Source organism: Pseudophryne corroboree, chromosome 3 (genome assembly GCF_028390025.1).
Source record: "Pseudophryne corroboree isolate aPseCor3 chromosome 3, aPseCor3.hap2, whole genome shotgun sequence".
Classification (NCBI taxonomy): Eukaryota; Metazoa; Chordata; class Amphibia; order Anura; family Myobatrachidae; genus Pseudophryne; species Pseudophryne corroboree.
In genome coordinates, this window is record NC_086446.1 from 28,676,804 (window position 1) to 28,820,982 (window position 144,179).

The following is a 144,179-nucleotide window of genomic DNA, read 5'->3' on the forward strand; positions in this document are numbered from 1 at the left end:
GCGGTGCGGCTCCGGGACGAACCCCAGGGCGAGCCCTGTGTTCCGACTCCCTCTGGAGCTATGTCCAGTAGCCTAAGAATCCAATCCATCCTGCACGCAGGTGAGTTGAAAATCTCTCCCCTAAGTCCCTCGATGCAGTGAGCCTGTTGCCAGCAGGACTCACTGAAAATAAAGAACCTAAAAACTTTTTCTAAGCAACTCTTTAAGAGAGCCACCTAGATTGCACCCTGCTCGGACGGGCACAAAAACCTAACTGAGGCTTGGAGGAGGGTCATAGGGGGAGGAGCCGGTACACACCATGTGATCCTAAAAGCTTGCTTTTGTGCCCTGTCTCCTGCGGAGCCGCTATTCCCCATGGTCCTGACGGAGTCCCCAGCATCCACTAGGACGTTAGAGAAAATATACATACTGTGGCCACACCCACTCTGGGTGGGGGGGCCTTGTTATACCAGGGCCCAGGATTTCTCTTGGCAGCCCTGTCTGCACCACCTGTATGGTAATGGAGGGGTCTGCACCAGCAGTATTATGGTAACGGAGGAGTCTGCACCACCTGTATTACACTAACGGCGTGGTCTGCGCCACCTGTATTATGGTAATGGCAGAGTGTGTGCCACCTGTATTATGGTAATGGCGGGGTCTGCGCCACCTGTATACGGTAACGGCGGGGTCTGCGCCACCTGTATTACGGTAACGGCGGGGTCTGCTCCACCTGTATTACTGTAATAGGACACTAGAGTGTCAATCACCTGTACAGGAATAATGCAGCACAAGAGGCTGCTCCAGCTGCACTATAACAAGGCACCAGAGGCTGCTCCCCCTGTAGTACAGCAACCTGACACCAGAGCTGCTCAGCATATACAATAATAATAATATCATTGCCTGCTGCCAGACACAGCAATGGCTGCTCTCTGCTCCTGCTGCCTTGTTGTGACTGATAGAAGGAAGACGTTGCTCAGACCAGGGGAAAATGTCCGCCGTTTCTGACGTCACTACTCAGCCAGGAAACCTATTGCGGCTGAAGCTGCCGAACTGGTCTACAAGAAAATGGCCGCCGGCATTCTGTACTAAGGACACGTATAGTAATATTTATTACAGAGGGCGGTGCTGTGGCCGAAATGTAGAAGGGGAGGGGCCAGACACCAGGATGCAGCCTGTGCCAATCACACCTTACTTCCGTCCTCTGATTTCCAGACACAGGAAGTGAGTTTTTATCGACTGATGCAGCTATCCAGTGTGGTTGATGGCCTAGCTCCTCCCCCTTGTGTCGTGACTCCTCCCCCAGACGGAAAAGGTCCCTTAGCCCACTTGATTCTAGCATCTACCCCCATGATAGATCTGGCAGGAGAAGGTGACTATTATTATACAGGGGGAACAGCCTGTGGGGTCCTGTTGTTGTTAGTATTATTATACAGGTGGAGCAGCCTGTAGTGTCCTATTATTATAGAAGGGGAGCTGGTGTCCTGTTGTTATTACACGGGGAGCAGCCTGTGGTGTCCTGTTATTATTATACAGAGAGAGCGGCCTGTGGTGGTGTTATTATTATTATTATTATTATTATTATCATCATACAGGGGGAGCAGCCTGTGGTGTTGTTGTTATTATTATTATTATTTAGGGGGGAGCAGCCTGTGGTGTTGTTGTTGTTATTATAATACAGGGGTGTAATAACGGTGTGTGACCTTTGTGTAGGGATCAGGGTGTATCAGATGTCTAATATCAGTGTGACCTGTGTATAGTGATATCAGTGTGACCTGTGTATAGGGGTCTGGGTGTGATATCGGTGTGACCTGTGTATAGTGATGATTAGTGTGTATGTATCAGTGGAGGAGGAACATTTGTATGTGATACATTTGTGGGACTTATATCAGATTATGGGACACATTTTTCATACATTTCGGTGGGCTAGCCATATATATTATGCATCTCCCCAATGTAAGAAGGAGGGATCGCAGCAGGTGTATGTGATTCCCGCTGTGATCCCTCCATTGCCGCCCGCAGCTGCTTCCCTCATAGGTTTCGGTGGTGGTGGGGGGTGATACTGCCTGATCGCATTCCCGATATTGGCCCTCACTGCTGCTGCAATCCTTTATTTACTGCTGTGCATGGGTGATACAGCCACCCGATATGATCACATGATGCAATGTGCTCTGTGCGCGATATAGTATAATATAATAGTGACCAGTATTATTAAGCTCGTCCAGGGTTATTTGACCAGGACTAATAGCTTGGGCGAAAAGAGGAGTATGATATACATGTACTCTGGTGTTTATTATAATTATTACATTTATTCCTAGAAAATAGAACAGTGAGAAACTGAAGCATCTGTACTAGAAGTTTCCTGAGAATAAGAAAATGGATAATGACAGCAGTCATATGAAAGAGCGGATACTAAATCTCACCCTGGAGATCATCAACCTGCTGACTGGGGAGGTGAGGGAATCTGGGAGTGTCTCAGTGACATCACTTATATCTATAGTAATAATACAGGGACATGACTGGGGAGGTGATGGGATCTGGGAGTGTCACAGTGACATCACTTATAGCTATAGTAATAATACAGGGACATGGCTGGGGAGGTGAGGGGATCTGGGAATGTCACAGTGACATCACTTATAGCTATAGTAATAATACAGGGACATGACTGGGGAGGTGAGGGGATCTGGGAGTGTCACAGTGACATCACTTATATCTATAGTAATAATACAGGGACATGACTGGGGAGGTGAGGAGATCTGGCAGTGTCACAGTGACATCACTTATATCTATAGTAATAATACAGGGACATGACTGGTGAGGTGAGGGGATCTGGCAGTATCACAGTGACATCACTTATATCTATAGTAATAATAAAGGGACATGACTGGGGAGGTAAGGGGATATGGGAGTGTCACAGTGACATCACTAATATCTATAGTAATAATACAGGGACATGACTGCGGAGGTGAGGGGATCTGGGAGTGTCACAGTGACATCACTTTTATCTATAGTAATAATACAGGGACATGACTGGGGAGGTGAGGGGATCTAGGAGCGTCACAGTGATGTCACTTATAAATATAATCTATAGTAATAATACAGGGACATAACTGGGGAAGTGAGGGGATCTGGGAGCGTCACTGTGACATCACATATATCTATAGTAATAATACAAAGACATGACTGGGGAGGTGAGGGGATCTGGAAGGCTCCTCTCCTTGTGACTCTGGTGTCTAGGATGCACCCAGTCAAACATATTCCAGAAATATTCCATAGAAGTTTGTATATCAGGAGTGTACATTTGGATGTAGCTGGTAATATTAGTTGTGACCAGCAGCTTCTCTGTATAGAAACAATAGTATTACAGTCTTACAGCCTACCTCTCCTGCAGCTCTGCCTCTCTGATAAATTACACAATTGTATTTTTTTGCACAATGAAGCACTTTTTAATACGTTTTCAAATGTTGTCTCCTTCAATACACAGGATTATACAGTAGTGAAGAAGACACTTCCAAGCTGTGCCTCCATCACGGTTCCTCCACCTCACTCACTGATACATGAGAGGCACAATGACCAGAAGATCCTGGATCTCACCAACAAGATCATTCAGCTGCTGACTGGAGAGGTGACTGCTGGGAATGGGGCATTATACAGTAACACCAGGGGACGTGTCTGGGTGATGACAGGAGAGGTGACTGCTGGGAATGGGGCATTATACAGTAACACCAGGGGACGTGTCTGGGTGATGACAGGAGAGGTGACTGCTGGGAATGGGGCTTTATACAGTAACACCAGGGGAAGTGTCTGGGTGATGACAGGAGAGGTGACTGCTGGGAATGGGGCATTATACAATAACACCAGGGGACATGTCTAGGTGATGTCTGGAGAGGTGACTGCTGGGAATGGGCATTATACAATAACACCAGGGGACGTGTCTGGGTGATGACTGGAGAGGTGACTGCTGGGAATGGGACATTATACAGTAACACCAGGGGATGTGTCTGGGTGATGACTGGAGAGGTGACTGCTGGGGAATGGGACATTATACAGTAACACCAGGGGATGTGTCTGGGTGATGGCTGGAGAGGTGACTACTGGGAATGGGACATTATACAGTAAACCAGGGGATGTGTCTGGGTGATGGCTGGAGAGGTGAATTCTGGGAATGGGACATTATACAGTAACACCAGGGGATGTGTCTGGGTGATGACTGGAGAGGTGACTGCTGGGGAATGGGACATTATACAGTAACACTGGGGGATGTGTCTGGGTGATGACTGGAGAGGTGACTGCTGGGAATGGGACGTTATACAGTAACACCGGGGGATGTGTTTGGGTGATGACTGGAGAGGTGACTGCTGGGAATGGGACATTATACAGTAACACCAGGGGATGTGTCTGGGTGATGACTGGAGAGGTGACTGCTGGGAATGGGACATTATACAGTAACACCAGGGGACGTGTCTGGGTGATGACTGGAGAGGTGACTGCTGGGAATGGGGCATTATACAGTAACACGAGGGGATGTGTCTGGGTGATGACTGTGTCACTGTGTGTGTCAGGTGCCTATAAAGTGTCAGGATGTCACTGTCTATGTCTCCATGCAGGAGGGGGAGTATATAGAGGAACACAGGGGTCTGTACAAGGACGTGATGATGGAGGATCACCGGCCCCTCACATCACTGGGTAAGAGGAGACTGTCATGTATTGTACAGGGGAGAGCAGGTATGGGGTCCCTATATACACACATCATTTGATAATCACATATATACACTGTACTCAGTCACTGTGTGTCTCCTACAGATGGGCCCAGTAACAGAGATACCCCAGAGAGATGTCCCCGTCCTCTGTATTCCCAGGATTGTACAGAGGAGAATCACAGGATCCCACAGGAGGATCAGGTAGGTGGGATTTAGGATTTCTTAAATATAAAAAATAACAAAGCAAATTTCTGCAGTGGGGTACACTGGTATTCCACAGGAAATAACATTGGGGTGTAGAGTTGGATCATGATCCGAGGCACCAACAGTCTAAAAACTTTGACTGTTCCCAGGATGCATCGCACCACCTCCTCTATATAACCTCTTCTCCGTGCACAGGAGGAAGGATACGTGGAGGCAGATCAAGTGCAGATGAATGTGGTGTCGCAGCCGACGGTGCCGACACCTGATTGGATGTATATGTGGAAGGTGTTAAATGATAATGTAAGCTCCTTGCATATAAGGTTGGATAAAGCTGAAGCCTTGGGACAGTCAAGGTCTCAACCCATGTCTGATCCTACAGCTCAGAGGCCGTTAGGGTCTCATAAGCGCCCACTATCCCAGATGGTTGACACAGATGCCGACACGGAGTCTGACTCCAGTGTCGATGACGATGATGCAAAGTTGCAGCCTAAAATGACTAAAGCCACCCGCTACATGATGAGCAATGAAGGATGTATTACACATTTCAGAGGAAAACCCTGTCCCTGACAAGAGGGTTTATATGTAACATAGAAACATAGAATTTGACGGCAGATAAGAACTACTTGGCCCATCTAGTCTGCCCCTTTTTTATTTTATCTTTTAGGCAATCTCAATCCTTTTTTAACCTTAATTCTTTGTAAGGATATTCATATGCCTGTCCCAAGCATGTTTAAATTGCCCTACAGTCTTAGCCTCTACCACCTCTGATGGGAGGCTATTCCACTTATCCACTACCCTTTCTGTGAAGTAATTTTTCCTTAAATTTCCCCTGAACCTCCCCCCTCCAGTCTCAATGTATGCCCTCGAGTTCTAATACTTCTTTCTCTGACGTCCTAGTGGATGCTGGGACTCCGTCAGGACCATGGGGGATTAGCGGTTCCGCAGGAGACAGGGCACAAAAATAAAGCTTTAGGATCAGGTGGTGTGCACTGGCTCCTCCCCCTATGACCCTCCTCCAAGCCCCAGTTAGGTTTTTGTGCCCGTCCGAGCAGGGTGCAAATCTAGGTGGCTCTCCTAAAGAGCTGCTTAGAAAAAGTTATTAGGTTTTTTATTTTACAGTGAGTCCTGCTGGCAACAGGAACACTGCAATGAGGGACTTAGGGGAGAAGAAGTGAACTCACCTGCGTGCAGGATGGATTGGCTTCTTAGGCTACTGGACACCATTAGCTCCAGAGGGATCGAACACAGGCCCAGCCATGGAGTCCGGTCCCGGAGCCGCGCCGCCGACCCCCTTGCAGATGCCGAAAAGTGAAGAGGTCCAGAAACCGGCGGCAGAAGACTTTTCAGTCTTCATGAGGTAGCGCACAGCACTGCAGCTGTGCGCCATTGTTGTCACACACTTCACACCAGCGGTCACGGAGGGTGCAGGGCGCTGGGGGGGGCGCCCTGGGCAGTGATGATAATACCTTGTTCTGGCTAAAAAATACATCACATATAGTCCCTGGGGCTATATGGATGTATTTAACCCCTGCCAGGTCTCACAAACACCGGAGAAGAGCCCGCCGAAATAGGGGGCGGGGCCTATCTCCTCAGCACACAGCGCCATTTTCCTGCTCAGCTCCGCTGCGAGGAAGGCTCCCAGGACTCTCCCCTGCACTGCACTACAGAAACAGGGTAAAACAGAGAGGGGGGGGCACGTTTTTGGCGATTTTTATATATATTAAGCTGCTATAAAGGAGACAACACTTCTATAGGGTTGTTCCTATATATTTATAGCGCTTGGGTGTGTGCTGGCAAACTCTCCCTCTGTCTCCCCAAAGGGCTAGTGGGGTCCTGTCTTCGATAAGAGCATTCCCTGTGTGTCTGCTGTGTGTCGGTACGTGTGTGTCGACATGTATGAGGACGATGTTGGTGTGGAGGCGGAGCAATTGCCGGTAATGGTGATGTCACCCCCTAGGGAGTCGACACCGGAATGGATGGCTTTGTTTATGGAATTACGTGATAATGTCGGCACATTACAAAAATCAGTTGACGACATGAGACGGCCGGCAAACCAGTTAGTACCTGTACAGGCGTCTCAGACACCGTCAGGGGCTGTAAAACGCCCTTTACCTCAGTCGGTCGACACAGACCCAGACACGGACACCGAATCTAGTGTCGACGGTGAAGAAACAAACGTATTTTCCAGTAGGGCCACACGTTATATGATCACGGCAATGAAGGAGGCTTTGCATATCTCTGATACTGCATGTACCACAAAAAGGGGTATTATGTGGGGTCTGAAAAAACTACCTGTAGTTTTTCCTGAATCAGACGAATTGAATGAAGTGTGTGATGAAGCGTGGGTTAACCCCGATAGAAAACTGCTAATTTCAAAGAAGTTATTGGCATTATATCCTTTCCCGCCAGAGGTTAGGGCGCGCTGGGAAACACCCCCTAGGGTGGATAAGGCGCTCACACGCTTATCAAAACAAGTGGCGTTACCGTCTCCTGAAACGACCGCCCTCAAGGATCCAGCGGATAGGAGGCTGGAAACTACCCTGAAAAGTATATACACTCATACTGGTGTTATACTGCGACCAGCCATCGCCTCTGCATGGATGTGCAGTGCTGGGGTGGTTTGGTCAGATTCCCTGACTGAAAATATTGATACCCTGGATAGGGACAGTATTTTATTGACTTTAGAGCAATTAAAGGATGCTTTTCTTTATATGCGAGATGCTCAGAGGGATATTTGCACTCTGGCATCGAGAGTAAGTGCGATGTCCATATCTGCCAGAAGAAGTTTATGGACGCGACAATGGTCAGGTGATGCGGATTCCAAACGGCATATGGAAGTATTGCCGTATAAGGGGGAGGAATTATTTGGGGTCGGTCTATCGGATTTGGTGGCCACGGCAACAGCCGGGAAATCCACCTTTTTACCTCAGGTCCCCTCCCAACAGAAAAAGACACCGTCTTTTCAGCCGCAGTCCTTTCGTTCCTATAGGAACAAGCGGGCGAAAGGACAGTCTTATCCGCCCCGAGGCAAAGGAAAGGGTAAGAGAGTGCACCAAGCAGCTTCTTCCCAGGAGCAGAAGCCCTCCCCGGCTTCTGCAAAGCCCTCAGCATGACGTTGGGGCTTTACAAGCGGACTCAGGGGCGGTGGGGGGTCGACTCAAGAATTTCAGCGCACAGTGGGCTCACTCACAGGTGGACCCCTGGATCCTGCAGATAGTATCTCAGGGTTACAGGTTGGAATTCGAGAAGTCTCCCCCTCGCCGGTTCCTAAAGTCTGCTCTGCCAACGTCTCCCTCAGACAGGGCGACGGTATTGGAAGCCATTCACAAGCTGTATTCTCAGCAGGTGATAGTCAAGGTACCCCTCCTACAACAGGGAAAGGGGTATTATTCCACTCTATTTGTGGTACCGAAGCCGGACGGCTCGGTAAGACCTATTCTAAATCTGAAATCTTTGAACCTGTACATACAAAAATTCAAGTTCAAGATGGAGTCACTCAGAGCAGTGATAGCGAATCTGGAAGAAGGGGACTTTATGGTGTCCCTGGACATCAAGGATGCTTACCTGCATGTCCCAATTTGCCCTTCACATCAAGGGTACCTCAGGTTCGTGGTGCAAAACTGTCATTATCAGTTTCAGACGCTGCCGTTTGGATTGTCCACGGCACCTCGGGTCTTTACCAAGGTAATGGCCGAAATGATGTTTCTTCTGCGAAGAAAAGGCGTATTAATTATCCCTTACTTGGACGATCTCCTGATAAGGGCAAGGTCCAGAGAACAGCTGGAGGACGTAGTAGCACTAACCCAAGTAGTGCTGCAACAGCACGGGTGGATTCTGAATTTTCCAAAATCTCAATTGAACCCGACGACACGTCTGCTGTTCCTGGGAATGATTCTGGACACGGTTCAGAAAAAGGTGTTTCTTCCGGAGGAGAAAGCAAGGGAGTTATCCGAACTTGTCAGGAACCTCCTAAAACCAGGAAAAGTGTCTGTGCATCAATGCACAAGAGTACTGGGAAAGATGGTGGCTTCTTACGAAGCGATTCCATTCGGCAGATTCCACGCACAAACTTTTCAGTGGGATCTGCTGGACAAATGGTCCGGATCGCATCTGCAGATGCATCAGCGGATAACCTTATCGCCACGGACAAGGGTGTCTCTTCTGTGGTGGTTGCAGAGTGCTCATCTGTTAGAGGGCCGCAGATTCGGCATACAGGACTGGGTCCTGGTGACCACGGATGCCAGTCTGAGAGGCTGGGGAGCGGTCACACAGGGAAGAAACTTCCAGGGAGTATGGTCAAGCCTGGAGATGTCCCTTCACATAAATATACTGGAGCTAAGAGCAATTTACAATGCTCTAAGCCTGGCAAAACCCCTGCTTCAGGGTCAGCCGGTGTTGATCCAGTCGGACAACATCACGGCAGTCGCCCACGTAAACAGACAGGGCGGCACAAGAAGCAGGAGAGCAATGGCAGAAGCTGCAAGGATTCTTCGCTGGGCGGAAGATCATGTGATAGCACTGTCAGCAGTGTTCATTCCGGGAGTGGACAACTGGGAAGCAGACTTCCTCAGCAGACACGATCTACACCCGGGAGAGTGGGGACTTCATCCAGAAGTCTTCCACATGATTGTGAACCGTTGGGAAAAACCAAAGGTGGATATGATGGCGTCTCGCCTCAACAAAAAACTGGACAGGTATTGCGCCAGGTCAAGAGACCCTCAGGCAATAGCTGTGGACGCTCTGGTAACACCGTGGGTGTTCCAGTCAGTGTATGTGTTTCCTCCTCTGCCTCTCATACCAAAAGTACTGAGAATTATACGGCAAAGGGGAGTAAGAACGATACTCGTGGCTCCGGATTGGCCAAGAAGAACTTGGTACCCGGAACTTCAGGAGATGCTCACGGAAGATTCGTGGCCTCTACCTCTAAGACGGGACCTGCTTCAGCAGGGACCGTGTCTATTCCAAGACTTACCGCGGCTGCGTTTGACGGCATGGCGGTTGAACGCCGAATTCTAAGGGAAAAAGGCATTCCGGAAGAGGTCATTCCTACACTGGTAAAAGCCAGAAAGGAGGTGACTGCACAACATTATCACCGCATTTGGAGAAAATATGTTGCGTGGTGTGAGGCCAGGAAGGCCCCCACGGAGGAATTTCAACTGGATCGATTACTACTTTTCCTGCAAACAGGATTGTCTATGGGCCTCAAATTGGGGTCCATTAAGGTTCAAATTTCGGCCCTGTCGATTTTCTTCCAGAAAGAATTGGCTTCAGTGCCTGAAGTCCAGACTTTTGTAAAAGGAGTACTACATATACAGCCCCCGGTTGTGCCCCCAGTGGCGCCGTGGGACCTTAATGTAGTTTTGGATTTTCTCAAATCCCATTGGTTTGAGCCACTCAAATCGGTGGATTTAAAATATCTTACATGGAAAGTAACCATGCTACTGGCCCTGGCTTCAGCCAGGAGAGTATCAGAATTGGCGGCTTTGTCGTATAAAAGCCCATATCTGATTTTCCATTCGGACAGAGCAGAACTGCGGACGCGTCCTCAGTTTTTGCCTAAGGTGGTGTCAGCGTTTCACCTGAACCAGCCTATTGTGGTGCCTGCGGCTACTAGCGATTTGGAGGATTCCAAGTTGCTGGACGTTGTCAGAGCATTGAAAATATATATTTCAAGGACGGCTGGAGTCAGAAAATCTGACTCGCTGTTTATATTGTATGCACCCAACAAGTTGGGTTCTCCTGCTTCTAAGCAGACGATTGCTCGTTGGATTTGTAGCACAATTCAACTTGCACATTCTGTGGCAGGCCTGCCACAGCCTAAATCTGTCAAGGCCCATTCCACAAGGAAGGTGGGCTCATCCTGGGCGGCTGCCCGAGGGGTCTCGGCATTACAACTCTGCCGAGCAGCTACGTGGTCGGGGGGAGAACACGTTTGTAAAATTCTACAAATTTGATACCCTGGCTAAAGAGGACCTGGAGTTCTCTCATTCGGTGCTGTAGAGTCATCCGCACTCTCCCGCCCGTTTGGGAGCTTTGGTATAATCCCCATGGTCCTGACGGAGTCCCAGCATCCACTAGGACGTCAGAGAAAATAAGATTTTACTTACCGATAAATCTATTTCTCGTAGTCCGTAGTGGATGCTGGGCGCCCATCCCAAGTGCGGATTGTCTGCAATACTTGTACATAGTTATTGTTACAAAAAAATCGGGTTGTTTATTGTTGTGAGCCATCTTTTCAGAGGCTCCTACGTTATCATACTGTTAACTGGGTTCAGATCACAAGTTGTACGGTGTGATTGGTGTGGCTGGTATGAGTCTTACCCGGGATTCAAAATCCTTCCTTATTGTGTACGCTCGTCCGGGCACAGTATCCTAACTGAGGCTTGGAGGAGGGTCATAGGGGGAGGAGCCAGTGCACACCACCTAAATCCTAAAGCTTTATTTTTGTGCCCTGTCTCCTGCGGAGCCGCTAATCCCCATGGTCTTGACGGAGTCCCAGCATCCACTACGGACTGCGAGAAATAGATTTATCGGTAAGTAAAATCTTATTTCTCTGACGTCCTAAGTGGATGCTGGGACTCCGTCAGGACCATGGGGAACAGCGGCTCCGCAGGAGACAGGGCACAAAAGTAAAGCTTTAGGATCAGGTGGTGTGCACTGGCTCCTCCCCCTATGACCCTCCTCCAAGCCTCAGTTAGGTTTTTGTGCCCGTCCGAGCAGGGTGCAATCTAGGTGGCTCTCCTAAAGAGCTGCTTAGAAAAAGTTTTTAGGTTTTTTATTTTCAGAGAGTCGTGCTGGCAACAGGCTCACTGCATCGAGGGACTTAGGGGAGAGAAGTGAACTCACCTGCGTGCAGGATGGATTGGCTTCTTAGGCTACTGGACACCATTAGCTCCAGAGGGATCGAACACAGGCCCAGCCATGGAGTCCGGTCCCGGAGCCGCGCCGCCGACCCCCCTTGCAGATGCTGAAGATTGAAGAGGTCCAGAAACAGGCGTCAGAAGACTTTTCAGTCTTCATGAGGTAGCGCACAGCACTGCAGCTGTGCGCCATTGTTGTCAGCACACTTCACACAGCGGTCACTGAGGGTGCAGGGCGCTGGGGGGGGGCGCCCTGGGCAGCAATGTATAATACCTTTTTATGGCGAAAAATGCATCACATATAGCCCTTGAGGCTATATGGATGTATTTAACCCCTGCCAGATCTCACAAACTCCGGGAGAAGAGCCCGCCGAAATAGGGGGCGGGGCTTATTCTCCTCAGCACACAGCGCCATTTTCCTGCTCAGCTCCGCTGTGAGGAAGGCTCCCAGGACTCTCCCCTGCACTGCACTACAGAAACAGGGTAAAACAGAGAGGGGGGGCACTTTTTTTGGCGATATTACTATATTTGAGCTGCTATAAGGATACAACACTTATATAGGGTTGTTCCCATATATATTATAGCGCTTGGGTGTGTGCTGGCAAACTCTCCCTCTGTCTCCCCAAAGGGCTAGTGGGGTCCTGTCTTCAATAGAGCATTCCCTGTGTGTCTGCTGTGTGTCGGTACGTGTGTGTCGACATGTATGAGGACGATGTTGGTGTGGAGGCGGAGCAATTGCCGGTAATGGTGATGTCACCCCCCAGGGAGTCGACACCGGAATGGATGGCTTTGTTTATGGAATTACGTGATAATGTCAGCACATTACAAAAATCAGTTGACGACATGAGACGGCGGGCAAACAAGTTAGTACCTGCCCAGGCGTCTCAGACACCGTCAGGGGCTGTAAAACGCCCTCTACCTCAGTCGGTCGACACAGACCCAGACACGGACACTGAATCTAGTGTCGACGGTGAAGAAACAAACGTATTTTCCAGTAGGGCCACACGTTATATGATCACGGCAATGAAGGAGGCTTTACATATCTCTGATACTGCAAGTACCACAAAAAGGGGTATTTATGTGGGGTGTGAAAAAACTACCTGTAGTTTTTCCTGAATCAGAGGAATTGAATGATGTATGTGATGAAGCGTGGGTTAACCCAGATAGAAAAGTGCTAATTTCAAAAAAGTTATTGGCATTATACCCTTTCCCGCCAGAGGTTAGGGCGCGCTGGGAAACACCCCCTAGGGTGGATAAGGCGCTCACACGCTTATCAAAACAAGTGGCGTTACCGTCTCCTGATACGGCCGCCCTCAAGGATCCAGCTGATAGGAGGCTGGAAACTACCCTAAAAAGTATATACACACATACTGGTGTTATACTGCGACCAGCCATCGCCTCAGCCTGGATGTGCAGTGCTGGGGTGGTCTGGTCGGATTCCCTGACTGAAAATATTGATACCCTGGATAGGGACAGTATTTTATTGACTTTAGAGCAATTAAAGGATGCTTTTCTTTATATGCGAGATGCGCAGAGGGATATTTGCACTCTGGCATCGAGAGTAAGTGCGATGTCCATATCTGCCAGAAGAAGTTTATGGACGCGACAGTGGTCAGGTGATGCGGATTCCAAACGGCATATGGAAGTATTGCCGTATAAAGGGGAGGAATTATTTGGCGTCGGTCTATCGGATTTGGTGGCCACGGCAACTGCCGGGAAATCCACCTTTTTACCTCAGGCCCCCTCCCAACAGAAAAAGACACCGTCTTTTCAGCCGCAGTCCTTTCGGTCCTATAAGAACAAGCGGGCAAAAGGACAGTCATATCTGCCCCGAGGCAAAGGAAAGGGTAAGAGAGCAGCAAGCAGCTCCTTCCCAGGAACAGAAGCCCTCCCCGGGTTCTGCAAAGCCCTCAGCATGACGCTGGGGCTTTACAAGCGGACTCAGGAGCGGTGGGGGGTCGACTCAAGAATTTCAGCGCACAGTGGGCTTGCTCACAGGTGGACCCCTGGATCCTGCAGGTAGTATCTCAGGGTTACAGGTTGGAATTCGAGAAGTCTCCCCCTCGCCGGTTCCTAAAGTCTGCTTTGCCAACGTCTCCCTCAGACAGGGCGACGGTATTGGAAGCCATTCACAAGCTGTTTTCTCAGCAGGTGATAGTCAAGGTACCCCTCCTACAACAGGGAAAGGGGTATTACTCCACGCTATTTGTGGTACCGAAGCCGGACGGCTCGGTAAGACCTATTCTAAATCTGAAATCTTTGAACCTGTACATACAAAAATTCAAGTTCAAGATGGAGTCACTCAGAGCAGTGATAGCGAATCTGGAAGAAGGAGACTTTATGGTGTCCCTGGACATAAAGGATGCTTACCTGCATGTCCCAATTTGCCCTTCACATCAAGGGTACCTCAGGTTCGTGGTGCAAAACTGTCATTATCAGTTTCAGACGCTGCCGTTTGGATTGTCCACGGCACCTCGGGTCTTTACCAAGGTAATGGCCGAAATGATGATTCTTCTGCGAAGAAGAGGCGTATTAATTATCCCTTACTTGGACGATCTCCTGATAAGGGCAAGGTCCAGAGAACAGCTGGAGGACGGAGTAGCACTAACTCAAGTAGTGCTGCAACAGCACGGGTGCATTCTGAATTTTCCAAAATCTCAATTGACCCCGACGACACGTCTGCTGTTCCTGGGAATGATTCTGGACACGGTTCAGAAAAAGCTGTTTCTTCCGGAGGAGAAAGCCAGGGAGTTATCCGAACTTGTCAGGAACCTCCTAAAACCAGGAAAAGTGTCTGTGCATCAGTGCACAAGAGTCCTGGGAAAGATGGTGGCTTCTTACGAAGCGATTCCATTCGGCAGATTCCACGCACAAACTTTTCAGTGGGATCTGCTGGACAAATGGTCCGGATCGCATCTGCAGATGCATCAGCGGATAACCCTGTCGCCACGGACAAGGGTGTCTCTTCTGTGGTGGTTGCAGAGTGCTCATCTGTTAGAGGGACGCAGATTCGGCATACAGAATTGGGTCCTGGTGACAACGGATGCCAGTCTGAGAGGCTGGGGAGCAGTCACACAGGGAAGAAACTTCCAGGGGGTGTGGTCAACCCTGGAGATGTCTCTTCACATAAATATACTGGAGCTAAGAGCGATTTACAATGCTCTAAGCCTGGCAAAACCCCTGCTTCAGGGTCAGCCGGTGTTGATCCAGTCGGACAACATCACGGCAGTCGCCCACGTAAACAGACAGGGCGGCACAAGAAGCAGGAGGGCAATGGCAGAAGCTGCAAGGATTCTTCGCTGGGCGGAAGATCATGTAATAGCACTGTCAGCAGTGTTCATTCCGGGAGTGGACAACTGGGAAGCAGACTTCCTCAGCAGACACGATCTACACCCGGGAGAGTGGGGACTTCATCCAGAAGTCTTCCACACGATTGTGAACCGTTGGGAAAAACCAAAGGTGGACATGATGGCGTCCCGCCTCAACAAAAAACTGAACAGATATTGCGCCAGGTCAAGAGACCCTCAGGCAATAGCTGTGGACGCTCTGGTGACACCGTGGGTGTACCAATCAGTGTATGTGTTTCCGCCTCTGCCTCTCATACCAAAGGTACTGAGAATTATACGGCAAAGGGGAGTAAGAACAATACTAGTGGCTCCGGATTGGCCAAGAAGAACTTGGTACCCGGAACTTCAGGAGATGCTCACGGAAGATCCGTGGCCTCTACCTCTAAGAAGGGATCTGCTTCAGCAGGGACCCTGTCTATTTCAAGACTTACCGCGGTTGCGTTTGACGGCATGGCGGTTGAACGCCGGATCCTAAGGGAAAAAGGCATTCCAGAGGAAGTCATTCCTACCCTAATTAAGGCTAGAAAGGAAGTGACCGCACAACATTATCACCGCATTTGGAGAAAATATGTTGCGTGGTGTGAGGCCAGAAAGGCCCCGACGGAGGAATTTCAACTGGGTCGTTTCCTGAATTTCCTGCAAACAGGATTGTCTATGGGCCTCAAATTGGGGTCCATTAAGGTTCAAATTTCGGCCCTGTCGATTTTCTTCCAAAAAGAATTGGCCTCAGTTCCTGAAGTCCAGACGTTTGTCAAAGGAGTACTACATATACAGCCCCCGGTGGTGCCCCCAGTGGCACCGTGGGATCTCAATGTAGTTTTGGAATTTCTCAAATCCCATTGGTTTGAGCCGCTCAAATCGGTGGATTTAAAATATCTTACATGGAAAGTAACCATGTTACTGGCGCTGGCTTCAGCCAGGAGAGTATCAGAATTGGCGGCTTTGTCGTACAAAAGCCCATATCTGATCTTCCATTCGGACAGGGCAGAACTGCGGACGCGTCCTCAATTTCTCCCTAAGGTGGTTTCAGCATTTCATTTGAACCAGCCTATTGTGGTGCCTGCGGCTACTAGCGAATTGGAGGACTCCAAGTTGCTAGACGTTGTCAGAGCTCTAAAAATATTTTCTAGGACGGCTGGAGTCAGAAAATTTGACTCGCTGTTTATACTGTATGCACCCAACAAGCTGGGTGCTCCTGCTTCTAAGCAGACGATTGCTCGTTGGATTTGTAGCACTATTCAACTTGCACATTCTGTGGCAGGCCTGCCACAGCCTAAATCTGTAAATGCCCACTCCACCAGGAAGGTGGGCTCATCTTGGGCGGCTGCCCGAGGGGTCTCGGCATTACAACTTTGCCGAGCAGCTACGTGGTCAGGGCAGAACACGTTTGTAAAATTCTACAAATTTGATACCCTGGCTAAGGAGGACCTGGAGTTCTCTCATTCGGTGCTGCAGAGTCATCCGCACTCTCCCGCCCGTTTGGGAGCTTTGGTATAATCCCCATGGTCCTGACGGAGTCCCAGCATCCACTTAGGACGTCAGAGAAAATAAGAATTTACTCACCGGTAATTCTATTTCTCGTAGTCCGTAGTGGATGCTGGGCGCCCATCCCAAGTGCGGATTGTCTGCAATACTTGTACATAGTTATTGTTACAAAATCGGGTTGTTATTGTTGGAAGCCGTCTTTTCAGAGGCTCCTCTGTTATCATACTGTTAACTGGGTTCAGATCACAGGTTATATGGTGTGATTGGTGTGGCTGGTATGAGTCTTACCCGGGATTCAAAATCCTTCCTTATTGTGTACGCTCGTCCGGGCACAGTATCCTAACTGAGGCTTGGAGGAGGGTCATAGGGGGAGGAGCCAGTGCACACCACCTGATCCTAAAGCTTTACTTTTGTGCCCTGTCTCCTGCGGAGCCGCTGTTCCCCATGGTCCTGACGGAGTCCCAGCATCCACCACGGACTACGAGAAATAGAATTACCGGTGAGTAAATTCTTATTTTTTCCTTTGAAGAATGTTTCCCTCCTGAACTTTGTTAAGACCCTTGATATATTTGAAAGTTTCTATCATGTCCTCCCTTTCCGTTCTCTCCTCCAAACTATACATGTTAAGATCTTTTAGCCTTTCCGGGTAAGTTTTGTGATGTAGGCCGTGCACCATTTTAGTTGCCCTTCTTTGTACACTCTCTAATGTATTTATATCCTTCTGGAGATAGGGTCTCCAGAACTGGACACAGTATTCCAGATGGGGCCGTACCAATGACCTATACAGTGGCATTATCACTTCTTTTTTCCTGCTACTGGTTCCTCTCCCTATGCAACCAAGCATCTGACTTGCCTTTCTCATTGCTTTGTTGCATTGCTTTCCTGCCTTTAAGTCACTTGAAATAGTGACTCCTAAATCCCTTTCCTCCTCAGCAGTTTCCATTATAGTACCCTTGATACTATACTTAGCCTTTGGGTTTTTGAGACCCAAGTGCATGATTTTGCATTTTTTAGCATTAAACTGTAGTTGCCACGTTCTTGACCATTTCTCAAGCCTACCTAGGTCATTAATCATTTGTTTGACCCCTCCCGGTGTGTCTACCCTGTTGCATATCTTTGTATCATCTGCAAAAAGGCATATCTTCCCTTCAATACCATCTGCAATGTCACCAACAAAGATATTAAAGAGAACTGGACCAAGTACAGATCCCTGGGGTACTCCACTGGTAACATTTCCCTCCATAGATTGCACTCCATTATGGGGAGAAAAAGCAAGAAGTGACTTTTCCCCCTTCACATGAATTAAATTAATTATGTGAAAAAGCGTGGGATTCCCCTGATAGGAAAGTAATAATTTCCAAGAGATTACTGATGGCGTATCCTTTCCCGCCAACAGACAGGTTATGCTGGGAATCCTCCCCTAGGGTAGACAAGGCGTTGACATGCTTATCTAAGAGGGTGGCCCTGCCGTCTCGGGATACGGCCGCCCTAAAGGATCCTGCAGATAGAAAGCAGGAAGCTATCCTGAAGTCTGTTTATACACATTCTGGTACTCTACTGAGGCCAGCAATTGTTTCGGCCTGGATGTGTAGTGCTGTAGCAGCATGGACTGATAATCTCTCGGAGGAGATAGATACCCTGGACAGGGAAACTGTTCTACTGACCCTGGGACATATCAAAGACGCTGTCCTATATATGCGGGATGCCCACAGGGACATTTCCCTGCTGGGCTCTAGAATAAACGCAATGTCCATTTCTCTAACGTCCTAGTGGATGCTGGGACTTCCTTAAGGACCATGGGGAATAGCGGCTCCGCAGGAAACTGGGCACAAAGTAAAAGCTTTAGGACTAGCTGGTGTGCACTGGCTCCTCCCCCTATGACCCTCCTCCAAGCCTCAGTTAAGATTTTGTGCCCGGCCGAGAAGGGTGCAATCTAGGTGGCTCTCCTGAGCTGCTTAGAAGTAAAAGTAATTTTAGTTTTTTTATCTTCAGTGAGTCCTGCTGGCAACAGGCTCACTGCATCGAGGGACTAAGGGGAGAAGAAGCGAACTCACCTGCTTGCAGAGTGGATTAGGCTTCTTGGCTACTGGACATTAGCTCCAGAGGGACGATCACAGGTACAGCCTGGATGGGTCCCGGAGCCGCGCCGCCGGCCCCCTTACAGAGCCAGAAGAACGAAGAGGTCCGGAGAAAGCGGCGGCAGAAGACGTCCTGTCTTCGGATAAGGTAGCGCACAGCACCGCAGCTGTGCGCCATTGCTCTCAGCACACTTCACACTCCGGTCACTGAGGGTGCAGGGCGCTGGGGGGGGCAGCGCCCTGAGACGCAATACTGATCATTTAAAACCTTATATGGCTAAATAAAATGCATCACATATAGCTCCTGGGCTATATGGATGCATTTAACCCCTGCCAGTTCCAGAAAAAAGCGGGAGATAAGGCCGCCGTGAAGGGGGCGGAGCCTATCTCCTCAGCACACAAGCGCCATTTTCTTTCACAGCTCCGCTGGAAGGACGGCTCCCTGTCTCTCCCCTGCAGACTACACTACAGAAACAGGGTAAAACAAGAGAGGGGGGGCACTATTGGCCGCAAATATAATATACAGCAGCTATTAAGGGAGTAACACTTATATAAGGTTATCCCTGAACATATATAGCGCTCTGGTGTGTGCTGGCATACTCTCCCTCTGTCTCCCCAAAGGGCTAGTGGGGTCCTGTCCTCTATCAGAGCATTCCCTGTGTGTGTGCTGGGTGTCGGTACGTTTGTGTCGACATGTATGAAGAGGAAAATGATGTGGAAGCAGAGCAGTTGCCTGGGTTAGTGATGTCACCCCCTAGAGAGTCGACACCTGACTGGATGATTGTGTTTAAAGAATTACGTGACAATGTCAGCAATTTGCAGAAAACTGTTGACGACATGAGACAGCCGGCAAATCAGTTAGTGCCTGTCCAGGCGTCTCAGACACCGTCAGGGGCGCTAAAACGCCCGTTACCTCAGTTGGTCGACACAGACCCTGACACGGATACTGAATCCAGTGTCGACGGTGAGGAGACGAACGTAATGTCCAGTAGGGCCACACGTTACATGATCACAGCAATGAAGGTGGCATTGAATATTTCTGACACTACAAGTACCACAAAAAAGGGTATTATGTGGGGTGTGAAAAAACTACCAGTAGTTTTTCCTGAATCAGATGAATTAAATGAGGTGTGTGATAAGGCGTGGGTTTCCCCTGATAAAAAACTGCTGATTTCTAACAAATTATTGGCACTGTACCCTTTCCCGCCAGAGGTAAGGGCACGTTGGGAAACACCCCTAGGGTAGATAAGGCGCTCACACGCTTATCAAAACAGGTGGCGTTACCGTCTCCTGAGACGGCCGCCCTCAAGGAACCAGCCGATAGAAGGCTGGAGAATATCCTGAAAAGTATATATACACATACTGGTGTTATACTACGACCAGCAATCGCCTCAGCCTGGATGTGCAGCGCTGGAGTGGCGTGGTCGGATTCCCTGACTGAAAATATTGATACCCTGGATAGGGACACACTATTATTAACTTTAGAGCATTTAAAGGATGCTTTACTATATATACGAGATGCACAGAGGGATATTTGCACCCTGGCATCAAGAGTAAGTGCGATGTCCATTTCTGCCAGGAGAGCATTATGGACGCGACAGTGGTCAGGGGATGCGGATTCCAAACGACATATGGAAGTATTGCCGTATAAAGGGGAGGAACTATTTGGGGTCGGTCTATCGGACCTGGTGGCCACAGCAACTGCTGGCAAATCCACCTTTTTACCTCATGTCACCTCTCAGCAGAAGAAGACACAGTCTTTTCAAAATCAGTCCTTTCGTTCCCATAAGGGCAAGCGGGCAAAAGGCCACTCCTTTTTTCCCAGGGGCAGAGGAAGAGGGAAAAAACTGCACCAGGCAGCCCATTCCCAGGAGCAGAAGCCCGGCCCCGCTTCTACAAAAGCTTCAGCATGACGCTGGGGCTTTACAAGCGGACTCAGGCACGGTGGGGGCCCGTCTCAAAAATTTCAGCGCGCAGTGGGCTCACTCGCAAGTGGACCCCTGGATCCTGCAGATAGTATCTCAGGGGTACAAATTGGAATTCGAGACATCTCCCCCTCGCCGTTTTCTGAAGTCTGCTCTACCAACGTCTCCCTCCGACAGGGAGGCAGTTTTGGAAGCTATTCACAAGCTGTATTCACAGCAGGTGATAATCAAGGTACCCCTCCTACAACAGGGAAAGGGGTATTATTCCACACTGTTTGTGGTACCGAAGCCGAACGGCTCGGTGAGACCAATTTTAAATTTAAAATCCCTGAACACTTACGTAAAAAGGTTCAAATTCAAGATGGAGTCACTCAGAGCAGTGATAGCGAACCTGGAGGAAGGGGACTATATGGTATCTCTGGACATCAAAGATGCTTATCTTCATGTCCCAATTTTCCCTTCTCATCAAGGGTACCTCAGGTTTGTGGTACAGGACTGTCATTATCAGTTTCAGACGCTGCCGTTTGGATTGTCCACGGCACCCCGGGTCTTTACCAAGGTAATGGCCGAGATGATGATTCTCCTTCGAAAAGAAGGCGTCTCAATTATCCCTTACTTGGACGATCTCCTGATAAGGGCAAGATCAAGAGAACAGTTAGAGGTCGGAGTAGCACTATCTCAGGTACTGCTACGTCAGCACGGGTGGATTCTAAATATCCCAAAATCACAGCTGATTCCAACAACACGGTTACTGTTCCTAGGGATGATTCTGGACACAGTCCAGAAAAAGGTGTTTCTCCCGGAGGAGAAGGCCAGGGAGTTATCCGAGTTAGTCCGGAACCTCCTAAAACCAGGCCAAGTATCAGTGCATCAATGCACGAGAGTCCTGGGAAAAATGGTGGCTTCGTACGACGCGATTCCATTCGGAAGATTCCATGCAAGAACTTTTCAGTGGGATCTGCTGGACAAATGGTCCGGATCGCATCTGCAGATGCATCAGCGGATAACCCTATCTCCAAGGACAAGGGTGTCTCTCCTGTGGTGGTTACAGAGTGCTCATCTTCTAGAGGGCCGCAGATTCGGCATTCAGGATTGGATGCTGGTGACCACGGATGCCAGCCTGAGAGGCTGGGGAGCAGTCACACAGGGAAGAAATTTCCAGGGCTTGTGGTCAAGCATGGAAACGTCTCTTCACATAAATATCCTGGAACTAAGGGCCATTTACAATGCCCTGTGTCAAGCAAGGCCTCTGCTTCAGGGTCAGCCGGTATTGATCCAGTCGGACAACATCACGGCTGTCGCCCACGTAAACAGACAGGGCGGCACAAGAAGCAGGAGGGCAATGGCAGAAGCTGCAAGGATTCTCCGCTGGGCGGAAAATCATGTGATAGCACTGTCAGCAGTGTTCATTCCGGGAGTAGACAACTGGGAAGCAGACTTCCTCAGCAGACACGACCTCCACCCGGGGGAGTGGGGACTTCACCCAGAAGTCTTCCAAGTGATTGTAAACAGTTGGGAAGAACCAATGGTAGACATGATGGCGTCCTGTCTCAACAAAAAACTGGACAGATATTGCGCCAGGTCAAGGGACCCTCAGGCAATAGCGGTGGACGCTCTGGTAACACCGTGGGTGTACCAGTCGGTATACGTGTTTCCTCCTCTGCTTCTCATACCCAAGGTACTGAGAATTATAAGAAGGAGAGGAGTAAGAACTATACTCGTGGCTCCGGATTGGCCAAGAAGATCTTGGTACCCGGAACTGCAAGAGATGCTCACGGAGGAACCGTGGCCTCTACCTCTAAGAAAAGACCTGCTTCAGCAGGGTCCTTGTCTGTTCCAAGACTTACCGCGGCTGCGTTTGACGGCATGGCGGTTGAACGCCAGATCCTGAAGGAAAAAGGCATTCCAGATGAAGTCATCCCTACCCTGATCAAAGCCAGGAAGGATGTAACTGCAAAACATTATCACCGCATTTGGCGGAAGTATGTTGCGTGGTGTGAGGCCAAGAAGGCCCCTACGGAGGAATTTCACTTGGGTCGATTTCTACATTTCCTGCAAGCAGGACTGTCTATGGGCCTAAAATTGGGATCCATTAAGGTTCAGATTTCGGCCCTGTCGATCTTCTTCCAGAAAGAACTGGCTTCAGTGCCTGAAGTTCAGACGTTCGTCAAGGGGGTACTGCATATACAGCCTCCTTTTGTGCCTCCAGTGGCACCTTGGGATCTCAATGTAGTTTTGGGGTTCCTAAAATCACATTGGTTTGAGCCACTCACCACTGTGGACTTTAAATATCTCACATGGAAAGTGGTAATGCTGTTAGCCCTGGCTTCAGCCAGGCGTGTCTCAGAATTGGCGGCTTTATCTTATAAAAGCCCTTACTTAATTTTTCATTCAGACAGGGCAGAATTGAGGACTCGTCCTCAATTTCTACCTAAGGTGGTTTCAGCGTTTCACATGAACCAACCTATTGTGGTGCCTGCGGCTACTAGAGACTTGGAGGACTCCAAGTTGCTGGACGTAGTCAGGGCCCTGAAAATATATGTTTCCAGGACGGCTGGAGTCAGGAAATCTGACTCGCTGTTTATCCTGTATGCACCTAACAAGTTGGGTGCTCCTGCGTCTAAGCAGACGATTGCTCGCTGGATTTGTAGTACAATTCAGCTTGCGCATTCTGTGGCAGGCCTGCCACAGCCAAAATCTGTTAAAGCCCATTCCACAAGGAAAGTGGGCTCATCTTGGGCGGCTGCCCGAGGGGTCTCGGCTCTACAACTTTGCCGAGCAGCTACTTGGTCAGGAGCAAACACGTTTGCTAAATTTTACAAATTCGATACCCTGGCTGAGGAGGACCTGGAGTTCTCTCATTCGGTGCTGCAGAGTCATCCGCACTCTCCCGCCCATTTGGGAGCTTTGGTATAATCCCCATGGTCCTTAAGGAAGTCCCAGCATCCACTAGGACGTTAGAGAAAATAAGAATTTACTTATCGATAATTCTATTTCTCGTAGTCCGTAGTGGATGCTGGGCGCCCGTCCCAAGTGCGGATGGTCTGCAATACTTGTATATAGTTATTGTTACAAAAAAAAAAAAAAAAATCGGGTTGTTTATAGTTGTGAGCCATCTTTTTAGAGGCTCCTAAGTTTATCATACTGTTAACTGGGTTCAGATCACAGGTTGTACGGTGTGATGGGTGTGGCTGGTATGAGTCTTACCCGGGATTCAAGATCCTTCCTTATTGTGTACGCTCGTCCGGGCACAGTATCCTAACTGAGGCTTGGAGGAGGGTCATAGGGGGAGGAGCCAGTGCACACCAGCTAGTCCTAAAGCTTTTACTTTGTGCCCAGTCTCCTGCGGAGCCGCTATTCCCCATGGTCCTTAAGGAAGTCCCAGCATCCACTACGGACTACGAGAAATAGAATTATCGGTAAGTAAATTCTTATTTTCTGCCAGAAGGGTCTTATGGACTCGGCAATGGACAGGGGATGCCGACTCTAAAAAACACATGGAGGTTTTGCCTTATAAGGGTGAGGAATTGTTTGGGGACAGTCTCTCGGACCTAGTTTCCAGTCAAATTTCTTGCCATATATTCCTTCTCAACCAAAGAAAGCACCGAATTACCAAATGCAGTCCTTTCGTTCACAAAAAAAGCAAGAGAGTCAGGGGTGCATCCTTTCTTGCCAGAGGCAGGGGTAGAGGAAAAAAGCTACACCATGCAGCTAGTTCCCAGGAACCAAAGTCCTCCCCGGTTTCCACTAAATCCACCGCATGACGCTGGGGCTCCACAGGCGGAGCCAGGGGCGGTGGGGGCGCGTCTCCGACATTTCAGCCACCAGTGGGTTCACTCATGGGTGGATCCTTGGACTATACAAATTGTGTCTCAGGGATACCAGCTGGAATTCGAGGTGATGCCCCCTCACCGTTTCCTAAAATCGGCATTGCCAGCTTCCCCCATGGGAAGGGAGGTAGTGTTGGTGGCCATTCACAAACTATATCTCCAGCAGGTGGTGGTAAAGGTTCCCCTCCTTCAACAGGGAAGGGGTTACTATTCCACTATGTTTGTGGTACTGAAACCGGACAGTTCGGTCAGACCCATCTTGAATTTAAAATCCCTGAACATTTATCTGAAGAAATTCAAGTTCAAAATGGAATCGCTCAGAGCGGTCATTGCAAGCCTGGAAGAGGGGAATTTCATGGTGTCTCTGGACATCAAGGATGCTTACTTGCATGTCCCCATTTATCCGCCTCATCAAGAGTACCTCAGGTTTTGTGATACAGGACTGTCATTACCAATTCCAGATGCTGCCGTTTGGCCTGTCCACGGCACCGAGAATATTTACCAAGGTGATGGCGGAGATGATGATGCTCCTTCGGAAGCAAGGAGTTACAATTATCCCATACTTGGACGATACCCTCATAAAGGCGAGGTCCAGGGAGCAATTACTGATCAGCGTAGCACACTCTCAGAAAGTGTTGCGGCAGCACGGCTGGATTCTGAATATTCCAAAGTCGCAGCTGATCCCTACGAAGCGTCTGCCCTTCCTGGGCATGATTCTGGATACAGACCAGAAGAAGGTATTTCTCCCGGAGGAGACGGCTCAGGAGCTTGTGACTCTGGTCAGGGACCTCCTGAAACCAAAACTGGTGTCGGTGCATCACTGCACGCGAATCCTTGGAAAGATGGTGGCGTCATACGAAGCCATTCCCTTCGGCAGGTTCCATGCGAGGATCTTTCAGTGGGATCTGCTGGACAAGTGGTCCGGATCGCATCTTCAGATGCATCGGCTGATCACCCTGTCCCCCAGGGCCAGGGTGTCTCTTCTGGGGTGGCTGCAGAGTGCTCACCTTCTCGAGGGCCGCAGGTTCGGCATACAGGACTGGGTCCTGGTGACCACGGATGCAAGCCTCCGAGGATGGGGGGCAGTCACTCAGGGAAGAAACTTCCAAGGGCTGTGGTCAAGTCTGCTTCGAGACCAACCAGTGCTGATTCAGTCAGACAACATCACTGCAGTGGCCCATGTCAACCGACAGGGCGGCACAGGAAGCAGGGTGGCGATGGCAGAAGCCACCAGGATTCTTCGTTGGGCGGAGAATCACGTGCAAGCACTGTCAGCAGTGTTCATTCCGGAGGTCGACAGCTGGGAAGCAGACTTCCTCAGCAGACACGACCTCCACCCGTGAGAGTGGGGACTTCATCAAGAAGTCTTCACGTTGCTGGCAAATCGGTGGGAACTGCCACAGGTGGACATGATGGCGTCACGCCTCAACAAAAAGCTAAACAGATATTGTGCCAGGTCAAGGGACCCTCAGGCGATAGCTGTGGACGCACTAGTAACACCGTGGGTGTTCCAGACGGTCTATGTGTTTCCTCCTCTCCCTCTCATACCAAATGTGCTGAGAATTGTAAGAACAAGAGGAGTGAGAACAATATTCATTGCTCCGGATTGGCCAAGAAGGACTTGGTACCCGGAACTGCAAGAAATGCTCACAGAGAACCCATGTCCTCTGCCTCTCAGACAGGACCTGTTACAACAAGGGCCCTGTCTGTTCCAAGACTTACCGTGGCTGCTTTTGACGGCATTGCGGTTGAACGGCAGATCCTAGCGGAAAAGGGCATTCCGGATGAAGTTATTCCTACGCTGATAAAGGCTAGGAAAGACGTGACAGCAAAGCATTATCACCGTATATGGCGAAAATATGTTGCTTGGTGTGAGGCCAGGAAGGCCCCTACAGAGGAATTCCAGCTGGGACGATTCCTGCACTTCCTACAGTCAGGAGTGACTATGGGCCTAAAATTAGGATCCATAAAGGTCCAGATTTTGTCCCTATCCATTTTCTTTCAAAAGGAACTGGCTTCACTGCCTGAGGTTCAGACGTTTGTTAAGGGAGTGCTGCATATTCAGCCCCCTTTTGTGCCACCAGTGGCACCTTGGGATCTTAACGTGGTGTTGGGTTTCCTAAAATCCCACTGGTTTGAGCCACTTAAGACCGTGGAGCTAAAGTATCTCGCATGGAAAGTGGTCATGCTGTTAGCCTTAGCGTCGGCTCGGCGTGTGTCAGAATTGGTGGCTTTGTCATGTAAAAGCCCCTATCTGGTTTTCCATATGGACAGGGCAGAATTGCGGACTCGTCCGCAATTTCTACCAAAGGTTGTGTCTTCGTTTCATTTGAACCAACCTATTGTGGTGCCTGCGGCTACTCGTGACTTGGAGGATTCCAAGTTGCTGGACGTGGTCCGGGCTTTGAAGATTTATGTTAACAGAACGGCTGGAGTCAGGAAGACTGACTCGCTGTTTATCCTGTATGCATCCAACAAACTGGGTGCTCCTGCTTCAAAGCAAACTATTGCGCGCTGGATCTGTAACACGATTCAGCAGGCTCATTCTGCGGCAGGATTGCCGCATCCAAAATCAGTGAAAGCCCACTCCACAAGGAAGGTGGGCTCTTCTTGGGCGGCTGCCCGAGGGGTCTCAGGGGGGTTACAGCTTTGCCGAGCTGCTACTTGGTCAGGTTCAAACACTTTTGCAAAATTCTACAAGTTTGATACCCTGGCTGAGGAGGACCTTGTGTTTGCTCATTCGGTGCTGCAGAGTGATCCGCACTCTCCCGCCCATTTAGGAGCTTTGGTATAATCTCCATGGTCCTTACGGAGTCCCCAGCATCCACTAAGACGTTAGAGAAAATAAGATTTTACTCACCGGTAAATCTATTTCTCGTAGTCCGTAGTGGATGCTGGGCGCCCGTCCCAAGTGCGGACTTTCTGCAATACATGTATATAGTTATTGCTTAATAAAGGGTTATGTTATGTTTGGCATCCATTGGTTGATGCTCTGTTGTTGTTCATACTGTTGACTGGGTAAGTTTATCACTAGTTATACGGTGTGATTGGTGTGGCTGGTCTTACCCTGGATTCCAAAATCCTTTCCTTGTAATGTCAGCTCTTCCGGGCACTTTTCTTAACTGAGCTCTTCCGGGCTCTTTCCCTAACTGAGGTCTGGAGGAGGGGCATAGAGGGAGGAGCCAGTGCACACCAGTAGTACTAAATCTTTCTTTAGAGTGCCCAGTCTCCTGCGAAGCCCGTCTATTCCCCATGGTCCTTACGGAGTCCCCAGCATCCACTACGGACTACGAGAAATAGATTTACCGGTGAGTAAAATCTTATTTTTTGTCTCTGTGATTTTAGTCACCATGTCTCTCCTTTATCTCTGCTGGTGCTGACTACACTGCGCAGGGGTTTGGGTTTAGGGATATAGTGCTGCTAATAATTGTACTGTGTTACCTCATACTGCAAGTTATATCATGTCTGTTTCTGAGGGTAACGGTTCTGGGGCGGAACACACTGCTGGTGTTGCTGAAGCCACAGACACATATGAGGAGAATATAGCAGCTGTGGGCTCTGGTTCTAGGGGCTCCTTGCCCCCCAGTGGGACTGTGGCAACGAAGTCACATACTGACCCTCCGTGGGCTGCTTTCTCCACGCTTCTGCATATGCTAGTTCATAAACTAACACCCCCTATGGGACCCCCTATGCCGGTACAACCGTATGTGGTCCCTGCAGCTAACCCGACGTTGGCGGACGATTTAACTGCTCAATTGAAGAAGTTGAACCAGTCCCTGACTACTAAAAAGTCTGACCAACGCTCGCCTAGGTCCAAAAAGTCCTCTAAGCGAGCGCTCGTCTCCTAACAATCCACTGCTGTCACTGACACCTCGTCTGATGAAGATGGCGCTTACACTGACCCCACAGGTTCTGACTCAGATACAGCTGATGGGGAGGGTAGTTCACATGTGGATGTTCCTGATCTTTTGGAGGCTATTAAGTTAATTCTACAGATTACGGATGATCCCGAGCCATCCTTTCCTCCTAAGAAACCAGATAGGTTCAAGCGTCAGAAGGTGATTAAACAAGTTTTACCTCACTCTGACCACCTGGGAAAACCCGGGTAAGAAGTTTGTGCCTCAAAAGAAGATGCTGGCTCGCTATCCCCTCACGCCGGAGCTGTCTAAGAATTGGGAAACACCTCCTCCAGTGGACTCACATGTGGCTAGGATGGTAGTTTCCTCAGCTCTACCTGTCACTACCATCACGTCTCTAAAAGAGCCTACGGATAAACGTGTCGAGGGTTGTCTAAAAGCGATTTACACCCTCACGGGTGCTGCACAAAGGCCCACTATTGCAGCTACATGGGCGGCAGAGGCTATTGAAGCATGGGCCTTGGAGTTAGAAGCTGAAATCTCCTCTGACCATGCTAGACAATGCTTGTCATATATTGTCACAGCTTCTCGCTATATTAAAGAGGCGGCTTCTGATGCCGGTATCCTAGCAGCCAAGGCCGCTACTACGTCAGTCCTGGCTCGCAGGATATTGTGGCTGAGATCCTGGTCTGTGGATCTGGACTCTAGAAAAACCCTGGAGGTACTCCCTTTCAAGGGAGATATTCTACTAAGATAGTGGCTGACTTGGCTACTGCCAAGACTGCCTGTCTGCCTAATACAGCTCCTTCTGTGTCGAAGGCCAAAGGCATGTCCTTTCGCCCCTTTGGTCCTTCAGGTAAAGCAAAAGGTCAGGCGTACCATAAGCAGTCCCACACTTCCAAACCTGGTTAGCCGAAGCCCAAAAGAGCCTGGGCTGTCCGTCATCCAGCAGCCAAGACCGATAAGCCTGCCGCATGATGGGGCGGGCCTCCCCCTGGGGGATCCCTGGGTGGGGGGCCGGCTTCTAGGGTATACCCAGGAATGGTTGAAGACCACTTCAGATGCCTGGGTACGGGAAGTCATCACTCGAGGTTACGCCATAGCCTTCAAAAACTGACCCCCTCACCGATTTTGCCAGATAGACGTCCCGTCGGACCAGACAAAGGCAAACACTCTGCATTCGATGGTACAGACCCTCCTGGATACAGGAGTCGTAGTACAGGTGCCTCTTGCTCAGAGGGGCCGGGGGTACTATTCTCCGCTGTTTCTAGTCCCGAAACCGAATGGGTCCTCCCGGCCCATTCTCAACCTCAAGGCACTGAACAGGTTTGTGAAGGTTTCCAAGTTTCGTATGGAAACCCTTCGCTCTATAGTTCTGGCCTTGGAACCTGGGGACTTCATGGTCTCCCTGGACATACAGGGTGCTTACCTGCATATTCCTATAGCAGTGTCACATCAGCAATACCTGAGGTTCGCTATTGGCAACCTCCATTACCAGTTTTGGGCGTTACCTTTTGGTTTAACAACGGCTCCGTAAAGTCTTCACCAAAGTTATGGTGGTGATGACGGTGGTACTCCGCCGTCAAGGGGTCAGGATACGGCCGTATCTGGACGACTTGTTAATCCTGGTAAATTCCCCAGATCTTCTCCTACGTCATCTGGATATGACGGTACGGTTCCTACAAGCCCACGGGTGGCTCATCAACTGGAAGAAATCCTCCCTGGTCCCTGCTCAGAGCATGGTGCACCTGGGAGCGCTGTTGGGCACTCGCAACCAGAGGTTGTTCTTGTCTCAGGAGACGGCCTGCCTCACCGGATCAGGTCTCAAATTATCTCTTTGACTCCGGAGGTCCGTCTGTCACTGCTCTGGTGGCTCCAGGACAAACAATTGTGCAGGGGCCGTCCCTTCTGGATATACAACTGGGTCCTGTTGAAGACAGATGCCAGTCTAAGAGGTTGGGGCGCGGTGCTGGAGCAGCACTCCTTGCAGGGTCGGTGGACCAAGGAGGAATCTCTCCTCTCGATCAACATTCTGGAATTGCGGGCGGTCTTCAATGCGTTGAACCTAGCCCAGCATTTGATTCAGAACCGTCCTGTTCAAGTATAGTCGGACAACGCCACCACAGTGGCTTACATAAATCATCAAGGCGGCACTTGAAGCCGTTTGGCAATGAAGAAAGCCTCACGAATTCTACGTTGGGCAGAACGCCATCTATCGGCAATATTCATTCCGGGAGTCCTGAATTGGGAAGCAGACTTTCTCAGTCGTCAGGATGTGCATGCCGGCGAGTGGGGCCTCCATCCAGAAGTGTTTCAACTCCTCGTGGAAAGGTGGGGTCTTCCAGATGTGGATCTGATGGCGTCTCGACACAATCACAAGGTTCCGGTCTTCGGAGCAAGGACAAGGGATCCTCAAGCAGCATTCGTGGATGCGCTGGCGGTGCCGTGCAGGTTTCGGCTGCCGTACGTGTTCCATTGTCACTCCTGCCCAGGGTAATTCGGAAGTTAAAGCAAGAAAGAGGAAATCTGCTTCTCATAGCTCCGGCGTGGCCCAGACGGCACTGGTTCTCAGATCTGCAAGGCCTGTCGTCAGAGCATCCACTTCTACTTCCGCTTCTACTTCCGCAACACCCAGACCTTCTCGATTCAGGGCCCTTGTGTCTACCAGGACCTAGCCCGGCTATCTTTGACGGCGTGGCTCTTGAAGCTTCCGTCTTGAGGGCTAAGGGTTTTTCTAAAGAGGTCATTAAAACTAGGTTCGGGCCTGGAAACCGGCTTCTGCTTGGATTTACCATAGGGTCTGGCATTCATACTTTGTTTGGTGCGCATCTAACAATTATGACGCTTCCAAGTTTAGTACAGCCAAACTGTTTGCTTTTCTGCAACAGGGCCTGGATTTAGGCCTGCATCTGGCCTCCCTCAAGGTTCATATTTCTGCCTTGTCGGTGTGGTTTCAGAGAAAAATTGTGACTTTACCTGATGTTCATATTTTCACTCAGGGTGTGTTGCGTATCCAACCTCCCTATGTCCTGCCTGTGGCTCCTTGGGACTTGTCGGTGGTTTTGGAGGCGTTGCAGTAGCCTCCATTTGAACCCCTTGGTCCAGCTGACCTTAAGTGGCTTTCCCTTAAGGTGGTGTTCTTGCTGGCTATTGCCTCTGCTAGAAGAGTGTCGAATCTGGGTGCCTTGTCTTGTAGTTCCCCATATCTGATTTTTCACCATGACCGGGCGGTTCTTATGACTCGTCCCGGATATTTACCTAAGGTGGTTTCTTCATTCCACCTTAATCAGGAGATTGTGGTTCCGGCCTTTGTCTCTCCTGATTTGTCTCCCAAAGAGCGGTCTTTGGATGTGGTACGGGCTCTCCGTATCTATGTGAAGAGAACTGCTTCTATTCGAAAATCTGATTCTCTCTTTGTTTTGTTTGGATTTCACAAATGGGGCTGGCCTGCTCACAAGTAGACCCTGGCCAGATGGATTAGAATGGTGATTGTACATGCTTATGTGAGGGCTGGTCTGTCAGCTCCTACTCACATTAAGGCCCATTCTTCTCGGTCTGTTGGACCTTCTTGGGCGGCCCAACGTGGTGCGACCCTTGATCAATTGTGCAAGGCGGCTACGTGGTTCTCCGGGAACACGTTCATAAGGTTCTATGCCTTCGATACTGCCACTTCCCAGGATGATTCCTTTGGACGCCGGGTTCTTGTGCCCGCTACAGTGCATCCCCTCCCATAAGGAACTGCTTTAGGACATCCCCATTGTCCAATCCTTGTGGAGCCCAGTGTACCCCGCAGCAGAAAATGACTTTTATGGTAAGAACTTAACTTTTTTTAAACTCTTTCTGCGAGGTACACTGGGTTTCACAAGGCGCCCACCCTGACACACTTAGCTTCTTCGAGTTGGTATGGCATTAGTCGCTGACACTTCTCTTGTCGTGAGAGTGTGGGGTATGTGGCTGCTAACCGTTGTCCGCTCTTTTCCTGCTACTGCATTGGGCTGGTTAACTAAAAACTGAGCTCCTGTGCTGGGAGGCGGGATGATATAGGAGGCGGCGCTGTACATTCTGGGAACAGTCAAAGCTTTTAGCCTGTTGGTGCCTCGGATCAAGATCCTACTCTACACCCCCATTGTCCAATCCTTGTGGACCCCAGTGTACCTCGCAGAAAGAGATTTAACAAATGTTTTTACACACACCCATCCTGTACCAGATCATAGAGGATAATACAGTTTTTGCCAAACAACAATATATGAGTGTTTCTGTCAGTGTATGCCGCTCTTAAACATGATAAATAATCAGCACTTTCACAGTGTACTACACAATTTGTGACTGTAACCACTTTTTCTTAAAGTGGTATGTGTGACCCTTTCCATGCACCTGCATTGAGGATCAGAAGATCAACAGACAATCATTTATACTAAGTCAGCATCACACTAGCAGTCAGTCACATATTATACACACACACACACACACATATATATATATATATATATATATATATATACACACCATATGAGCATGTTATCAACAACAAACACATCTCAAGCACGTTTGAGTACATATTACTGAGTTCTGTTCTATACAGATCTTTTTTTTTTAAATAGAGTTTGTTTATTCCAAAAAAAACGTATCACAAATACAGACATTTCGTTAGACATGAGAAATTGAATAATACAGTACAGGTAATGCAACAGGTTATAGCATACGTGATCTCGAAAAAGTATAGGATATTACATCACATGTACAATTTCTCCCATTGTATTACTACACTCACGTTGCAATATAAAAAGGAAAAGAAATATTCTAATGTCTGTCAACAGGTCAGAACTCTCATATTGAATATTTCTCTATCGTCCTAGTGGATGCTGGGGTTCCTGAAAGGACCATGGGGGATAGCGGCTCCGCAGGAGACAGGGCACAAAAAGTAAAGCTTTAGGATCAGGTGGTGTGCACTGGCTCCTCCCCCTATGACCCTCCTCCAAGCCTCAGTTAGATTTTTGTGCCCGGCCGAGAAGGGTGCAATCTAGGTGGCTCTCCTAAAGAGCTGCTTAGAAAAGTTTAGCTTAGGTTTTTTATTTTACAGTGAGTCCTGCTGGCAACAGGATCACTGCAACGAGGGACTTAGGGGAGAAGAAGTGAACTCACCTGCGTGCAGGATGGATTGGTTTCTTTGGCTACTGGACATTAGCTCCAGAGGGACGATCACAGGTACAGCCTGGATGGTCACCGGAGCCTCGCCGCCGGCCCCCTTGCAGATGCTGAAACGAGAAGAGGTCCAGAATCGGCGGCAGAAGACTCCTCAGTCTTCTTAAGGTAGCGCACAGCACTGCAGCTGTGCGCCATTTTCCTCTCAGCACACTTCACACGGCAGTCACTGAGGGTGCAGGGCGCTGGGAGGGGGGCGCCCTGGGAGGCAAATGAAAACCTTTTTTGGCTAAAAATACCTCACATATAGCCTCCGGGGGCTATATGGAGATATTTAACCCCTGCCAGAATCCGTTAAGAGCGGGAGACGAGGCCGCCGAAAAAGGGGCGGGGCCTATCTCCTCAGCACACAGCGCCATTTTCCCTCACAGAAAGGCTGGAGGGAAGGCTCCCAGGCTCTCCCCTGCACTGCACTACAGAAACAGGGTTAAAACAGAGAGGGGGGGCACTAATTTGGCGTTAGAAATATATAAAAAAGATGCTATAAGGGAAAACACTTATATAAGGTTGTCCCTATATAATTATAGCGTTTTTGGTGTGTGCTGGCAAACTCTCCCTCTGTCTCTCCAAAGGGCTAGTAGGTCCTGTCCTCTATCAGAGCATTCCCTGTGTGTGTGCTGTGTGTCGGTACGTGTGTGTCGACATGTATGAGGACGATGTTGGTGAGGAGGCGGAGCAATTGCCTGTAATGGTGATGTCACTCTCTAGGGAGTCGACACCGGAATGGATGGCTTATTTAGGGAATTACGTGATAATGTCAACACGCGCCAAGGTCGGTTGACGACATGAGACGGCCGACAAACAATTAGTACCGGTCCAGACGTCTCAAAAACACCGTCAGGGGTTTTAAAACGCCCGTTTACTTTAGTCGGTCGACACAGACACAGACAGGGACACTGAATCCAGTGTCGACGGTGAATAAACAAACGTATTCCTTATTAGGGCCACACGTTAAGGGCAATGAAGGAGGTGTTACATATTTCTGATACTACAAGTACCACAAAAGAGGGTATTATGTGGGATGTGAAAAAACTACCGTAGTTTTTCCTGAATCAGATAAATTAAATGAAGTGTGTGATGATGCGTGGGTTCCCCCCGATAGAAAATATGGGCGGTATACCCTTTCCCGCCAGAAGTTAGGGCGCGTTGGGAAACACCCCTTAGGGTGGATAAGGCGCTCACACGCTTATCAGAACAAGTGGCGGTACCGTCTATAGATAGGGCCGTCCTCAAGGAGCCAGCTGACAGGAGGCTGGAAAAATATCATAAAAAGTATATACACACATACTGGTGTTATACTGCGACCAGCGATCGCCTCAGCCTGGATGTGCAGAGCTGGGGTGGCTTGGTCGGATTCCCTGACTAAAAATATTGATACCCTTGACAGGGACAGTATTTTATTGACTATAGAGCATTTAAAGGATGTATTTCTATATATGCGAGATGCACAGAGGGATATTTGCACTCTGGCATCAAGAGTAAGTGCGATGTCCATATCTGCCAGAAGATGTTTATGGACACGACAGTGGTCAGGTGATGCAGATTCCAAACGGCACAAAGGTGTATTGCCGTATAAAGGAAGAGGAGTTATTTGGGGTCGGTCCATCGGACCTGGTGGCCACGGCAACTGCTGGAAAATCCACCGTTTTTACCCTAAGTCACATCTCTGCAGAAAAAGACACCGTCTTTTCAGCTTCAGTCCTTTCGTCCCTATAAGAGTCATATCCGCCCAGGGATAGAGGAAAGGGAAGAAGACTGCAGCAGGCAGCCCATTCCCAGGAACAGAAGCGTTCCACCGCTTCTGACAAGCTCTCAGCATGACGCTGAGACCGTACAGGACCCCTGGATCCTACAAGTAGTATCCCAGGGGTACAGTTTGGAATGTCGAGACGTTTCCCCTGCGCAGGCTCCTGAAGTCTGCTTTACCAAGGTCTCCCTCCGACAAGGAGGCAGTATGGAAAAAAAAATTAAAAAAAAAAATTCACGAGCTGTATTCCCAGCAGGTGATAATTAAATTACCCCTCCTACAACAAGAAAAGGGGTATTATTCCACACTATATTGTGGTACTGAAGCCAGAATGCTAGGTGAGACCTATTCTAAATCTAAAAAAATTTGAACACTTACAAAGGTTCAAATCAAGATGGAGTCACTCAGAGCAGTGATAACGAACCGGGAAGAAGGGGACTATCTGGTGTCCCGAGACATCAGGGATGCTTACCTCCATGTCCCAAATTTGCTCTTATCACTAAGGGTACCTCAGGTTCGTGGTACAGAACTGTCACTATCAGTTTCAGACGCTGCCGTTTGGATTGTCTACGGCACCCCGGGTCTTTACCAAGGTAATGGCCGAAATGATGGTTCTTCTTCGAAGAAAAGGCGTCTTAATTATCCCTTACTTGGACGATCTCCTGATAAGGGCAAAGTCCAGGGAACAGTTGGAGGTCGGAGTAGCACTATCTCGGATACTGTTACAACAGCAGGGGTGGATTCTAAATATTCCAAAATCGCAGCTGATCCCGACAACAAGTCTCCTGTGCTTAGGGATGATTCTGGACACAGTCCAGAAAAAGGTGTTTCTCCCGGAAGAGAAAGCCAGGGAGTTATCCGAGCTAGTCAGGAACCTCCTAAAATCAGTGCATCATTGCACAAGGGCCATGGTAAAAAAATGGTGACTTCCTTCGAAGCAATTCCAGTCGGCAGATTTCATGCAAGAACTTTTCAGTGGGATCTGCTGGACAAATGGTCCGGATCGCATCTTCAGATGCATCAGCGGATAACCCTATATCCAAGGACAAGGGTGTCTCTCCTGTGGTGGTTACAGAGTGCTCATCTTCTAGAGGGCCGCAGATTCGGCATTCAGTTTTGGATGTTGGTGACCACGGAGGCCAGCCCGAGAGGCTGGGGAGCAGTCACACAAGGAAAAAATTTCCAGGAAGTGTGATCAAGTCTGGAGATTTTTCTCCACATAAATATAGCTAAGGGTAAAATTATAATGCTCTAAGCTTAGCAAGACCTCTGCTTCAAGGTCAGCCGGTATTGATCCAGTGGGATAAAACATCACGGCAGTCGCCCACGTAAATAGACAGGGCGGCACAAGAAGCAGGAGGGCAGTGGCAAAAACTGCAAGGACTTTTCGCTGGGCGGAAAATCATGTGATAGCACTGTCAGCAGTGTTTCATTCCGGGAATGGAAACTGGGAAGCAGACTTCCTCAGTAGGCACGACCTCCACCCGGCAGAGTGGGAACTTCATGGGGAAGTTTTCCACATAATTGTAAACCGTTGGGAATTACCAAAGGTGGACATGATGGCGTCCCGTCTGAACAAAAAACGGGACAGGTATTGCGCCAGGTTAAGAGACCCTCAGGCAATAGCTGTGGACGTTCTGGTAACACCGTGGGTGTACCAGTCGGTGTATGTGTTCCATCCTCTGCTTTTCATACCTAAGGTACTGAGAATTATAAGACGTAGAGGAGTAAGAACTATACTCATGGCTCCGGATTGGCCAAGAAGGACTTGGTACCCGGAACTTCAAGAGATGCTCACAGAGGACTTATGGCCTCTGCCGCTAAGAAGGGACTTGTTTCAGCAAGTACCATGTCTGTTCCAAGACTTACCGCAGCTGCGTTTGACGGCATGGCGGTGGAACGCCGGATCCTAAGGGAAAAGGCATTCAGGAAGAGGTCATTTCTACCCTGGTCAAAGCCAGAAAGGAGGTGACCGCACAACATTATCACCACATGTGGCGAAAATATGTTGCGTGGTGTGAGGCCAGGAAGGCCCCACGAAGAAATTTCAACTCGGTCGATTCCTGCATTTCTTGCAAACAGGAGTGTCTATGGGCCTCAAATTGGGGTCCATTAAGGTTCAAATTTCGGCCCTGTCGATTTTTCTTCCAGAAAGAATTGGCTTCAGTTCCTGAAGTCCAGAAGTTTGTCAAGGGAGTATTGCATATACAACCCCCTTTTGTGCCTCCAGTGGCACTGTGGGATCTCAACGTAGTTCTGGGATTCCTCAAAACACATTGGTTTAAAACCAGTCAAATCTGTGGATTTGAAGCATCTCACATGAAAAGTGAACATGCTCTTGGACCTGGCCTGGACCAGGCGAGTGTCAAATTGGTGGTTTTTTTCTCAAAAAAGCCCATATCTGTTTGTCCATTCGGACAGGGCAGAGCTGCGGACTCGTCCCCAGTTCTCTCCCTAAGGTGGTGTCAGTGTTTCACCTGAACCAGCTTATTGGGGTGTCTTGCGCCTACTAGGGACTTGGAGGACTCCAAGTTGCTAGATGTGGTCAGGGCCCTGAAAATATAGGTTCCAGGACGGCTGGAGTCAGGAAAACTGACTTGCTGTTATCCTGTATGCACCCAACAAACTGGGTGCTCTTGCTTTTAAGCAGACTTTTGCTAGTTGGATGTGTAATACAATTCAGCTTGCACATTCTGTGGCAGGCCTGCCACAGCCAAAATATGTAAATGCCCATTCCACAAGGAAGGTGGGCTCATCTTGGGCGGCTGCCCGAGGGGTCTCGGCTTTACAACTTTGCCGAGCGGCTATTTAGTCAGGGGCAAACACGTTTGTAAAATCCTACAAATTTGATACCCTGGCTAAGGAGGACCTGGAGTTCTCTCATTCGGTGCTGCAGAGTCATCCGCACTCTCCCGCCCGTTTGGGAGCTTTGGTATAATCCCCATGGTCCTTTCAGGAACCCCAGCATCCACTAGGACGATAGAGAAAATAAGAATTTACTTACCGATAATTCTATTTCTCGGAGTCCGTAGTGGATGCTGGGCGCCCATCCCAAGTGCGGATTATCTGCATTACTTGTACATAGTTACAAAAATCGGGTTATTATTGTTGTGAGCCATCCTTTCAGAGGCTCCGCTGTTATCATACTGTTAACTGGGTTCAGATCACAGGTTGTACAGTGTGATTGGTGTGGCTGGTATGAGTCTTACCCGGGATTCATAAATCCTTCCTTATTGTGTACGCTCGTCCGGGCACAGTACCTAACTGAGGCTTGGAGGAGGGTCATAGGGGGAGGAGCCAGTGCACACCACCTGATCCTAAAGCTTTACTTTTTGTGCCCTGTCTCCTGCGGAGCCGCTATCCCCCATGGTCCTTTCAGGAACCCCAGCATCCACTACGGACTCCGAGAAATAGAATTATCGGTAAGTAAATTCTTATTTTTAATTTTCTCCCCAATTATTTACCAATTACAACTCCAACTAGTAAGCCGGAACATAGCCTACCAGAATTTCTAGAACATAAAAAATATAAACAAAAACGAAAACACAAATAAAAAAATACAAAAAATAAAAAAATAATAAAAAAATACCATCAAGAAGCAGTACAGTATTACAGTACAATTAGTGAGGTGCATGAAGTAATGAAGAATGAGTAATATCACATCCTGGCCTTGTATGAACCCAGGACCCCCTCTGCCCCCAGGGCGCAACACTCTCATAGCACAAGAGCAGGGGAGGAGTATACAGAAGTAATCCAAGGGGACCATATTTTCTCATATTTGGAAATAGCATTGTTTTTCATGTATACATAGCGGTCTTTAAGGAGAGTGTCATTAACCAGTGCCTTAAAGGCTGATACAGAAGGGCAACGCGGGGCCATCCATAACCGTGCAATGCACACCTTGGCCAGGGCACAAATACTACGAGCATAAAGGCCCTCCCATCTGGACCCCGAAGCAGGACCCCCCATTCCCAGTACACAGAATCTCGAGGTCAACATACTCCCAGGCATCCCCGTGTGCTCCAGAATCAACCTGACCCCAGACCAGAACACCTGAATGGACGGACATTCCCACACAAGGTGCCAAAAGGACCCCCCATCAGCCCCACATTTAGGGCAAACAGCTGTATTGTCGGCCCCAAACCTGGCCAATCGAGCCGGTGTTATATAGGATCTGTGCAAAATAAAGAGCTGTATTTGTTGAAATCGGAGTGACTTAGTCTCCACACCCGGGTATTCCAGGGCAAGCTCCCAGTCCTCCTCGCCTATGGGGCCCAAATCCCCCTCCCAGCGCTCTCGGAGACCCGAGAGAGGGTCTGCATGAAGTATCCCTAATAGGTACGAATATGTAAAAGAAATCACCCTAACCCGTCCCAGCGAGCTTAAAAAGGTCTTTATGGGGAAATGAAGGAGCGTCAGGGGTGAGTCCCGAAATTGCGATGGTAAGGCGTGTCGGAGTTGTAGGAATCTAAAAAAATGAGAATTAGGAAGACCAAATTCCTCCTTTAACTGCTGAAACGATTTCAGCGTATCATCACTGTACAATTGGAATATGGAGATAATGGAGTATGGAGCCCACACCACCCCACCCTCAAGAGCCCCCAACTCGGGTAGTGAAGTAGAGCGCCAGAGGGGAGTATCCGGGTCCAAGCCATCAAACCCAAGCATATTTTTCAGAGCTAGCCAGATCTTCATGGCCTGGAAGACAACAGGGGGAGAGTACCGAGAAACCCTCCCACTCAGCAAAACCTGCACCGGAGAGAGGCCCGGGTAGTAACACCGGAGAAATGCCCATTGTAAAGTACCGGCATCCCCGCCCTGAATCCAGGTACTAAGGTGAAACAACTGGGATGCAAAGTAGTACAACTGAAAGTTGGGCAGGGCTAAACCACCATCAGCCTTCAGCCTAGTGAGGGTATTCAGCTTTATCCTAGGCCTTTTGTTGGCCCATATTAAGGATGATAATATACCATTCAGTTTCCTAAAAAAGGACGGAAAGATATATACCGGGGATTGCAGGAGAATGTATAACAGTTTGGGTAGAATTATCATTTTAATTAGACTAACCCTGCCGGTCACTGTCAACGGAAGCTTGCACCAAGCTCTCGACTTGCGTGTAATCAGTTGCGTCAGTGGGTCCAAGTTCAGGGGTATAAAATCAGAAGGTTATTTGTGATTTGAATTCCGAGATATTTAAACTGACCCGTCCAGCATAGCGGCAAGGGGAGCTTCGGGGCCGAGGGTGGGGGGCCAATGACGGGCATAATGAATGACTTGGGCCAGTTGATACGGAGACCAGAAAAGCCGCCGAATTCCTCAATGAACTGCAACAGAACAGGCATGTCAACAGCATAATCATGTAGGAATAACAGCAGGTCATCCGCATAAAGGGCGATCTTGTCAACACAAAGGTCCGTGGTGATTCCCCCAATGTCCGAGTGTGTCCTAATCAGGCAGGCCAAAGGCTCTATGGCAATAGCAAATAGGGCAGGAGAGAGGGGGCACCCCTGTCTGGTACCCCGAGACAGGGTAAAGGAGGATGAAATATAACCATTTACCAAGATCCTGGCACACGGATTTTGATATAGCAGTCTGATCCATTGTATGAAGTTAGGGCCGAAGCCCATACATTTCATAACTGCCCACAGGTAGGACCATTCAACGCTATCGAACGCCTTAGCCGCGTCCAAAGAGACCACGACCGAGTCCGAGGGGAAGGTATGTGGAGCTTGCAGAATAGTATACAGCCTGCGCAAGTTAATAGACGTGGACATGCCTGGCATAAAGCCAGACTGGTCCTGATGTATTATGGACTTAATAACAGAGTTGAGCCGAACTGCCAGAATTTTTGCCAGGATCTTAGCATCAGTAGGAATAAGGGAGATTGGCCTATAGGACTCCAAGAGTCTGGGGTCCTTGCCGGGCTTCGGCAGCACTATAATAACAGCTTCGGACATTGAGGGGGATGTTGATTAGCAGCAAACGTGTCCGTGAACATGGTAAACAACTTGGGGCCAAAGAACTCTATATGTGTTTTATAAAGCTCAGTGGGGATGCCATCACAGCCCAGAGATTTGCCACTGGGGGACATGCCCACTGCTGCAGACACCTCCTCCAGAGTCAAAGGTGCCTCCAAGAAAACTGCAAGCCTCGGGGGAGAGTCTGGAGAGGGGCACACTATCCAAATATATGTCCAAGTCTGCCGCAGAGCACGTCAGGCGAGACTCATACAAATCCCTATAGTACGAAAGGAACATTTGCGCAATGTCTGGGGTGTTGTCTGCAATGGAGCCATCAGGACCAGATATCTGCACAACCGTAGACCCAGGTCGGTCATAATGTACCAAGCGGGCTAACAAGCTTCCCGGTCTATCCGCCTGCATATACAAGTTAGTGGCCCGAAACAACAGGGAGCGCGCATTTTTATCTGAGAGATGGGCCAGCCATGCCACCTGAGCCGTCAGCCACCGCGTTTTAAGTGCAGAGGTGCCCTCTGCCAGATAACGGATCTCGAGGTCTCTAAACTCTGATTCAAGTGTCCTCTCCTTCTCCCTACATGACAATTTATGTGCAGCGATTTTGCCGATCAGTGTACCGCGCAGGAAGGCTTTAAATGAGTCCCATATGACAGGAGCCGGGGCCGAGCCCACATTATCCGCAAAAAAACCCTCCCATTTTAATGTCAAGTCCGAGCAGTCACCCAACTGAGCCAACCAGGATGGATGTAACTTCCAATACGACTGTCCCCTCTGGCACTCCACCTCCAAAGATAACAGCAAGGGCGAATGATCGGACACCCCCCGCGCCTCATAGTGAACATCTAGAATTCTGGGCAGAAGCTCAGGGGAAACCAGGGCCAGATCGATTCTAGAGAATGAGCCATGTGTGCCGGAGAAGCACGAGAACTGTCTAAGTACGGGATTTCGTACCCTCCAGGCGTCTACCCACTGCATATTACTCAGAAAGTCTGCAAATTTAGATGGGGTACCCCCCGCCCCAAGAGCCGAAGGGGACTTCCACCTATCCAGGGAGACATCCAACACGTTGTTAAAGTCCCCTAAACAAATAACAGGGGTATGGGGGGAGGAGGCAATAAATGAGGTGGCTTTCTGCAAAACATCATATGAAAAAGGTGGGGGGACATAAACTGACAGCAGGAAAACATTTTGAGAATTCAATTTGCATTCCAAGAACACAAACCTACCACAAGTGTCAGTATTTACCATAAGCAATTCAAACTGGACAGATCTTTTGATCATAACCGACACCCCTCGGGAAAAGGAGGAGTGAGAGGAGTGATATGCCCATCCCACCCAAGGCCTGCGGAGCGACATCAGTCTATTACCTTCTAAATGAGTCTCGCTCAGACAAACAATGTCCGGGTCATATTTCCTGACCAATTTGAGTACCAGGGATCTCTTTACTTTATTATTGATACCCCGGACATTCCATGCCAAAAATGTCAAGGCAGGCATGGTACCCAAGTGGTTATCCGGGACACATCCCAGAAACACAGCGCAGGGTGTTTAAGGGACCTCGGAATCAAAAACGCCTGCGCCCCTACCCACCTACACCATACATTATCCCGAAGACAGCGTCGTCTGCAGACCCCGGGCCACAAGTCTATCCGGCCCAAACAGCACATCAATACCTCACATAGAAGAAAAAAATAAAAATAAAAATATAGAAAACAATAAACTGAAGAAAAAAAAACAGAACCTGCATAGAAACCAACAATACCCAGACACCAACCCCCCTCCCCGTATACCTTCCCAAACAGCGGCATACACATATCCCTAACAAACCCAACCCTGGAGATCCAAGTGCCTACGGCAAACTAATGCGTAGCGTAAGAACCTAGAGTCCCGATACAAAAAGAAACCCCAGAGGTATGTAACACAACGCAACAAAGTCCAGAACCAACGTAACAAGGGTGTGCTCCCCGGACATATATTTGCGTGTAGAAGGCCCAGGTAGGAGGAAGATCAGGATATCAGTCCGGAGCAAGTTGACGGTTGCCTGGAGCATATCTGTCCAGCCAGGCCGCCGCCTCCCGTGGAGAGCTGAAGAACTTGGTTTCCCCGTCTGCGACCACCCGCAATCTGGAGGGGAACAACATCGAGTAGGAAAGATTTAGGTCACGTAGACGCCGTTTAATAGGCAGAAACTGGGCCCGGTCTTTCTGGACGTCAGCTGCAAAATCTGGGAACGCCGACACCCGAACACCACTCCGAAGCAGGGGGCCCTTCGTGCGACCCAGGCGTAACACAGAGTCCCGGTCCTTATAATGTAGAAATTTGGCAATTAAAGTTCGTGGTGGGGCTCCTGGAGGAGGTAAAGGCCGGAAAGGAACCCTGTGGGCCCGCTCCACCACAAACTGGGAGGTGAAGGATTCCGCACCATACGCCTCTTTGAGCCAGGATTCCAAGAAATCTTCAGGGTTTGCCCCCTCTTCCCTTTCAGGCAGGCCCACAAACCGCACATTGTTTCTATGGAGGCGCCCCTCCATATCCAGAAGCTTGGTCTGTATTGTTGAAACTTGCTGAGAGACCGCCGACACGGATTGCTTTAGGGGGACACAGAGATCCTCCAGATTGGAGACCCGCGTCTCGGCCTCCCCCACTCTCTCCCGGATTCTCTGGACATCCTGACGTAGTAAAGAAAGATCGCACTGCACCTTCTCCATTTTGTCCGACAAGCGTTGTTCGCTGCCCGCAATCGCCTCCAGTACCTGCTGAATGGACGGAGTGGGGGGCTGCACATTCGCGCCCGAGTCGGCCCCAGCCAGGGGATCAGGGCGGGTGGGAGAGGATGCTTTAGGAGATGGCTGCACCGGCTGGGTGGCGGACTGGCGGGCAAACTTCTCCAACTTGGCCGCAGCCGCGCTTTGACGCCTTTCACCATATTAGCGCGCTGAGATCACCAACCGAGAACGACACGGATCCAATCGGGCTCAGCCGGCTCGCAGGTCCCAAGTACTCAGTGCCAGAGGGCCCAACAGAGAGCGGACGATGTAGAATCAAATGCGCCCCAAAAACAGTAGTAACTAGAAGGGGTGGGCCAGGAGGTCCCAGGGATACAGGAAAGGGCAGTGGACCAAGGCAACGTGTGAAGGCAGGATAATAGGGAGCCGGGCAGCACACCCACAGGCACTACAATCTGTCCCACAGTCTCAGTGCAGTATAATATGAGGGGAGGAAGTTGCTTCCAAGATGGCCACCGGGCCCACAGCCTCCTCCCACCCCCAGCAGCTCAGCCCAGCACAGAAATCCCAGGCAAGGAGCAGTGGAAGACAGTATCCCCGGGTATTAGGGGGTGCCGCGGACTCCAGACAGCGTGACTTGCGGGGTGTTTCGCCGCGGGGACGCGCCCACGTGCACTCGCGGCAGCGCGGCTGTGCGCCGCCGAACTTGAGGCCGGGGATGCTCCTGCGGCCCAGGCCGGAAACTCGAGCGGCAGCCGGCGCGGACAGAAAGCACTCCGCAGAGACAGCCGGGGGACGTCCACCGCTGTCCCGAGCGCTCAGCAGTCAGGATATGCGGCACAGGCTCCGGAGCAGGGGCCAGGAGAGGTAAAAGGATTAATTAGCCGGGGAGCTCCCGTGCTCTGCTGCCTACCCGGATGCGGCCGTGGCCACGCCCCCCTTCTATACAGATCTTTAACGTATTCAGAACCGCAGCCCTGTGACCATGGTCCGGCTCCTGCCGCACCAAACAAAAAACTGATTTGACTGAGTCAGTGGGCGGGAATATATGGACGAGCCCATTGCATCCTGGGAGGACTGAAAGCTTGTGATCGTTTGGTGTCAATCCGCTATCGCTCCATCATATCCCAATGTTATTCTGTGGATAACCTGTGGACCGTGCCGGAGAAAAGTGTGTTACTGACAGAATAGGTGGTACGATTATTCTGTGATATACATTCAATACTGCTGTGTATTGTTATACCTCTCTGCATATACATATCTGCTATTGTATGTAAATTGCCTGTCCAGTGCAGTATTATTGTTGTATACATTATTCCTGCATTGTGTTTGTGACTGAGTGTGCCATATAGCTGCTGTGTGTTTTCCATTAGTGTATCACACCCTTGCTATCACTATATTCTGAGCCCTGTGAGGATAAGTGCGTCAGAGTGTGTGTGTGGTGTGTGTGTGTATATATATATATATGTATATATATGTGTGTGTGTATGTATATATATATATATATATATATATATATATATAGTGCTACACAGTCTATACATCTCAGTGTATTTTGTCTGTGTACGGTATTCATATTATTTGGCTATATTGTTGCGTGCCCCACTAATACATTCCTCATGTCTGATACACAGGGTGGGAATTCCGCGGACGCTCCTGCCTCAGGCAGCGCTGATCCCGCGGATTTACCAGGGGGGGGAACCTGCTGCTGGGGTTGTGGGAGCTGGGTCCCTTACCTCTCCCACTCTACCTGTAGCACCCGTGGCCAATCAATAGTCAACCTGGGCTACCTTCTCTTGTATGTTAAATACTTTGGTAACACGTCTTGCGCATCTTACGCAAGTGTAATGGCCACCAAAGCGTCTACTATGTCTATTCTGGCTCACTGAATCTTGTGGTTAAGGTCCTGGAAGGTGGACCTGGACTGCAAAAAGACCTTGGAGGTACTCCCTTTTAAGAGAGACATCCTTTTTGGGGAGGATCTGAACAAGATTGTCACTGACTTGGCGTCTGCTAAGACTGCATGTCTCCCAAGTCTCTGCTCCGAAGGCTAAGAGTACCACTTTTCATTCCTTTCGGCTTACAGGGAAAGCAAAAGGTCAATCGTACTCGAGACAGGCTTGTGCTTCCAAAACCACCAAGCCCAAACCTAAACAATCCTGAGCCGCCCGTCAGCCTGCTTCCAAACGGGACAAGCCTGCAGCATGACAGGGCGGGCCTCCCCCTGGGGGACCCCAGGGTGGGAGGCAGATTCCTGCAGTTCAGCCAGGTCTGGTTAAGGACCACTGAAGACACGTGGGTGCAGGAAGTTGTCTCTCACAGATACGTGGTCTCTTTCAAGAGATGTCCCCTTCACAATTTCTGCGCAATGGTCATCCCATCGGACTCGTTGAAGGCGCAAGTTCTACACTTGGTTGACCAATCCCTCCTGGTGATGGGAGTGGTGGTGTCGGTGCCCCTCTCTCAAAAAGGGAAGGGCTACTTCTCGACCCTGTCTCTAGTACCGAAACCCAATGGGTCTTTTCAGCCTATTCTCAACCTCAAGTCACTGAACAAGTTTGTGAGAGTTCCAAGTTCCGTATGGAAACACTGCGCTCCATTGTACTGGCCATGGAACCTGGGGACTACATGGTATCCATGGATATACCGGATATTTACCTGCATGTTCCTATTGCCATTTCGCATCAGCAATATCTGCGGTTTGCTATTGGCAACCTACATTATCAATTCCAGGCTCTGACATTTGGACTGGACACGGCCTCTCAGATTTTCACCAAAGTCATGGCTGTGATGACAGCTCATCTCCGTCAACAGGGAATCAGTATCCTGCTGTATCTGGACGACCTGCTGATCCTGGCAAGCTCCCAAGATGTCCTCCTGAGTCATCTCCAGCTGATGGTGCAATTCCTCACAGCCCATGGGTGGCTGATCAATTGGAAAAAGTCCTCCCTAGTCCCGGCGCAGCGCATGGTGCACCTGGGGGCTCTACTGGATACGCACAGCCAGAGGCTGTTTCTGTCTCCAGAGAAGATCCTGAGACTTCAGGACAGAATCAGATATTTCCTCTCTCACCCAAGAGTGTCTGTGCACTCGGTGATGCAGGTAATGGGTCTGATGGTGTCGACTTTCGACATGGTGGAGTATGCTCAATTCCATTCTCACCTTCTCCAATGGCTAATTCTTTCCAAGTGGGACGGTCTGCCTCAGCCGATCAGGTCTCAAATGATAGTCCTGACCCCGGAGGTCTGCTTGTCCCTTTCCTGGTGGCTCCGGGATCAACAGTTGAGCGGGGGTGGTACCTTCTGGATTCCCATCTGGGTCCTCCTGACAACGGACGCCAGTCTGAGGGGCTGGGGAGCTGTGTTCGAGCAACACCAAGGAGGAGTCTCTACTCACCATCAACATTTTGGAACTATGAGCGGTGTTCAACGCATTGACACTAGCCCTGCCTCTGTTGAGAAACAGGCCTGTTCTGGTACAGATGGAAACACCACAGCAGTGGCATATATAAATCATCAAGGCAGCACTCGAAACCGAAGAGCAATGATGGAAGTGTCCAGAATTCTTGAATGCGTGGAGCGCCATCTGCCAGCCTTATCGGCAGTGTTCATTCTGGGGATCCTCAACTGGAAAGCGGATTTCCTCAGTCATCAGGACGTACACGCCGGAGAGTGGGGCCTTCAGCCGGAGGTGTTTGTACTCTTGTGGACAGGTAGGGCCTTCAAGACGTAGACCTGATGACGTGTCGACACAATCACAAAGTTCCGGTCTTTGGATCACGGACAAGGGATCCTCAAGCAGCGTTCGTGGATGCACTGGCAATTCCATGGAAATTTCGACTGCCATACATGTTCCCTCCGGGGTTACTCCTGCCCAGAGTTCTGTGGAATTTCAAGCAAGAAGGAGGAATACTATTTCTAGTCGCTCCAACGTGGCCCAGACGGCTTTGGTTCTCAGACCTGCAGGGTCTATCGATGGAACGTCCTCTATTACTTACTCAATGCCCAGACCCCCTTGTTCAGGGCCCTTGTGTCCACCCAGACCTGGCCAGACTGGCTTTGACGTCGTGGCTCTTGAAGCGTCACTCCTCAGAACCAAAGGATTCTCTGAGGCAGTCATCCAAACTATGCTGAAGGCCTGTAAACCGGCTTCAACTTGGATTTTACTACAGGGTCTAGAACTCTTACTTCACCTGGTGTGCTGCTAAAAACTACGATATATATATAAGTTCAGAACCTCATGACTTCTGGCCTTTCTGCAACAAGGCCGGGACTTAGGCCTTCATCTGGTTTTCCTCAAGGTTCATATTTCTGCCTTGTCGATGTGGTTTCAGAGGAAAATTGCGTCTATTCTTGACGTTCATATGGATGCAACCTCTCTATGTCCCTCCTGTGGCTCCATGGGATCGGTCTGTTGTCCTTGATGCCCTGCAAGGGTCTCCCTTTGAGCCTCTTGATTCTGTGGACCTAAAATGGATTACTATTAAGGTCCTGTTGGCTATTGCCTCTGCTAGAAGAGTGTCGGACTTAGGCGCTTTATCCTGTCGTCCACCCTTCCTGATATTTAATCGTAACCGGGCAGTTCTCCGTACTCACCCTGGTTATCTGCCTACGGTGGTGTCATCTTTCCACCTTAACCCAGAGATTGTGGTTCTGGCCTTTATCTCTCCTGGTTTGTCTTACTAAGAAAAGTCTTTGGATGTGGTACGGGCTCTCCGTATATAGGCCCTCATTCCGAGTTGTTCGCTTGTTATTTTTTGGTCGCAACGGAGCGATTAGTCGCTAATGCGCATGCGCAATGTCCGCAGTGCGACTGCGCCAAGTAAATTTGCTATGCAGTTAGGTATTTTACTCACGGCATTACGAGGTCTTTTCTTCGTTCTGGTGATCGTAATGTGATTGACAGGAAATGGGTGTTTCTGGGGGGAAACTGATCGTTTTATGGGCGTGTGAAAAAAACGCTACCGTTTCTGGGAAAAACGCGGGAGTGGCTGGAGAAACGGGGGAGTGTCTGGGTGAACTCTGGGTGTGTTTGTGACGTCAAACCAGGAATGACAAGCACTGAACTGATCGCAGATGCCGAGTAAGTGTGGAGCTACTCAGAAACTGCTAAGAAGTGTCTATTCTCAATTTTGCTAAACTTTCGTTCGCAGTTTTACTATGCTAAGATTCACTCCCAGTAGGCGGCAGCTTAGCGTGTGCAAAGCTGCTAAAAGCAGCTTGCGAGCGAACAACTCGGAATGAGGGCCCTAGGTGGAAAGGACTGCCTCCATTAGGAGGGCTGATTCCCTCTTGGTGCTGTTTGGCTTTCACAAATGTGGCTGGCCTGCAAACAAGCAAACCTTGACCAGATGGATTAGAATGGTGATTGTACAAGCTTATACACAGGCTGGTCTCCCAGCTCCTGCTGCTATCAAGGCCCATTCTACTCAGTCTGTTGGACCTTCTTGGCCGGCCCGTCATGGTGCGTCCACAGAACAATTGTGCAAGGCGGCTACGTGGTCCTCAGTGAACACGTTCATCAGGTTCTATGCCTTTGATACTTCTGCCTCCCAGAATGCCTTCTTTGAACGCCGGGTTCTTGTGCCTGCTACAGTGCGTCCCCTCCCATGAGGAACTGCTTTAGGACATCCCCGATGTTATTCCCTGTGGAATACCAGTGTACCCCGCTGCAGAAAAGGAGATTTATGGTAGACTTACCATTGTTAAATCTCTTTCTGCGAGGTACACTGGATTCCACAGGGTGCCCACCCTGACGCACTTAGCTTCTTTGGATTGGTATGGCTTTAGCCGCTGGTCCCTTCTCCTGTCGTGAGAATGTGGTTCTATGTGACTAACATCTGCCGTCTCTTTAACTGTTACTGCATTGGACTGGTTAACAAAACTGAGCTCCTGTGCACGGAGGAGGGACTATAGAGGAGGCGGTGCAGTTCATCCTGGAAACAGTCGAAGTTTTAGCCTGTTGGTGCCTCAGATCAAGATCCAACTCTACATCCCGATGTTATTCCCTGTGGAATCCAGTGTACCTCTCAGAGATTTAACAATGGTAAGTCTACCATAAATCTCCTTTTTCACTATATAATCTATAGAACATTAGTGTGTGTCTTTACACTAAAATTCTACTGTTTAATCTCCATTTATGAAATTATTAAAGTGTAATTTTATTGTTTTCTTGGTTATTTAGGGTGAAGGTCTGACTGATATCAAGGTGGAAGATATAGAGGGAGAAGAAGAGACGTATGTGACTGATATCAAGGCAGAAGATATAGAGGGAGAACAAGAGACGTATGTGACTGATATCAAGGCAGAAGATATAGAGGGAGAAGAAGAGACGTATGTGACTGATATGGAGGGAGAAGAAGAGACGTATGTGACTGATATGAAGGCAGAAGAAATAGAGGAAGAAGAAGAGACGTATGTGACTGATATGAAGGCAGAAGATACAGAGGGAGAAGAAGAGACGTATGTGACTGATATTAAGGCAGAAGATACAGAGGAAGAACAAGAGACTTATGTGACTGATATCAAGGCAGAAGAGAGAGAGGGAGAAGAAGAGACGCATGTGACTGATATAAAGGCAGAAGATGCAGAGGGAGAAGAAGAGACGTATGTGACTGATATGAAGACAGAAGATATAGAGGGAGAAGAAGAGACGTATGTGACTGATATGAAGGCAGAAGATATAGAGGGAGAAGAAGAGACGTATGTGACTGATAAGAAGGCAGAAGATATAGAGAGAGAAAAAGAGACGTATGTGACTAATATAAAGGCAGAAGATACAGAGGGAGAACAAGAGACGTATGTGAGGGGTGATCAGCAGTGTAAGGAGGAGGAAATACCTACAGATATCAGCACAGGTGAGGAGTAATATGCACTTATCAGGCAGGGCCTGTTCTAGCCCTTGTGGCGCCGGTCTAAAATAGGGGCGTGGCTTCATAAAGGGGCCCTCTGTAGAGCTGTGCCCCCAATGGTATTGCCCCCTGTACAGTTTTGCCCCATTTGTGCCCCCAGTGGTATTGCCCCCAGTACAGTTTTACCCCATTTGTGCCCCCAGTGGTATTGCCCCCAGTACAGTTTTACCCCATTTGTGCCCCCAGTGGTATTGCCCCCAGTACAGTTGTGCCCCCTTTTTGCGCTGCTTACAGAAACAAATAAAAAATGTAATTAATTAATACTCCCCATCCCCGCTCCTGATTCCTGACCGCTGCTGCCCTCTGTCTCCATCTCTCCCATAGCACCACATAGACACTAGAGGTCGATCATGACCCTTAGTGTCTATGTGCCGTTCCACAATGCCGTGCGGTGCACGATGACGTCATCACGCACCGCACAGCAGTGACAGCCAGCAACGGGGGGCACCACCAGTAGCGGATCTTGCCATGGTGGCGGCGCCCTCCGGATGTCCGCGGCATCCCAGGCACGAATAGGCTGAAGTGATCGCAAGCGCTGAGTAGGCATGCATTCGCACTTCTGCTAAGCTAAAATACAATCCCCAGTAAACGGCATCATAGCGTTTGCACAGCTGCTAAAACTAGCTAGCAAGCGATCAACTCTGAATGACCCCCTTAGTGTTATGCACACTTCAGTTATTTTTACTGAGTCGTGCAGACGTTTGTTTCAATGTATTACTGTCTGTCTGTGTGCATGATGACTGGAAAAGCTAATGCTAATCAAAGAAGCAGCTTGTCTGCAATAACTATGATAATGTGTTACGTGATGGAACTTCCACTTGCACAGTGTATCTTGCAGATACGGGTCCAAATAAGGACCTCTGCCCTGATTCTCCTTGGGCTATGATGGCAGGTGTGATGGCTGATTTGGCGTCAGAGTTGTTCACTGCATGGAAGGACCGTGAGGCAGCTTAGTCTGATCCACGGTCAATGCCGTCTGAGCAGCCAAAGTGGGCTCAGGATATTTCAAGATCTTTGCAGGGTTTACAAAAGTCCATAAATAGTTCTAATCCTAAGAGTAGTCATCGTTTGTCTCATAATTTACCAGTTTCCACGATTTTACACCCTGACGATTCAATGCCAGACCTTGTATCTCAGGAAGAACAGGAGGAAGGTGAACTGAGCCAGGAGTCAGATAGTGAGGTCACCGATAGCCTGGGCATTGATGATCTCTTCAGGGCAGTACACCAGATATTAGATTTCACTAAGACAGAGGAGCCTCTGTCAAAAGATTAGGTTTTATTTGCTCAGAGACAAAGGGCGACTGTGTGTTTTTCCTTTTTCAGATTCTCTTAATAAGCAGTTGATGGAAGCATGGAAGAATCCAGATAAACGCTTTTCTATGCCAAAGCGGTTTCTGCTTAACTACCCTTTATCTAACATCCTAGTGGACACTGGGGAATGTACTTTAGTACCGTGGGGTATAGATCGGGTCCATTGGAGCCTGGCACTTTAAGAAAAACATAGTGTGTGCTGGCTTCTCCCCTCTATGCCCCTCCTGCGGACTCTGTTTTAGAAAAATGTTCCCAAGGAGCCGGGTGCATTCTGCTACTCTCCAGAGAGTTTTCTTCAGAAATGTATTTTAGTTTGTTATTTTCAGGCACACTGGTTGGCAACCAGTCTGCCTGCATCGTGGGACTTGGGGGGTTGGGGGGGGGGAGGGGGTTCGTATGACAGGACACTGAGCTCCTGAGGTGATGTTTCTCAAACCCCAGGGTGTGAGCACACGCCGGCAGCATGCCGCCACCCCTAACAGATGCCAAATTGATGCTGTGCGGTGAGTACTGACACCGGGGTCCTTGTTAGTGGGTCCCTGATGAACAGGGCGGAATGAAGGGGCAGCGGTCACTTGGCTTCGGGCTGCAGTGCCCGCTACATACCCACACTGGCAGACTTGTAAAAAAGGGTTATTACTCAGTTTTTACACTATAATACCAGACACCAATTGTGCCAGTATAAATAGCATAAGGGACCAATCGCCTTGAGGGGGCGGGGCTTCCCAGAGAGCGGCACCAGAGGCTGAAAGGCTCCATTTCCTGCTGCTGATTTCTGGCTGGCTGCACACGGAGACTGCTCCTCCACAAACCCACTGAATAACCAGCGTGTACTGGTACCAGGGGGGTTTATAGTGGGGGGGAGCATATAGCTAGCGGTTATATCACTGTGAGGTAAATTACACTTATTATATACCCGGCGGAGCGCGGATCTGTCCTTTGGTATTGTGTGCTGGTCCAAATCCTCTGTGTCAATCCATACAGGGCTGTCTGGGTTCAAGGTGCTGTCTCACTATCGTATTATTAACTGTACAGTATTTATCTTTACATCTGTATATCTAAAAACAGCATGTCTGAAAATAAGTCTGTGTGTACTGCATGTAAGGCTAGGTTTACTCCTTCCTCACAGGGGTCCCTAAGGTGTACCCAATGTTCTCTACACTCACAGGGTAGTAACCCACAGCAACCTGAGTGGGTGGAATCATTTAAGACAATGATTTCTAATATAAATTCTAAATTGGCCAGGGCAAAGCAAGAAAGGCAGTCCACGGATACTTTCATGTTTGCTACTGCCGACCACAGACAGGCTCCTCAGCCCCATCTGGTGGTAGCTCATAAACGCACTCTCCCACAGATATTACAGCTTCACCTGTAGCAAGAGTTACATTACACGAGGCCATTCAAAAACTGCTCTCATCTGGAGTTACTGTCCCAGTACCTCCTCCACTACACACAAAGGGATTTTACTCAAGTCTCTTTGTAGTTCCGAAACCGGATGGCTCTGCACGGCCGATCTTGAACCTAAAATCTCTGAACCTTTATTTGCGAGTGTTCAGATTCAAGATGGAATCACTAAAAGCAGTGATATCAGGTCTGGAGGATGGAGAGTTTCTGGTCTCCCTGGATATCAAGAATGCGTACCTGCATATCCTTATATGACACTCTCATCAAGCGTACCTTCGTTTCGTTGTACTGGACCAACATTTCCAGTTTCAGGCCTTACCCTTTGGTCTCTCAACAGCTCCAAGGGTATTCACAAAAGTCATGGTAGAGATGAAGCTTCAATTGCACATGATGAGGGTCAACATAGTTCCATACCTGGATGACCTCCTGATAAAGGCGCTGTCCAGGGAACAACTGCTACACAGCATCGGCTTGACTACTTGTCTGCTTACGGACCATGGATGGATCCTAAATTTCCAGAAGTCTGGCCTGGAACCATCTCTGAGGATTCAGTTCCTGGGAATGATCCTGGATACGGTATCCCAGAGGGTATACCTTCCGATGGACAAGGCCTTGACTATCCAGGCTATGGTCCGCCCGGTGCTAAAACCACGCAAGATTCCGTTCATCTTTGCATTCGCCTGCTGGGCAAGATGGTGGCCTCCTACGAGGCAATTTTGGTACCATTTGGTCAAGATCTCACCTGCACATGCACCAGTGTGTCACCCTGTCACCAAGAGCACGGATCTACCTGCTGTGGTTGCTACAAGTCTCCCAGCTTGTGGAGGGTCGGTGTTTCAATACACAGTCTTGGACTCTGCTAATGACTGATGCTAGCCTCCGGGGGTTGGGGTGCTGTGACCCAAGGGGTCCAGTTCCAGGGGAAGTGGTCAAGTCAGGAATCTGCACTCCCAATCAACATCGTGGAAATGAGGGCGATTTACAACTCTCTTCTACAGGCCTCCTATCAAAGATACTTCTCTGGGCAGAAGCCAACGCAAGGGTCATCTCGGCAATATTCATTCCAGGAGTGGACAACTGGGAAGCAGACTTCCTCAGCAGGCATGACCTCCATCCGGGGGAATGGGGCCTTCACCCTCAGGTGTTTCAGCAACTGGTTCACCATATAAACCGCAGATAGACCTGATGGCTTCTCGTCTTAACAAGAAGCTCCGTCGTTACTGTTGTAGAACGAGGGATCCGCAGGCTGTAGCGCTGGATGCTCTGATGGCACCGTGGACTTACCAGTTCATGTATCTGTTCCCTCCGATTCCTCTCATTCCAAGAGTTCTACAAAGACTCAAAAAAGAAAGTGATTCTGATTGCCCCAGATTGGCCTCAAAGGGCTTGGTATGCGGACCTCCTGGTGATGTCTCTGGAGGAATACTGGCATCTGACGTTGCTCAAGTACCTTCTTCAACAAGGACCGTTCGTCTATTCAGACTTACTTCAGCTACGTTTGACTGCTTGGAGGTTGAAAGGGAGATTTTAGCTAGAAAGGGTCTCCCATCCAAGGTTGTTTCCACTATGGTCCAGGCCCGTAAGGTGGTCACTTCTAAGCAATACCACCGTATCTGGAAGAAATATGTCTCGTGGTGTCAGGGTAGAAAATATCCTCCTACGTAGTTTCGTCTGGGTCGTTGTCTACTTTTCCTGCAAGCAGGCGTGGATATGGGCCTACGTTTAGGCTCTCTCAAAGTTCAGATTTCGTCTCTTTCTATCTTCTTCCAGAAACAAATAGCAGTGTTGCCAGAAGTACAGGCCTTCTTGAAGGGTGTTCTGCATATTCAACCACCCTTTGTCCCTCCCACGGCTCCGTGGTATCTTAATGTGGTCTTGGCTTTTCTCCAGTCATACTGGTTTGAGCCCTTACATAGGGTAGACTTGAAATATCTGACGTGGAAGACAGTCATGTTGCTGGCCTTAGCCTCTACAAGACGTGTATCAGAATTGGGGGGCCTCTAAGAAGCTGTACTTGATATTTCATGAAGACAGGGCGGAGCTCATGACTCGCCCATAGTTTTTGCCAAAGGATGTGTCAGCTTTTCACGTGAATCAGCCAATAGTGGTTCCAGTGTTGGCCGACACTTCCGTTGCTCCAAAGTCCCTGGATGTTGTGAGAGCTTTGAAAATTTACGTCAAGGGGACTGCTCGTCGTAGAAAATCTGACTCTCACTTTTTGTCCTTTATGATGCGACCAAGATTGGTCGTCCTGCTTCTAAGCAGTCAATTGCTCGTTGGCTCAGGTTGACCATTCAACATGCATATAATTCGGCAACATTGCCGCTGCTGAGTTCTATTCAGGCCCACTCCACAAGGTTGGTGGGATCTTCCTGGGAGGCTGCTCGGGGTGTCTCGACCTTACAGTTGTGCAATGAGGCTACTTGGTCTGGTTTGAACACATTTGGAAAATTCTGTCAGTTCGACACCTTGGCCAGAGATGACCTGGAGTTTGGTGAGGCGGTTTTGTAGGGGTCTCGGCACTCTCCCACCCAAGCTTTGGGACTTCCCCATGGTACTAAAGTACTTCCCCAGTATCCAATAGGAGAAAATAGAAATGTAATACCTACCGGTAATTCCTTTTTCTCGTAGTCCGTAGTGAATATTGGGCGCCCGCCTCAGTGCTTCAAATTCCTGCTTACCTGGTTGTAAGTGATCTTGGTTGGGTCTGCTATCCTTATTATAGTTAGCGTTGCTTTCCTCTATTCTGGTTTGCTCTGCTATATTTGTTGTTGTGTGTTGGTTCTTTACCTCACCGCTTTTGTGTTTTATCCTCAGTATGTCCGTCTCCTTGGGCACAGTTTTCCTAGACTAAGTCTGCAGGAGGGGTATAGAGGGGAGGATTCAGCACACACTATTAATTTCTTAAAGTGCCAGGCTCCAATGTACCTGATCAATACCCCACGGTACTAAAGTTCATTCCCCAGTATCCACTACGGACTACGAGAAAAGGAATAACCGGTAGGTATTAAATTCCTAATTTCCAACAGTCTGACAACTAAATGTGAAAATTCGCCACCAGTAGATTCTTCAGTTTCAAAACTTTCAAAAAAGTTAACCATTCCAGTACCAGCTGCAACAATGCTTAAAGACCCGTCGGAGCGTAAGCTAGAGGCCATGCTAAAGTCCATTTTCTCTTAAGTCCTAGAGGATACTGTGGTCCATTTAGTACCATGGGGTATAGACGGGTCCACTAGGAGCCTTGGGCACTTAAAGAAATCAATAGTGTGCACTGGCTCCTCCCTCTATGCCCCTCCTACCAGACTCCGTTTAGAAAATGTGCCCGGAGGAGCAGGTCACGCTTAGGGAAGCTCCTAAAGAGGTTTCTGCATTTAATTTCTGTTTGTTATTTTCGTACAGGGCTGGTTGGCACCAGCCTGTCTGCTTCGTGGGACTTAGGGTGGGGGGAATGGCCCAAACTCCCAAAGGGTTATTGGTCCCGTTACCCGCTGACAGGACACTGAGCTCCTGAGGGACCTATTCGCAAGCCTCACCACGGCGAGCGTACATTCCCGCAGCACGCTGCCACCCCTAACAGTGCCAGAAGTATGAAGAGTGGTGAGTAGGTGGCCGGTGTCCCGGTTAGCGGGTCGCTGGCTGTAATGACTGCATAAGGGTATGGAGCGCAGCACTGACATGCAGGCTGCGTCTCCAGGCTCAGATAACATGCTTTGTGTTAAACCGCTGTGAGGGGTGAGCTGAGCCACTATAAACATTACTCACACTGGCAGCACTGCTTACAGGGGTTCTAACCCGCTGTTAAGTGATATATATATATATATATATATATATATACACCTCAGCCTGTATAATGAAAACCGGGAAGACCGCGCACCATTGAGAGTGCGGGGCTTTACTATGAGCAGATCCAGTGGCTCACCAGCGCCATTTTCCCTCTGTAGCTTACCCAGATCAGACTGGCAGAGACGCTCAGCACCTCCACAAGGACCCCAAACTACCTCAGTGGTACCAGGGAGTCATAGCAAGGAGTGGGAGCAATATTAGAATACTAAGACCCTAATAAGGGTACTTATGGGCGCGGTGTGACTGGCTCCAACATACTCTGTCTCCCTACAGGACTCTGTGTGTGTTAACTGTGTTTTCCCTTTCTACTGTGTGTGTTCTTTTACATTGTACAAAGTCTAAGGAGTGTGTCTCATGCACGGCAGAGTGTTTTTCTTCCCCAGGGGAATCACTACAGTGTACTCAGGACAGTACACATTCTCAGGCTAGTGGGTCTGAACCTACATGGTTGGATTCATTAAAGGGAATGATCTCAAATATTTCAAACAAATTGTCTCTTACTGAAATAGAGACGCAATACTAAAGACAGTCTGTGGATGACCTGATGACTAGAGATTCATTACCCATACCAGCATTGCAGACCCCTACCATTTGTCCACAAAAGGGTACTCTGGCCCAAATCCTGCAGGCTGACACTGATGATGACGTATCAGACGCGGAGGAGGGTGAGGTCGACCGTATTTGGTGTTTCGTGATGAGAGAGCGGAACTTCGGACGAATCCCGCTTTTCTACCAAAGGTAATTTCTTCCTTTCACATCAGTCAACCATTTGTAGTTCCTGTTTTTTCAGGAACTCCATCTTCTTTGTATGTGGTACACGCACTTATCATTTATTTAGGTCGAACATCAACAGTACACATAACAGATACATTGATTGTTCTCTATGATGCAGTCAGGAAAACTTGGTCAGCTTCCAAACAGACCTTGGCTAGATGGATTAAGCTGGCAATTGGTCAAGCTTACTTTCATGCTGGTCTACAACCGCCTGCATCTGTTTCCAAACATTCCACACGTTCCATGGGAACTGAATGGGCAGCAGGTTGTGGGGCTTCCACGGCGCAACTTTGCCGTGCAACTAAGTGGTCATCAGTGCACACGTTTGTGCGCTTTTACAAGTTTGATATGTTTGCTGCATCAGCATCTAGCTTTGTCCGTATGGTGTTACAGGTGCCAAACAGCTCTCCCGTCCAAGGGGGAAACTTTGGTACATCCCAAGAGTACGCCAGTGACCCCTAGTGGATGGAAAAGAAAAGAGGATTTTGGTACTTGCTAGATAAATCCTTTTCTTTGAATCCATAGGGGCCACTGGACGCCCGCCCAGAGCAGTTTCACCTGTCTTGTGGTAGGTTCAGTGTATCTTATAGTACATATCACCTGGTTGTTTAAGGCTTAAGGTGATTGTTATCTGTTGTCGTTTCAACTTTCTAGTTCAGGGGTGGCCAACCTGTGGTTCTTGAGCCGCATGTGGCTCTTTCTTTCTTTAAATGTGGCTCCTGACACTTGAAGTCACATTAGCACAATAGATCCGGTAACCACTGCACTCCAGAAAGACACACAGAAGCACTACAAGGGCTGTGGACTGAGGAAGCCTGATACTACTAATAAAACACCCACCGTCAAACAGAGATTCCTTAAGCCCCTTTCACATCGTCAATGCAGGATCCCACCCGGAAATTAGAAACGGTCCTTCCCGGGTGGGATCCGGCATTGGACCCTAACAGGTGGCATCCCGACCCGGCAATTTGCTGGGTTGGTTGCCATAGCTGCAGGGGAGTAGTGCGCGGCAGCGGGGGTGGAGGCGGCGTTGGGAGATGAGCTCATCTCCACGCCACCTCTCCCTATGTAGTAAACGGGTCCCATCGACCCGGGAACCCGTTTACGCTGCCACTGACCTGGTATTCAACCCAGGAATAATACTGCTTATAACCCGGGTTGAATTATCGGGTCAGGCAACCCAGGAATTTGACCATGGCCCATTCACACCGCACACCACCCCGTGTCGATACCGGGATATTTGTGCGGCGTGAAAGGGGTAATAAGGAGCTGCTACAATGGCATGAGTTGGGGGGGTTCTGAAGTGACACATGAGGGTTCTAGCAGGAGTGACAGATGGGAGAGCTTGCTGGAGTGACGCATGGAGGGTGCTGGAAGTAGTGACACATGGGAGAGCTGGCTGGAGTGACATAGGAGGGTGGTAGCAGGAGTGACACATGGAAGAGCTGGCTGGAGTGACATAGGAGTGTGGTAGCAGGAGTGACACATGGAAGAGCTGGCTGGAGTGACATAGGAGGGTGGTAGCAGGAGTGACACATGGGAGAGCTGGCTGGAGTGACATAGGAGGTTGGTAGAAGGAGTGACACATGGAAGAGCTGGCTGGAGTGACATAGGAGGGTGGTAGCAGGAGTGACACATGGAAGAGCTGGCTGGAGTGACAGGAGGGTTTTGGCAGGAGTGACACATGGGAGAGCTGGCTGGAGTGACATAGGAGTGTGGTAGCAGGAGTGACACATGGAAGAGCTGGCTGGAGTGACATAGGAGGGTGGTAGCAGGAGTGACACATGGGAGAGCTGGCTGGAGTGACATAGGAGGGTGGAGGCTGGAGTGACATAGGAGGGTGGAAGCAGGAGTGACACATGGGAGAGCTGGCTGGAGTGACATAGGAGGGTGGTAGAAGGAGTGACACATGGAAGAGCTGGCTGGAGTGACATAGGAGGGTGGAGGCTGGAGTGACATAGGAGGGTGGAAGCAGGAGTGACACATGGGAGAGCTGGCTGGAGTGACATAGGAGGGTGGTAGAAGGAGTGACACATGGGAGAGCTGGCTGGAGTGACATAGGAGAATGGTAGAAGGAGTGACACATGGGAGAGCTGGCTGGAGTGACATAGGAGGCTGGTAACAGGAGTGACACATGGGAGAGCTGGCTGGAGTGACATAGGAGGGTGGTAGCAGGAGTGACACATGGAAGAGCTTGCTGGAGTGACATAGGAGGGTGGTAGAAGGAGTGACACATGGAAGAGCTGGCTGGAGTGACATAGGAGGTTGGTAGAAGGAGTGACACATGGAAGAGCTGGCTGGAGTGACATAGGAGGGTGGTAGCAGGAGTGACACATGGAAGAGCTGGCTGGAGTGACAGGAGGGTTTTGGCAGGAGTGACACATGGGAGAGCTGGCTGGAGTGACATAGGAGGCTGGTAACAGGAGTGACACATGGGAGAGCTGGCTGGAGTGACATAGGAGGGTGGTAGCAGGAGTGACACATGGAAGAGCTGGCTGGAGTGACAGGAGGGTTTTGGCAGGAGTGACACATGGGAGAGCTGGCTGGAGTGACATAGGAGGCTGGTAACAGGAGTGACACATGGGAGAGCTGGCTGGAGTGACATAGGAGGGTGGTAACAGGAGTGACACGTAGGGGAGCTGACTGGAGTGACACAGCAGGGTGCTGGCTGAAGTGATACATGGGAGAGCTGGAGTGTACTTTGTGAATCGTCTTTCTCTGACGTCCTAGTGGATGCTGGGAACTCCGTAAGGACCATGGGGGAATAGCGGCTCCGCAGGAGACAGGGCACATCTAAAGAAAGCTTTAGGATCACCTGGTGTGCACTGGCTCCTCCCCCCATGACCCTCCTCCAAGCCTCAGTTAGATTTTCTGTGCCCGACGAGTGCACACTAGGGGCTCTCCTGAGCTCTTTGTGAAAGTTTTAGTTTAGGTTTATTATTTTCAGTGAGACCTGCTGGCAACAGGCTCACTGCATCGAGGGACTAAGGGGAGAAGAAGCGAACTCACCTGCGTGCAGAGTGGATTGGGCTTCTTAGGCTACTGGACATTAGCTCCAGAGGGACGATCACAGGTTCAGCCTGGATGGGTCACCGGAGCCGCGCCGCCGGCCCCCTTACAGAGCCAGAAGAGCGAAGAGGTCCGGAAAAATCGGCGGCAGAAGACTTTCCTGTCTTCAGATAAAGGTAGGCGCACAGCACCGCAGCTGTGCGCCATTGCTCTCAGCACACTTCACACTCCGGTCACTGAGGGTGCAGGGCGCTGGGGGGGCGGCGCCCTGAGACGCAATAAATCGATAGAAAACCTTTTATGGCTAAAATAAATGCATCACATATAACTCCTGGGCTATATGGATGCATTTAACCCCTGCCAAAACATACAAGAAAACGGATGATAAGGACGCCGAGAAAGGGGCGGAGCCTATCTCCTCAGCACACTGGCGCCATTTTCCCTCACAGCTCAGTTGGAGGGAAGCTCCCTGGCTCTCCCCTGCAGTCACTACACTACAGAAAGGGGTTAAAAAAGAGAGGGGGGCACAAATTAGGCGCAGTATAAACAATACAGCAGCTATAAAGGGAAAAACACTTATATAAGGTTATCCCTGTATATATATAGCGCTCTGGTGTGTGCTGGCAAACTCTCCCTCTGTCTCCCCGAAGGGCTAGTGGGGTCCTGTCCTCTATCAGAGCATTCCCTGTGTGTGTGCTGTGTGTCGGTACGTTGGTGTCGACATGTATGAGGAGAAAAATGATGAGGAGACGGAGTAGAGTGTCTGTAATAGTGTTGTCACCCCCTGGGGGGTCGACACCTGAGTGGATGTACTGTTGAAATTGCGTGACAGTGTCAGCCTTGTATAAAAGACAGTGGTTGACATGAGACAGCCGGCTACTCAGCTTGTGCATGTCCAGACGTCTCATACAGGGGCTCTAAAGCGCCCGTTACCTCAGATACAGACGCCGACACGGATACTGACTCCTGTGTTGACGGTGAAGAGACAACCGTGATTTCCAATAGGGCCACACATTGCATGATTGAGGCAATGGAAAAAGTTTACACTCTTCTGATAATATAAATACCACCAAAAAAAAAGGGGTATTATGTTTGGTGAGGAAAAACTTCCTGTAGTTTTCCTGAATCTGAGAAATAAAATGAGGTGTGTGATGATGCGTGGGTTTCCCCCCGATAACAATTGATAATTTCTAAAAAGTTATTGGCAGTATACCTTTTCCCGCCAGAGGTTAGGGTGCGTTGGGAAACACCCCCTAGGGGGGATAAGGCGCTCACACGCTTGTAAGCAAGGGCTCTACCCTCTCTTGAGATGGCCGCCCTTAAGGATCCTGCTGATAGAAAGCGGGAGCGTATCCTAAAATGTATTTACACACATACTGGTGTTATACTGCGACCAGCAATCGCCTCAGCCTGGATGTGCAGTGCTGGGTTGGCGTGGTCGGATTCCCTGACTGGAAATATGATATCCTAGATAAGGACAGTATATTATTGCCTATAGAGCAATTAAAAGATGCATTTCTATATATGCATGATGCACAGCGGAATATTTGCCGACTGGCATCAAGTATAAGTGCGTTGTCCAATTTTCCAGTAAAGTGGTCAGGTGATGCGGATTCCAAACGGCATTTGGAAGTATTGCCTTAAAAGAGGGGATGTACCCCAGGTCGCCTCTCAAAAATAAGACGCCGTATTATCAGGCGCAGTCCTGGTTGGCAAGCGGACAAAAGGGTTCCTCTTTTCTGCTGATGACAGAGGGAGAGGAAAATGGCGGCAGAGATCAGCCAGTTCCAAGGAACAGAAACCCTTTTCCGCCTCTGACAAGCCCTCAGTATGACGCTAGGGCTTTACAAGTTCAGGCACGGGGGGGTCCCGTTCTCAATGAATTTCAGTGCGCAGTGGGCTCACTCGCAAGTAGACCCCTGGATCCTTCAGATAATATTTCAGGGGTACAAATTGGAATTCGAGACGTATTCCCCTCGCCGTTTCCAAAAGTCTGTTTTACCGACGTCTCCCGCTGACAGGGAGGCAGTTTTGGAAGCCATTCACAAGCTGTATTCCCAGCAGGTGATAATCAAGGTACCCCTCCTGCAACAGGGAACGGGGTATTATTCCACACTATTGTGGTACCGAAGCCAGACGGCTCGGTGAGACCGATTTTAAAATCTAAAATCTTTGAACACTTGCATACAGAGGTTCAAATTCAAAATTGAGTCACTCAGAGCAGTGATTGCAAACCTGGAAGAAGGGGACTACATGTTGTCTCGGGACATCAAGGATGCTTACCTTCATGTCAAAATTTACCCTTCTCACCAAGGGTATTTCAGGTTATGGTACAGAACTGTATCAGTTCGGACGCTGCCGTAGGGATGGTCCACGGCACCCCGGGTCTTTACTGAAGTAATGACCGTAATGATGATATTCCTTCAAAGGAAGGGAATTTTAGTTATCCTTTACTTGGACGATTCCCTGATAAGGGTAAGATCCAGGGAGCAGTTGGAGATCGGTGTAGCACTATATCAGGTAGTGTTGCGGCAGCACGATTGGATTCTCAATATTCCAAAATCGCAGCTGGTTCCGACGACTTGTCTTCTGTTCCTAGGGATGATCCTGGACACAGTCCAGAAAGAAGGTGTTTCTCCCGGAGGAGAAAGCCAGGGAGTTATCCGAGCTAGTCAGGAACCTCCTAAAACCGAACCAAGTTTCAGTGCATCAATGCACAAGGGTTCTGGGTAAAAATGGTGGCTTCCTACGAAGCAATCCCATTCGGCAGATTCCACGCACAGTGGAACCTACTGGACAAATGGTCCGGGTCGCATCTTCAGATGCTTCAGCGGATAACCCTGTCACCAGGGACAAGGGTATCCCTCCTGTGGTGGTTGCAGAGTGCTCATCTTCTAGAGGGCCGCAGATTCGGCATTCGGGACTGGGTCCTGGTGGCCACGGATGCCAGCCTGCGAGGCTGGGGAGCAGTCACACAGGGAAGGAATTTCCAGGGCTTATGGTCAAGCCTGGAGACATCTCTTCATATAAACATTCTAGAACTAAGGGCCATTTACAATGCCCTAAGTCAAGCGAAACCCCTGCTTCAGGGTCAGGCGGTATTGATCCAATGGGACAACATCACGTCAGTCGCCCACGTAAACAGACAGGGCGGCACGAGAAGCAGGAGGGCAATGGCAGAAGCTGCAAGGATTTTCCCTGGGCGGAAAATCATGTGATAGCACTGTCAGCAGTGTTCATTCCGGGAGTGGACAACTGGGAAGCAGACTTCCTCAGCAGACACGTCCTTCACCCGGGAGAGTGGGGACTTCACCCAGAAGTCTTCCACCTGATTGTAAACCGTTGGGAAAAACCAAAGGTGGACATAATGGCGTCCCGTCTAAACAAAAAACTAGACAGATATTGCGCCAGGTCAAGGGACCCTCAGGCAATAGCGGTGGACGCTCTGGTAACACCGTGGGTGTACCAGTCAATGTATGTGTTCCCTCCTCTCCCTCTCATACCAAAAGTACTGAGAATCATAAGAAGGAGAGGAGTAAGAACTATACTCGTGGTTCCGGATTGGCCAAGAAGGGTTTGGTATCCGGAACTTCAAGAGATGCTCACGGACGAACCGTGGCCTCTACCTCTAAGAAAGGACCTGCTCCAGCAGGGGCCTTGTCTGTTCCAAGACTTACCGCGGCTGCGTTTTGACGGCATGGCGGTTGAACGCCGGATCCTGAAGGAAAAAGGCATTCCAGATGAAGTCATCCCTACCCTGGTCAAGGCCAGGAAGGACGTAACCGCAAAACATTATCACCGCATTTGGCGAAACTATGTTGCGTGGGGTGAGGCCAAGAAGGCCCCTACAGAGGAATTTCAACTGGGTCGTTTCCTCCATTTCCTGCAAACAGGACTGTCTATGGGCCTAAAATTAGGGTCCATTGAGGGTCAAATTTCGGCCCTGTCGATTTTCTTCCAAAAAGAACTGGCTTCAGTGCCTGAAGTTCAGACATTTGTAAAAGGGGTACTGCATATACAGCCTCCTTTTGTGCCTCCAGTGGCACCTTGGGATCTCAATGTTGTGTTGAGTTTCCTAAAGTCACATTGGTTTGAACCACTCACCACTGTGGACTTAAAATATCTCACATGGAAGTGACGAGTTAGCCCTGGCTTCAGCCAGGCGTGTGTCAGAATTGGCGGCTTTATCATATAAAAGCCCTTACTTAATATTTCATTCTGACAGGGCAGAATTGAGGACTTGTCCTCAATTTCTACCTAAGGTGGTTTCTGCATTTCACATGAACCAACCTATTGTGGTACCTGCGGCTACTAAGGACTTGGAGGGTTCCAAGTTGCTTGACGTGGTCAGGGCCCTGAAAATATATGTTTCCAGGACGGCTGGAGTCAGAAAATCTGACTCGCTGTTTATCCTGTATGCACCCAACAAACTGGGTGCTCCTGCTTCTAAGCAGACGATTGCTCGTTGGATTTGTAGTACAATTCAGCTTGCACATTCTGTGGCAGGCCTGCCACAGCCAAAATCTTAAAATGCCCACTCCACAAGGAAGGTGGGCTCATCTTGGGCAGCTGCCCGAGGGGTCTCGGCTTTACAACTTTGCCGAGCAGTTACTTGGTCAGGAGCAAATACGTTTGTAAAATTCTACAAATTTGATACCCTGGCTGAGGAGGACCTGGAGTTCTCTCATTCGGTGCTGCAGAGTCATCCGCACTCTCCCGCCCGTTTGGGAGCTTTGGTATAATCCCCATGGTCCTTACGGAGTTCCCAGCATCCACTAGGACGTCAGAGAAAATAAGAATTTACTTACCGATAATTCTATTTCTCGTAGTCCGTAGTGGATGCTGGGCGCCCATCCCAAGTGCGGATTGTCTGCAATACTGGTACATAATTATTGTTACCAAAAAATTCGGGTTATTGTTGTAGTGAGCCATCTTTTCTAGAGGCTCCTCTATTATCATGCTGTTAACTGGGTTCAGATCACAAGTTGTACAGTGTGATTGGTGTGGCTGGTATGAGTCTTACCCGGGATTCAAAATCCTTCCTTATTGTGTACGCTCGTCCGGGCACAGTATCCTAACTGAGGCTTGGAGGAGGGTCATGGGGGGAGGAGCCAGTGCACACCAGGTGATCCTAAAGCTTTCTTTAGATGTGCCCTGTCTCCTGCGGAGCCGCTATTCCCCCATGGTCCTTACGGAGTTCCCAGCATCCACTACAGACTACGAGAAATAGAATTATCGGTAAGTAAATTCTTATTTTCATTATATTTTATATGGTTCTGGCCTTTTCAATTATTTTATGCGGAAGTGACTTCTTCAATGTATTTTATGTTGAATCTGGTTTAAAAAATGTATTTATGTGGATCTGGATTTTTCAATGTATGTTATACCAGGGCGTGGCCTAGCGGGCACAAGGCCACATTTCATTTTTGCATGCTCACCTTCGGCTCTTTGACGTACCTAACAAGATTTTTTTGGCTCTTTGTCTGGTTGGCCACCCCTGTTCTAGTTGTTTGTTACCTTCTTATGTTATATGTAATTCTCCATTGTTCATCTTCTCTTTCGCTCCTGTTCGGCTCAGCAAAAAACACTGAGGCATCTTGGGACTATGGAGGGGGAGAAGGGTTACCAATTTAAATATTTAAATGTGCCTATCCTGCTAACGCCCCGCCCATATCCCAAGAGTACTCCAGTGCCCCCTGTGGATTCAAAGAAAAGGATTTATCTGGTAGCAGAAATTAAGGATGCGTCCTGCCGACACTGGAGGCCCGCCGCCATAATTTTGATCACGCCCCCGTTCGTGCTGCCACGCCCCCTTTTTTAGGTCACGCCCCCGCAACGCTCTGTCTCAGCCCTGGTAACGGAGCGTTTCCACCCCTCCCCATCCCGCCCCTCGAACGCCTCTGCCTGATTGGCCGGCAGAGGCGATCGCATTTTCTGCAATAATTCCTTTGGTCGCCACAGGGTCTCCCCCCCCCCCCCCCCCCCCCTCCGAGTGGTGGCGTGGACCACCACCCAAAAAGGGAAACCAGCCGGCGGTTCGGGATTTTTCAGCTGGTGTCGGGATTCCGGCGTTTGTATCCTGACCGCCGGGAACCCGACAGGCGGTATATAGACTGCCTCCCGTTCTATTTATGATGTAAAGATGACTGATCTTCATCGGCATTATAGTAAATCTACAGAAACTAGTGGTTAGTTTCAGGTGGAGGAAGTAAACTGCCCATTAGGCGGTAACTCTGACAATGGGTCTTAAAAGTTGACATGTAATTGTCCTGTCTTCAGTACCACGGAAAGACGTCATTGCAAAATATCCGTTGTATCGTCTGATATTTTCCAGAAAATAGAATATTGATGGGTTCGTAGCAATAAACTGTTTAGTAGTTCCGGAATGTCTTCAAATTCATTTAGATGTATGCGTCAATTAGAGCAGCATATTCCTGAGGTTCCTTTGAGCCATCTTTTCACATTGCAGTGTTCACAAATCTTATTCATTTTCCCTATGGACAGATCAGGGTGATTATCAGAATCTGTAGACAGATCATAGCTAAATGCCTTCAGATTGATTTTGCTTTAGGCATATAACTGAACGATGAAAGTATTATACAGATGGGGACTTTCACCTAGTTCTTAGTGAGATCAGTCAGTCTGCCTCTTTAGAGCTGTGCAGGCAGTGTAGTGGCCACCCCTTCCCTCTCATTTAGTCCTCTCCTGCACTGAGTCCTCCAGAGTAAGGTAACTCTGTAATGGCTTCCTGATGAGAAAGGATTGGTGTGTGTGTGTCTGTGTATTGTAACAGGGTTGTAGGAATGAGGACTCAGATATCCGGTGAAGCAGCGTAACAGACACTGGAACTTAACATATACATACACGTTAAATAAAAAAGCGCAAAACAAATATTCCAGCACTAAGGTGTTTAATAGTCTGCAGCAATAGCATGCAGCCACAATCTGCTGTGCTAGCCTGGCACAGCCAATAACATTAGTCCCAGGCACTACGGAGACTCGGCCTACTAACTGGCCACTATTTAGCATCAGTGCCCAGAACACTGGGTATAAGAGTTTTAAACCTTCCTGTCTCTCAGTGAGGAGTTCCTGCTGGATCTGGCAAACCCACAGAACCCAGAGTTCCAAATTTTCACTGCACAGGTTTTACTTTAGTCTCCATTGAGGGAGCTAATGCCATGGGGATGTGGGTAATTCAGGTGAGAGACAGCCCCTCTCACCACAGTATATACCGTATGTACTCGAGTATAAGCCGACTTTTTCAGCATTTTTTTTATTTGTGCTGAAAAAGCCCCCTCGGCTTATACTCCAGTCAGTGCTGGCAGTGCAGTGAAGTGGGAAGGAGGGACACGGAGGGCACAGCGCGCGCCTCTCCTGTGTCCCTCCTGCGTCTCCGGCGGCAGCGGCGGGTCTATTAAAGGAAGTACCCGTTGGTGAGTTCTGATTGGCTCACGAACCGGCACTTAATTTAACAGACCCACCGGAGACACAGGAGGGACACAGGAGAGGCGCGCGCTGTGCCCTTCGTGTCCCTCCTTCACAAGACAACGCGGGAGCGGCGGAGGGTAAGTTATAGCAGGCACTGGGGGAGCATATTTGGCACTGAGGGGGCATGCTTATCTGGCAGTATGAGGGCATATCTGGCACTGTGGGGGCATATCTGACACTATGAGGGCATATCTGGCACTCTGGGGGCATATCTGGCAGTATGAGGACATATCTGGCACTGTGGGGGCATATCTGGCACTGTGGGGGCATATCTGGCACTATGAGGGCATATCTGGCACTATGAGGGCATATCTGGCACTATTAAAGCATATCTGGCACTGTGGGGGCATATCTGGCACTATGAGGACATATCTGGCAGTGTGAGGGCATATCTGGCACTATGAGGGCATATCTGGCACTGTGAGGGCATATCTGGCACTGTGGGGGCATATCTGGCACTATGAGGACATATCTGGCAGTGTGGGGGCATATCTGGCACTGAGGGCTGTGTACGGCTAGAGCTGCATTTCCCACCCTAGGCTTATACTCGAGTCAATACGTTTTCCCAGGTTTTTTGTGGTAAAATTAGGTGCCTCGGCTTATATACGTGTCGACTAATACTCGAGTATATACGGTATATATGTGTTTTTGTGTATGTATGTAATGTGTAGGATTACCATGGTACAAGGGTAAACCCAGAAACTCATGAATTATACAAACTCTGTGGCTGATGAAACTGCTCAGTTCCTGATTTATAGCCTAATCGCATTCTGCTTTTTGGCCACAAGATGTCCTTACACTGTTTATATATTTTTTTTATCTTGTTTGCTAATTAGCCATTTAACATGATAATTTATAGCCTCTATTACTCAGGGGATCTCAAGGAACATTTCATTGAAACACCATCAAAATTGGTTCAGTGGTTGTCGAGCTTACCTTGTGGATACATACAAATGAACAATTTGATATATTTGCTCTGATGAAAATGCACCATAATTGAAACGTTGGCTTTTGGTACCTGGTGGTGGTCTTGTGTTTCTTTCAATCAATGAGTTCCACTGATCATGTGACATTGTGTAGAAGATAGTGGTAGCTGAATGTCCTGTATAAGGACACTGATGCAGGTTAGCGGAATATCCAGTGTAGTGATAATAATATGGGTTAGCAGAATGTCCAGTGTAGTGATACTGATGCAGGTTAGCGGCATAGCCAGTGTAGTGATACAGATGTGGATTTGCAGACTGTCCAGTGTAGTGATACTGATGCAGGTTAGCAGAATATCCAGTGTAGTGATACTGATGCGGGTTAGCGGAATATCCAGTGTAGTGATACTGATGCGGGTTAGCGGAATAGCCAGTGTAGTGATACAGATGTGGATTTGCAGAATGTCCAGTGTAGTGATACTGATGCAGGTTAGCGGAATATCCAGTGTAGTGATACTGATGCGGGTTAGCGGAATATCCAGTGTAGTGATACTGATGCGGGTTAGCGGAATAGCCAGTGTAGTGATACAGATGTGGATTTGCAGAATGTCCAGTGTAGTGATAAGGATGCGGGTTAGCAGAATATCCAGTGTAGTGATAATGATGAAGGTTAGCGGCATATCCAGTGTAGTGATACTGATGCGGGTTAGCGGAATATCCAGTGTAGTGATAATGATGAAGGTTAGCGGCATAGCCAGTGTAGTGATACAGATGTGGATTTGCAGACTGTCCAGTGTAGTGATACTGATGCAGGTTAGCAGAATATCCAGTGTAGTGATACTGATGCGGGTTAGCGGAATATCCAGTGTAGTGATACTGATGCGGGTTAGCGGAATAGCCAGTGTAGTGATACAGATGTGGATTTGCAGAATGTCCAGTGTAGTGATACTGATGCAGGTTAGCGGAATAGCCAGTGTAGTGATACTGATGCGGGTTAGCGGAATAGCCAGTGTAGTGATACAGATGTGGATTTGCAGAATGTCCAGTGTAGTGATAAGGATGCGGGTTAGCGGAATATCCAGTGTAGTGATAAGGATGCGGGTTAGCAGAATATCCAGTGTAGTGATACTGATGCAGGTTAGCGGAATATCCAGTGTAGTGATACTGATGCAGGTTAGCGGAATATCCATTGTAGTGATACTGATGCGGGTTAGCAGAATATCCAGTGTAGTGATACTGATGCAGGTTAGCGGAATATCCAGTGTAGTGATACTGATGCAGGTTAGCGGAATATCCAGTGTAGTGATACTGATGCAGGTTAGCAGAATGTCCAGTGTAGTGATACTGATGCGGGTTAGCAGAATATCCAGTGTAGTGATACTGATGCAGGTTAGCGGAATATCCAGTGTAGTGATAAAAATATGGGTTAGCAGAATATCCAGTGTAGTGATACTGATGCGGGTTAGCGGAATATCCAGTGTAGTGATAATGATGAAGGTTAGCGGCATAGCCAGTGTAGTGATACAGATGTGGATTTGCAGACTGTCCAGTGTAGTGATACTGATGCAGGTTAGCAGAATATCCAGTGTAGTGATACTGATGCGGGTTAGCGGAATATCCAGTGTAGTGATACTGATGCGGGTTAGCGGAATATCCAGTGTAGTGATAAGGATGCGGGTTAGCAGAATATCCAGTGTAGTGATACTGATGCAGGTTAGCGGAATATCCAGTGTAGTGATACTGATGCAGGTTAGCGGAATATCCATTGTAGTGATACTGATGCGGGTTAGCAGAATATCCAGTGTAGTGATACTGATGCAGGTTAGCGGAATATCCAGTGTAGTGATACTGATGCAGGTTAGCGGAATATCCAGTGTAGTGATACTGATGCAGGTTAGCAGAATGTCCAGTGTAGTGATACTGATGCAGGTTAGCAGAATATCCAGTGTAGTGATACTGATGCAGGTTAGCGGAATATCCATTGTAGTGATACTGATGCGGGTTAGCAGAATATCCAGTGTAGTGATACTGATGCAGGTTAGCAGAATATCCAGTGTAGTGATACTGATGCAGGTTAGCGGAATATCCAGTGTAGTGATACTGATGCAGGTTAGCGGAATATCCAGTGTAGTGATACTGATGCAGGTTAGCGGAATATCCAGTGTAGTGATACTGATGCAGGTTAGCAGTATATCCAGTGTAGTGATACTGATGCAGGTTAGCGGTATATCCAGTGTAGTGATACTGATGCAGGTTAGCGGAATATCCAGTGTAGTGATACTGATGCAGGTTAGCAGAATGTCCAGTGTAGTGATACTGATGCGGGTTAGCAGAATATCCAGTGTAGTGATACTGATGCAGGTTAGCGGAATATCCAGTATAGTGATAAAAATATGGGTTAGCAGAATATCCAGTATAGTGATACTGATGCGGGTTAGCGGAATATCCAGTGTAGTGATAATGATGCAGGTTAGCGGCATAGCCAGTGTAGTGATACAGATGTGGATTTGCAGACTGTCCAGTGTAGTGATACTGATGCGGGTTAGCAGAATGTCCAGTGTAGTGATACTGATGCAGGTTAGCAGAATATCCAGTGTAGTGATACTGATGCGGGTTAGCGGAATATCCAGTGTAGTGATACTGATGCGGGTTAGCGGAATATCCAGTGTAGTGATACTGATGCAGGTTAGCAGAATATCCAGTGTAGTGATACTGATGCGGGTTAGCGGAATATCCAGTGTAGTGATAAGGATGCGGGTTAGCAGAATATCCAGTGTAGTGATACTGATGCAGGTTAGCGGAATATCCAGTGTAGTGATACTGATGCAGGTTAGCGGAATATCCATTGTAGTGATACTGATGCGGGTTAGCAGAATATCCAGTGTAGTGATACTGATGCTGGTTAGTGGAATATCCAGTGTAGTGACACTGATGCGGGTTAGCGGAATATCCAGTGTAGTGATACTGATGCGGGTTAGCAGAATATCCAGTGTAGTGATACTGATGCGGGTTAGCGGAATATCCAGTGTAGTGATACTGATGCAGGTTATCGGAATATCCAGTGTAGTGATACTGATGCGGGTTAGCGGAATATCCAGTGTAGTGATACTGATGTGGGTTAGCGGAATATCCAGTGTAGTGATAAGGATGCGGGTTAGCAGAATATCCAGTGTAGTGATACTGATGCAGGTTAGCGGAATATCCAGTGTAGTGATAAGGATGCGGGTTAGCAGAATATCCAGTGTAGTGATACTGATGCAGGTTAGCGGAATATCCATTGTAGTGATACTGATGCGGGTTAGCAGAATGTCCAGTGTAGTGATACTGATGCAGGTTAGCAGAATATCCAGTGTAGTGATAAGGATGCGGGTTAGCAGAATATCCAGTGTAGTGATACTGATGCAGGTTAGCAGAATATCCAATGTAGTGATACTGATGCAGGTTAGCGGAATATCCAGTGTAGTGATACTGATGCAGGTTAGGAGAATATCCAGTGTAGTGATACTGATGCAGGTTATCGGAATATCCAGTGTAGTGATACTGATGCAGGTTAGCGGAATATCCAGTGTAGTGATACTGATGCAGGTTAGCAGAATGTCCAGTGTAGTGATACTGATGCAGGTTATCGGAATATCCAGTGTAGTGATACTGATGCAGGTTAGCAGAATATCCAATGTAGTGATACTGATGCAGGTTAGCGGAATATCCAGTGTAGTGATACTGATGCAGGTTAGGAGAATATCCAGTGTAGTGATACTGATGCAGGTTATCGGAATATCCAGTGTAGTGATACTGATGCAGGTTAGCGGAATATCCAGTGTAGTGATACTGATGCAGGTTAGCAGAATGTCCAGTGTAGTGATACTGATGCAGGTTAGCGGAATATCCAGTGTAGTGATACTGATGCGGGTTAGCAGAATGTCCAGTGTAGTGATACTGATGCAAGTTAGCAGAATATCCAGTGTAGTGATACAGATGCAGGTTAGCGGAATATCCATTGTAGTGATACAGATGCGGGTTAGCAGAATATCCAGTGTAGTGATACTGATGCAGGTTAGCGGAATATCCATTGTAGTGATACTGATGCGGGTTAGCAGAATGTCCAGTGTAGTGATACTGATGCGGGTTAGCAGAATATCCAGTGTAGTGATACTGATGCGGGTTAGCGGAATATCCAGTGTAGTGATACTGATGCGGGTTAGCAGAATATCCAGTGTAGTGATACTGATGCAGGTTAGCGGAATATCCAGTGTAATGATACTGATGCAGGTTAGCGGAATATCCAGTGTAGTGATACTGATGCGGGTTAGCGGAATATCCAGTGTAGCGATACTGATGCAGGTTAGCGGAATATCCAGTGTAGTGATACTGATGCAGGTTAGCGGAATATCCAGTGTAGTGATACTGATGCAGGTTAGCGGAATATCCAGTGTAGTGATACTGATGCGGGTTAGCGGAATATCCAGTGTAGTGATACTGATGCAGGTTAGCAGAATGTCCAGTGTAGTGATACTGATGCAGGTTAGCAGAATATCCAGTGTAGTGATAAGGATGCGGGTTAGCAGAATATCCAGTGTAGTGATACTGATGCGGGTTAGCAGAATATCCAGTGTAGTGATACTGATGCAGGTTAGCGGAATATCCAGTGTAGTGATACTGATGCAGGTTAGCGGAATATCCAGTGTAGTGATACTGATGCAGGTTAGCGGAATATCCGCAGTGATCGTGCGGAGTCCCCAAAAAAGTGGGTCCCGGGGGCCCCTCACTTTTAAAAACCGGGGTCCTACCTGTCCTTTTCTGGCTCCCATCGGAATTAAGGTTCTTATTAATGATTCAAATATAAAAACACAGACTTGATTTGGACACTACAAAAGTGTTGTCCCGGGGAGGAGGGGGGTGACAGTGCTGCTGCGCTGTGTAGCATACAGGACACCCTGCACCAGAGCTGTAACTAGACATTTTGGTGCCCTTGTGGCTGAAAGTGAATTGGTGCTCCCCCTCCTATATTTGAAAGAGTGGACAGTGCGCGCTCCCAAAATGTAGGGACGTACCTTCACGGGGAAGGGGCGTGGTCACATAATAGTGCCAATTCACATTACCCCATACAGTAGTGCCGCTTATACACATTGCACCATATAGAACCTCCTCTACACACTGCGCCAGGTAGAGCACGTTATACACTTTGCGCCAGATAGAGCACGTTATACACTTTGCGCCAGGCAGAGCACGTTATACACTTTGCGCCAGATAGAGCACGTTATACACTTTGCGCCAGGCAGAGCACGGTATACACTTTGCGCCAGGCAGAGCACGGTATATACATTGCGCCAGGCAGAGCACGTTATACACTTTGCGCCAGGCAGAGCACGTTCTACACTGTGCGCCAGGCAGAGCACGGTATATACATTGCGCCAGGCAGAGCACGTTCTACACTGTGCGCCAGGCAGAGCACGTTCTACACTGTGCGCCAGGCAGAGCGCAGGGGAAGCGGGGGGGGGGGGGCAGTTATTACTTATACAGACAGGGGAAGGGGGGGTCACAGTTATTATACACACAGGGGGAGGGGGGGCACGTTTTTATATGCATAGTTACACACAGTGGAAGGGGGGTCACAGTTATTATACACACAGGTGGGAGGAGGGTCACAGTTATTATATGCATAGTTATATACACAGGGGAAGTGGGGGCAGTTCTTACATCCCTCCAGTACCCCAGCTCCTCTTCCCTGTGGAGCTTCCAACAGGGTATCGTGGAAGAGGGGAGCGGGTGACAGGGTGGAGGGTAAGAAGTTGGGGAGTCTAGTCCTCGGAATGAATGGAGCCGATAACAATACAGAGCGTCAGGATAGAGGGAATGAACGGGGCGGGTCTGGTCCTGCAGGAGCTTCCCTGTACTATTCTCCAGCCTACCCATATCACCCTCATGCTGTATCACCTGCAGCCGCCACTTACCGCTGGCATCTTCCTGCTTCCTCCACATTCTGGCTCCTGTAGCTCACCGGAGTGGCACCGTGGATTTCCTCATGTCACCAGCCTGCCCGCAGAGGTCACAGCCCCGGCTACAGAACACACAGCAGGATTATTCCTATCATGTGCGCGCGACATGTCTCTGCCCCGCTGCCTACTCGTCCTTCCCCCAGAGAGAACAGCATGGTGGCCCCCGCAGTGCCGTAGCTACTGCAGTGCTGGGCCCGGTCAGTAGTCAGGGAGACAGCACAGCAGCCTCATCATGTCTGTCCCCATAGGAGCAGCAGGCACAGGCAGTGATTGGCATTACCTCCTCCCTGAGGTACTTAGCGGCTCCTGGGTGCAGTATCCGGAACTTTCGGTGCGGGAAAAGAACATTCTCCATGGTCTCCTCCCCAGTCCCTCTGCTGTCGTGGAGACTGAATGAAAGTGACAGACAGCACAGGGCAGCGCTGCTGGTCAGAGCGCGTCCTGAGGGACCCTGCATTTTTTTTATTTTTGAGTCCCCACCATCAATTCTCAGGTAAAATACGCGCCATAGCGCGTTTTTGCGATCACTGAATTCCAGTGTAATGATTCTGATCCGGGTAAGCGGAATATCCAGTGTAGTGATACTGATGCAGGTTAGCGGAATATCCAGTGTAGTGATACTGATGCAGGTTAGCGGAATATCCAGTGTAGTGATACTGATGCAGGTTAGCAGAATGTCCAGTGTAGTGATACTGATGCAGGTTAGCAGAATATCCAGTGTAGTGATACTGATGCAGGTTAGCGGAATATCCATTGTAGTGATACTGATGCGGGTTAGCAGAATATCCAGTGTAGTGATACTGATGCAGGTTAGCGGAATATCCAGTGTAGTGATACTGATGCAGGTTAGCGGAATATCCAGTGTAGTGATCCTGATGCAGGTTAGCGAAATATCCATTGTAGTGATACTGATGCAGGTTAGCAGTATATCCAGTGTAGTGATACTGATGCAGGTTAGCGGTATATCCAGTGTAGTGATACTGATGCAGGTTAGCAGAATGTCCAGTGTAGTGATACTGATGCGGGTTAGCAGAATATCCAGTGTAGTGATACTGATGCAGGTTAGCGGAATATCCAGTGTAGTGATACTGATGCAGGTTAGCAGAATGTCCAGTGTAGTGATACTGATGCGGGTTAGCAGAATATCCAGTGTAGTGATACTGATGCAGGTTAGCGGAATATCCAGTATAGTGATAAAAATATGGGTTAGCAGAATATCCAGTGTAGTGATACTGATGCGGGTTAGCGGAATATCCAGTGTAGTGATAATGATGCAGGTTAGCGGCATAGCCAGTGTAGTGATACAGATGTGGATTTGCAGACTGTCCAGTGTAGTGATACTGATGCGGGTTAGCAGAATGTCCAGTGTAGTGATACTGATGCAGGTTAGCAGAATATCCAGTGTAGTGATACTGATGCGGGTTAGCGGAATATCCAGTGTAGTGATACTGATGCGGGTTAGCGGAATATCCAGTGTAGTGATACTGATGCAGGTTAGCAGAATATCCAGTGTAGTGATACTGATGCGGGTTAGCGGAATATCCAGTGTAGTGATACTGATGCGGGTTAGCGGAATATCCAGTGTAGTGATACTGATGCAGGTTAGCGGAATGTCCAGTGTAATGATACTGATGCAGGTTAGCAGAATATCCAGTGTAGTGATACAGATGCAGGTTAGCGGAATGTCCAGTGTAGTGATACTGATGCGGGTTAGCGGAATATCCAGTGTAGTGATACTGATGCGGGTTAGCGGAATATCCAGTGTAGTGATACTGATGCAGGTTATCGGAATATCCAGTGTAGTGATACTGATGCAGGTTAGCGGAATATCCAGTGTAGTGATACTGATGCAGGTTATCGGAATATAGAATAAAACAGTGTATACAGATGCAGGTTAGCAGAATATCCAGGGTAGTGATACTGATGCAGGTTAGCGGAATATCCAGTGTAGTGATACTGATGCAGGTTATCGGAATATCCAGTGTAGTGATACTGATTCGGGTTAGCAGAATATCCAGTGTAGTGATACAGATGCAGGTTAGCGGAATATCCAGTGTAGTGATACTGATGCAGGTTAGCGGAATATCCAGTGTAGTGATACTGATGCGGGTTAGCAGAATATCCAGTGTAGTGATACTGATGCGGGTTAGCGGAATATCCAGTGTAGTGATACTGATGCAGGTTATCGGAATATCCAGTGTAGTGATACTGATGCGGGTTAGCGGAATATCCAGTGTAGTGATACTGATGCAGGTTATCGGAATATCCAGTGTAGTGATACTGATGCAGGTTAGCGGAATATCCAGTGTAGTGATACTGATGTAGGTTAGCGGAATATCCAGTGTAGTGATACTGATGCAGGTTAGCGGAATATCCAGTGTAGTGATACTGATGCAGGTTAGCGGAATATCCAGTGTAGTGATACTGATGCAGGTTAGCAGAATGTCCAGTGTAGTGATACTGATGCAGGTTAGCAGAATATCCAGTGTAGTGATACTGATGCGGGTTAGCGGAATATCCAGTGTAGTGATACTGATGCGGGTTAGCGGAATATCCAGTGTAGTGATACTGATGCAGGTTATCGGAATATCCAGTGTAGTGATACTGATGCAGGTTAGCGGAATATCCAGTGTAGTGATACTGATGCAGGTTATCGGAATATAGAATAAAACAGTGTATACAGATGCAGGTTAGCAGAATATCCAGGGTAGTGATACTGATGCAGGTTATGAATGGAGCCGATAACAATACAGAGCGTCAGGATAGAGGGAATGAACGGGGCGGGTCTGGTCCTGCAGGAGCTTCCCTGTACTATTCTCCAGCCTACCCATATCACCCTCATGCTGTATCACCTGCAGCCGCCACTTACCGCTGGCATCTTCCTGCTTCCTCCACATTCTGGCTCCTGTAGCTCACCGGAGTGGCACCGTGGATTTCCTCATGTCACCAGCCTGCCCGCAGAGGTCACAGCCCCGGCTACAGAACACACAGCAGGATTATTCCTATCATGTGCGCGCGACATGTCTCTGCCCCGCTGCCTACTCGTCCTTCCCCCAGAGAGAACAGCATGGTGGCCCCCGCAGTGCCGTAGCTACTGCAGTGCTGGGCCCGGTCAGTAGTCAGGGAGACAGCACAGCAGCCTCATCATGTCTGTCCCCATAGGAGCAGCAGGCACAGGCAGTGATTGGCATTACCTCCTCCCTGAGGTACTTAGCGGCTCCTGGGTGCAGTATCCGGAACTTTCGGTGCGGGAAAAGAACATTCTCCATGGTCTCCTCCCCAGTCCCTCTGCTGTCGTGGAGACTGAATGAAAGTGACAGACAGCACAGGGCAGCGCTGCTGGTCAGAGCGCGTCCTGAGGGACCCTGCATTTTTTTTATTTTTGAGTCCCCACCATCAATTCTCAGGTAAAATACGCGCCATAGCGCGTTTTTGCGATCACTGAATTCCAGTGTAATGATTCTGATCCGGGTAAGCGGAATATCCAGTGTAGTGATACTGATGCAGGTTAGCGGAATATCCAGTGTAGTGATACTGATGCAGGTTAGCGGAATATCCAGTGTAGTGATACTGATGCAGGTTAGCAGAATGTCCAGTGTAGTGATACTGATGCAGGTTAGCAGAATATCCAGTGTAGTGATACTGATGCAGGTTAGCGGAATATCCATTGTAGTGATACTGATGCGGGTTAGCAGAATATCCAGTGTAGTGATACTGATGCAGGTTAGCGGAATATCCAGTGTAGTGATACTGATGCAGGTTAGCGGAATATCCAGTGTAGTGATCCTGATGCAGGTTAGCGAAATATCCATTGTAGTGATACTGATGCAGGTTAGCAGTATATCCAGTGTAGTGATACTGATGCAGGTTAGCGGTATATCCAGTGTAGTGATACTGATGCAGGTTAGCAGAATGTCCAGTGTAGTGATACTGATGCGGGTTAGCAGAATATCCAGTGTAGTGATACTGATGCAGGTTAGCGGAATATCCAGTGTAGTGATAAAAATATGGGTTAGCAGAATATCCAGTGTAGTGATACTGATGCGGGTTAGCGGAATATCCAGTGTAGTGATAATGATGCAGGTTAGCGGCATAGCCAGTGTAGTGATACAGATGTGGATTTGCAGACTGTCCAGTGTAGTGATACTGATGCGGGTTAGCAGAATGTCCAGTGTAGTGATACAGATGCAGGTTAGCGGAATATCCAGTGTAGTGATACTGATGCAGGTTAGCGGAATATCCAGTGTAGTGATACTGATGCGGGTTAGCAGAATATCCAGTGTAGTGATACTGATGCGGGTTAGCGGAATATCCAGTGTAGTGATACTGATGCAGGTTATCGGAATATCCAGTGTAGTGATACTGATGCGGGTTAGCGGAATATCCAGTGTAGTGATACTGATGCAGGTTATCGGAATATCCAGTGTAGTGATACTGATGCAGGTTAGCGGAATATCCAGTGTAGTGATACTGATGTAGGTTAGCGGAATATCCAGTGTAGTGATACTGATGCAGGTTAGCGGAATATCCAGTGTAGTGATACTGATGCAGGTTAGCGGAATATCCAGTGTAGTGATACTGATGCAGGTTAGCAGAATGTCCAGTGTAGTGATACTGATGCAGGTTAGCAGAATATCCAGTGTAGTGATACTGATGCGGGTTAGCGGAATATCCAGTGTAGTGATACTGATGCAGGTTAGCAGAATGTCCAGTGTAGTGATACTGATGCAGGTTAGCGGAATATCCAGTGTAGTGATACTGATGCGGGTTAGCAGAATATCCAGTGTAGTGATACTGATGCGGGTTAGCGGAATATCCAGTGTAGTGATACTGATGCAGGTTATCGGAATATCCAGTGTAGTGATACTGATGCAGGTTAGCGGAATATCCAGTGTAGTGATACTGATGTAGGTTAGCGGAATATCCAGTGTAGTGATACTGATGCAGGTTAGCGGAATATCCAGTGTAGTGATACTGATGCAGGTTAGCAGAATGTCCAGTGTAGTGATACTGATGCAGGTTAGCAGAATATCCAGTGTAGTGATAAGGATGCGGGTTAGCAGAATATCCAGTGTAGTGATACTGATGCAGGTTAGCGGAATATCCATTGTAGTGATACTGATGCGGGTTAGCAGAATATCCAGTGTAGTGATACTGATGCAGGTTAGCGGAATATCCAGTGTAGTGATACTGATGCAGGTTAGCGGAATATCCAGTGTAGTGATCCTGATGCAGGTTAGCGAAATATCCATTGTAGTGATACTGATGCAGGTTAGCAGTATATCCAGTGTAGTGATACTGATGCAGGTTAGCGGTATATCCAGTGTAGTGATACTGATGCAGGTTAGCAGAATGTCCAGTGTAGTGATACTGATGCGGGTTAGCAGAATATCCAGTGTAGTGATACTGATGCAGGTTAGCGGAATATCCAGTGTAGTGATACTGATGCAGGTTAGCAGAATGTCCAGTGTAGTGATACTGATGCGGGTTAGCAGAATATCCAGTGTAGTGATACTGATGCAGGTTAGCGGAATATCCAGTATAGTGATAAAAATATGGGTTAGCAGAATATCCAGTGTAGTGATACTGATGCGGGTTAGCGGAATATCCAGTGTAGTGATAATGATGCAGGTTAGCGGCATAGCCAGTGTAGTGATACAGATTTGGATTTGCAGACTGTCCAGTGTAGTGATACTGATGCGGGTTAGCAGAATGTCCAGTGTAGTGATACTGATGCAGGTTAGCAGAATATCCAGTGTAGTGATACTGATGCGGGTTAGCGGAATATCCAGTGTAGTGATACTGATGCGGGTTAGCGGAATATCCAGTGTAGTGATACTGATGCAGGTTAGCAGAATATCCAGTGTAGTGATACTGATGCGGGTTAGCGGAATATCCAGTGTAGTGATACTGATGCGGGTTAGCGGAATATCCAGTGTAGTGATACTGATGCAGGTTAGCGGAATGTCCAGTGTAATGATACTGATGCAGGTTAGCAGAATATCCAGTGTAGTGATACAGATGCAGGTTAGCGGAATGTCCAGTGTAGTGATACTGATGCGGGTTAGCGGAATATCCAGTGTAGTGATACTGATGCGGGTTAGCGGAATATCCAGTGTAGTGATACTGATGCAGGTTATCGGAATATCCAGTGTAGTGATACTGATGCAGGTTAGCGGAATATCCAGTGTAGTGATACTGATGCAGGTTAGCGGAATATCCAGTGTAGTGATACTGGTGCAGGTTAGCGGAATATCCATTGTAGTGATACTGATGCGGGTTAGCGGAATATCCAGTGTAGTGATACTGATGCGGGTTAGTGGAATATCCAGTGTAGTGATACTGATGCAGGTTAGCGGAATATCCAGTGTAGTGATACAGATGCAGGTTAGCAGAATATCCAGGGTAGTGATACTGATGCAGGTTAGCGGAATATCCAGTGTAGTGATACTGATGCAGGTTATCGGAATATCCAGTGTAGTGATACTGATTCGGGTTAGCAGAATATCCAGTGTAGTGATACAGATGCGGGTTAGCGGAATATCCAGTGTAGTGATACTGGTGCAGGTTAGCGGAATATCCAGTGTAGTGATACAGATGCTGGTTAGCAGAATATCCAGGGTAGTGATACTGATTCGGGTTAGCAGAATATCCAGTGTAGTGATACAGATGCAGGTTAGCAGAATATCCAGGGTAGTGATACTGATTCGGGTTAGCAGAATATCCAGTGTAGTGATACAGATGCGGGTTAGCGGAATATCCAGTGTAGTGATACTGATGCAGGTTAGCGGAATATCCAGTGTAGTGATACAGATGCAGGTTAGCGGAATATCCAGTGTAGTGATACAGATGCGGGTTAGCGGAATATCCAGTGTAGTGATACTGATGCAGGTTATCGGAATGTCCAGTGTAATGATACTGATGCAGGTTATCGGAATGTCCAGTGTAATGATACTGATGCGGGTTAGCGGAATGTCCAGTGTAGTGATACTGATGCAGGTTATCGGAATGTCCAGTGTAGTGATACTGATGCGGGTTAGCGGAATGTCCAGTGTAGTGATACTGATGCGGGTTAGCGGAATATCCAGTGTAGTGATACTGATGCAGGTTAGCGGAATATCCAGTGTAGTGATACTGATGCAGGTTAGCGGAATATCCAGTGTAGTGATACAGATGCAGGTTAGCGGAATATCCAGTGTAGTGATACAGATGCGGGTTAGCGGAATATCCAGTGTAGTGATACTGATGCAGGTTATCGGAATGTCCAGTGTAATGATGCTGATGCAGGTTATCGGAATGTCCAGTGTAATGATACTGATGCGGGTTAGCGGAATGTCCAGTGTAGTGATACTGATGCAGGTTATCGGAATGTCCAGTGTAATGATACTGATGCGGGTTAGCGGAATGTCCAGTGTAGTGATACTGATGCGGGTTAGCGGAATGTCCAGTGTAGTGATACTGATGCAGGAACTGAAGTGCAGAACACAACCAGGAACCTGGAGACGAGCCATTAAGCCTTAGAGATTAGTTGTACTGGCATTTCTCTGATGTCCTAGTGGATGCTGGGGACTCCGTAAGGACCGTGGGGAATAGACGGCTCCGCAGGAGACTGGGCACATCTAAAGAAAGATTTAGGACTACCTGGTGTGCACTGGCTCCTCCCACTATGACCCTCCTCCAAGCCTCAGTTAGATTTCTGTGCCCTGCTGAGCTGGATGCACACTAGGGGCTCTCCTGAGCTCCTAGGAAGAAAGTATATGTTAGGTTTTTTATTTTCAGTGAGACCTGCTGGCAACAGGCTCACTGAACCGAGGGACTAAGGGGAGAAGAAGCGAACCTACCTAAGTGGTGGTAGCTTGAGCTTATTAGGCTACTGGACACCATTAGCTCCAGAGGGATCGCACACAGGACCCGACCTCGTCGTCCGGTCCCGGAGCCGCGCCGCCGTCCCCCTTACAGAGCCAGAAGCAAGAAGGTCCGGAAAATCGGCGGCTGAAGACTTCTGTCTTCTCCAAGGTAGCGCACAGCACTGCAGCTGTGCGCCATTGCTCCTCATGCATATCACACAATGCGGTCACTGATGGGTGCAGGGCGCTGGGGGGGGGCGCCCTGAGCAGCAATATTAACACCTTGGCTTACGAACTTACACCATATATAGCCCCAGGGGCTATATAGGTGTTTATTAACCCCTGCCAGAACTTTTACAATAGCGGGAGAAAGCCCGCCGAAAAAGGGGCGGAGCCTTCTCCATCAGCACACTGGCGCCATTTTTCCCTCACCGCTCCGCTGGAAGGATCGCTCCCTGGCTCTTCCCTGCAGTCCTGCACTACAGAAAAGGGTAAAAAAGAGAGGGGGGGGCACAAATTAGGCGCAGTATAAATATATTATGCAGCTATAAGGGGAAAACACGTTTTATAGGTGATATCCCTGTGATATATAGCGCTCTGGTGTGTGCTGGCATACTCTCCCTCTGTCTCCCCAAAGGGCTTTTTGGGGTCCTGTCCTCTGTAAGAGCATTCCCTGTGTGTCTGCTGTGTGCCGGTACTGCTGTGTCGACATGTATGAGGAGGATAATGATGTGGAGGCGGAGCAAATGCCTGTGAATGTGATGTCACCCCCTGCGGGGTTGACACCTGTGTGGTTGGACTTACGGAAGGAATTGCGTGAAAGTGTCAACTCCTTACACAAAAGGTTTGACGACATAGGGCAGCCGGCTACACAGCTTGTGCCTGTTCCAGCGTCTCAAATGTCATCAGGGGCTTTAAAACGCTCGCTACCTCAGGTGACAGATACAGACGTCGACACGGATACCGACTCCAGTGTCGACGATGATGAGACTAGTGTACCCTCCAATAGGTCCACCCGTTACATGATTGAGGCAATGAAAAATGTTTTACACATTTCTGATAATACCCCAGGTACCACAAAAAAGGGTATTATGTTTGGTGAGAAAAAACTACCTGTAGTTTTTCCTGCATCTGAGGAATTAAATGAGGTGTGTGAGGAAGTGTGGACTTCACCCGATAAGAAATTGATAATTTAAAAACGGTTATTGGCAGCGTACCCTTTCCCGCCAGAGGATAGGTCACGTTGGGAAACACCCCCTAGGGTAGTTAAGGTGCTGACACGCTTATCAAAGAAGGTGGCACTACCGTCTCCGGATACGGCCACCCTGAAGGAACCTGCTGATAGGAAGCAGGAAGCTACCCTAAAAGCTATTTACACACACACGGGCATTATATTGCGACCAGCGATTGCATCAGCTTGGATGTGCAGTGCTGCTGCTGCGTGGTCAGATTCCCTGTCGGATAATATTGATACCATGGATAGGGACAGTATTTTGCTGACGATTGAGCATATGAAAGATGCAGTCTTATACATGCGTGATGCACAGAGGGATATTTGCCGGCTGGCATCAAGAATAAGCGCTATGTCCATTGCCGCCAGAAGGGGGTTATGGACTCGGTAATGGTCTGGCGATGCCGACTCAAAACGGCACATGGAAGTTTTGCCCTACAAGGGGTTGGAACTGTTTGGGGATGGTCTTTCTGACCTCGTGTCCACAGCTACTGCTGGGAAATCAACCTTTTTGCCACAGCCTGCCCCACAGCAAAAGAAAGCACCGTATTATCAGGTACAGTCCTTTCGGCCCCAGAAAAAAGCAAGAGGGCTAGAGGCTCATCATTTCTGCCGAGAGGCAAAGGTAGAGGAAAAAAGCTGTAACACACAGCTAGTTCCCAAGAGCAGAAGTCCTCCCCCGCGTCCGGTAAGTCCACAGCTTGACGCAGGGGCTGCTCAGGCGGACCCGGTACGGTGGGGGCCCGTCTCAGGAATTTCAGCGCTCAGTGGGATCTCTCACAAGTGGATCCCTGGGTCTTTCAAGTAATATTTCAGGGGTACAGGCTGGAATTCGAGACGTCTCCCCCCCACCGTTTCCTAAAATCTGCCTTACCGGCAACTCCCTCTGCCAGGGAGGCGGTGTTGGTGGCTGTTCAAAAACTGTATTCACAGCAAGTGATTGTCAAGGTACCCCTCCTTCAGCAAGGAAAGGGTTACTATTCCACAATGTTTGTGGTACCGAAACCGGACGGTTCGGTGAGACCCATCTTAAATCCTAAAATCCTTAAACACTTTTATCAAAAGGTTCAAGTTCAAGATGGAATCGCTCAGGGCGGTTATTGCGAGCCTGGAGGAGGGGGACTACATTGCTGTTCCTTGGTGGCCAACTGATCTGACAACAGTTTTTAGTTTGTGGATTTCCTAACATACATTTTTTTACTATTATTTAGACTGCTATATTCACGTCTAACACTGACTCTGTTTTAGTTAATACTTTAATACCCCCCCCCCCCCCCCCACAATCCTCTGTTTCCAAAAATCTCCCACCTAATCCGTCTGCAGGTACTGGTTTGGATGGAGATTTGGAGGATGAGGACCACTTGCCGCGCTCTACTAAAGCAGATATTCCTGCTGTCCTGGTGGAAATGAGAAACCTACAGAACGTAATTCGGGGGGATGTCCGAGAGGGGCTCTCTGGCAGTAAAATGGTGTACCAGTATTGGTTAACATCGTTATTGCATACTTGCCTACATGGCAAATCTAGTGGGCTGATGTGGCAAGCTTTGTAAGATGTTGGTGCTTTGGAGGGAGACTGCTTGCTTAGCAGCTTCATCAGCCAGTCTGTTACTCTGGGCAATACATTTTTGACCACGTGTGCGCCTGATATTTACCAAGGTTAGAACTTGCTGATGGTGTGTTGTAGTCCTCTCAAAAGCAGTGAGAAAGTGTCCAGACAGCCAGTGTGCATTCTCATTTGGTCAGTCTATTGGCTGTCACACGTTTTGTCTGTACAGAGGCTGTTTGCTGGACAGCATGTGGGACATGCACATGGACAGAATGTCATAGTACTATGTCACTGGTTTTATCTTCCAAGGGTACAGCAATGGCTACCCCTCTCTTACATGGTTTCATGTCTCAGGCAATGGGGTCCGTCATGACAGGCCGGCCTTTTTCCCGGATACCTTAATATGAAAATCATCACCAGTGACTTATGGTTACCTCAGTAAGTGTGGTTAATGAAAACCCGGTTACTGCCACCAGCAGAAGAATCCAAAAACATCAATGTATGGACACCAGACAGTCCCCTGCAGCTATCTGCATCCAGAATTATTAATTGCACACTCACTCACATTTCATTAGTAGCTTTGGCCGCACAGACTCGTAGATTCACCAAGAGGCACAGGGAATACGCTAGAATTAATCTATCTTTTAATTCGAACAAAATCATCCAAGGTATGATTATAAAAATTACAAATACTGACAGACATAAAGTACATAAATCTCAGAAAAATCATAGGAGATAATAATTCAGAAGCCTAACACACTCATTTAGGATCCTGCTGTGGGTGATTGCACAGTTTGAGCTCATCGATTCACCTCCAGCCACAGCTGCACCCTATGAGAATGAAGACCGACTCTTAAGGGAGGCTGGTACTTATTCCAGCTTCAATCCCTCCCACCTTCCTGATTTTTAAGTGGCTCAATGCTGGACACTGGATATGAAGGTATCATATGCTTTCTCTACATAGCTGTCTGCAAAAAGATTGGGGAGTGGGAAGTGACATTCCATTCTCTTTAAGAGTTGAAATTCTACTTTCATTTTATTGCCTAGCATGACTATCTAGGTCTGGTTTGTTTGAGGATGAAAGATACAATTTCCTACCCTCAAACATTTATGACTGGTACAAGATTAGAGATCCTTATCTATCATCCTGGCTCCAGGAGCATCAATCCTTCACCCAGGTTTGTGCATCCATAAAATCATATATAGGACACATGGATGAAATAAAATCATTTATTTTACATTCTGATACAAGAACATTTCTAATATTGCTGTTCTGCGTGTAAGTGTAAGCTCCGTCACAGGGTCCAATGTGAAGCTGAAGTAGCCTAGAGGATGGTGCTTGTCCCCATGTAACTGGGTAAGATGCACTACCCTGGGTCTCGTGTAGTTGTAAATCTTTACCATAATTTGGAAGACCCTATCTCAATTTTGGAAGGTGGGGTCTCAGTGAGGGCCTGTCTGATACCCACAAATGTCTGTGTGTGTCACCTTTCTGGTTGTATACAGGCCACTAGTGTTTGTACTGGAAGTGTAATAGCTGAGTAGTATTTTATACACTGTTGGCAATAAGAAGCCATGCCTAGGTAGGTCTTATTAGCTTTTCTGGTAAGTGGAAGTTCCCTGATGCACTTTTTTCTTACGTCCTAGAGGATGCTGGGGTCCATTTTAGTATCATGGGGTATAGACTGTTCCACAGGAGCCTTCAGTACTTTAAGTTTTTTCAACAGTGTGAACTGGCTCCTCCCTCTATGCCCCTCCTCCAGACCTCAGTTTAGAAAATGTGCCCGGGAGACTGGCTACACATCAGTGAAATAAAAATGTAGTGAATGCAGCCCTGCGCTGTTATGTAAGCAGCTGGTCTTAAATCAATGGAATTCACCCTCAAAATTCCACAAGTGCAAATATTTGTATGTAAAAAGAGAGATAAAAACCAGCGCTGTTACTGTTTTATAATAAAAACAATAAACACAGTTATATAAAACGTCTGACTAAGCTGTTATGCGAGCTGTTCCATGGGGTCTTCAAGATGATTCAACATAATTAGAAAGACACTCACTTTCAAATTCAGTCTCGCATTCCCATAAAGCAGGGGTGGGGAACCTTTTTTCTACCAAGGGCCATTGGGATATTTATAAAATCCTTCAGGGGCCATACAAGAATTATCAACTTAAAAATGAGCCTGCCCCCAGTAGTTATGCCCCCAGTCAGTAGTTATGCCCCCAGTAGATATACACCCAGTCAGCAGTTATGCCCCCAGTAGATATCCCCCCAGTCAGTTGTTATGCCCCAGCAGATATGCCCCCAGTCAGTTGTTATGCCCCATTAGATATGCCCCGTCACTTGTTATGCCCCATTAGATATGCCACCAGTCAGGTGTTATGCCCCATTAGATATGCCCCCTAGTAGCGACGCTTACACACACACATTAAAAGGAAAAAAAAACAATACTCACCAGCCCGCTCCTGCTTCCGGACCGTTGCCCTCCGCCTGGGCGCTCGCTCCTCAGAACTATGGGAGAGAAGTCATGACATCTCTCCCATAACACCGCACAGCAGCACACGCACACTGCCAGAGCCGGAAGCCAGAGCTCAGGAGTGAGCGTACCTGCCTCCGACTGCTACTGAGGGTTGGAAGCCAGGCGTCCACTAGTAACAAAATCTCAGCGGGCGCCTGGCTAGGTGAGCCTGGCCGGGCCAGATCAAGTGGCTCTGCGGGCCTTATAAGGCCCTCGGGCCTGAGGTTCCCCACCCCTGCCATAAAGGTATCTTTTATATTGATAGCAGAGTAAAAGATGATTTTTTTCAAAGAAACCGCAAACAATAGGAATAAGACTTACATTAAAATTCAGTCTCGAGTGCACTGAAAGGTTTCTTTATCTCCCACACGTTGTAGACAGGAGACCAGCAGACCGATGTAGTTAAAATCACACACAGATTTATTTCATGAGACTAAAACACACATGGATTCTGCAACACAAGAACGTCCCGCAATAGATGGATGTTTGTCACAGCATGGATACTTCAACGCGTTTCAAGGATTTGACAAAAGGGACAAAGGGGAGAGAATCCTTGAAACCCGTTGAAGTATCCATGCTGTGACAAACATCCATCTATTGCGGGACGTTCTTTTGTTGCAGAATCCATGTGTGTTTTAGTCTCATGAAATAAATCTGTGTGTGATTTTAACTACATCGGTCTGCTGGTCTCCTGTCTACAACGTGTGGGAGATAAAGAAACCTTTCAGTGCACTCGAGACTGAATTTTAATGTAAGTCTTATTCCTATTGTTTGCTGTTTCTTTGAAAAAATCATCTTTTACTCTGCTATCAATATAAAAGATACCTTTATGGGAATGCGAGACTGAATTTGAAAGTGAGTGTCTTTCTAATTACGTTGAATCATCTTGAAGACCCCATTGGAACAGCTCGCATAACAGCTTAGTCAGACGTTTTATATAACCGTGTTTATTGTTTTTATTATAAAACAGTAAAGGCCCCCATCCACTAGTCCGATTTGGGCAGTTTTCTTCAGATTTCGACACATCTGACCGTCATATCTGAAGAAAAGTGTCACATTGGATGGCTCTTCCGATCCGATGCGCACTCCCGTGTCAGATATATCTGAACTACAGATCTCTGAGGCTGCCCCAACTATTTATCTGAATCTGAAGAAAATAGGTACACATCGGATTGTTTTTTTTACTTCAGATGTATCTGATCAGATTCATCTGAAGCGTCACTTGACTGGCATCTCCCTGACCACTCCCACCCACCAAGAGTGGGAACAGCGGCAGCAGCAGCATCAGATCAATCGCATGTAGCATGTGTGCATCAGATATATCTGATGCGATCTGGCACATGATATATCGCATCAGATATATCTGAAGTGAATGTAATTAAAATTAAAGCCAGGGTCTGATCCAATTCCCGGGACTCTCCCGAGAGAGTTCAAGAGAAATCTAATGCTATCTGCAGTTCAGACAAGTCTGAGTAGTGGATGGCCACCTTTACAGCGCTGGTTTTTATCTCTCTTTTTATACACATCAGTGAAGCTCTACCGAGTTTGCTGAAAAAGACTTTGTTAGGTTTTTTATTTTACAGGGAAGCTGCTGGCAACAGTTTCCCTGCTTCGTGGGACTTAGGCGGGGGAAGTAGGAACCAACTTCTCAGTTAGTTTAATGGCTCTGCTTCCACTGACAGGACACCATTAGCTCCTGAAGGGTACTGAACACAGCCCTTGCCTGGCTGCTGCTCACTCCCACAGCACTGCCGCTACCCCCTAACAGAGCCAGAAGTCAGAAGGCTGGGGAGTATTAACCGGAGACCTGCAGAGAGGGGCCCTCTGGTCATCATGGCGGTATAAAGGTACCAGCGCAGTGCGGGAAACTGCGCAGCAACATGTCTCTCAGCACAGGGTGCAGGGCGCGCAGGGGCATGGGCGCGCTCTGAGGGACATGATAAATCCTTACTCTCTCACTGGCAAAATGTACATACATGTGAGCCGCTGATGTACACTACCCCCGCCAGTAAAAATATTACTGTGGCTGAACCACGCCATTACGGGGGGCGGGGCTTCACCTCAGAATTGCTTGTAACACTCATTTGGCGCCATTTTCTCCTCACAGAGACGCCGGAACGCTGATCCTACAGGCTGCTTCTTCTCGCACATCGCTGATACAAGTACCAGGGTGTTATAGAAGGGGAGGGGAGCACATAATTTATTGAAGTCTGCGGACTTCACATTGGATATAAAACGCTGTTTTGGTATATATGTATATTCATTGTATATAATACATATTGGGCACGTGGTGTGGACTGGCAATTCCCTCTGGGTCCCTCTGACAGACATTAGTGTAGGTCTGTCCCCATTAGCTCCCGTGTGTGAGTGGTGTGACTACATGCGTGTATCATGTCTAGAGGAAGTAGTTCCCCAGAGGAACCTATTTTGGAGGCAGAAGAGTGTTCTGAGCCTGTGTGGGTGAGAAAGCTGCAGAGTAATATGGCTAAACTAGCAAGGAAATTTTCTGAGTCTGAAGAACAGACAAAGCAATGGAGACAGTCTGTGGAAGATGCTTTATTTGCTGATTCACCTACAACAGGCCTGGCCAACCTGTGGCTCTCCAGCTGTTGTAAAACTACAAGTCCCATCATGCTTTGGCACAGTTGTGCTATTAGGGAATGCTAAAACTGTGGCAGGGCATGCTGGGATGTGTAGTTTCACAACATCTGGAGAGCCACAGGTTGGCCAGACCTGACCTACAACATCCACTCGGGACCCCTCCAGTTCCCAGAAAATGTCCCTGGCTTAAATTATGCAAAGGTACACTGACGCAGATTCCGACACTGACGTCGACACTGGGGATTTGAGAGGGGTAGATCCCAAACTATCCAAGAGCATTCAATGTATGATAGTCTCTATAAAAGAGGTGTTGGAATTTCCTGACACAACACCTCTGCCTGAGGAAAAAGATTATTTTAAATTAAATAAAAAAACAGGTGGTGACTTTTCCTCCGTCTAAGGACTTTTTTGAGGAATCCTGGGCTAACCTGGAAAAGAAATTTGCTATCCCTAAAGGTTGCGGGTAGCATACCCTTTCCCTGAAGATGATAGGCGTAAGTGGGAGTCACCCCCAAAGATAGACACCTCAGTCTCTAGGTTGTCAAAGAAAATCATTTTACCTGCCCTCGGGGTCAGCTTCATTAAAAGAACCTGCTGACCGCAAATTAGAGACGACTTTAAAGTCCATCTATGTTGCTACGGGTACATTACTCAGGCCCACAATTGCTTCTGCGTGGGTAGGTAATGCAGTTGAAAAGTGTTAGTATTGACACAGTCGATAAAGATGACATGCTGCAAATTCTAGGTCATATTAAAGATTCTGCAGGTTACTTGGTTGAGGCTATGAAGGACGTAGTCTTACTGGGCTCACGGGCCTCTGCTATGGTGATTTCAGCCCGCAGGGCACTCTGCATACGTCAGTGGAATGCTGATGCAGAATCCAAAAGAAATATTGAAGCGCTCCCCTACAATGGTGAGGCTCTCTTTGGAGAGAAACTAGACTACTACATCTGGCAAGTCAGCATTTCTGCCGTCGGCAGCTGCAGCGGCTAAAAGAGTATATAATTCTCATACTATGCAGTCCTTTCGGCCAACAAGTACAAAAAGGCTAAAACGACCCCTTTTTTCACAGGAAAGGGGAGAGGAAAAGGTAGAAAACCTACAACACCCTCAGGCTTTCAGGAGCAGAAGCCAGCAACTACTTCTGCAAAAGCCACAGCATGATGCTGGGGCTCCTCTGCGGGAGTGCGATGGGGTGGGGGCATGTCTACTATTTTTTAGCCAAGTCTGGCTTCGCTCAGACCTGGATCCTTGGATTTTACATATAATATCCCAAGGTTACAAGTTGGAATATCAAGACCTGCCCCATGCCGATTTTTCAAATCAGCCTTACCAGTTTCTGCTCAAGACAGCACAAATGTCCTGAACGCAATACACATACTGTGTCAAGACAAAGTAATTGCCTTGGTTCCTGCTCAACAAAGGAACCAAGACTTTTATTCAAGCCTGTTTTGTGGTACCGAAGCCGGATGGCTCGGTCAGACCGATTTTAAACCTAAAATCTCTGAATCTTTATTTGAAAAGATTAAAATTCAAGATGGAATCCTTGAGAGTAGTGATTTTCAGCTTGGAAGAAAAGGAATTTCTGGTGTCAGTGGACATCAAGGATGCTTACTTGCATGTCCCCATTTACCCGCCACATCAAGCATACCTGAGGTTTGCGGTTCAGGATTGTCACTACCAATTCCAGACATTACCATTCGGGCTCTCCACGGCTCCGAGAATATTCAGCAAGATGATGGTTCTCCTTCGCAAACAAGGAGTCAACATAATTCCATATTTGGACGATCTCCTCATAAAAGCGAGATCCAGGGACAAGTTACTCCAGAACATAGTATTATCCCTGAAGGTGCTTCAACAGCATGGTTGGATCATCAACTTCCCAAAATCCCAGTTGGAACTGACAATGAGATTATCATTTTTGGGAATGATACTGGACACCGAGGTACAGAGAATATTTCTACCGGTGGAAAAGGCCCAGGAGATCCAGAACATGGTCAAACAACTTTTGAGACCAAGAACAGTATCAATTCATCAGTGCATTCGCCTGTTGGAGAAAATGGTAGCGGCTTACGAGGCGCTACAATATGGCCGTTTCCATGCCAGGGTCTTCCAGTGGGACCTACTGGACAAGTGGTCAGGGTCGCATCTCCACATGCATCAAAGGATAATCTTGTCGGCAAAAGCCAGAATTTCGCTCCTGTGGCTACAAATTTCTCACCTCCTGGAGGGACGCAGGTTCGGGATTCAGGCCTGGATCCTGGTGACCACGGAGCAAGTCTCCGAGGATGGGGAGCAGTCACGCAAGGAGAAAGCTTCCAAGGAAGATGGTCAAGTCAAGAAACTCGCCTTCACCTAAACATTCTGGAGTTGAGAGCTGTGTACAACAGCCTTCATCAAGCGGCACACCTTCTTCAAGGTCGTTCCATACAGATCCAGTCAGACAATGTAACGGCAGTAGCTCACATACACCGTCAAGGCGGAACAAAAAGCTGGGCGGCAATGGCAGAGGTGACAAAGATACTCCTCTGGGCAGAAAGACATGCAAAAGCTCTGTCTGCAATTTTCATTCCGGGAGTGGACAACTGGGAAGCAGACTTCCTCAGCAGACATGATCTCCATCCAGGAGAATGGGGCCTCCACCCAGAAGTCTTTGCGAAGGTACCAAGTCATTGGGGCGTTCCTCAAGTGGACATGATGGCATCTCGTGTCAACAAGAAGCTTCCGACATATTGTTCCAGGTCGAGAGACCCAGAAGCAATAGCAGTGGATGCACTGGTGACCCAGTGGGTGTTTCAGTCGGTGTATCTGTTCCCTCCACTTCCACTTGTTCCAAAGATTCTCAAGATCATCAGAAGAACAAGAGTTTGAGCAATTATCATTGCTCCAGACTGGCCAAGGAAGGTCTGGTATCCAGATCTTCAGGAGTTATTACTAGAAGATCCTCGGCCTCTTCCTCTTCGCAAGGACCTGCTTCAGCAGGGGCTGTTAGTTTATCATTACTTACCGCGGCTGCGTTTGACGGCATTGCTGTTGAGCGCCAGATCCTAGCCCGTAAGGGTATTCCCAATGAAGTCATTCCCACGTTTATTCTGGCCAGGAAAGGGGTAACGTTCAAACATTACCATCGTATTTGGAGAAAATATGTATCTTGGTGTGAATCCAAGAAGTCTCCTGCGGTTGAGTTTCAATTAGGACGTCTTCTCCGATTTCTACAGGCGGGTGTGGATGCTGGATTGAGATTAGGATCTATCAAGGTTCAGATTTCGGCCTTGTCAGTTTTCTTTCAAAAAAATTGGCTTCTCTTCCTGAGGTCCAGACATTCGTAAAGGGGGTTCTGCGCATCCAACCTCCCTTTGTGCCTCCTGCGGCGCCACGGGCTTTTAATGTGGTGTTGCAGTTCCTTAAATCGGACTGGTTTGAGCCTCTACAAGACGTAGAATTGAAGTTTCTCACTTGGAAAGTAGTCATGCTATTGGCCTTGGCCTCAGGCAGATGGGTGTCTGAGTTAGGATCTCTCTCATACAAGAGTCCTTACTTAATATTTCATGAAGATAGGGCTGAACTGAGAACATGTCAGCACTTTCTTCCAAAGGTTGTGTCTTCTTTTCATATCAACCAACCAACCAACCTGGGGTGGTGCTAGTGGCTTCTGACACCTCAGCCATCTCAAAATCCTTGGATGTCATCAGAGCGTTGAGGATTTATGTTGCAATAACGGCTAGGATAAGGAAAACAGAATCTTAGTTTGTCCTTTATAACCCCAACAAGATTGGGGGTCCTGCTTCTAAGCAGACTATTGTGCGCTGGATCAGGGGTACCATTCAGTACGCTCATTCCACGGCAGGATTGCCGTTACCGACTTCGGTAAAATCCCACTCTACAAGGAATGTGGGTTCGTCCTGGGCGGCTGCCCGGGGTGTCTCAACTTTACAAATCTGCCGAGCTGCTACTTGGTCAGGTGCAAGCACATTTGCTAAGTTTTATAAGTTTGACACCTTGGCTGCTGACGACCTAAGATTTGTTCAGTCAGTTCTGCAGGAACACTAGCACTTTCCCGCCTGTACTGGGAGCTTTGGTATATCCCCATGGTACTAAAATGGACCCCAGTATCCTCTAGGACGTAAGAGAAAATAGGATTTTAATTACCTGCCGGTAAATCCTTTTCTCATAGTCCGTAGAGGATGCTGGGCGCCCGCCCAGTGCTCATTTTTCCTGCTGATAACGTTTATCTTTTTGCACATTTTTTCATGTGTTCAGATGTTAACAGCTGTTGCTGTTGCGTTATGCATGCTGGTTGGCATGACATGTTAAAGGCCATGTTAGCCGACATGATGTTTATGGATGGTGTGAATCTCGCCACAAGTTTAATAATAATTCCTCTCGAGAGAATGTCCGTCTCCTCGGGCACAGTTCCTATACGGAGGTCTGGAGGAGGGGCATAGAGGGAGGAGCCAGTTCACACTGGTATACTTGTGCTATTAGTTGCAATTTCATTTTAGATTCTCTGTGTCTGGTCTGGGCAAGGAAAGGAGCAGGGTTTTGGTATCTGAAAGGGAACTTTCAAATGAGTCAGAGCAACAAAACGGATCAATATACTGAATGAGGGCTGTACTGTGCCGTGGAAGGAAGACAGAAAGGTTATTGGCCAGAGATTGAGGAAATAACTCGGAGTAACCATTGGAGATCAATCTTGTGTAGACTGAATATGTTATAGTTAGACTGAGTGATTTATGAACAAAATAAATGCAATGTGTTTTTGATTAATGGTAACGCTGACACTACTACAGAGACGCCAATGTAACCCAAGTGGGGTTCTGCCTACAATACAGAAATGCTCGTCCTTTATTCATTATGAGTAATATTTTGTCTAATACAATCTTCTCATTGGTTGGCGTGATGATCTCGGGACTTTCCAGACAGCTGGCGAAATGATAACATCTTGTGGTTGGCTGGTCATTTTATGATTGACAGCAAATCTAATTGATAAACATTTAACTAGAATGAGTTATATGATTTTAGTAATTTACTTTGTTTAATATCGTTAAAATGAAACTGAGTATTCCAATACTGTATTGATATTTATCTGTGATAGTTTCTTAGCTTGACCGCACACTATTGTGACATGAGTAACCAGAGCCCTTGATAGTTTAATTATTATGAGAACAGCAAGCTATTGCTATATACCAGGGCTGGCCAAACCGGTCCTCGAGATCTACCAACAGTTCATGTTTTCCAGGCCTCCTGGAGATCTGTAGAATTGTCAGTTAGGAATGAATGCAGCACATCTTAATTAGTAATGACTACACCTGTGCTCTTGCAAGGTGGGCTGGAAAATGTGAACCGTTGGTAGATCTCGAAAACTGGTTTGGCCAGCCCTGCTATATACACATATATGCTCTCCGCACCTGATGCACTGACCGTGCAGGTGTCATGCTGTCCCTATAAAGTGCACGGTTCTGCTATAATTTACAGGCTGGCATATTGTGAATGTTACATAAACATGGTAAATCCCCTGCACTGCAGCATTTATAGGTCTCCTGGACATAGCACATCTCCCCTACAAGCCTGGGGGAAGGAGGAACGCTTCACACGTTTCAGCTTTCATTTTATACAATAATGTAATATTGGACAGCACATATTATAACTTTATTCTCACCACACATGGCTTTAATATTGCAAAGTGAATTCCAGCAGAAATAATTACAATAAAGATGTAAATCCTGCTCTATGCTTTATAGAGCATAAAACTGTATCCGGAAGATAGACATTGTCTAGTTAGACAGTCAATAGATAGACGCCATATGTTAGACACATATTAGGCCAACAGAGTCAAAAGGTCAACATGAAAAAGGTAGACGGAATCAAATGGTCCATTTAAAAAAGTAGATAGTTTTTGTTTTTTTTGTGTTTTTTTTATTTACATGTTTTAGGACTTTTTCATACGTTCTTTATCCATGTCCGCATAGAATTGGTTATAAACCTTGTGGCCAGTGCAGCGACCCACCAAGCCCGAAGCGTGGCTAGCGAAGCATTTCTACAATTGGGGGTCCCAGATGACAAAACTATCCACACAATCCCCAAAAATACAAAAAAATTATGTAAACCATTTTCATGTTGACCTTTTGACACTCGACCTTTTGACTGTCTAACATGTGATGTCTATCTATTGACTGTCTAACTAGACACAGTCTATTATACCACACCCGCATAAAACGCCAGGTGATGGGTTTTACATTGTACCTTGCATTACCTTGAATTTACCCATTTAATGACAATTTAAGGGTGTTTGACAAGAGTCTTTCTAGGAAAATGAAATTTATGGGTCATCATTTTATATAATTATTTTATTCCCAGCAGATGGATGTAACAGCAGGAATACATCAAAGGAAAATCTAATCTTACCTCCAGTTTGTGAAATAGAAGATGACGACATCCTCAATACCCCAATTATACATCCAGTACCCCACAGTGCAGATGTATCATCTGATCCTACTTCTAATGAGGAACGTTCTCCTGGTACATCAAGTACAGCTCTTAGAGTAGATAACATATTTCCCTCTTTTATAGATGCCAAATGCTCTACAGAGAACACACAGCTTATTACCCATCAGCCAGCTAAGGCAGGTGAGAGTTCATTTCCATGCTCTGAGTGTGGGAAATGTTTTTCAAAGAAATATCTTGTTAGACATCTTAGAGTTCACACAGGTGAAAAGCCATTTGCATGTTCTGACTGTGGGAAATGTTTTACATGGAAATCATCACTTGTTGACCATCAGAAACATCACAGAGGCGAGAAGCCATTTCCATGTTCTGAGTGTGGGAAAGGTTTTACACAGAGATCAGAGCTTGTTATACATCTGAGAAGTCACACAGGTGAGAAGCCATTTCCATGTTCTGAGTGTGGGAAATGTTTTACACGGAAAAGATATCTTGTTAGACATCAGAGAAATCACACAGGTGAGAGGCCATTTCCATGCTCTGAGTGTGGGAAATCGTTTACACGGAAAATATATCTTGTTACACATCAGAGAAGTCACACAGGTGAAAGGCCATTTCCATGTTCTGAGTGTGGGAAATGTTTTACACAGAAAAATGATCTTGTTGCACATCAGAGAATTCACACAGGTGAAAGGCCATTTCCATGCTCTGAGTGTGGGAAACGTTTTAAACAAAAACCAGTTCTTGTTATACATAAGAGAAGTCACACAGGTGAGAAACCATTTCCATGCTCTGAGTGTGGGAAATGTTTTACAACTAAATCAGATCTTGTTAGACATCAGAGAAGTCACACAACTTAACTATTGTCATGCACCGATTCTTGGAAATGTCAGAAATTAAATGGTTCACAAGAACTTCCTTTATTTACACTGGAGAAATGTGTTTACTAATGAGAAAATCCATGTGCCCTGCAGGGGAGCGAGATGTAACATGTGCAGAGAGAGTTCGATTTGAGTGGGTGGTTCTGTGCAGGGTAAATACTGGCTGCTTTATTTTTACACTGCAATTTAGATTTCAGTTTGAACATACCCCACCAAATCTAACTCTCTGCACATGTTACATCTGCCCCCCCCCCCCCCCAGCGTTGCGCATGGTTTTGCCCATGTGCTAACAAATTTGCTGCTGCGATCAGATCTGAATTAGGCCCTTTATTTCTAAGAAAAACCCAATTAAGAATAGTATTTCGAGACTTCTGATTCCGGCGGGCTGATTAGAGGACGCTGAACCTGTGAGCTCCGCCTCACCAGCTGCCCCAGCTTTTTTCACAGCTGTTAAGCCTCTCAACGCACGCTGCCTGAGACTGTGGGGGGCGAGTACCGCTGCAGGGAAAGGTACTTCTCCGTGATGCCAGGGGGTAAATAATGCAGCCGGAGGGAGAAGGAGCAGCGCATCGAAGATGTTGCTGAACGCCGTCTCCTCTCAAGTGCAGCATGACCAGGCTAACCTTTTCCAGGAGGACGGCTCCCACACAGCAGATTCTGAGGTCTCAGAAGAAGACTCCCTTCCAATCCAGCAGACTAAAGCACAAGCAGTAAAGGTAATGGTGCCTGATAAAACGCTGCAACCTGCAGAAAAACAGTTTACACATGCAGACATGGTGACACCTATTAAGCAGGCTATCAGTCCCCTGTTTAAAGAGCAGACAGCTGATATCAATAGCCAACCGGCACAACTCACGCAGTGGGTCCTTGGCATGGAACAAATATTGGGGTAGACCTTTACAGACGTAGAAAAATCTACATCTTGAAACACTAAAGACATCTTGCAATTACATAACAAAATTCAAGATTTAGAAAATAGATCCCGTAGAGGGAATCTCAGAATTATTGGCCTGCCAGAAGCTGTCCAGGGTCAAGATTTATTTGATTTCATAAAAAAGTCCATGCCTGAAATGCTGCATGTGCAGGAGAGATGCTCTGATCTGATTATAGAAAGGGCTCATAGGTTAGGCCCGATAAGGCCCCACAGGAGTGCGCCAGACCCCGGGCAGTGATATTCAAGCCTTTGAATTTTCTTCACAAAGACTTGCTATGGTCTGCATCTCGCAAGATGAAACAGCTAGTCTGGGAAGGACATAAGATTCTGTTTTTTCAGGATTACTCAGCAGAGCTATCTAAAGCTAGACGTGACTTTTGCCCCTTTAAGTTCCCGTCTCATCCAAGAAAATAGAAAATTTGCCCTCTTCTACCCAGCGCGGCTGCGCCTGTATAATGGTTCACAGTTTGTTGATTTTCTATCCCCCTTGAATATAGAAGCATATCTCAAGGAAGCATCTGGGGCCAACGTGGAAACTTCAAGAATGTCAGACTGTGAATGATCCTTTACTTATTTTTTAGAGCAGTTCGGACTAATATTTTCCTTTTTGGATAATGTCGCTATATTATTCTGATTGAAACTGCCTGGCATTGCGGTAATTGGCTCAAAAGCCGCCCGCCTGAACCTATATATCCCACTTTCACCTATGTACTTTTTTTTTTTATTGTTTATTTAATTTTCGGGTAATAAGGGATAACATTAACCCCCCCACAACACGTGGGGAGAGCATATCCATAAAACAACATTAGACATAGAGCAGAAATATAACCTTAGGAAAGAGGTCATAGGGTTCCCATAATAAAAGACATTACATTGATAATAAGAGAAATAAAGATAAAATATACATCGGGAGTAACAGAGGCAAACCGATTAAATAGGAACCCAGAAATAATCTCGTGACTATACCAGTAAAGAAAGGAAGAATAAAGAAAGGGCGAGAGAAGAGAAAAGAAGAGGTGGGAGAGACGGGGAAGGTATAGAGTAGAGGGAGAAAAGACAGAGTTGGAGGGTCTGCCAGTGCGCCTCCGCATCCAGCAAATGCCACTCGGAGAGCTAGCGCTAAATAGAAGTTAATACTTGAGATACACGAAAAGGTGATATTAAGAACGGTCCCATGTCTATTCGATAGGTTAGGAGATTACAAAAGTCACAGTAAGAGTGCCACAGAGCCTTCAGGGGAGCGTATACTACGTGTGGGAGCTTGAGATTCGAACCATAATTCCCAAATCAGAAGAAACTGGAAAGATCTGTTATGGAGGTATGCAGTGATTTTTTCCATGCTTGCTAAATACCATACTTTATCAATGACCCGCTTAATAGAGGGGGCCTTCCTCTGTTTCCAGTGGAGGGCAATTGAGCATCGAGCAGCATTTAAGATCTGCGTTAGTAGTTTACCGGAGTCTGGAGGTATGTTAACAATGGGGAGGCCCAGTAGAAAAGACCAAGGGTCTTTAGATACCTGGGTATGGAGCACCGTACTTATCAGGTGCGCGACTGAGTCCCAAAATAGCGCGATCTTAGGACACGTCCACCAGATGTGGAGGAAAGAGCCATGACCGCCGCAACCTCTCCAGCACGTGGGCGAAGAGGAAGGAAACATTTTATGGAGTCTAGAGGTGACGAAAATAAGATTTTACTCACCGGTAAATCTATTTCTCGTAGTCCGTAGTGGATGCTGGGACTCCGTAAGGACCATGGGGAATAGCGGCTCCGCAGGAGACTGGGCACAACTAAAGAAAGCTTTAGGACTACCTGGTGTGCACTGGCTCCTCCCACTATGACCCTCCTCCAGACCTCAGTTAGGATACTGTGCCCGGAAGAGCTGACACAATAAGGAAGGATTTTAAATCCCGGGTAAGACTCATACCAGCCACACCAATCACACCGTATAACTCGTGATACTATACCCAGTTAACAGTATGAAATATAACTGAGCCTCTCAACAGATGGCTCATAACAATAACCCTTTAGTTAACAATAACTATATACAAGTATTGCAGACAATCCGCACTTGGGATGGGCGCCCAGCATCCACTACGGACTACGAGAAATAGATTTACCGGTGAGTAAAATCTTATTTTCTCTATCGTCCTAGTGGATGCTGGGGTTCCTGAAAGGACCATGGGGAATAGCGGCTCCGCAGGAGACAGGGCACAAAAAAGTAAAGCTTTAGGATCAGGTGGTGTGCACTGGCTCCTCCCCCTATGACCCTCCTCCAAGCCAGTTAGATTTTTGTGCCCGGCCGAGAAGGGTGCAATCTAGGTGGCTCTCCTAAAGAGCTGCTTAGGAAAGTTTAGCTTAGGTTTTTTATTTTACAGTGAGTCCTGCTGGCAACAGGATCACTGCAACGAGGGACTTAGGGGAGAAGAAGTGAACTCACCTGCGTGCAGGATGGATTGGCTTCTTGGCTACTGGACATCAGCTCCAGAGGGACGATCACAGGTACAGCCTGGATGGTCACCGGAGCCTTGCCGCCGGCCCCCTTGCAGATGCTGAAGTAAGAAGGTCCAGAATCGGCGGCAGAAGACTCCTCAGTCTTCTAAAGGTAGCGCACAGCACTGCAGCTGTGCGCCATTTTCCTCTCAGCACACTTCACACGGCAGTCACTGAGGGTGCAGGGCGCTGGGAGGGGGGCGCCCTGGGAGGCAAATGAATACCTATTTTGGCTAAAAATACCTCACATATAGCCTCCGGAGGCTATATGGAGATATTTAACCCCTGCCAGAATCCGTTAAGAGCGGGAGACGAGGCCGCCGAAAAAGGGGCGGGGCCTATCTCCTCAGCACACAGCGCCATTTTCCCTCACAGAAAGGCTGGAGGGAAGGCTCCCAGGCTCTCCCCTGCACTGCACTACAGAAACAGGGTTAAAACAGAGAGGGGGGGCACTAATTTGGCGATATGCTTATATATATATTAAGATGCTATAAGGGAAAACACTTATATAAGGTTGTCCCTATATAATTATAGCGTTTTTGGTGTGTGCTGGCAAACTCTCCCTCTGTCTCTCCAAAGGGCTAGTGGGTCCTGTCCTCTATCAGAGCATTCCCTGTGTGTGTGCTGTGTGTCGGTACGTGTGTGTCGACAGGTAGGAGGACGATGTTGGTGAGGAGGCGGAGCAATTGCCTGTAATGGTGATGTCACTCTCTAGGGAGTCGACACCGGAATGGATGGCTTATTTAGGAAATTACGTGATAATGTCAACACGCTGCAAGGTCGGTTGACGACATGAGACGGCCGACAAACAATTAGTACGGTCCAGACGTCTCAAAAACACCGTCAAGGGTTTTAAAACGCCCGTTTACTTTAGTCGGTCGACACAGACACAGACAGGGACACTGAATCCAGTGTCGACGGTGAATAAACAAACGTATTCCTTATTAGGGCCACACGTTAAAGGCAATGAAGGAGGTGTTACGTATTTCTGATACTACAAGTACCACAAAAGAGGGTATTATGTGGGATGTGAAAAAACTACCATAGTTTTTCCTGAATCAGATAAATTAAATAAAGTGTGTGATGATGCGTGGGTTCCCCCCGATAGAAAATTATGGGCGGTATACCCTTTCCCGCCAGAAGTTAGGGCGCGTTGGGAAACACCCCTTAAGGTGGATAAGGCGCTCACACGCTTATCAAAACAAGTGGCGGTACCGTCTATAGATAGGGCCGTCCTCAAGGACCAGCTGACAAGGCTGGAAAATATAATAAAAAGTATATACACACATACTGGTGTTATACTGCGGCCAGCGATCGCCTCAGCCTGGATGTGCAGAGCTAGGGTGGCTTGGTCGGATTCCCTGACTAAAATTATTGATACCCTTGACAGGGACAGTATTTTATTGACTATAGAGCATTTCTATATATGCGAGATGCACAGAGGGATATTTGCACTCTGGCATCATGAATAAACGCGATGTCCATAACTGCCAGAAGATGTTATGGACACGACAGTGGTCAGGTGATGCAGATTCCAAACGGCACAGTATGGCCGTATAAAGGAAGAGGACTTGTTTGGGGTCGGTCCATCGGACCTGGTGGTCACGGCAACTGCTGGAAAATCCACCGTTTTTTACCCTAAGTCACATCTCTGCAGAAAAAGACACCGTCTTTTCAGCCTCAGTCCTCTCGTCCCTATAAGATCATATCTGCCCAGGGATAGAGGAAAGGGAAGAAGACTGCAGCAGGCAGCCTATTCCCAGGAACAGAAGCGTTTCACCGCGTCTGACAAGTTCTCAGCATGGCGCTGAGACCGTACAGGACCCCTGGATCCTACAAGTAGAATCCCGGAGGTACAGATGGGAATGTCGAGACGTTTCCCCTTCGCAGGCTCCTGAAGTCTGCTTTACCAAGTCTCCCTCCGACAAGGAGGTAGTATGGGAAAAAATTCACAAGCTGTATTCCCAGCAGGTGACAATTAAATTACCCCTCCTACTACAGAAAAGGGGTATTATTCCACACTATATTGTGGTACTGAAGCCAGAAGGCTAGGTGAGACTTATTCTAAAAAAAAAAAATTTTTTTGAACACTTACAAAGGTTCAAATTAAGATGAAGTCACTCAGAGCAGTGATAACGAACCAGGAAGAAGGGGACTATATAGTGTCCCGGGACATCAGGGATGCTTACCTCTATGTCCCAAATTTGCCCTTCTCACTAAGGGTACCTCAGGTTCGTGGTGCAGAACTGTCACTATCAGTTTCAGACGCTGCCGTTTGGATTGTCCACGGCACCCCGGGGTCTTTACCAAGGTAATGGCCGAATTGATGATTCTTCTTCGAAGAAAAGGCGTCTAAATTATCCCTTACTTGGATGATCTCCTGATAGGGGCATAGTCCAGGGAACAGTTGGAGGTCGGAGTAGCACTATCTCGGATACTGCTACAATCAGCACGGGTGGATTCTAAATATTCCAAAATCGCAGCTGATCCCGACGACACGTCTGCTGTGCCTAGGGATGATTCTGGACACAGTCCAGAAAAAGGTGTTTCTCCCGGAAGAGAAAGCCAGGGAGTTATCCGAGCAAGTCAGGAACCTCCTAAAAACAGTGCATCATTGCACAAGGGTCCTGGTAAAAATGGTGGCTTCCTACGAAGCAATTCCATTCGGCAGATTTCACGTAAGAACTTTTCAGTGGGATCTGCTGGACAAATGGTCCGGATCGCATCTTCAGATGCATCAGCGGATAACCCAATATCCAAGGACAAGGGTGTCTCTCCTGTGGTGGTTATAGAGTGCTCATCTTCTAGAGGGCCGCAGATTCGGCATTCAGGATTGGATGCTGGTAACCACGGAGCCCAGCCTGAGAGGCTGGGGAGCAGTCACACAAGGGAAAAATTTCCAGGGAGTGTGATCAAGTATGGAGACTTTTCTCCACATAAATATACTGGAGCTAAGGGTAAATTTATAATGCTCTAAGCTTAGCAAGACCTTCTGCTTCAAGGTCAGCCGGTATTGATCCAGTGGGAAAAACATCACGGCAGTCGCCCACGTAAACAGACAGGGCGACACAAGAAGCAGGAGGGCAATGGCAGAAACTGCAAGGACTTTTCGCTGGGCGGAAAATCATGTGATAACACTGTCAGCAGTTTTTCATCCCGGGAATGGAAACTGGGAAGCAGACTTCCTCAGCACGACCTCCACCCGGGAGAGTGGAAACTTCATTGAGAAGTTTTTTCCACATGATTGTAAACCGTTGGGAAATACCAAAGGTGGACATGATGGCGTCCCGTCTGAACAAAAAACGGGACAGGTATTGCGCCAGGTCAAGAGACCCTCAGGCAATAGATGTGGACGTTCTGGTAACACCGTGGGTGTACCAGTCGGTGTATGTGTTCCCTCCTCTGCTTCTCATACCTAAGGTGCTGAGAATTATAAGACGTAGAGGAGTAAGAACTATACTCATGGCTCCGGATTGGCCAAGGAGGACTTGGTACCCGGAACTTCAAGAGATGCTTACAGAGGTCTTATGGCCTCTGCCGCTAAGAAGGGACTTGCTTCAGCAAGTACCATGTCTGTTCCAAGACTTACCGCAGCTGCGTTTGTCGGCATGGAGATGGAAAGCCGGATCCTAAGGGAAAAAAGGCATTCCGGAAGAGGTCATTCCTACCCTGGTCAAAGCCAGAAAGGAGGTGACCGCACAACATTATCACCACGTGTGGCGAAAATATGTTGCGTGGTGTGAGGCTAGGAAGGCCCCACAAAGAAATTTCAACTCGGTCGTTTCCTGCAATTCCTGCAAATAGGAGTGTCTATGGGCCTCAAATTGGGGTCCATTAAGGTTCAAATTCGGCCCTGTAAATTTTCTTCCAGAAAGAATTGGCTTCAGTTCCTGAAGTCCAGAAGTTTGTCAAGGGAGTATTGCATATACAAAACCCTTTTTTTGTGCCTCCAGTGGCACTGTGGGATCTCAACGTAGTTCTGGGATTCCTCAAATCACATTGGTTTAAAACCAGTCAAATATGTGGATTTGAAGCATCTCACATAAAAAGTGACCATGCTCTTGGCCCTGGCCTGGACCAGGCGAGTGTCAAATTGGTGGTTTTTTCTCAAAAAAGCCCATATCTGTTTGTCCATTCGGACAGGGCAGAGCTGCGGACTCGTCCCCAGTTCTCTCCCTAAGGTGGTGTCAGTGTTTCACCTGAACCAGCTTATTGTGGTGCCTTGCACCTACTAGGGACTTGGAGGACTCCAAGTTGCTAGAAGTTGTCAGGGCCCTGAAAATATGTTCCAGGACAGCTGGAGTCAGAAAATCTGACTCGCTGTTTATACTGTATGCACCCAACAAGTTGGGTGCGCCTGCTTCTAAGCAGTCGATTGCTCGTTGGATTTGTAACACAATTCAACTTGCACATTCTGAGGCAGGCCTGCCACAGTCTAAATCGGTTAAGGCCCATTCCACAAGGAAGGTGGGCTCATCTTGGGCGGCTGCCCGAGAGGTCTCGGCATTACAACTCTGCCGAGCAGCTACGTGGTCAGGGGAGAACACGTTTGTAAATTTCTACAAATTTGATATCCTGGCAAAAGAGGACCTGGAGTTCTCTCATTCGGTGCTGCAGAGTCATCCGCACTCTCCCGCCCGTTTGGGAGCTTTGGTATAATCCCCATGGTCCTTTCAGGAACCCCAGCATCCACTAGGACGATAGAGAAAATAAGAATTTACTTACCGATAATTCTATTTCTCGGAGTCCGTAGTGGATGCTGGGCGCCCATCCCAAGTGCGGATTATCTGCAATACTTGTACATAGTTACAAAAATCGGGTTATTATTGTTGTGAGCCATCTTTTCAGAGGCTCCGCTGTTATCATACTGTTAACTGGGTTTAGATCACAAGTTGTACGGTGTGATTGGTGTGGCTGGTATGAGTCTTACCCGGGATTCAAAATTCCTCCCTTATTGTGTACGCTCGTCCGGGCACAGTACCTAACTGGCTTGGAGGAGGGTCATAGGGGGAGGAGCCAGTGCACACCACCTGATCCTAAAGCTTTACTTTTTTGTGCCCTGTCTCCTGCGGAGCCGCTATTCCCCATGGTCCTTTCAGGAACCCCAGCATCCACTACGGACTCCGAGAAATAGAATTATCGGTAAGTAAATTCTTATTTTCTCTGACATCCTAAGTGGATGCTGGGACTCCGTAAGGACCATGGGGATTATACCAAAGCTCCCAAACGGGCGGGAGAGTGCGGATGACTCTGCAGCACCGAATGAGCAAACTCAAGGTCCTCCTCAGCCAGGGTATCAAATTTGTAGAATTTTGCAAAAGTGTTAGACCGTGACCAAGCAGCAGCTCGGCAAAGTTGTAAAGCCGAGACCCCTTGGGCAGCCGCCCAAGAAGAGCCCACCTTCCTCGTGGAATGGGCTTTTACAGATTTAGGATGCGGCAGTCCAGCCGCAGAATGCGCAAGCTGAATTGTGCTACAGATCCAGCGAGCAATAGTCTGCTTCGAAGCAGGAGCACCTAGCTTGTTGGGTGCATACAGGATAAATAGCGAGTCAGTTTTCCTGACTCCAGCCGTCCTGGAAACATATATTTTCAAGGCCCTGACTACGTCCAGTAACTTGGAATCCTCCACGTCCCTAGTAGCCGCAGGCACCACAATAGGTTGGTTCAAATGAAAAGCCGATACCACCCTAGGGAGAAACTGGGGACGAGTCCTCAATTCTGCCCTATCCATATGGAAAATCAGATAAGGGCTTTTACATGACAAAGCCGCCAATTCTGACACACACCTGGCCGAAGCCAAGGCCAACAGCATGACCACTTTCCACGTGAGATATTTCAAATCCACGGTTTTAAGTGGCTCAAACCAATGTGACTTTAGGAAACCCAACACCACGTTGAGATCCCAAGGTGCCACTGGAGGCACAAAAGGGGGCTGAGTATGCAGCACTCCCTTAACAAATGTCTAAACTTCAGGCAGTGAAGTCAGTTCTTTCTGGAAGAAAATCGACAGAGCCGAGATCTGGACCTTAATGGAACCCAATTTTAGGCCCATAGTCACCCCTGACTGTAGGAAGTGCAGAAATCGACCCAGCTGAAATTCCTCCGTTGGGCCTTCCTGGCCTCACACCAAGCAACATATTTCCGCCATATGCGGTGATAATGTTTTGCGGTTACATCTTTCCTGGCTTTATCAGCGTAGGAATGACTTCCTCCGGAATGCCCTTTTCTTTTAGGATCCGGTGTTCAACCGCCATGCCGTCAAACGCAGCCGCGGTAAGTCTTGGAACAGACAGGGCCCCTGCTGCAGCAGGTCCTGTCTGAGCAGCAGAGGCCATGGGTCCTCTGAGATCACTTCTTGAAGTTCTGGGCACCAAGCTCTTCTTGGCCAATCCGGAACCACGAGTATAGTTCTTACTCCTCTCCTTCTTATTATTCTCAGTACCTTGGGTATGAGAGGCAGAGGAGAGAACACATAAACCGACTGGTACACCCACGGTGTCACTAGAGCGTCCACAGCTATCGCCTGAGGGTCCCTTGACCTGGCGCAATATCTTTTTAGCTTTTTTGAGGCGGGACGCCATCATGTCCACCTGTGACCTTTTCCAACGGTTTACAATTATTTGGAAGACTTCTAGATGAAGTCCCCACTCTCCTGGGTGGAGGTCGTGCCTGCTGAGGAAGTCTGCTTCCCAGTTGTCCACTCCCGGAATGAACACTGCTGACAGTGCTAACACGTGATTTTCCGCCCATCGGAGAATCCTTGTTGCTTTTGCCATCGCCACCCTGCTTCTTGTGCCGCCCTGTCGGTCTACATGGGTGCCCGCCGTGACGTTGTCTGACTGAATCAGTACCGGCTGTTTTCGAAGCAGGGGTCTTGCTTGACTTAAGGCATTGTAAATGGCCCTCAGTTCCAGAATATTTATGTGTAGGGAAATCTCCTGGTTTGACCATAGTCCCTGGAAGTTTCTTCCCTGTGTGACTGCCCCCCAGCCTCGAAGGCTGGCATCCGTGGTCACCAGGACCCAGTCCTGTATGCCGAATCTGCGGCCCTCTCTGAGATGAGCACTCTGCAGCCACCACAGCAGAGACACCCTGGTCCTTGGAGACAGGGTTATCAGCCGATGCATCTGAAGATGCGATCCGGACCACTTGTCCAACAGGTCCCACTGAAAGGTTCTTGCATGGAACCTGCCTAATTGAATTGCTTCGTAGGAAGCTACCATTTTCCCCAGGACTCGCGTGCAGTGATGCACCGACACCTGTTTTGGTTTCAGGAGGCCTCTGACTAGAGATGACAGCTCCTTGGCTCTCTCCTCCGGGAGATGCACTTTTTTCTGGTCTGTGTCCAGAACCATTCCCAGGAACAGTAGACGTGTCGTAGGGACCAGCTGTGACTTTGGAATATTTAGAATCCAACCGTGCTGTTGTAGCACTTCCCGAGATAGTGCTACCCCGACCAACAACTGCTCCCTGGACTTTGCCTTTATCAGGAGATCGTCCAAGTACGGGATAATTAAAACTCCCTTTTTTTTTCGAAGGAGTATCATCATTTCGGCCATTACCTTGGTAAATACCCTCGGTGCCGTGGACAAACCGAACGGCAGCGTCTGAATTGGTAATGATAATCCTGTACCACAAATCTGAGGTACTCCTGGTGAGGATGGTAAATGGGGACATGCAGGTAAGCATCCTTGATGTCCAGAGATACCATGTAATCTCCCTCGTCCAGGCTTGCAATAACCTCCCTGAGCGATTCCATCTTGAACTTAAATTTTTTATATATGTACAATGGAGGGTGTTTGTGAAACACAAGCAAAGGCGCAAGGGAAATGCTGCCTGTAGAGCAGACTGATCCAATATGGATTTCACCTTTTATCCAAAAATAGACTAAGTATGACAAGAAGAAGGTAGGATCAGTTCGCTCTATGGGCGCATAGGGCAAGGGAGGGAAAACAAAATAAATTAAGACTTTCTTTATGTCTAAATTGGTTTCCCATATATTCATACACGGGGTAATTGTCGAAAGGTTATCGGCGTACCCCCACTCACACTGACAGGGGGTAAATCGTGCACATAAAGGTATCTTTATCCTTATTCAATGGAACAGTGATATCAATTCAAATGGATCGAAAGGTCTAGGTATCATACCCCAACTCACACAAGGATGGAAAAGGTGACTCCTATCAAGGTATCTTTTACTGCGTGTCCAGTTATAGCTCCTGATGTGTCACTGCGTCGTGTGGCGGTCTCGTGTGGTTGGAAAACAAAAGAGGAAAACAACCAATGTGTAGAACCGTTGATACTCCCGCCCCTGACTCACACAGTGATAAATTGGGTGACTCCTATAAAGGTATCTTTTGGTGACTATTCACGTTCAGATGTCGTACCACAACTCACAGCTCAATATGTAGAGGAAACTCCCATCAAGGTATCTTTACTGAGTTCGTGCCTTGTCGGCACAGTGAGGCAGAAAACTCTTGAACTCCAAAAATTAGTTTTTATTCCTCAAAAGGTGTAACAGTCATTAAAAAAGATATGTCTTGACAGAGGTCCTGGGACCGAGACGCGTCGACAGACCGCTGTGTGAGTGGCCTTTTCATCTATGGACTTTTAATTGAATTATTTTTGTTTGTTTTGTTTTTACTTGGACTATTTTTTGTGGAACTTGTGTTTATGGTCTTTTTATCATATATCTTTTTTAATGACTGTTACACCTTTTGAGGAATAAAAACTAATTTTTGGAGTTCAAGAGTTTTCTGCCTCACTGTGCCGACAAGGCACGAACTCAGTAAAGATACCTTGATGGGAGTTTCCTCTACATATTGAGCTGTGAGTTGTGGTACGACATCTGAACGTGAATAGTCACCAAAAGATACCTTTATAGGAGTCACCCAATTTATCACTGTGTGAGTCAGGGGCAGGAGTATCCACGGTTCTACACATTGGTTGTTTTCCTCTTTTGTTTTCCAACCACACGAGACCGCCACACGACGCAGTGACACATCAGGAGCCATAACTGGACACGCAGTAAAAGATACCTTGATAGGAGTCACCTTTTCCATCCTTGTGTGAGTTGGGGTATGATACCTAGACCTTTCGATCCATTTGAATTGATATCACTGTTCCATTGAATAAGGATAAAGATACCTTTATGTGCACGATTTACCCCCTGTCAGTGTGAGTGGGGGTACGCCGATAACCTTTCGACAATTACCCTGTGTATGAATATATGGGAAACCAATTTAGACATAAAGAAAGTCTTAATTTATTTTGTTTTCCCTCCCTTGCCCTATGCGCCCATAGAGCGAACTGATCCTACCTTCTTCTTGTCATTTTTATATATGTGTTCATGGATTTTAAATTTTAAATGGGTCTCACCGAACCGTCTGGTTTCGGTACCACAAACATTGTGGAATAGTAACCCCGGCCTTGTTGAAGGAGGGGTACCTTGATTATCACCTGCTGGAAGTACAGCTTGAATTACCGCCAGTACTACCTTCCCTCTCTCCGAGGGCAGCAGGCAAGGCTGATTTGAGGTAACGGCGAGGGGGAGTCGCCTCGCACTCCAGCTTGTATCCCTGTGATACTTGCAGAACCCAGGGATCTACCTGTGATCGAGCCCACTGGTCGCTGAAGTTCCCGAGACGCGCCCCCACCGCACCTGGCTCCACCTGTGGAGCCCCAGCGTCATGCGGTGGACTCATAGGAAGCGGGGGAAGATTTCTGATCCTGGGAACTGGCTGTCTGGTGCAGCTTTTTCCCTCTTCCCTTGTTTCTGTGCAGAAAGGAAGCGCCTAGTGTGCATCCAGCTCAGCCGGGCACAAGATTCTAACTGAGGTCTGGAGGAGGGTCATAGTGGGAGGAGCCAGTGCACACCAGGTAGTCCTAAAGCTTTCTTTAGTTGTGCCCAGTCTCCTGCGGAGCCGCTATTCCCCATGGTCCTTACGGAGTCCCAGCATCCACTTAGGACGTCAGAGAAATACCACCTGTACAATATTTTGTAGGCGTTTTCCTTTACTAGGGTTGAGATGGAAGATTTTGCGGCAGCAGTGAAAACATCCGACCAATCATGGTCAGCAGGCAGCGGTCCCAGGTCCTGTTCCCACTGAAGTACAAAAGCCGGGGTCGTAGGCTGACCCTGCTCCTGAAGAAGGGAGTATAGTAGGGAAATAATGCGGTTTGTGATAGCAATAAGACTCCAGAGTGGATAAAGGTTGGAACGGGGAAGAATTCGATATAGAAGAGACAAAGTGTCTGATCTGGAAATAGGTAAAGGGGTTCGCTTCCGGGAAATTATATTTTGTCATGATATCCGATAGAGGCGCGCAGGCGCCCTCTGACAGTACATCCAGGACAAAGCGGATATTCCTTTCCGACCATAGACGAGAGCGCGTCCGGGAATGACCCGGGGCGAAAGAAGGATTATCCCATAAGGGGGTAAGCGAAGAGGGGGATGACAGCAGGTGAAAGCGACAAGTGCAGTAGTCCCAGATCTGGCATGAGAATTCCAGCACAGGGTGCAGTTGCAAATGAGGAGATCTAGATTTGGGGGAGGATAAGAGTAAGGACGACAAAGACATAGTGTGGCCCAGTGCAGATTCCAGTTGGAGCTATCGGACATTCTGAGCAGGGGCGAACCAAGCAATAGCTTGGCTGAGATGAGTGGCCAGATAGATGAGGCGGACATCTGGGAAACCTCTACCGCCATCCTGTACTGGTTTTCGTAAAGTGGAGAAACCTATCCTAGGGACCTTATTTCTCCAGACAAAGCGGGCAAACCAAGAGTGAACTTGTGCCAGGACAGAGTCCGGGACTCTCACGGGCAGTGTCTGAAACAAATAAAGTAGGCGGGGGATAATATTCATTTTCAGAGCTATGATACGACCTAGCCAGGATATAATCAAGGACTGCCATTTATGGAGATCGGCCTTAATGTTTATAAGCAGGGGAGAGAAGTTCTCCCTATACAGATCTCCGTAGCGGCGCGTAATAAAGAACCCCAAGTATCGGATTTTAGAAGCACACCAAGAAAATTTTAAGTTGGATTGCATGCGGGACAGGCGGTTAGGAGGAATGTGGAAGGGGAGAGCTTCCGTTTTAGACCAATTAACTTTATAACCCGATATATGTCCATACTCAGACAGAAGGTTGAAAAGGTTCGGCAAATAAGTGTGCGGTGAGGAAAGCGAGAGGAGGACATCATCTGCAAACAGGGAGATCTTGTAAATGGAGCCCCCCACCCCCAATATCAGACTAGGTCCGGATACGGGCTGCTAATGGTTCGATCACTAAAGCAAAAATCAGGGGCGAGAGTGGGCAGCCCCGTCTGGTACCATTAGAGATACCCAGGGGGTCTGACACCACTCCGTTTACGGACACCCTTGCAGAGGGATCCGAGTATAAGGCCTGAATCCCTGTAAGGAATTCACCCCTAAAACCAAATTGAGCAAGAGTTTCGAATATAAAGGGCCAACCAATCCTGTCAAACGCTTTCTCCGCGTCCAGAGAAAGCAAAAGAGCAGGGGTATGTGTAAGGTTGATATAGTGGGCAAGGCTAATGACCCGCCTCGTATTATCGCGGGCTTGGCGACCAGGGATAAATCCCACCTGGTCATTATGGACAAGGTGGGGCAATACGCTGTTCAATCGGAGGGCCAGGATTTTCGCGTAGATCTTAATATCAGAGTTAAGTAGCGAGATAGGTCTATAGTTAATGCAATTGGATGTATCTTTGCCATCTTTGGGAATAACTATAATCCTAGCCTCCAGAGCCGATTTGGAGAAAGATGCTCCCTGTAAAACAGCATTAAAGAGATATGAAAGATGGGGCATAAGCTGGGGAAGAAAAGTCTTATAGTAGGTGGCTGAAAAGCCATCTGGGCCAGGAGCCTTGTTAGGTTTTAGGCTTTTAATGATGGTGGCGATTTCCTCATCGGAGATCCTAGAGTTTAATTCAGCGGAAACAGTTGGGGACAGGCAGGGCAGATGGCAGTGGGACAGAAAAGCACGTATGTCCGCGAGAAAATCCGGGCTAGAGTGAGAGGACCCATAAGCATTGTATAACTTCTCGTAGAAGCGAGAGAAAGTCTCGGTGATACGTTTAGGATCACAAGTTTTCTTACCAGGGGAAGACTGGATAGATAAAACGTTGTTCCTTGCCAATCTAGTCCGAAGCCGAGAAGCTAGCAGCCGATCAGCCTTATCCCCCTTTTTGTAAAAAGATTGGTTGAGCCATTTCAAGCTAGTTTCCACCTTAGCTGTCAAGAGCAAATTTAGTTCACCTCTGGCCGAGGACAGAGAAGAGAGATCCGCTTCAGATCCCAAAGTTTTGTGTCTCAGCGAAAGGGACGTGACCAAGTCCGAGAGTTCCCGAATGCGATTGGTTCTAGCTTTCTTATTATGAGATGAGGCACTGATCAAGCATCCGCGTAAGACCGCCTTATGAGCGTCCCACAGTAACATAGGAGAAACAGTCGGAGATGCATTTGTATTAAAGTAATGGGAAATTTCAACAGCTATGTGGGCTTTCGTTTGGGGATTGAGAAGGATTCTGTAATTTAACCGCCACGTAGGGTGGCGAGCGGGAGGGCCTGGGCCCGGGACGTCCACCGTGACCGGACCATGGTCTGACCACGTGCTAGGGTAGATGGAGGTGTCAAGAATGCACTGAGCAGGCTCTGTACTCAAAAAGAGCATGTCCAATCTAGTGTAAACATATATAGGGGAGTAGTAGGTGTAATCACGAGCGTTCGACTCTTTCACTCGCCATGCATCGAAAAGAAGGTGTCGGGAGAGCAAGAGATTCAAAGCAGCTGCATTACGCGAATGAGACCTGGGCATTGACCTGGGCAGAGGTTTAGATCTGTCCAGAGCACTATCCAGGGTCACATTAAAATCCCCACCCAAAACCACATTACCGCGTCTGTGCAGAGCTAAGAGGCTATTCAGGGAATGGAAGAAAGGGGCCTGTAGTTGATTTGGAGCATAAACATTCAAGAATGTATAGGGGGTCCCATTTAACATCCCCACTAACAGTAAATATCTACCCTCAGTATTCCTCAGTATGTCGGAGGGGGTGAAAGTCAGGTGGCTAGCAAAGAGTATAGAATCCCCCTTCTTCTTGCGTATGGGATCGCAAGCATGGAAAGTGTGTGGGAAGGTTTTAGACCTAAGTTCAGGATGTGAAGTGCCAGAGAAGTGGGTCTCTTGTAGAAATATAATATCGCCTCTAAGTTGTTTAAGGGACTGAAATAAGAGAGAGCGTTTGCGTGGGCTGTTCAAACCTTTCGTGTTCAGGGAAACTATTCTAAGAACCATGGAATAGGAGTGGAGCACTATTCAAGCGGAAACGCACCAGCGGGACCCCGAAAGAGAGAGGGGAAAAAGAAGGGAAGAAGACCAGAGAAAGAAGAAGAGAAATAGGAGAACAGATGAAAAACAGGCATATGTCAGCACCAGCAACTAGAAAACAGAGAAAATCCATTCTCACAAGTCGGACCCGAGGAAGGAATAGGCCCGCGGGCCTAGGTCTTCCGACGTCGACCGTGAAGGCCGAATGGGGGATGGGTGAACCTAGCCGCTCGGAGGAGAGACTTGTGGGGGCCGGGTCCCGTGTGTGGGCAAACCAATAAAGTGTGCATAATGTAGTTAGTAGGCAAAAGGAGCTGAAGGGGAGGGGGGGGGAAGGAGGAAGAGCATATCTAAAGGGACAAAGGGGAGATATGGTGTGATGACTACATAACCTTAGAAAAAATAGAGGTCCGTGGACCCCCAACTCTTGGGCTCCCTAAAAATATGCATTTAAACGTAGGGAAGGAGAAAAACAGTAAAACCGGAACTGTTGAAAACAGGAACAGAAAGCGTGATCTGACTGGGTCATCCGGGGCCCGCGCTGCCGACCGTGGAGAACCCCGGCCCCAGTACCCAAACAGGCCCAACCTCCACAAATATAATAAGGCAAAAAACAGTAAACATTAACTAATCAAAGGACTCTACAGGGTATGGGAACACTGGTGAAACACAAAAAGGCACCCTGAGGTCCAAGGAGAGCTGTTGCGGGAGAGAGGCCAGCTCAAGGGCAGTAACAAATGTAGAGTCATGTATCCGGAGAGGTATGGGAGGCAGATCCAACAGTGTTCCAATTTGAGGACGGGGGCAGTGAGGGAAGGGGAGGTGTTGACTGGGGGAGGATGCGGAGAGGTAACCGAAGGGCCAGAGATGTTCAAGTGGCGGAGCAGTTGAAGGGCCTCATCAGGGGATATAGCAGATAGGACTTTACCATCAGATCTGACTTTGAGGGCAAAGGGGAAGCCCCACCTGTATCTGACATTGTTGTCTCTCAGGGTTTTGGTTATGTCCTTTAGTTCTCTTCTTCTATTCAACGTAACCGGTGACAGGTCCTGGAAGACCAGGAGGTCGGAGCCCTCGAAAGAGATGGCAGGAGACATCCGAGCTTTGGCGTAGACTTGATCTTTGACAGCAAAGTAGTGAAAACGCAGGATTACATCCCTCGGCGATTTAGCATCCTGAGATCTAGGACGTAGGGCCCTGTGAGCCCTATCGAGGAGTAGCATATCGTCCGGAACAGAGGGAGCGAGAGAGCGGAAAAGACGGAGCAGATAATCAGTGAGGTGGGTCTGTTCCACCGTCTCGGGAACGTTACGGATTCTAAGATTGTTCCGACAGCCCCTATTATCCAAATCTTCTTGTTTATCCGCTAATAGCATAACATCTGTACGCATTTGAGTCATCTCCTGTTCTGGTTCTTGTTGAAAGGCGATGAGCTCTTCTTGTTTTCTCTCAATGGCGTCAACTCTGGATCCCAAGTTGTCCACGTCCGTTTTCAGGCCAGAAATAGCCTCATGCACCTCCGCACGGATTGTTTTCTTTATATTGCGCATCTCGGACAGGAGAAGAGCGACGTCCACTTTAGTGGCAGGAGTGGAGGAAGAGTCATCATCCGAGTCTCGGTCGGAGGTTGCCGACGCGGGCGGAGGTGGTGATGATTCCGGGAAGAGGACGGAGTAGAGTTCTTGAAGTAGCCCACCAGATTATGGGCATTTGATTTTTTCCCCCCTTTAGGCATGGTAACGGAGAGAGATGAGGGAAAGCTCCTATAGCATTAGGATCACACACGGGGCCGGGTGTGTTACATAGTGAAATCACATTGTAGACAATTCACAGAAAATGGCCAGGGGAGCCCAGCCGGGTGCAATGTAATGCGGGAGTACAGACTGAGTCTCAGTGCAGTGGATGTACCCCCGTTAGCCCCGACAGATGCGGAGTGACCCAGAGGCTGAGAGTCACATAAAGGTCACATAAAGCACCACAGCAGTGTGATGCAGGGGTGTAGGAGAAGGCACCACAGAGGTGCTATAGAGGCACAGGGATGCAGATTGAAGCACCACAGCACTACAGGGGTGCACTTGGTGAGAGCAAGTCAGCACTGTGCAAGCACATCCAGCCGGGGATAGAATATACTGAGGGGGAGAGAGCAAATGCAGGGAGAAGTGTCCTCCCAGCAGCAGCACAGTAATATCTCTAGCAGCGTGGTGCAGTGTGAGGCTGTGCAGAGAGATTGGTCCCAGGGGCACAGAACAGGGATTGTGAGGGCCAGTGATAGCTATAGTGCAGCACACCTCACTCACTGGAGACCCCTCCAAGATGGCCGCCGGGCGCCCCGTGGCTCCACTAAGCAGCTCGGCCCTCGGCGTTGTCCCGGCCGAAAGGGCAGGCCAGGGTAGCAGGGAGGCCTCCACGGGGGTGTTCAGCGGCAGGCAGCACACTCGGGAGCAGAGGAGAGGCCCGGGGACGCCGTCCGTGGCACCCGCGGGTCGCGCCGGCCCGGCAGTAAAACCGAGGTCCCGGCTTGTGGGCAGCTGGTAGGCCGCAATCCGCGGGAGCTCCAGGGCCTGCTCCCCGATTCCGTGGCTCACACCAGTCCACTGAAGGTAGGTAGGGGGAGGTATGGGCAGCAATAACAGAGGGGATAGGCTCCCAAATTATAGCTAAAGGCCACAGTTATTCTCCCAAACTGAGGTAGCCCACAGAAAACCGGTCAGCTTCCTTCAGTAGCTAGGCCACGCCCCGTCCACCTATGTACTTTTGGATATCTCATCATCAATCCCGTATTCATATTGTCCAGGTATAGTATATTTGGTACTCCATATACAGGCCTGCGCTGTTGCGAATATGCAGTTTCTTTTTTCTATAGTAACGTTGATTGCTAATATGTTTAAATATAACTTTGTTCCTACTGTATACTAGCTGAAAATATGCATAGTCTTTACGCTAACACTCACCTTGCAGAATTTGCCTACCATGTTCAATTAATTAACCTTGACTGGTGCCTTGCGGCCCCTACCCACAATTAGTATACATGCTACGGTTTAAGCTCAGCTTGATTTTTGCTTAGATAATGTATATGGAGACACTTCTGTACTAGATCTTTTTCCACACAGTCTCTATTTTCTTGTTGGGCCTGTTAATTTCCCCTCACTGGGATTGCGGGTTATTGTGGACAGTCTTCTGGAGTTAAGTTTATAGAACAAATCTAAAAAGTTCTGAATTATGATACGCTCTGAGATTTAGCTGATTCCACTATGGTTGTGCGTTGCCTTCTTATTGCTCCTTATAGGTTGGTCGGTGGCGAAGTTCAATGTTGTATGGTTTCCACCCTAAGCGGCTGGTTGTTGCTCAATGTATATGGAAGTGATCCCTGGCTTGGTGAAAAGGTTATTTCTTGTCTTTTTTGTTTGTGTTTTAGAATGCATGATGGTGCTCCCCCCCCCCTTCTTCCCCCCTCATCTCCTGTGTATCTTCATGTTACTGATAGCGTCCCCAGTAATAAGCTCACGTACGCTTGGTGGTTGCCGGCATCACTTTACTCTCGGCAGACACTGACTGAGGAAGCCGCCGATTATTGGAAATAGGCGGAGAAACGCATTTTATAACCTGTGGATACCAAGGGAAACTACATATTTCCAATATCCCCTTGGCTGTGGAACCTGCTTCAGACCTCCGGATATGCCCCGCTAAAAGGAATTTTGCTACCAGGGCCGGGAGTGTACGGACCAGGGTTCCCAGGACGGATATGGTAATATCCATTTTTCTTAAAAATCACCAAACATGGCCATGTTATAATCATATTGGAGCGCTGTTTACTACACTGAGAGCTATATTATAAGTGACTATTGAGGACTTTTTATCTGTACGCAAAAAGGACTGATTTCAGTACAAGTTGTTTAATAAATTGCCGGCAATGGACTAGAACTCACAGTGGTTAAACAACTGAGAACGCTTCATGATAAGGTGTTTTAATCACACAGCTGTGGACAGTTCCCCTGATAAATACATTGAGGATACATTTTACCTTTTTAAAGTGGTTGAATAGTGTCTGTTTTAGCTGTGAATAGTTAGTAAAGATTAAATTGTAACAAGTGGCATGTCATATATCCAGGCTCAGCAGAAAATGCTAGTATAACTAAATCTGCTAAATCAATGCATTTCTGAACCTGGATAAATTAAATAAAATAAAACTGGAATATATGGTTTATAAATATTGCATACTGTATGTTAAGATTTTATTAAAATATGTATGAGATATAAATCTTATTTTAGAAAGGAACAAATGGAATATAATTAAATAAAAAAAAGCCTTTTTACACGGTTACCAGCGCTTTCTATTATTTATTTATTATTTATTCTGGTTTATGGGATGAGTATTCCCTAATTGAAAGCTGCGGCAACTGTGTAGGTATTTGGTTGGTGCCAGGAAATTGTTATTGTTTATTCCTAACCAATATGATGCCCTAGGCAAGATTTTGGCTGGTGCCCCCTAGCACAACCGCTGGTTCCATCCTTTGACCTTGCACCTCTTTCCCAGCACCATCACCCCTCACCCATAGCAGTCCTTATTTTGGTGTTTGTACCACCTATATTTTAAATAGTAACAGTTCACACATTTGGTGCACAGCCCAAAAAGGGGTGTGTTTTTGCTGGCAAGGTGCATGGCCAAACAATAGTAACCCCAAATCCAATTACGCCACACAGTATTGCAACTTTATTCACATTTGAACATGCGTGTCCATAATTAATATTACATCCCACAGTAGTATCCCTTTACCTTATAAACGTTACTCCTCACAGTAGAGCCCCTTATTCACATTACAACACACTGAATTGCTCCTTATTCACATTATACCACACCCTATTGCTCTTTATTCACATTAGACGACACAGTAGTGCCCTTTCTATATGCAACGCCACATAGTAGAGCACCTTATACACATAATGCCACACATTAGTAAAGCATTTATGCACCTAATTCCACACAGTAATGCCCCTTACACATATGAGACACCTTATTAATGTCCTTATGAACATAATGCGCCATACACATTATGACAACCTTTATTAATACCCTTTTACACATAATGTCCCTTACACATATGCCGCACATTATTAATGCCCGTATACACACAATGACACACACACAGTGCCCCCTACACACTTGCTGCACATTATTATTGCCCCTATACACATAATGACACACATACAGTAGTACCCTGTTACACATATGCCGCACATTATTATTGCCCTTATACACATAATGACACACATAGTGTCCCTTACACATATGTTACATATTATTAATGCATTTTTACATGACACACATAATGCTCCTTACACATATTCCGAACACTACTGCACAACCATCCCACTCACATGCACACAGCACTCACACTGCCACTAACACTGTGACCTCTGCCTCTGCTTGGATACAGATGTGTCCTCATAAATCTTGCCTCAATGCTAACGTCAGGCATACCTTTCTTTAATGAAATTGCATCTTATTTGCATTGCTATGTGGCTAGGATGCACAAGCAGCTTCTGCTGATTAAAATGTTATGCAGCATGCCTATATACTGTGTGAGACTCTGGCTGTATCTGCATATGAAATTCTACACACAGAATATAGGCATGCCGCATATCATTTTAATCAGCAGAAGCTGCTGATGCCTCTAGGCATATCAAATGCCCTAGGCAATTGCCTAGTTTGCCTATGCCTATGGCCGGCTCTGAACGCCATGGCAATTTCTGCTAGGCGAGCCCTGTGGACCCGCCAATGGACGGGTGATGCCGACTCGAAGAGACATATGGAAACTTTGCCTTACAAGGGTGAAAATTTATTTGGGGAAGGTCTCGCGGACCTGGTTTCCACAGCTACCGCGGTTAAATCTTCTTTCTCTGACGTCCTAGTGGATGCTGGGAACTCCGTAAGGACCATGGGACTAGACGGGCTCCGCAGGAGACTGGGCACTCTAAAAGAAAGATTAGGTACTATCTGGTGTGCACTGGCTCCTCCCACTATGACCCTCCTCCAGACCTCAGTTAGATTTCTGTGCCCGGCCGAGCTGGATGCACACTAGGGGCTCTCCTGAGCTCCTAGAAAGAAAGTTTATTTTAGGTTTTTTATTTTACAGTGAGACCTGCTGGCAACAGGCTCATCGAGGGACTAAGGGGAGAAGAAGCGAACCTACCTGCTTGCAGCTAGCTTGAGCTTCTTAGGCTACTGGACACCATTAGCTCCAGAGGGATCGACCGCATGGAACTGGCCTTGGTGTTCGTTCCCGGAGCCGCGCCGCCGTCCCCCTTACAGAGCCAGAAGCAAGAAGAGGTCCGGAAAATCGGCGGCAGAAGACATCAGTCTTCACCAAGGTAGCGCACAGCACTGCAGCTGTGCGCCATTGCTCCTCATACACACTTCACACTCCGGTCACTGAGGGTGCAGGGCGCTGGGGGGGGGCGCCCTGAGCAGCAATAAAAACACCTTGGCTGGCAAATATATCACAATATATAGCCCCAGAGGCTATATATGTGATAAATACCCCTGCCAGAATCCATAAAAAAGCGGGAGAAAAGTCTGCGAAAAAGGGGCGGAGCTATCTCCCTCAGCACACTGGCGCCATTTTCTCTTCACAGTGCAGCTGGAAGACAGCTCCCCAGGCACTCCCCTGTAGTTTGCAGGCTCAAAGGGTTAAAAAGAGAGGGGGGGGGCACTAAATTTAGGCGCAATATTGTATATACAAGCAGCTATTGGGAAAAATTCACTCAATATAGTGTTAATCCCTAAATTATATAGCGCTCTGGTGTGTGCTGGCATACTCTCTCTCTGTCTCCCCAAAGGGCTGTGTGGGGTCCTGTCCTCAGTCAGAGCATTCCCTGTGTGTGTGCGGTGTGTCGGTACGGCTGTGTCGACACGTTTGATGAGGAGGCTTATGTGGTGGCAGAGCAGATGCCGATAAATGTGATGTCGCCCCCTGTGGGGCCGACACCAGAGTGGATGGATAGGTGGAAGGTATAAACCGACAGTGTCAACTCCTTACATAAAAGGCTGGATGACGTAACAGCTGTGGGACAGCCGGCTTCTCAGCCCGCGCCTGCCCAGGCGTCTCAAAGGCCATCAGGGGCTCAAAAACGCCCGCTCCCTCAGATGGCAGACACAGATGTCGACACGGAGTCTGACTCCAGTGTCGACGAGGTTGAGACATATACACAATCCACTAGGAACATCCGTTACATGATCCCGGCAATAAAAAATGTGTTACACATTTCTGACATTAACCCAAGTACCACTAAAAAAGGGTTTTATGTTTGGGGAGAAAAAGCAGGCAGTGTTTTGTTCCCCCATCAAATGAGTGAATGAAGTGTGAAAAAGCGTGGGTTCCCCCGATAAGAAACTGGTAATTTCTAAAAAGTTACTGATGGCGTACCCTTTCCCGCCAGAGGATATCTCAGGGGTACAAGCTGGAATTCGAGGCGTCTCCCCCCCGCCGTTTCCTCAAATCTGCCTTGCCGACAACTCCCTCAGGCAGGGAGGCTGTGCTAGAGGCAATTCACAAGCTATATTCCCAGCAGGTGATAGTCAAGGTGCCCCTACTTCAACAAGGACGGGGTTACTATTCCACACTGTTTGTGGTACCGAAACCGGACGGTTCGGCGAGACCCATTTTAAATTTGAAATCCTTGAACACATACATAAAAAAATTCAAGTTCAAGATGGAATCGCTCAGGGCGGTTATTGCAAGCCTGGAGGAGGGGGATTACATGGTATCCCTGGACATCAAGGATGCTTACCTACATGTCCCCATTTACCATCCTCACCAGGAGTACCTCAGATTTGTGGTACAGGATTGCCATTACCAATTCCAAACACTGCCGTTTGGACTGTCCACGGCACCGAGGGTCTTTACCAAGGTAATGGCAGAAATGATGATACTCCTTCGAAAAAAGGGAGTTTTAATTATCCCGTACTTGGACGATCTCCTTATAAAGGCGAGGTCCAAGGAGCAGTTGTTGGTCGGAGTAGCACTATCTCGGGAAGTGCTACAACAGCACGGATGGATTCTATACATTCCAAAGTCACAGCTGGTTCCTACCACACGCCTACTGTTCCTGGGGATGGTTCTGGACACAGAACAGAAAAAAGTGTTTCTCCCGCAGGAGAAAGCCAAGGAGCTGTCATCTCTAGTCAGAGACCTCCTGAAACCAAAACAGGTATCGGTGCATCACTGCACACGAGTCCTGGGGAAAATGGTAACTTCTTACGAAGCAGAATTCCATTCGGCAGGTTCCATGCAAGAACCTTTCAGTGGGACCTCTTGGACAAGTGGTCGGGATCGCATCTTCAGATGCATCGGCTGATAACCCTGTCTCCAAGGACCAGGGTATCTCTACTGTGGTGGCTGCAGAGTGCTCATCTTCAAGAGGGCCGCAGATTCGGCATACAGGACTGGGTCCTGGTAACCACGGATGCCAGCCTTCGATGCTGGGGGGCAGTCACACAGGGAAGACATTTCCAAGGACTTTGGTCAAGTCAGGAGTCGTCCCTACACATAAATGTTCTGGAACTGAGGGCCATTTACAATGCCCTAAGTCTGGCAAGGCCTCTGCTTCAAAACCAGCCGGTACTGATCCAATCAGACAACATCACGGCAGTCGCCCATGTAAACCGACAGGGCGGCACAAGAAGCAGGATGGCGATGGCAGAAGCCACAAGGATTCTCCGATGGGCGGAAAATCATGTCTTAGCACTGTCAGCAGTGTTCATTCCGGGAGTGGACAACTGGGAAGCAGACTTCCTCAGCAGACACGACCTACACCCGGGAGAGTGGGGACTTCATCCAGAAGTCTTCCAACTGTTGGTAAACCGTTGGGAAAGGCCACAGGTGGACATGATGGCGTCCCGCCTAAACAAAAAACTAGATATTGCGCCAGGTCAAAGGACCCTCAGGCAATAGCTGTGGACGCTCTAGTGACACCGTGGGTGTACCAGTCGGTTTATGTATTCCCTCCTCTGCCTCTCATACCAAAGGTACTGAGAATAATAAGAAAACGAGGAGTAAGAACGATACTCGTGGTTCCGGATGGGCCAAGAAGAGCTTGGTACCCAGAACTTCAAGAAATGATATCAGAGGACCCATGGCCTCTACCGCTCAGACAGGATCTGCTACAGCAGGGGCCCTGTCTGTTCCAAGACTTACCGCGGCTGCGTTTGACGGCATGGCGGTTGAATTCCGGATCCTAAAGGAAAAGGGCATTCCGGAGGAAGTCATTCCTACGCTGATAAAAGCCAGGAAAGAAGTAACCGCAAACCATTATCACCGTATTTGGCGAAAATATGTTGCGTGGTGTGAGGCCAGGAAGGCCCCAACAGAGGAATTTCAGCTGGTTCGTTTTCTGCACTTCCTACAGTCAGGAGTGACTATGGGCCTAAACTTGGGTTCCATTAAGGTCCAGATTTCGGCTCTGTCGATTTTCTTCCAGAAAGAACTGGCTTCACTGCCTGGAGTTCAGACATTTGTAAAGGGAGTGCTACATATTCAGCCCCCTTTTGTGCCTCCTGTGGCACCTTGGGATCTCAACGTGGTGTTGAGTTTCCTAAAATCACATTGGTTTGAGCCACTTAAAACTGTGGATTTGAAATATCTCACGTGGAAAGTGGTCATGTTATTGGCCTTGGCTTCGGCCAGGCGTGTGTCAGAATTGGCGGCTTTGTCATGTAAAAGCCCTTATCTGATTTTCCATATGGATAGGGCAGAATTGAGGACTCGTCCCCAGTTTCTCCCTAAGGTGGTATCAGCTTTTCACTTGAACCAACCTATTGTAGTGCCTGCGGCTAATAGGGACTTGGAAGATTCCAAGTTACTGGACGTAGTCAGGGCCTTAAAAATTTATATTTCCAGGACGGCTGGAGTCAGGAAAACTGACTCGCTTTTTATTCTGTAGGCACCCAACAAAATAGGTGCTCCTGCTTCTAAGCAGACTATTGCTCGCTGAATTTGTAGCACAATTCAGCTGGAGCATTCTGCGGCTGGGTTGCCGCATCCTAAATCAGTAAAAGCCCATTCCACGAGGAAAGTGGGCTCATCTTGGGCGGTTGCCCGAGGAGTCTCGGCTTTACAACTTTGCCGAGCTGCAACTTGGTCAGGGGCAAACACGTTTGCTAAATTATACAAATTTGACACCCTGGCTGAGGAGGACCTTGAGTTCTCTCATTCGGTGCTGCAGAGTCATCCGCACTCTCCCGCACGTTTGGGAGCTTTGGTATAATCCCCATGGTCCTTACGGAGTTCCCAGCATAGTCCGGTGTGGATGCTGGGCGCCCATCCCAAGTGCGGATTGTCTGCAATACTTGTATGTAGTTATTGCCTAACTAAGGGTTATTGTTGAGAGGCTCAGTTATATTTCATACTGTTAACTGGGTATAGTATCACGAGTTATACGGTGTGATTGGTGTGGCTGGTATGAGTCTTACCCGGGATTCAAAATCCTTCCTTATTGTGTCAGCTCTTCCGGGCACAGTATCCTAACTGAGGTCTGGAGGAGGGTCATAGTGGGAGGAGCCAGTGCACACCAGATAGTACCTAATCTTTCTTTTAGAGTGCCCAGTCTCCTGCGGAGCCCGTCTATTCCCATGGTCCTTACGGAGTTCCCAGCATCCACTACGGACTACGAGAAATAGATTTACCGGTGAGTAAAATCTTATTTTTTTGCCTTATGTTCCCCAACAGCAAAATAAAACACCACAATATCAGATGCAGTCCTTTCGGTCGCATAAGTCCAGAAGAGGTCGGGGCTCTTCCTTCCTCGCCAGAGGTAAGGGTAGAGGGAAAAGAATGCCGGCTACGGCTAGTTCCCAGGAACAGAAGTCCTCCCCGGCTTCTACTAAATCCACCGTATGACGCTGGGGCTCCACTGAGGGAGTCCGCACCGGTGGGGGCACGTCTTCGACTCTTCAGCCAGGTCTGGGTTCTGTCAGACGTGGATCCTTGGGCGTTGGAAATTGTATCCCAAGGCTACAAACGAGTTGGAAGAGGTGCCTCGCCGATTTTTCAAGTCGGCATTGCCAGCTTCTTCCGCAGAGAGGGAAATAGTTTTAGCTGCAATTCAAAAGCTGTCTCAACAGCAAGTGATCATCAAGGTTCCCCTAGTCCAACAGGGGAAGGGGTACTATTCGACCCTGTTTGTGGTCCCGAAGCCGGATGGCTCGGTCAGACCCATTCTGAATCTAAAATCCCTGAACCTGTACTTGAAAAAGTTCAAGTTCAAGATGGAATCGCCCCGGGCAGTGATCTCCAGCCTGGAAGGGGGAGATTTTATGGTGTCACTAGACACAAAGGATGCGTACCTTCAGGTCCCCATATACCCTCCTCCTCAGGCTTAGCTGAGATTCGCTGTTTGGACTGCATTACCAGTTTCAGACGTTGCCGTTTGGGCTTTCCACGGCAGATGGTGCTTCTGCGCAGGCAGGGAGTCACAATTATCCCGTACTTGGATGATCTCCTGATAAAAGCGAGATCGAGAGATCAATTGCTGAAAAGTGTGTCACTCTCCCTGAGAGTGCTGCAGCAACATGGTTTGATTCTAAATTTACCAAAGTCACAATTGATTCCAACGACTCGGCTATCATTCTTAGGCATGATTCTGGACACAGAACAGAATAGGGTTTTTCTCCCAATGGAAAAAGCCTAGGAACTCCAGAACATGGTCAGAGACCTGCTAAAACCAAAAAGAGTGTCACGCGAGCCTCCGAGGATGGGGAGCAGTCACACAAGGAAGAAATTTTCAGGGACTATGGTCAAGCCAGGAGGCTTGTCTACACATCAACGTGCTGGAATTGAGGTCCATATACAACGACCTACGACAAGCGGAGAATCTTCTTCGCGACCTACCGGTTCTGATTCAATCAGACAACGTCACAGCCGTGGCTCATGTAAACCGCCAAGGCGGGACAAGGAGCAGAGTGGCAATGGCGGAAGCCACCAGGATTCTTTGCTGGGCGGAAAATCACGTAGGCGCTCTGTCAGCAGTCTTCATTCCGGGACAACTGGGAAGCAGACTTCCTCAGCAGACACGATCTCCATCCAGGAGAGTGGGGACTTTGATAACAAGTCCTTGGGGACTTCCTCAAATAGACATGATGGCGTCACGCCTCAACAAGAAGCTTTGGAGGTATTGTGCCAGGTCAAGGGACACTCAGGCAGCAGCGGTGGATGCCCTGGTGACACCATGGGTGTTTCAGTCGGTCTATGTGTTCCCTCCTCTTCCTCTCATCTCAAAAATATTGAGAATCAGAAGACGAAAAGAGTGCAGACAATACTCATTGTTCCAAATTCACCTCGAAGGGCCTGGTATTCAGATCTTCAGGAGATGCTCACAGAAGATCCGTGGCCTCTTCCTCTCAGGGAGGACCTGTTGCAGCAGGGGCCCTGCGTGTTCCAAGATTTACCGCGGTTACGTTTGACGGCATGGCGGTTGAACACCGAATCCTAGCTGGGAAAGGTATTCCGGAGGAAGTCATCCCTACTCTGATAAATGCTAGGAAGGAGGTGACGGCGAAACATTATCACCGTATCTGGAGGAAGTATGTATCTTGGTGTGAAGCCAAGAATGCTCCTACAGAAGATTTCCATCTGGGCCGTTTTCTCCACTTTCTACAAACAGGAGTGGATATGGGCCTAAAGTTTGGCTCCATTAAGGTACAGATTTCGGCGCTATCTATTTTCTTTCAGAAGGAATTGGCTTCTCTCCCAGAAGTCCAGACTTTTGTAAAGGGAGTGGCGGTACTTAAGGGGTTAACCCTTAAGTGCCCGGCACCATATTGAGGGACAATTGGTGCTTGGTGCCATGTTCTACAAATGCATGTTTAATAATGTGTTCTATAACTGCGCAGTTGGAGAATGTTGGACTGCACAGTTATAGAACTGCATAGACAAAGCACTTGTGAGAAAAGTACTGGTATGAGTTATTTTTGTTTCTAAAAGGCTTTGACAATTGTTTTTCAGCAACTTGTACATAGCAAGTCATATGTTAATTGTCCGAGCTCCAGCAGGGAATAGTGGCGATTAGCAAGCCTTTTGGTGGGCAAACATATTCTTTCACATACAAACTAAGGTTTGGAGAGAAGACTGTTTGTGCTTTCAGCATCTCCTGTTGTGTGATAAACCAAAACTGGTTTTACATGGAGACAAAAGTGTCTGCTAAATTAGATTGGGTTTTACGAATGCAAACTAGTGGGTTTCGTGTAACAACAGTTAAGATTTCTTAGGCTGCATTATGTAGGATGCAGATTTATGTTTAAAATGACAAGAACGTTGTCTATGGGTGAGAGGATGAATGCAATTGAAATTCAAGTTATTTTTACATTTGTGAAAGCGACAGGAACATGTTAATCAGATTGTGTTTGGGAAAGCCACTGGTTTGGTTTATGTATGAAAAGGAGCAGAACATTGCTTTATCCGATTCTTAACTCTGTTGAACTGTAACTTGTATTTATTTATATTTTGTGCGATAACCTGATTGGTTGGAGAAGACAGGGAGGGCTTCCCCCCCCCCCCCCCCCCCCCCGGCTTACCCCCCCTGTGGTACTGTGTGGAAAATGGACATAAAAAGGATGCCTGAGAGCCTCCAGAGTGTGTTATACCAACTACTTTCTGCTGTAAACATCTGCTCTATTGCTGAGTTCTTTTCAGAACTGTTTTTGGGCAAATAAAGATCTTCTGCCTCAAGATGACCGCTTCATCTTCTGACCTGCAGGGCTAGGTGAAACCTAGCTCCATTTTCCAGCTGTACAGGGTGCACCCAGCGTCTCCAAGCTCCGCCTCCAGCCAGCTACACAGGTGTGGTAAGACAGTGTGTCGACGCATACAGAGCAGAACCGTGGTTCCAGACACCACGGCAGGTTAGGAGTCTGGTGGTGGCAGCGTAGTATCCGCCCACTGTGCAGTGGGTGGAGTCAGTTTCATGCAGTTACTGACAGTAAGTGGAAATCCCCTAATTGGCCAGGTCCCGTGTGACCTAAAACTCCATTCTGTCACAGGGGACGGGACACAAAGCTGTGAGGGCTCTCATACGGATCCGTCTGGTCACACAAAGAATTTGTAGTTCCGGCTTATCAGATACTGTACCTCTCTGCGGGTGATACATCATTGGACGTAGTTCGTGCTGTAAGGATCTACATGGATCGTACCAATGCCATCAGAAAGACAGACCCTTTCTTCATCCTGAATGGATTTCACAAGAGGGGATGGCCTGCTAATAAGCAGACACTGGCGAGGTGGCTTCAGATGACTATCTCAGAAGCATGTTCTCAAGCTGATCTCCCTATCCAGGGTAATGTCTCTGCCCACTTTACTCGTTTGGTAGGTCCTTCATGGGCAGCCCACCGTTGCGCCTTAGCTGAGCAACTATGTAAGGCAGCAACATGGTCATCAATTAACACATTCATTAGACATTATGCCTTTGATACCTTTGCCTCTCAGGATACTGTTTCGGGCGATGGATCCCCCTGTCCAATCAGGAGCGGCCCCTCCCTTAGTTACTGCTTTGGTACATCACAAGGTATATTCTGTGGATAACACTGTGGATCCTGAAGGAGAAATCAGAAGTTATGGTAGACTTATCGTCGATAACTCTATTTCTCTGAAGTCCACAGTATCCACAAGGATCCCACCCTGATGCACCTGATTTGAGAATTTTTACACTTACACACACTTCCATACCAAAAGGAAGAGGTTAGTATGTTCTTCTAGCCTGATTAGGTGTCCCTCTCAATAAATCTGCTCCTTCCTTGAGCTTTTGAACCAACTGAATTTCCTGAGCCAGGAGGCGGGGATATAGGGGGCTGGCCCGTTGCATCCTTGGAGTCTAAAATGCTTAGATCGTTTGGTGCCGTTCCACTGTCGCTACCTAATTTCCAAAGGTATATCCTGTGGATAATGTGGGCTTCAAAGAAAATAAGATTTTAATTACCTACCAGTAAATCCTTTTCCCGTAGTCCGTACAGGATAATGGGGTCCATGGGGTATAGATGGGTCCACTAGGAGCCTTGGGCACTTCAAGAAATTAATAGTGTGTGCTGGCTCCTCCCTCTATGCCCCTCCCACCAGACTTAGTCTAGAAACTGTGCCCGAGGAGACTACCTTGGGAGAAGGATAGCCATGATAACCAAACCTGAACAGCAACAGCTGAACCAACAACAATACTTAACCAAGTAACAGTGCAGGAAACACAAACCACCCCAGTATCCTCTACGGACTACGAGAAAAGGATTTACCGGTAGGTAATTAAAATCCTATTTTCTCTTACGTCCTATAGCAGCCGTGGCCAACGCATGGCTCTTGAGCCGCATGCGGCTCTTTCTTTATTCAAATGTGGAATCCCAACACTCAAAGTCACCTGACCACAACAGATCCTGGAAACCGGTGCACTCCAGCCAGACACACAGCAGCACTACGGAGACTGAAAACTGAGGGAGCCAGATACTGGGCTGTAGTACATATGAGGGTGGGCTGGAGTGACACAGAAGGATCCTGGCAGAAGAGACATAGGGGTATATGCAATTAGCGGCGAATCGCGGTAAATTATCGGCTGTTTTTTAATTCGACCCAATTCGACCGTCCAATTTCGGCAAGTGGGTGCCGAAATTGACCATATTCAATAAAAAACGGATTCGACAGTCCTGCGGGCGAAAAACGGCCGATTTGACGGATTTTTCCGATTTTTAAAAAACGGGGGGAAACCGGGAAAAAAATGGCGTGGGGTCCCCCCTCCAAAGCATAACCAGCCTTGAGCTCTTCGAGCTGGTCCTGGTTCTAAAAATCCGGGGGGAAAATGGACAGGGGAACCCCCGTATTTTTAAAACCAGCACCGGGCTCTGCGACTGGTGCTGGTGCATAAAATACTGGGGACAAAAAGAGTAGGGGTCCCCCGTATTTTTAACACCAGCATCTGGCTCCACTAGCTGGACAGATAATGCCACAGCTGGGGGTCACTTTTATACAGTGCCCTGCGGCCGTGGCATTAAATAGCCAACTAGTCACCCCAGGCCGAGGTACCCTGGGGGAGTGGGGACCCCCCCCCCCAGCCACCCAAGGGCCAGGGGTGAAGCCCGAGGCTGCCCCCCCCCCCATCCAAGGGCTGCGGATGGGGGGCTTATAGCCTTGAGAAAAATGACAGAATATTGTTTTTCCAGTAGTACTACAAGTCCCAGCAAGCCTCCCCCGCAAGCTGGTACTTGGAGAACCACAAGTACCAGCATGTGGGAGAAAAACGGGCCCGCTGGTACCTGTAGTACTACCTTTGCGGTACTGAAATCGAGTATGAAAGCTTAAATGAGTATGTTAATTATGGATTGATGTTAAGGATATATAAGGGTTGATATATCTACATTGGAGGTATTAATTTGACCTTGTTTTAAATATATATTCTGTGATAATTACCGGATTAGGTCATTTCCTGTCTATTGATTTCCTGTGAGGACATAATTGGCGACTAGTACTATAAATATCTGGCTCCCCACACAGTAGGTCATGTCTTGAAAAAGGTCCAAGAGACCGAAACGCATCGACAGACCGCTGTGTGAGTAGCCATTTTTATGACAGACGTATTTTATGGATTATTATTCTGGTTTTTAATTGATTTTTTTCATTGTTTTTTTCTTGTTATTGTGACTTTTTTTTTAAAAAGACGCTTGTTGTCCAAAATAAACTGTGGTTCACACAATTTTTCTATACATGAGTATATGTTTGGGACTTTTTTTGGAGCTCAAGAGTTTCCTTTTTGGAAGGTCTTACCTAAAAAATCTTTATGGGAATCGGTTGGAAAGGAAAGAACGAGTAAAAGATACCTTGATGGGACTCAGCCCCCATACCTACCTGTGAGTTGGGGTACGCCCATCAGATGCATTGTGCACAATTTTAAAGATACCTTTATAGGATTCACCCCAACATTCACTGAGTGAGTTAGGGGTACGCAGATCCATTTCTGGTTAATTGGTGAAGGGTCCACATATCATTAACACACATAGAACGATAAAGATATTCGACACATTGGAGTTAACCAGGGGAAATTGAGGCACGGAAGTGGTGTTTATTTATTTTCATTTGCTTGCTATATATGGTATATTATAAAAGGAAACACTGCACATTGGATACCCCTTCTTTTATTTTCTATGCAAAACGAGACCATCACATGGGAAGGACACTTCAGGAACCACGTTGAGACGACAGCTGAAAGAAACCTTGATAGGAGTCCAGATTACCATCACTGTGTGAGTTGGGGTACGACATATAGTATTATCCTCAGATTCTGAATCCCACATAGGAAAGGATAAAGATACCTTAACGCGTTTAGATCACCCTACAACAGCGTGAGTGGGGGTACGCCGAAAAAGTTCACATCAACGTATCCGATATAGGAAAGTTAATTTATTAGTACTTAGCTGTTTCCCATGCGCCAGAGGAAGCCATTGACTCTATCCTGTTTGACATATATACCTTTTTGGATGAGGGGTGACATCTATTTGAGTCAATAGTTCCCACAGGCTGCATTCCCTTGCGCCAATCTGTGGTGTTTACAAAAATATCCTTTTTTCCCCCATAACTTATACCTGTGTGTATATATATATATATATATATATATTTAAATGTATTTATATGGTTTGGCTCCATTAGTCTGTAGCTCGAGCGCAGACATGGTTATTTTTGTGGGGGAATATTATTAAAATTATTTATGTATAATCCCCTCGTACCCCTCGGGGTCGCAGGTATGTTGTTTGCCTGGTTACTACTCTCTGCTGTCGACGATTACTAGCTTTTCTGTCGACTATAATGCTTCCTGGTAGAGCATCGACTGCGGTTTCAATACATGGTCATACACATTCAGTACACATTAATTGGGTCCCGGGGGTGCCGGACATTCCGCTTATATGTATGCTTTATGTGTATATATAGGTAGGATATGTGTGTATATGTGTAGTACATTATGTATATTCATCTTATGATTTAGAATGAATGCTGAAGTAATAGTATTCCTTCTCATGAGCTGGTCGCTCTGCTGATAAAGCTTTAGGTCGGCTGTGACGAGTGGGTCTCCCGTCCTCTCAAGATGTCCGAATGTTTATTCTTTCCACGTGGCGGAGGGAATACTGTGAAAGTCAACGCCTGGTCGACACGGATCGGATACAGGAAGCTAAGTGATATTTTATTTCTACTCTTGGGACTTATTTGCATTGTTTTGCACAGCATCCGATGAAATTATCCTGTAGGGTTAGGAGATTTTCCTTATGTTGGGTTTTCTCTATAGATCACAACACGCTGCAGTGCGTATACAGGAGGTGTCCGGAGAAAGACTGAGGCTGACTCCGAGAGGTACTGGAGTTTTTTCCTGGGACGGTGCACTGCTGTTTGGGGATGCCTCAGTTCAGTCAATCTCGGCGGATACTGCTGGTAAGTCTAACTTCGTGAGTTAGATTCCCTCACAACGGTTGGTGACGCATTCTTTTGTGGGATGCAGTCGCGTTACCTAGTTCCATACCGTTCTTTTTTCCTTTTCTGTGCAGATGGAAGGTGAAAAGGTAAGTGTTCTGCAGCCTTGTTAGGTTCGCAGAAGCGGATGTCATTCTCTGTTTCTCACACATCCACCACATGTCGCTGAGTCTACCTGGCTGGTCCCCACTCCGGTGGGGACTCGTCTACTACTTTACAATTTGTATGGAAATAGACCAGGACCCGTGAGTTACATTTAGAATCCAGAGGGGGACAGTCTGGAGTTACAGATGTTTCCCCTCACTGTTTTTCTAATAGATCTTACCGTTTCCCCTCTGGAAGGGGAGATAATACGCGACGCCAGACCAGAGGGCGTCAGGTTCAGGGCATTGTACTGCTGTCCCCTGTTAATAAAAAAGAGGTTTAAGTACGTTGTTTTCCGCATTCAGATTACCTCGCTGGATATCCAGGTTTGTATTTGCCATTTCACCGGAGTGATGACAGTACGATGGTTTCTTTCAATAATAAGAGCTGTTGTTATTCTGTGCTGAGAAGCTCGAGGTCAAGAAACAGGTGGTGCAAAGCGTTGTTTCTCTCTGACTATTCCTCAACACAGGGAATGGCTATTGTTCCCAACGTCGCAGATGTTGGGGGTAGGTATCAGAGTAGATACTGCAAGGTTGAGGTTCTATGTTTTTCCTGTGGCAGGAGGTCTGAGGATCTGGAGTCGGATCAGGTTTGCAGTGAAAACCCATCATTATGTTCCGTTAGGAAGCGGATGGGTGCGGCCTGAGAGGCCGTTTCGGTGAGCAGCTCAACTGCCAGAGTGGTTTCAAGGGACCAGTTGGATTTGTGGTCCGGGTCTCACCTGCCAATGCACCGGAATATGATTCTAATGGCCATGACATCGCTCCTGTGGTGTCTGCTCGGTTCTCACCTTCTAGAGGGACGAAGGTTCGGGATCCAAGTTTAGATCCTGGTGTTCAGGCGTACAGATCTCCGGAACTAGGAATTAGTCCTTGCAAGGGACGTATTTCCGGAAGAAAAAGTCAAGCTGGGAAGCTTGTCTGTAATATGCTTTCCTGTATTAGGAGCTATGTTTGACGAACATATTATTCGTGGTCTGCCCATGTTAGTTCTCTCAGACGATTTGACAGCAGTGGCGTGAGTGAGCCGCTAGGGCGGAACAAGGTGCACAGCGACAATTGCAGAGGATGCAAAAGTTTGCCGCTGGATGGAAAGACTGGTTAACGCTATATTTGCGGTCTGCGCTCCGGAGGTAAACGACGGAGAATTAGATTTCCTCTGCAGACGAGATCTCCTTCCGGGAGAAATACAGTCATCATCGAGGAATTTTCACAGAAGTGACAAGTCTTTGGGGAGTACCACAATTAGACATGTTGGCGTCTTGCCTCAAAGAGAGGCCTCAGGGATATTGTTTCAGGTCAAGGGACACTCAAGCTATGGCAGTGGACGCCCTTGTGACACCTTGGGCGTTTTAAGTCGGTCTATGTGTTTCCTCCGTTTTCGTTTTTTCTGAAGGTGATACCGGAGGAAGAACAATGGTTCAGGAGATCCTCATTGTTCCGGTCTAGCCAAGCAGGGCTTGGTTTTCCAGGTTTTCATGATTACTCATAGAAAATTCCTGGCCGCTTCTTTTACGTGAGGAACTGTTACAAAGATCCGGGCGTATATTAAGACTTACTGTGGCTGCGTTTGTCGGTGTCCCGATTGAATGCCATATCCTAGCCAGAAAGGGTATTCCCAGTGAAGTCGTGTCCGCACTTCTTCTGGCTAGAAAAGAAGTAACAGCAAGGCCTTACCACCGTAGTTGGCGTAAAGCTATGTCTTGGTGTCGTTCCAAGAAGGCTCCTACGGAAGATTTTCGACTGGGTCGTCGTTCTCCATTTCTTGCAAGCAGTTAGGGATGCATGCCTAAAATTAGGCTCCTTTTCAGTCCAGTTTTGGCCTTATAAATTTTCTTAAAAGAATTGGCCACCTTTCGGGAAGGTCGGACTTTCGTGAAAGGAGTACTGCACATCCAATCTCAGTTGTGCCTATTGGCACCGGGAGACCTTGATGTGGTATTGCGTTTTTCTTGTGTCACAATGTTTAGAACTCTCGATGTAGTCGGGGCTTTGACTAATTTGTCGCCATTTTGGCTCAGGTTGGGAAAACAGAGGCTCTGTTTGTCCGGTATGCTCCCAGCATGATTAGGGCACCTGTGTCTATGCAGTCTGTTCTACGCTGGATCTGTGATATGATTCGGCATGATCGTTCTACGGCTGGATTACTGTTACCGTTGTTGGGGGAGACCCATCCTCCAAGGAAGATGGGCTCTTCTTGGGCGGATATCCGAAGAGCCTCGGCGGGTTAACTTAGCCGAGCGGCTATTTGGTCGGGTTTTAAACACCTTTGCTGTGCTTTACAAGGTGATACCCTGGCTGATGATGGCCTCATGTTTGCTCAATCGGTGCTGCAGAGTCGTCCGCACTCTCCCGCCCGGTCTGGAGCTTTGGTATAGACCCCATGGTCCTTTTGGAGTCCCCAGCATCCTCTAGGACATAAGAGAAAATAGGATTTTAGTACCTACCGGTAAATCCTTTTCTCCTAGTCCGTAGAGGATGCTGGGCGCCCGTCCCAGTGCGTACTATATCTGCAGTGGTAGTTTTTGGTTGCACTTTGGTGTTTCTTCTCTGTCAGGCTATTGCTGACGTTGTTCATGCCATGGCATGTGGTTTTATTGTTGGTAAGCTGACACACAGGTTGTGTTACATATTCTCTCAGCGTAGGGCTGTATGTTTTTCATACCGTGGGCTGGTATTCTGTTGAAGGCCATGTCTTGCGGTATGTTCGTGGTGTGAGCTGGTATAACACTCACTGTGTTTAAATTATAAATTCTTTCCTCGAAATGTCCATCTCTCCTGGGCACAGTTTTCTAACTGAGGTCTGGAGGAGGGGCATAGAGGGAGGAGCCAGTTCACACCCAGTTTAAGTCTTTATAGTGTGCCCAGGCTCCTGCGGATCCGTCTATACCCCATGGTCCTTTTGGAGTCCCCAGCATCCTCTACGGACTAGGAGAAAAGGATTTACCGGTAGGTGCTAAAATCCTATTTTTGGCTCTTTGTCTCTGACTGGTTGGCCACCCCTGTCCTAGAGGATACTGGGGTCCACATTAGTACCATGGGGATGTACCAAAGCTCCCAATCCGGGTGGGAGAGTGCTGAGGTTCCTGCAGAACTGATTGACCAATTGAAGGTCCTCAGCGGCCAAAGTATCGAACTTGTAGAACTTAGCAAACGTGTTAGATCCTGAACAACTAGCTGTTTGGCAGAGCTGTAAAGCCGAGACACCCCGGCAGCCGCCCAGGAAGAACCCACTGACCTAGTAGAGTGGGCCTGTACAGATCTTGGAACCGGCAAACCTGCTGTAGAGTAAGCATGCTGGATAGTAAGCCTGATCCAGCGAGCAATAGTCTGCTTTGAAGCAGGACACACAATTTTATTAGGATCATAGAGAACAAACAGCGAGTCTGACTTTCTGTGACGAGCCGTCCGCTTCAGATAAATCTTCAAAGCCCTCACAACATCTAGGGACTTTGAGGTAGAAGAGGTGTCGGTATCCGCCGGAACCACAATAGGTTGGTTGATATGAAACGCAGATACCACCTTTGGAAGAAATTGCTGACGAGTTCTGAGTTCAGCTCTATCCTCATGAAAAATCAAATAGGGGCTCTTGTAAGATAATGCCCCCAGTTCTGATACCCACCTGGCTGATGCCAGGGCCAACAGTGCGACGGTCTTCCACGTAAGAAACTTTGTCAACCTCCTATAAGGGCTCAAACCATTCCGATTGGAGGAACTGCAACACCATGTTGAGATCCCAAGGTGCCGTGGGAGGCACAAAGGGCGGTTGAATGTGTAGAACATCCTTCAAGAACGTCTGAACCTCAGGGAGGGAAGCCAGAATTGTTTCTGGAAGAAAATGGACAAGGCCGAAATATGGACCTTTTATGGAGCCCAGGCGCAGGCCCACTTCCACACTTGACTGCAGAAAAAGCAGTAAACGTCCCAGTTGAAATTCCACCGCAGGAAATTTCCTGTTCTCACACCAAGAGGCTAATTTTTTCCAAATACGGTGGTAATGCTCAGACGTTACCCCTTTTCTGGCTTGGATCAAAGTCGGAATAACCTTATCCAGGATTCCTTTCCGGGCTAGAATTTGACACTCAACTTCCATGCTGTCAAACGTAGCCGTGGTAAGTCTTGATAGACGAACGGCCCCTGTTGTAGGAGATCCTCTCGAAAAGACAGAGGCCACAGATCATCTAGGAGCATGCCCAGCAGATCCGCGTACCAAGCCCTTCTTGGCCAGTCCGGAGCAATGAGAATTGCTTGAACCTTTTTACTTTTTTATTCTTTTGAGAATCTTTGGGATCAGTGGAAGTGGCGGAAACGCATACACCATCTGGTAGACCCATGGGGTCGCCAGAGCGTCCACCGCCACTGCCTGTGGGTCCATTGACCTGGAACAATACCGCTGGAGCTTCTTGTTTAGACGAGAGGCCATCATGTCGATCTATGGTATGCCCCACCGACGTGTCAAGTACCTGAACATCTCCGGGTGGAGGCCCCACTCTCCTGGGTGTAGGTCGTGTCTGCTGAGGAAGTCTGCTTCCCAGTTGTCTACTCCTGGAATGAAGATTGCCGACAATGCCACCGCGTGTCTTTCTGCCCAGAGGAGAATTCTTGTCACCTCTGACATTGCTGCTCTGCTCTTCGTTCCGCCTTGTCGGTTTATGTACATCACTGCCATCCCATTGTTTGACTGAACCTGAATGGCTCGATCTTGAAGAAGATGTGATGCCTGTAGAAGGGCATTGTATATGTCCCTTAGTTCCAGAACGTTGATTGGAAGAACGGTTTCCTAACTTGACCATTTTCCTTGGAACTGTTCCCCTTGGGTAACTGCTCCCCAACCTCTGAGGCTTGCATCTGTGAATCCCGAACCTTCGGCCCTCGGTCAGGTGAGAAGTCTGAAGCCACCACAGAAGAGAAATCCTGGCTTTTGGCAACAGACGTATCCTCTGGTACATGTGGAGATGCGATCCAGACCATTTGTCCAACAGATCCAGCTGGAAGGGCCTTGCGTGAAACCTTCCATACTGTAGTGCCTTGTAGGCGGCTACCATCTTCCCCAGAAGTCGAATGCAGAGATGCACCGAGATCCGGGATGGTTTCAAGACATCCCGCACCATCAACTGGACTACCAATGCCTTTTCCAATGGAAGGAATATCTTCTGTGCCTCCGTATCCAGTATCATACCCAGGAACGGGAGCCTCCGTGTTGGCTCCAGGTGAGATTTTGGTAGGTATATAGGGGAGGGGTCCTAGGGTGCACACCGGTAATGAGAGGTGCCACCCTGCGGAGACCTTCCAGTAGAACTGTATACAAAGAAAAAGGTTGCAGGTGCACAATTCAAACTTTACCAATTTATTAATAATAATCATTGCAATAAAATTTTGCATTTTGAGTGAGGTTCTTCGCATAGTTATGGCCATAAGTAAAGGCTTGCCCATTACGTCCAGGTGACCTCATTAGTCGGGCAAGTCCCTAACCTTTTGGGGGGTACAAATCCTGGGCGCGGGTTCCCCCAAAATGAAGCAGTTGAGTGACCCCAGGGCAACACAAGTGAAAAATTATATAGTGAAAATAGGTTAGTGAGAGAGGCTACTGAAAAGAGCAGGGGTAAATTAGTGAGAGGTAATGAAGTGAGAGACAAAGTAAAGTAGTGAGAGGTAAAGTAGTGAAAAGTGAAGGTAGGAAATGAATTACATTGAAACAAAACACACAATAGGGATAAAAGTAAATATGAAAATAAGTGCTAATATGTGTTGCTCCTGAGGCAAAACAGCCACAACAGTCCAGGGGGACCCACACCCGGAAATGCACCCCCATCTGATAATCCAATATACATTTGTGCAGGACTCACCTTGCTGTGCATGCAGTCTAAGAAATGTCAGGAGCCTAATTAAAGATTTTAGAGATTTTGGTAGGTTCAGAATCCACCCGTGATGCCAGAGTAGTCGAGTTGAGAGGGCAATGTTGTCCAACAACCTCTCCCTGGATGGTACCTTGATCAGTAGGTCATCCAGGTACGGAATTATGTTCACTCCCTGTTTGCGGTGGAGAAACATCATCTCTGCCATTACCTTGGTGAACACCCTCGGTGCTGTGGAGAGGCCAAATGGCAGGGCCTGGAACTGGTAGTAACAGTCCTCTAATGCAAACCTTAGATAAGCCTGATGAGGCGGCCAGATTGGAATATGAAGGTACACATCCTTGATATCCAGAGACACCAGGAATTCCCCCTCCTCCAGACCTGAGATCACCGCTCTGAGACTTCATCTTGAATTTGAAAACCCATAAGTATGAGTTCAATGACTTGAGGTTTAAAATGGGTCTTACCGAACCATCCGGCTTCGGTACCACAAACAGGTTGGAATAATACCCCTTGTTCTGTAGATGAGGTGGAACTGGAACAATGATCTGAGTCTGTACCAGTTTTTGACTTGCATCCTGTAAAATTATACCTGCCTCTTGAGAAGCTGGTAAGCCTGATTTGAAGAATCTGTGAAATGGGAGTTCCTGAAACTCCAGTCTGTAACCCTGGGCGATTAAGCTGTTTGACCCAGGTATCCTGGCATGATGTCGTCCATATGTGACTGAAATCCTTTAATCGGGCTCCCACCTGCCTGTCTTCCAGGCAGTGCGGTCCACCGTCATGCAGAAGGCTTGGAGGAGACAGAACTGGAGTTCTGTTCCTGTGAACCTGCAGTTGTTGGTTTTCTTGGTTTACCTCTATTACCTTTTGAAGGCTGTAGAAGAACCCTTGTTCCTATTTTTTCATTTTGCTTTCCGAAAGGACTGCAGAGCCGGGACCGAGTAGGTCTTCCTAGCTGGAGGACCTGCGGAAGGAAGGTATTTAGACTTACCCGTCGTAGCCTTGAATATCCACGTATCCAGTTCATCTCCAAACAGAGCCTCACCTGTGAATGGTAGGCTTTCCACACCTTTTCTGGAATCCGCATCCGCAGTCCACTGACGAAGCCATAGGCCCCTGCGTGCTGACACTGTCACGGCAGTGGTGTGTGCATTTAGCAAGCCTCTGTCTTTTATGGCCTCTACCATAAAATTTGCAGAGTCTTGTATATATTGTAGGAGTAAAACAATCTCCCCTCTGGCTAAGGAATCTAATCCCTTAAGTAGGTTACCTGACCATTTTGCAATGACTCTCGTGATCCATGCACAAGCTATAGTAGATCTCTGGGCTACTCCCGCAGCTGTGTACAGAGATTTGAGAGTGGTCTCAATCTTGCGGTCAGCCGTGTCTTTTAAGCAAGCGACTATCTTGCGTGACAGCCTAGATACCGATGCATCAACAATCAGTGGGTTTTCCCATTTTTTCTTATCATCCTGGAGAAAAGGGAAGGATGTAATTAACCTTTAGGGATCTGAAACTTCTTGTCAGGATTAACCCAAGTTTCTTCAAATAGGGAAAGTAGCAGAGGATTTCTTTTTTACATAAAAATAAGATTCCTTATCCTCTCCTGTCACTGTCATCTTTGATGTGCCGGACCTGCCTAATAGCTTCTATCGGGGCCTATATTCCTTGTGACAGGACTGCATCCCCCCCACCTAAGTCCACCTCACCTTCTTCTGCGTCTGACACATCATCATCATCAGTGTCAGAGTGCATGATCTGGGCCAGTGTACGCTTTTGTGGACAAATGGCAGGGGTCTGAGACACTGGTATGGCACCTGAATCTCTACTCATCAGGTCATCCCCAGACTGTCTTAAGTATTGCAACTCTTTCTCAGTATGGGACAATTTGTTTGAAATATTTGAGATCATCCCCTTTAATGAATCCAACCATGCAGGTTTGGATCCACTAGCCTGAGAATGTGTACTGTCCTGAGTACACTGTAGTGATCCCCCCTGGGGAAGACAAACATTCTGCAGTACATGAGACACACTCTTTAGACATTGTACAATGTAAGAAAAAAACACACACACAGTAGAAAGGTTAAAACACCGTTAACCCACACAGAGCCCTCCAGAGGGACACAGAGTATGTTGGAGCCAGCCACAACACGCCCCTGGAGCTAATAGCAACTTAGCTGGGTTGCAAACTAAGTATCCCTAATAGGGCATCACTCCCCTCCCTGTTATGACCCCCTGGTACCGCTGAGGTAGTTTGGAGTCCGTGTGGAGGAGCTGCATGTCTCTGCCAGTCTGATCTGTGTAAGCTGCAGAGGGAAAATGGCGCTAGTGAGCTGCTGGATCCACTCATAGTGAAGCCCCGCCCCCTCAATGGCGCGCGGTCTTCCCGGTTTTTTATACTGGCTGAGGTCTGATGGCGCTTAACAGCGGGTTAGAACTCCTGTAAGCAGTGTAGCCAGTCTGGATAAAGTGTTAGTGGCTCAGCTCGCCCCTCACAGTGGTCTAACACACACACACACAGCGTGTTATCTGAGCCTGGAGACGCAGCCTGCAGATCAGCGCCGCGCTACTTACCATTTTGCCACCATTCCAGCCGGCGACCCGCTAACCGGGACGCCGGCCACTTACCACTCTTCTTACTTTCTTACTTCTGGCTCTGTTAGCGGAGGCGGCGTGCTGTGGGAATGTACGCTCGCCGTGGTGGGACTTACGAATAGTTCCCTCAGGAGCTCAGTGTCCTGTCAGTGGGGAACGGGACCTTTAACCCTTTGGGAGGTTGGCCGCCCCCCCAAGTCCCACGGAGCAGAAAGGCTGGTGCCATCCAGCCCTGTCTAAAAATAACAAACAGAAAAAATAAATGCAGAAAACTCCTTGGGAGCTTCCCTAAGCGTGACCGGCTCCTCCGGGCACATTTTCTAAACTGACTCTGGTGGGAGGGGCATAGAGGGAGGAGCCAGCACACACTATTAATTTCTTGAAGTGCCCAAGGCTCCTAGTGGACCCGTCTATACCCCATGGTACTAATGTTGACCCCAGTATCCTCTAGGACGTATGAGAAATACAGTTATCGACGGTAAGTTTTACCATAACTTCTGATTTATGTTGGCTGGAATAAAACTTAATTTGGAGGTAAAACAGGCTTTGTTTTGGCTGGAAAACCAGATGTGAAGGCCAGGTAATGTCTCATGCCTATCAGGAGATCCTAAGGGGTCATGGCATGGGTGTATCTAGTGGATGCAGGGTTAGCAGTGCCCAGGTGGCCCCACATCACACACTCATTCAAAATACCACTCTGTCAGTGCAGCAGGTACCACAGGAACATAGCACAAGCACCATGTTTCCACAGATCTGATTCACAGATATCACTGGAGACATGCTACAGGTGCCATTTACCCAGAGATTTGGTTGAGAGAATTCATACAGGAGAGACGCCATTTGCATGTTCTCAGTGTGGGAAATGTTTTATACACAAATCAGATCTTGTTACACATCAGAGGAGTCACACAGCTGAGAGGCCATTTCCATGCACTGAGTGTGGGAAATGTTTTACTCAAAAATCACATCTTGTTAGACATCAGAGAAATCACACTGGTGAGAAACTTCTATTTTAAGACCTCAAAAAGTCACAGTTGAATTTCCTCTATTGCTAAACATAGAAAAAATGTTGCATTATTATTTTACGTATAAGAAAACCATTAACATTTCTTGAGCACCGTTTTCTAATAAGATTCAAAGCAATTTGTGTAAGTTGAGGCAGCCATCTTGATAGTAGTCACTCTGGTCCATGCCCCATTGGCGCTTACAATGTAAATTCCATATCGCACACAACAAGCTCCATTTCTCTAACATTCATAAGGGATATTGGGATATTAGTACGGTGGAGTATAGAAGGTGTCCAAAGGAGCCGGAGCACTTTCAATTTCTTCAACTGAGTGTGCTGGCTCCTCGCCCTCTAAGCCCCCTCCTACAGCCAGTTTAGAAAAATGTGCCCTCAGGAGAGGATGCACACACTGGAGCTCAAGAGTTTTTCTTTAGTTTATTTTAAACTTTGTTATTTTCTGTGTACTGTTTTGGCAACAGTATACCTGCACCGTGGGAGTCAGGTGGGGATGGTTACCGGTCTCTTAAGGCATCAGAGTTTCCCCGCTGCAGGACCACCGTCCTGAGTGCTTGTTGGTACCGTAGGGCATTGCGCCTTAGCGAACGCAATCGCAGCACGCCGCACACTCCTAACTATGCCTGAAGGCTCTTGGTACGGCGCTATCACGGGGGAGGCATACG

At 48.0% G+C, this 144,179-nt stretch overlaps 1 protein-coding gene across 2 annotated transcripts; it reads left to right on the forward strand.

Moving 5' to 3' along the window:
- Window positions 1-1,164: 1,164 nt before the first annotated feature.
- LOC135054593 (oocyte zinc finger protein XlCOF7.1-like) lies at window positions 1,165-98,682 on the forward strand. Of its 2 annotated transcripts, none has more exons than XM_063957764.1 (7): window positions 1,165-1,348; window positions 2,295-2,430; window positions 3,461-3,601; window positions 4,584-4,662; window positions 4,780-4,877; window positions 50,099-50,771; window positions 97,672-98,682. In XM_063957764.1, the coding sequence occupies exons 2-7, from the start codon at window positions 2,353-2,355 to the stop codon at window positions 98,613-98,615; spliced, it is 2,013 nt and encodes a 670-aa protein (XP_063813834.1). In that variant the 5' UTR covers window positions 1,165-1,348; window positions 2,295-2,352; the 3' UTR covers window positions 98,616-98,682. The 2 variants fall into 2 exon arrangements, with proteins under 2 accessions (XP_063813834.1, XP_063813835.1); XM_063957765.1 differs by having other exon boundaries at window positions 97,675-98,682.
- Window positions 98,683-144,179: the final 45,497 nt, after the last annotated feature.

Bases quoted from the DNA above. Each gene is read 5' to 3' on its own strand.
- LOC135054593 (XM_063957764.1), top strand. From the start codon at position 2,353: ATGGATAATGACAGCAGTCATATGAAAGAGCGGATACTAAATCTCACC. The intron at 4,663-4,779 runs GTAAGAGGAGAC...TGTCTCCTACAG, and splicing joins CCGGCCCCTCACATCACTGG to ATGGGCCCAGTAACAGAGAT. The intron at 4,878-50,098 runs GTAGGTGGGATT...TTGGTTATTTAG, and splicing joins GGATCCCACAGGAGGATCAG to GGTGAAGGTCTGACTGATAT.